General features: G+C 44.5%; 1 protein-coding gene across 1 annotated transcript; it reads left to right on the top strand.

Moving 5' to 3' along the window:
* The first annotated feature begins 43,211 nt into the window (after positions 1-43,211).
* Positions 43,212-92,957, top strand: LOC121272882 (membrane-spanning 4-domains subfamily A member 4D-like). The gene is made up of 7 exons (XM_041179721.1): positions 43,212-43,453; positions 64,149-64,358; positions 70,607-70,732; positions 76,998-77,054; positions 91,539-91,661; positions 91,757-91,873; positions 92,404-92,957. Exons 2-7 carry the CDS (start codon positions 64,164-64,166, stop codon positions 92,515-92,517), a joined length of 732 nt encoding a protein of 243 aa, XP_041035655.1. The 5' UTR covers positions 43,212-43,453; positions 64,149-64,163; the 3' UTR covers positions 92,518-92,957.
* The last annotated feature ends 51,222 nt before the right edge of the window (positions 92,958-144,179 follow it).

The raw sequence follows: 144,179 nt of genomic DNA, 5'->3' as shown, positions 1-144,179 counted from the left end.
CAGCTTTAGCTAGACAATTTAACATCCAACCTCAACCGGTGCTTTGCTGATTGCTATTCTGCATTGGTGGAACAGTCATGGAAATTTTCTTACCATTCCCCAATGAGAGATCAGTGAAAGTTCCTGAGAAATGGTTAAAACAGCCATTTACAGCATTCAGCAGGGCTTCTGCCATCATTACAACAGGACAAGCAGAACACAGAGGAGATTCTCCAAATGTGTTTGAGTTCACTAAGACTAAGGCACAGATTTTTGCTGACTTGAGAGTTCTTTTTAGAAACGGTGGACCCAACACAATTCCTGCCCCCATCCATTTTTGTAGCAATTTTCGCCAGCATGAGATAAGAGTGCAGGTAGTTAACGGCCCTTGTCAATTACGTTGCAAGTTTGGGCAGATTAAACCACCACCCTCCCCCTTAACCCCCACAATTTTACTGGAGTCAGGCTCCTTTGGTAAGTAGATAGTCACAGTCTCTCAGAGGAGGAATGAACCATGGGGAAATGCCAGGTCCAAATGGGGAACCAAAAGAGCTACCTGCTCCTGCAATTCTTTCATTGAAAGAACTTGAAATACAAAAACTGTTCTTCACTTTCAATGGTTAGATGCTGTATTTCAAGTTAGATGTGTTTTAATTACAGTGATTGATAATATGGTTTTGTCCTGCAAAAGGAAGCTACCATTAAATTGAGCAGCATCTTTTAAGTGCTGGAATGTGTTGGAATGTTTCCATTTGGAGAAGTGCTCTTACGAATACAAAGCTGAAGAAGACACTCTTGGGATTATTAATGCAGTGATGATAAGTGATTTAAATGCCCAGAGTGCTTTTAATAAAAAAAAAACTTCAGCAACTTTCACTGAGACAAAACAAAGGCCCCACCTGCTCCTGCTCTGCTGTAATTGATGACACATCTGGTGTAACTTAGAGAAAAGAAGTGGACATCACCTTCTTCCAGTTTCAATAAGCTTCATTGTTTGCATTTCTGGTGTTTGTTTTGATAGTTGAACTAACTGTGAATGCCTGGCTGACTTTCAAAAGCTCCAAAACCACTTATCTCAGTAGGGTGCTGTATCCGCATTTTGATTGACAGTTTTGAGAAGTTACTAAAGGATTATCTGTCTTTTATGTGGTTAGTGAAATAGATTTATTTTGCTTTTACAGTAGATCATCCACTATTTTTGAATGGATTTTATGAATGGGAGGCTTTTTTCAGTTGCAAGTGTGTTTGATTGAGAGCTGTTAGATGGCTAGAAGTTTATTTTTTATCTCCATTTCAAAGACATGGCCCCTGTTGTCAGCCACTGTCGATACTGGGAGAGCAGGTATTGATGAGACATAGGGGTGAAGTGGGAATGAGGATATAAGGCCTCTGAGAATGTCTGACTCCTGTCTGGTCGAGGGCAGCTCGCTTGCGCTCCATGATCAGGGCCATCTCTGAAACACAACCATGAAACTTTAGACACATTGGATGCTGTTTCTACCTTCAGCACCTCAGCCCTTCAGGAGCTGATGCACAGCATCACTAGTCGCAGATGCTGGTGTGATGGGGGCTGGCCTCACCTTAAAGATGCTGAGAGCACACAGGGAGAATGAGAGAACACTGTGGCACCTGCTATATTCTGACAGCAATTATCAGCACCGCTGAGGTGCAGACTTCAGTAATGTGTCCTGGGTGTGTGAGGCTGGACCATCACTGTGGTCTGAAGGCTGCACAGAGCACAGGGAAGAGGCCCTGGACTGAGACACTTGCCTTTACCTTGTGCTGAAAGGTTTCACATCTGAGTGACAAGAAAACTGCTTATCAGAACAAGGAGCCACAGGCAGGGAGACATTCCTAGGAGTTTATTGACAATAGTGAACAGTATGTGCAAGTGATCAACAGCCGCAGCCAAGCTGTGCAACTACTTTTACATAACTTTCCTAACCCTACCACTATGTCTTGGTGCTCCCTGGACATCCACAGTGGAGGTGGAGGCAGCCTGCTGACTGCGATGCTGTGTCTGTGACGACTTTGGCGAGTGTCCCCTGGAGGGCCGAGACTTGGTGAGCTCTGGCCTACTTTCGGGGTCCTGCTGTGTGGCTGTGGCACCCTCCTCAGCCTGTGAAGCTGGAGCTGCAGAGGTCACAGGAAGAGGGGATTCAGATGGTCCGGTCCCTCCCAGAGTCACCTGGGTGGATGGCCCCGGAACGTTCACCTGATGATCCTCCTCTCTAAAGGTGCCCAAGAGTTCCTGGCTGACTCCGTGAGCAGAAGAAGTAGCTGGAGTGAGATTGAGCTGCCCAGCACCCCTTTTGCGTACACACTGTTAGAGGCCAACTATTGCATCAGTTAAGTCCGTGCAGCAGTGTAGGAGTGACGTCCTGGACCAAGGTCTCGATGGTGGCCGCCATCCTGCCAGTGTTGACCTCGGTGCATTGCAATACCGGTGCTATCACCTCAGCCTGAAGACGGACAGATTCCTTCATCATGCTTTGCAATCTGAGGAGTACAGTGGATATCCCTTCCTGAGGCTCATCATCTGACTCAGACTCAGCAACGTTCTGGTCTCCAGCAGTCCTCCAAGTGCCGGGGACCTAGGAGGTCCCTGACTCTACCTGCTATGGATCAGAAAGTGCGATGTGCTCACCAGATTGTGATCCTAGGCTACTCCAAAGCTAGGTCCCACCAAGGTGTGTGTCTCTGCACAGGTGGAGGGTGTGGGTGAGCGCTGTGATGGGATTCAGGGAGGGTGACTTCAGATTCCTCTTCAGAGGTTTCTTCAGGTCTTGATTGGAGGCCCTGGGTCATGGACTTTGTCAGCTGTTTGGCAGATGTGCCTGCAAAAGCAAGGAGAGATAATTGGTGCATGGCAATGGCCTGCGAAAGGGGGCACATCACTCCTGGCATGGTTATCTGATGGATGTTGCACTGCTGGATTCTCACTTGGTACAGCAGCGCCAACCTCACCGTCAGCACAAGACCGGTCCTGGTCATCACCGGCCAGCTGGATGGCTCTGTTTTCAAATTCTGTCAGAGCTTTCATCTCTGACATCCCTCCACCTGTCTGAGACCTTTCCCTCCTGTTATGTGCCGGTTTGTCCTGCATGGATCAAGATGAGGAGAGTGTATCAAGACGCCTGCCGGGCCAGATGATAAGTATGCCTGGCCTGTGTGGGTGGTGAGTGGTCCATGGACAGGATGAGGACAATGACGGTGTGTGTGAAAGAGTGAATGGTGATGTGTCTTGCACTGGCAGTGAGTGAGGGCCTTGTGGATGTGTGATGGGTTTGTGAGTGTGTGAGTTGGGGGTGATGAAAAGAGTGACTTACCATGGTAGAACAGAGGAGATCATTCATCCTTTTGCAGCACTGGGTGGCTTTCCTCCTCTGCAGGGTGTTGGCGCTGACCACTGCCTCCCAAGCTGGTTTGGTGACTTTGCTGCCCATCCTGTGGCCAGAGCAGGGGTAGAGTGCATCCCATCGGGCCTCTGTAGCACCTAGCATTTGCTCGAGGGACCCATTTTTGAAGTTCCTTTGCTGGCAATGTCTCCCGGGCAGGGGTGGTGAGCTGGTGGTGTTGAGTGTTTTGCTGGTGGCTGCCTTATAAAGATGGCGGCCGGCGTGATGAGACAGCGGGATGATGGCGGGTGGGTGAATGAGTGCCCGCACGCCATGGAAACGGTGTGTTTTGTGGGAGTGAATAAATAAGGAGGTGGGCTCAGGACGATATGGAATGAAAACCTGCCATTTTCATCGACGGGTGGACTTCATTTTCCCCGCTCACTACCGCACCTACTGCAATTCTGGGAAAATTCTGCTCTAAGAGTTAATCACTTAAATTACACTAGAGCCCAATGTAGCCTGTGCCAAGTAGGGGCCTGTGAGAAATTGGTGAACAAGTTGTAACTTTTCAACCATCTGGAAGTTTAGCAGCAGTTTATTTCTGGTGACAATCTACTAGTTTCTATATTTATTCAATTCAGTTACACAACATACCAGGATTTCAGGGCCATAACCAATGCATTTACTTGTACAAATGCCTGGTTGTCTCGTGTGTGCTCCAGTTACAAAAACCTTGAAGCGTGGAGCACTCATTATTGGATTGGAGCTGGAATTTGTCTGATACTGTACAATGGGCTGATAACAAGTCAACAATCTATTTTAAGTCTTTTCCAGATTGAAGTCGATTAAAATAAAAATCAGGAGAAATGTAGGATAGGCTGCCAACTTGATGTTGCAGGTTTCACATTATCAGACACAAAGTCACAATGAACTGAAAAGAGTCTATCCCAATTTTTAAAAGGTTTCTCCATCTTAGAAACATTGCTGAATTCTTTAAACGTAATGGACCATATTGCAAATTGAAACAGCCTTGTCAACTAAACATGTTGAAAAATGCAGGTAAATTTTCAACTTTCTGTTCAGGTGTAAACAGATTGTGGATTGGTTACTCATTGTAGCCCAATTGGCAAAAATTTGACAGATGGTGTAAAATGTGGGAAAGATATGAGAACGCCACTTTGGTGGGAAGAATAGAAAAGCATATTCTTTAAATGGAGAGGGAACTGCAGAATACTATTGTACAGAAGGGAACAGTGTGTTCTGGTACATGAATCTCAAAAGCTTAGCATGCAGGTACAGCAAGTAATTCGAAGGACAAATGAAATGTTAGCCTTTATTGCAAGGGGTATGGAGTATAAATGTAGGGAAGTGTTGCTACAACTGTACGGGGTATTACTGAGGCAACACCTAGAGTACTATGTACCGTGTGCAGCTTTGATCTCCTTATTCACATTGGAGGTAGTTCAGCGAAGGTTTATTTGGTTGATGACTGAGATGACAAAGTTGTCTTATGAGGAAAGGTTGAGCAGGTTGGGCACATACACATTGGATTTTTGAAGAATAAAGGGTGATTCTATTGAAACATAAACATTTCTGAGGTGATTTGAGTGGATAGATGCTGAGAGAGGTTTCAAAATAAGGGGTTTCCTATTTAAGGCAGAGACGAATTTCTTTTGCCAGAGGGTTAAGAAATGGCATCAGCATCAATGTCAGCTGAATATTTTAGCACAGAGGAATTAAAAGATAATGTTAACAAATTGCACACAGAAATGGTAACCTAACATATGAAGATGCAGAATAGGAAAGGAGTAGGGCGTTCGGCGCTCGCACCTGCTCCACCATTCAGTAAGCTTATGGCTGATTTGTTTGCGTTTTGAATCCCACATTCCCACCTACGCTCGATATCCTTTGATTCACTTGCCTGACAAGAATCTATCTACCTCTGCCTTAAAAATATTCAATGACCCCGCCTCCACTGCCTTCTGAGGCAGAGAGTTCCAAGCAAACAAGTTTTTTAAAAAGTCCAATGTAAATGTGTATGGGTATTGGGAAATAACACGAATGTATCCACCTGTGGTAATAGGTGAATCTCAGTCAAAAGTGTCAACCAATAGCACACAGTGTTAGCCCAGTACAAACAAAACGCAGTGTTAACCAAGCACACGATGAAATATGAATTGCAACAGCTCCTCATGTAACAAGTCACAACCAAAAACTCTCAGAACTAAATGCAGCAGAATGTCACATGAATGTGTGAACAGCTAACTTGATTGAACAATGTCACAAAACCACGGCTTGGTAATACACAAATGGGTATGCCAAAAAGCGAGACATGTTGCTGAAGCTTTTTTCTTGCACTCATCAGGACAAATGCATGAATGCCAAATTTCAATGGTCACAATTTATACTACAGGAGAAAAGGGTGCTGATTGATTGGCAAGTCAACTCTGATTGGTCGAGACTTTCCCATGGAAAAAGCAATGGGGATCTCTAGGCTCCAAGGTAATTCAAAAATGTGCACGGCTCAAATATATTCCTTTCACAGACAACAGGTCCCTGTGCATGAATGTATGTTGCTTCTAGCAGGCATAAATGGGCCACATTATGTGCTCAACTTATCAGTTTAAGTTGGTTGTTAGTGTAACTAATAACACGCTCAGGATAGTTCATCAAGTGTTGCCCAATCATGGAATCACAGCTAAAAGTCAATACTTTGTTTTGGGTCTTTGCAACCGTGGTCTGGTTGCATGCGGTCTGTACTCCACCTGTTATGAGCAACCAAAGGAACGTGCTGTTTGATTTGATTAGTCAATTGCCTGGAGATAAGGCCTATGTAGCAGGCATCACATCGGCATTGAAATTCATGCACAACATTCCTCGATTGTGTGGTGGCAGAATGTAGGTTTAGACTGCCAACACATCCTGTTTATGGAAAATACTATTCATGTAGCCACTGTATAGTACCAGCATGAAATGGTTGGCAAACTAGTTGGAGCCTTACATTGCTTCTGCTAATGAGGCCCTATTTAAGTGCAATAAGTACGCAACTGAGTAGTGCCTCCCATGCTATCAAGGCCTCACTAGGGAGGAAATCCCATCCCCAAGAACTGTTGGTCTGTCAGAGGTGGGCAGATCTCCAATGCTGACAGCGCCACAAGAAGTGTTAACAGCTACTGGCAATGCCATAAGGCTTCATCAGGAGTCATCACTGCATCTCTGGAGATGGGTGGGTGGGATGGGATGGTGGTTGTGGGGAGAGGTTCACCAGCAAAGGGGCACAGAGGGATCAGGCAGAAAGGCATGTGCAATGGCTCTTAATGGGCTGCCCCCTTCCCCATGTTGAGTTCTTGGATCAGGCACTGGGTGCTTGTCAATGTGTGTTGCTGGGTAGCCTTTGGGAGGTATAGGAGATCAGATGCAAGGGCGGGGGAATGATTCTTAGTGGCGTGCTGCCTTCCCAATGTCAGGTGCATGGATCAATCACTGAGTGCCTGTCATTGTGAGTTGCTGGGTGGCCTTTGGGAGACACGGGAGACTTGTGCAAGTCCCATTAAGTCTCTGTGCCATCATTAAATTCTGATGGGCTCAGGGATAATTTGTTTTAAGTAGCTCATTAAAAAGGCATAATTAACATCCCGCCACCTGTGGGTGGGATTTCAATATCAGGCTCATCCCATGCCCAAAATTAGGGACAATTTTCCCAACATTGGGAGTCAGATTAACCTCTCCCTGTGCCCAGTGATAGTTCATGTGAGCAACAATTGCTTCACTTAATTATGTAATGTTCCACATAGTCATTGTCATTCTATTTTCTCCTATCTTAAGGCTGCTACATCCTGTTGTTCCTTAACTCAAACAAGGCTCCTGCATAAGCTTCAAGGTTTAGCTTTTAGCTGCAATAAGCATCTTTTTGAAAGCTTGACATTATGCTCCATAATACTTGTACCTTTGCACCAATTTATGTTATGCCCTGTTTCTACATTTTCCTACCTTATCAGACTATAAAAGGGGTCTTAATAGAGTTCAGTGCTAAAAACCAGCACAAATGTCCAGGTTCACCAAACCCAAACAGGGCAAAGCAGATGTTAATTGTAAACTAGACTGAGTAACCTGGGAATCCAGGTCCAGGTTTTCAGAGCCTCAGCTGTTGAAAGCACCTAGGAATGGGATATTTGATGAATTCAAAGTGTAAATACCTCATTCCTTCTTGCAGCTATGATCTAAATATAATTTTCTTTCACGGCAGTTATTGTTTGTACTTACAAAAATAGCAAGGTCTTTAGGATTACACATAACATACAAGGCAGGATACTCACACCCACAGACTGCACTCTATGTACTAGGTTGCTACATGACCCCCACCCCCACATACACACACACACACACACACACAAACACACACTCTCTCTACAGGGAACTTGGTTAGTAGCTTTTACATCCTTGTTTAATGCTGGCTATGCAGCCATTTCAATTTTGAAAGGGGCATGAGAGCAGGTGTACAAAACTGCCACAGTTGCAGACAATGTGCAAATTGTATTCCTATGACTATCACCCCAGGGATCTGCACACATAATCCTGGCTGATATTTCAGTGCGGTACTGAGGGAGTATTGTACTACCAGAAGTGTCAGCTTTCAAATTAGACACTTTCCTTTTCAAGTGGATGTAAATGACCCTGCAAGTGACTTGAGTAAGAGTAGAGGAGACCTCCCGGATCTGCTGGCAAATAATTATCCCTCAAGCTGCATCATTAAAGAATAAATTGGAACAAAGAGTAATCTCTTTCCTCTTGGTTGGACCTTGTTGTACCTTCCTATATTAAAACATTGGCTAAAATTCAAAAGCAATTCATTTCCTGCAAAAGATGCTTTGGGGTGTCTGGAGAAGCGATACATCAGGGCAGATTCTTTTGTTCTTTCTTTCATTCTAAAAAGGGCTCCATTTACCATTTATGAATAGGTATCAATCCATCTGAACTTGTAATACATTTGAAGTCTCTTTGGAGTAACTGTCAATAATTCACAGTTGGCTACATATTGGTAACAGTTATGATTTATTGTTTTTAAGCGTAAGAGAGAATTAATTCTTTACAGTATTTACATAGCAATTTACAAAATAAAATCTAGAATTATGTTACTCATTATTGTCCTTTGGGTCGTAGGCAAGGCCCATTCCTCATATCTCCTACTCACGTATGTGTCTTGTCATGAAAACATAATTTTCATAATATTATTGTGATTTATTGTAAAGCTTGGTTAATAGCAGACAGCTGTTCTGGAGCTTTTGAGTTATCAGAAGAGAAGCTAGGTTTGAAATGCTAAATCTGTAAACATGGCTGAAGTTTTAGAATGTGAGGTTTGAAGAACATTTGAATTTTTAGATAAACCAGAGTAGTGAATTTCAAAGAGATGGTAAGGTGTTACACCTAGCCATAAGAGGCCAAGCCAAACAGTGTGTTTATTTTTCCCAAAGATTATTGATAAGATTGTCAATGTGGTAATCACCTTGTTAAAGACAATTGCTAGTTAAACAGGTAATGGGCATTGATTGTACAGAAAGATACAGCTGGAACACTTCATGTAGCAGCTAGCTTGGCCTAAATAGCCAAGTGGTTATGGTACTGGGTTTGTAACCCCAAGATCAAGAGTTCAAATCTCACAATGGCAAACTATGAAACAATGTAATTTCATCTGAAACAGATGGAAACATGTTTTTTGGGGATTACGCGGAGTCGCTCTCAAGCGAGGCGGTGGATCCCCTGGTGCCCTCTACTGACTCCCCCCTCATCCCCCCAAGGGAACTCCGGGACTTTTTGTCGGGGCACCGCGGTCGCCGAGACAGGGTTCAGTTGGCCTTGGACCGGTGGCATTCGTTTCCGCTGGTGTTCTGGTCCACTCGCGAGGCTCTCAAGTCTCCCGAGTTGGATAGGAACGCGCGGCGGAGGGTCCAAACGTTTCTCGCTGGGCTCCTGAAGGAGAGGAAGGACTAAAAAGTCCTCTTCTTCTTTTTAATGACTTAAGGTGAAGGTTTGATGTACCTTTGACAATGAAGACCACTATAGCCAGCCTCAACATCCGCGGCAGCAGGGCCGCACAGCGCAGGTTCCAGAACTTCTCGGTCCTCAGGGACGGGAAGTATGCGTTGTGCTTCCTGCAAGAAACCCATACCGTTCCGGGAGACGAAGCCATGTGGCTCCTGGAGTGGCGAGGGGGGGTCTACATGAGTCACCTAGCCTCCAATTCTGGCGGGGTGGCTATCTTGTTGGCCCCGCATTTTCAGCCGGAGATCTTGGGGGTCAAGGAGCCGGTGCCAGGCCGGTTGCTGCACCTGACTGTGCGTCTGGGGGGGGCGGTGCTTCACTTTGTGAATGTGTACGCTCCCCTGGGCACGCAGCAGCAAGCGAGCTTCTTTGAAGAAGTGTCCACTCATCTTGGCTCCATCGACGCTGGCAAGTGCATCGTCCTCGGGGGGGATTTCAATTGCACCCTCGGGGTCCGGGACCGTCACGGTACCCCGCACTGCACGCGAGGTGTGAGTAAGTTGCGGGACCTGGTCAGGTCCTTCGACTTAGTGGACGTCTGGCGAAATCTCCATCCTGACTCCAGCGTGTTCACCTTTGTGTCACCTGGAGTCGGAGCGTCCAGACTCGACCGCCTTTACGTTTCGAAGGCGTACGTGTCCTGTGTTCCGGCTGCTTCTATACAGCAGGTTCCGTGCACGGACCACCGTCTGGTGTGGGCGGAGCTCACTTCGTTCTGCGCTCGGACGGGGTCCGCGTACTGGCATTTTAATAACCTGTTGTTGGAAGACCAGCGGTTCCTGGACTCGTTCCGTCGCTTCTGGGCCGGCTGGAGAAGGAAGCGGGGAGGCTTCCCCTCCTTGAGGCTATGGTGGGACGTGGGCAAGACTCACGTCCGAGTTTTCTGTCAAGAGTACGCGAAGGGGTCGACAAAGAGACGCAAATCCAGGGTCGAGGAGTTGGAGAAGGAGGTGCTCGACCTGGAGGCACGTCTCCGTCAGCCCGACGCGGACCCGGCCCTGCGGTCGGTGTACGATGAGAGGAAGGGCGCGCTGCGGGACCTGCAACTGGTCGGGTCTCGGGGCGCGTTCGTGAGGTCGCGGATCTGTTTCCTTAAGGAGATGGACCGTGGCTCTCCCTTCTTCTACTCACTGGAAAAAAGGCACGGGGTCCGTAAGCAGCTCTTTACGCTGCTGGCCGACGACGGATCCCTTGTCTCGGATCCGGAGGGCATCAGGGCCATTGCCCGAGATTACTACACTGCCCTGTTCTCTCCGGATCCGTCCAGTGAGGAAGCTTGCAGAGTTTTGTGGGAGGACCTGCCGCTGGTCAGCCCGGAGTGCGCCGGAAAGCTCGACTCCCCTATAAGTCTGGGGGAGCTGACCGGCGCACTCGACGGTCTTTCTAGGGGCAAAACCCCGGGACTAGACGGGCTGACCGTGGAGTTCTTCAGGGCGTTCTGGGACGTCTTGGGGAGCGACTTCGCGGGGGTCCTGGGGGAGAGCATTGCTACCGGGGAGATGCCCCTTTCGTGGCGCAGGGCCGTGATTGCCCTGCTGCCGAAGAAGGGGGATCTCCGCCTTCTTAAAAACTGGCGCCCGGTCTCCCTCCTCAGCACGGACTACAAAATCTTCGCCCGAGCCATGTCTTCTCGGCTCGGCACCGTGCTGGACCACATGATCCACCCTGACCAGTCCTACACCGTCCCGGACCGAACCATTTATGATAACATCCATCTGGTCCGGGACATCATCCACCATTCCCAGAGGGCTGGTCTGTCGAGCGCCTTCCTGTCTCTCGATCAGGAGAAGGCGTTCGACAGGGTGGATCATGAATACTTACTCGGAACTCTGCGAGCTTTCGGGTTCGGGACGCATTTTGTCGCCCGGATCCGACTTCTGTACACCGCCGCGGAGTGTCTAGTGAAGGTTAACGGGTCCCTGACGGCGCCCCTTCGCTTTGGGAGAGGGGTACGTCAGGGCTGCCCCCTGTCTGGCCAGTTGTATTCTATCTGCGTGGAGCCTTTCCTGCGCCTCTTGCGGAGGAGGTTGTCGGGATTGGTTCTGCGCGGGCCGGGCATCGGGGTGGTCCTTTCGGCTTACGCCGATGATGTGCTCCTTATGTTTAGTGACCCGGCTGACCTGCGGAGGATGCGCGAGTGCCAGGAGGTCTACTCTGCCGCTTCTTCTGCCAGGATCAACTGGGGTAAATGTTCTGGACTCCTGGTCGGTCAGTGGCAGATGGATCCCCTACCCGAGGAGCTCAGGCCTTTCACCTGGAGCAGGACCAGCCTCCTCTACCTGGGGGTCCATCTCTGCCCCGCTGAGGAATCCTGGCCGGCAAACTGGCAGGAACTGGAGACGAAAGTCACCGCTCGCCTGCGGCGCTGGACAGGACTGCTCCGAGTGCTATCTTACCGAGGTCGAGTTCTGGTCATAAACCAGCTGATCGCCGCCATGTTGTGGTATCGGCTGGTCACTTTGACCCCTCCCCCGGACTTTGTCACAAGAATCCAGAGATTGTTAGTCGACTTCTTCTGGGACAAAAGATTGCACTGGGTCGCTGCCGAGGTTCTGAGTCTCCCGCTTAGGGAGGGTGGTCAGGCGCTAGTGTGCCTACGCACACAGGTGGCGACTTTCCGCCTTCAGACCCTGCAGCGATACCTCTACGTCGAGCCTCCTCCTAGATGGTGTGCCCTGATGACGTATTTCCTCCGTCAGGTGCACGGCCTGAATTATGACGTGCAGCTCCTGTTTATAGAACAGCTGGGCCTCGGTGGCTCCTTGCAGGCGTTGCCCGTCTTTTACCAGGACCTGATCAAAGTCTGGAAAGTGGTCGCCTCGCAACGCAGCTCTCCCCCGTCAGGAGTAGCGGCTATCGTCAGAGAGCCGCTGCTCAGGAATCCGCCCCTCCGTCCTTTTCAGTGGTTGGCGGAGAGGAGGGCTGTGGCCGCAGGGGTGACCAGGATCGGGGACGTGCTGGGTGGCGGAGGACTGGGCTGGATGCTCCCGCAGGAGTTGGCGCGACGCGCGTCTGTGAGTGTCCAGGTCGCAGCCGATGCCATCCAAGACCTGAGAACGGTCGTGCTCGGACCCGACGTTATTTTGGGTCTTGAGGCGGCCCAGGTGCGCGGTGGTCTTCCGTCTGAGCGTTCCCCTGTTCGGACGGAATTCCACATTGGCCCCAAGCCCCGAACCCTCCCTCAGGTGCTGGTGCCCCGCAATATGAGCTGCCTCGGGGACATGCCCTCTGTGCCTTTTGGCACGGCAAAGAGGAGCTTTTTGTACGGACTGCTGCTGCACACCTTCCATTTTCTCGCCCTTGTCCGTCGACCGGACACGCCCTGGCGTGCCTTGTTGCCGTCCGGCGGCGGAGGCCCCCGATGGGAGGCCCTCTACGGAGGTGTTCTCCCCCTTTCTATCGGAGACCTGGGTTGGAGGGTGTTGCATGCAGCAGTCCCTCATAATAAGAGGATGCATTGGTTTGCGGACTCTCAGGACACGTGCCCGTTTTGCGGTCTTGTGGAGTCCGTGGACCATGTATACATAGGGTGTTGTAGGCTGCACTCCCTTTTTAGTTATTTGAAAAACCTTTTATTGATGTTTTGTTTGCACTTCAGCCCCACGCTCCTGATCTATGGGCACCCGGTGCGGAAGGGGGTCGGGAAGGAGGAGGACCTCCTCGTGAACCTGCTCCTGGGCCTGGCCAAGTTGGCCATTAACAGGTCCAGGCAGCGGGCGATCGACGGGGGAGTCCCGCCCGATTGTTTGTCCCTCTTCCGTGGCTACGTTCGCTGCCGGATGTCCCTGGAGAAGGAGCACGCGGTGTCTGCTGGCACTCTCGAGGCCTTCCGTGCTCGGTGGGCACCGCGGGAACTGGGGTGTTTTGTTGACCCCTTTAATCACATTTTGATTTAAAGTTTGTAAGTTTCCTTTAAAACTTTGTTCTTGGTTTTACAGCTGACCTGAATTAGGGGCTGTGCCTGATTTTTCCCAATTTTGTTGATTTGGTTTTCATTTAAAAAGATTATCAAGAGTTCAAATCTCACAATGGCAAAACTATGAAACAATCTAACTTCATCTGAAACAGATGGAAATAGGTTTGTACTCGAAAGAGTTACAGCCATCATACACTTTGATTACATACATTGAAAGAAATAACATGCATTTATGTGGAAGCTACTTGGAAGTCAGTAGCACTGAGATGTTGTCTTGAAAATAAACCAGCTTGAACAAAAAGAACCTGCCTGGATTAATTAATTCTTCCACTATAACCTCTGATTGTGAGTAACATGGGAGCAGAAGATGAACTTTAAGATTTGCTGATTGATCGCTGTATATGAAGGTTTTTGTCTCAGTCCTCTGAAGGAATAGAAGTGTACTGTTGTTGACAATTTAAGTTATGGAATGGCAGAAGGACGGTGCAAAATCACAAGCTTTGACTACCCACCAATTTATTTTCTGACTCTGAACCTTATCAGCAATGGAAGGCTGAAGTTGAAATGTGGACCCGGGTTACTTCCATACCCCAGAAGAAGCAAGGTATGGCTTAGGCGTTATCATTACGAACCAAAAGTAAGATAAGGAGTAGTTATTTTCAGAGTAGAAAGTGGATGATTTGGAACATGAAGAGGGATTGAACCTTCTGTTACAATTTTTGGATAAGTTTTACAAAAAGGATGAGTTATTGGAAGCGCATGAAGCTTGGACAATCTTTGATAGGTTTAGGAAATCAGATGATCAGTCCATGGAAGAATATATCATGGATTTTGATAAATGGTACAGGAGACTACAGAGATTTGAACTTGAAATTCTGGAATTGGTATTGGCATTTAAATTACTGGACTGTGCTCGCATTTCTCATGTTGATCGTCTTTTAGCACTAACAGGGGTTCAGTTCCGGTGGAAAGAATCTCCTCTAGGTCAGATGGCTACTGCCCTGAAAATATTTCTGGGGAAACAGTCGCTCCCTGCCACTTTCATAGCAAATGTGAACAGCTGTGCTGTGAAACAAAGGGTAGAGGAATCAATGGTGGCTGAATTTTGAGGGCGACCAAAAATTAGACAAGGATTCCAATACAAAGATGGGGTTAATGACAAAAGGTCTGAAAATTGTCATAACCCGAGCCAATTTGAGAGTTGGGACAAAAAGTGTGTCTGGGATGGTGACCATAGGCGTTTAACCCAAAAAGAATGCATGGGGAATGATTAATCCGTGTTTTCGGTGTGATTCCCAGTATCGTTACACGATGAACTGCCCACAGCACAGGAATCGTGTTTTTGAAGTGACCCATGGGACAGATTCATCTGAAACTGAAAATGATGATGGTGACTGCCATGATGGGATTGTATTGATCACTGAGTGTTTGCATCCAGTGATGAGTATCTTGATGGTAGATTCCTTCAACTGTGCAGCTCTGGACAGCGGTCACACTTCCACGGCATGTGACATGGACTGGCTAGACTGCTATCTTGAGTCTCTCAATGAGGCAGACCAGCAGAATGTTGAGTATGAAAGTTCTACCTGCTTCAGGTTCGGCGATGACAATACATTAACGTCCTCCAAACAGGTGGTCCTCCCATGTAAGATAACAGGGATCAATCTGTTTATCAGTACTGATGTGGTCTCTAGCGAGATACCACGATGGTTGAGTTGCTCTGCGATGAAGAAGGCTCAGATGTTGCTGGATATGAACAATGATAGAGTAGTCGTGTTTGTAAATGTGAATCTACATTTTTACTCGGTCAGGCCATTACTGCTTGCCACTAAGGAAGCCAGAGATTTCTCCTCAAAAAGTTCATGAAGTTTTGTTAACTGCTGAGAATAAGAATCTGGCGGACAAAAAGATCATTTGGAAATTACATAGACAGTTTACACATCCAGCGCCAACGAAACTGAAGGCTCTATTTCGAGATGTGGGAGTGGTCAATAAAGGATATGATGGCCTTATTGAACAAATCACTGCTCAGTGTGAAATTTGACTTAAATATCATAGGACACTATCCCGTCCTGTTGTGAGCTTTCCACTAGCCAGGGTGTTTTAGCGATGCAGTCGCAATGGACTTGAAAGTTTGGGACAAGGGTAGGGGTATTTTCTTTACTACACTTCATAGATATGGCAACCAGATTTAGTCTATCCACTGTGATACACAGTAAAGACAAAAGGACCATTGTCAATAAGGTCATGGAGAAATAGGTAAGAACAGGATTAGGAACACCGACGAAGTTCCTCACAGATAATGATGAGGAATTCGCCAATGAGGAATTTTGAGATATGTGCGAAAATTTAAACATCATAGTTATGCAACACTGCAGCTGAGAGCCTGTTAATAATGGTCTTTGTGAAAGAAACCATGCGGTAATAGATGACATGTTGCATAAAATATTGACTGATCAACCAGATTGTAAATTGCAAACGACACTAGCATGGACGGTGCACATGAAGAACTCTCTGCAAATTATTGGGGGGTACAGTCTGTACCAGTTGGTGTATGGAAGAAATCCAAAGTTGCCGTCGGTGTTATTGGATGGTCCCCCTGCTCTAGGAGGGACTAGCATTAGCTCCACCTTTTCTGCTCACCTGAACACTTTGCATGTGGGCAGAAAAGCTTTTATCAAAGCTGAGTTTCAGACAAAATTCGACAAGCCCTATGGCACAGCAAAGGACCATCAGGAATATAGTTTAGACAAAGAGACATGGTATATTATAAAGGGGAAGGCCAGAAAGAGTGGAAAGGACCTGGCAAGGTAATAGGGCATGATGGGAAAGTAGTAATTGTGCAACACAGTAATCAGACTGTTCGGGTACATTCTTCATGGTTAATTGGTACTGACTATACCTTTACAGGTTCTGAACAGGACATGGAACGAATGGAGGCACAATGCACTTCACATATACATACACTGGGTAGATATGAGGAGCAGATGATGGCAGATACAGGGTTGATTGATTATGAACAAAGTAATACTGAGGTACAGGACAGCGCTATTCATCCAAAAGGGCAACTATCCAAAGTATGAACAAAAGTTTGCCCATAGAATGTTATGTTGATAATCAGTCTCTTTGGGACAACGTTCATTCCACGAAAAGCATCACTGAAAAAAGGCTAAGAATATAACTAGCCAGTATAAAAGAAATGTTAGAGAGAAGAGAGATTTTTAAGATACAATGGGTGACACAGGTCACCAACTATCAGACTGTTTTACAAGAAAAAGTGCCTGCTCGAAGAAATTATTAAATGTATTGGAAGAGGGGTGCCTTGTGTTATAATGGTGCAATGAAAACAGCTTTTTTGTTTTATAATTGTTTACATATATATTTGGTAAAAGAAATACAGGAATTATAGATGTGGAAATACGGGACATTAATTCCTTCTGTTTGTTTGAAAAAAAAACTCAAAGAATTTTTTAAAAGTTTTAATTTAAAAGGAAGAGGAGAATCTGTCAATCACCTTGTTAATACCAATTGCTAGTTAAACAGGTGATGGGCATTGATTATCCCATCTAAATAGAATAAAAAGATACAGCTGGAACACTGCGTGGAAGCTACTTGGAAATCAATAGCACTGAGAAGTTGTCTTGAAAATAAACCAGCTTGAATCAAAAGACCAGCCTAAGTTAATTCTTCCACTACAACCTCTTATTGCGAGTAACAAATATGAGTGCTATGAAAGATTTATATTATGGAAAAAGTAAAGTTGCAAAGACTTATTAGAACAATGGGATTTACATTAAAAATGGAGAAACGTGTATAAAGAAGCTGAGCTTATGTGTAAGCAGAAGGCATGCTAAGATCTAACAAGTGTGAAAAGCCTCCAGCTTCTATGCATCAAGCTGCTGTCTACAGAAACAGAAAACTCATTGTGAACATCCCTGTCCAGGGTATTGTGTGATTTGCCTGGGTCTGTTGAAATCTATTTTGCCTTACTGGATGTGTAACTGGGAGTTGGGTAATTGGGGGATTTAGGAGTTATTGTAGCAGAAATTTATGTGCTTAACATCTTTTTTCTATTAATAAATGTTTAATTTAGTTTTGTCAAAAACCTCTAAGACTCAATGGCCTTATTACTATTGAACTCAAGGCATGAACCTCGAAATAAAAATACAAATTGCAAAACAGTTGTGGCAGCTGTTTCAAGTTTCCCTCTGGGATTTAGGCAGCTCGGCATTTACCATCTGCTGTGCCATAACAGTCTAGCTTGGTGTCTTTCCAATTCCTTTGACGGTGAGAGTGGCTAAACTTCCTTGGATATACCACAAAACCTAGGACTGTGGAGAAATCTAGCCAACCATAGACACAACAAGTACCATGGTCCAGCACAAGCATTCGGCCTCCCTGACATGTTTTTTCGTCAACCTTTTTCTCTGCTGTTTTCCTTTTCAGTGGTTAATCCAGTGGATAACAAAACTTAAATAAAGCTTAAATTTTAACAAAAACAAAAATACCTGGAAAAACTCAGCAGGTCTGGTAGCATCTGTGGAGAGGAACACAGTTAACGTTTCGAGTCCGAATGACCCTTCAACAGAACTAAGTAAAAATAGAAGAGAGGTGAAATAGAAGCTGGTTTAAGGGGGGTGGGGGGGTGTGGGACAAGTAGAGCTGGATAGAGGACCAGTGATAGGTGGAGATAACCAAAAGATGTCACAGACAAAAGGACAAAGGGGTGTTGAAGGTGGTGATGTTAACTAAGGAATGTGCTAATTAAGGGTAGAAAGCAGGACAAGCAAGGTACAGATAGCCCTAGTGGGGGTGGGGTGAAGGAATCAAAAAAGGCTAAAAGGTAGAGATAAAACAATGAATGGAAATACATTTAAAAATAATGGAAATAGGTGGGAAAAGAAAAATCTATATAAATTATTGGGAAAAAAAGGGAGGGGGAATCAGAAAGGGGGTGGGGATGGAGGAAAGAGTTCATGATCTAAAATTGTTGAACTCAATATTCAGTCTGGAAGGCTGTAAAGTGCCTAGTCAGAAGATGAGGTGTTGTTCCTCCAGTTTGCGTTGGGCTTCACTGGAACAATGCAGCAGGCCAAGGACAGACATGTGGACATGAGAGCAGGGTGGAGTGTTGAAATGGCAAGCAACAGGGAGGTCTGGGTGATGCTTGTGGACAGACCGAAGGTGTTCTGCAAAGCAGTCACCCAGTCTGCGTTTGGTCTCTCCAGTGTAGAGGAAACCACATTGGGAGCAATGAATGTAGTAGACTAAATTGAGGGATGTGCAAGTGAAATGCTGCTTCACTTGAAAGGAGTGTTTGGGCCCTTGAACGGTGAGGAGAGAGGAAGTGAAGGGGCAGGTGCTGCAGCTTCTGCAGTTGCATGGGAAGGTGCCATGGGAGGGGGTTGAGGTGTAGGGGGTGATGGAGGAGTGCACCAGGGTGTCCCAGAGGGAATGGCCCCTGTGGAATGCCGCCGGGGGGGTGAAGGGAAGATGTGTTTGGTGGTGGCATCATGCTGGAGTTGGCGGAAATGGCGGAGGATGATCCTTTGAATGCGGAGGCTGGTGGAATGATAAGTGAGGACAAGGAGGACCCTATCATGTTTCTGGGAGGGAGAAGAAGGTGTGAGGGTGGATGCGTGGGAGATGGGCCGGACACGGTTGAGGGCCCTGTCAACGACCGTGGGTGAAAAACCTCGGTTAAGGAAGAAGGAGGACATGTCAGAGGAAATGTTTTTGAAAGTGACATAATCAGAACAGATGCAACAGAGGCGAAGGAACTGAGAGAATGGGATGGAGTCCTTACAGGAAGCAGGGTGTGAGGAGCTGTAGTCGAGGGAGCTGTGGGAGTCGGTAGGCTTGTAATGGATATTGGTGGACAGTCTATCATCAGAAATTGAGACAGAGAGGTCAAGGAAGGGAAGGGAAGTGTCAGAGATGGACCATGTGAAAATGATAGAGGGGTGGAAATTGGGAGCAAAATTAATAAGTTTTTACAGGTCCAGACAAGAGCATGAAGCAGCACCAAAGGAATCATCGATGTACTGGAGAAAGAGTTGTGGGAGGGGGCCGGAGTAGGACTGGAACAAGGAATGTTCCACATACCTCATAAAGAGACAGGCATAGCTGGGGCCCATGCAGGTACCCATAGCCACACCTTTTATTTGGAGGAAGTGAGAGGAGTTTAAGGAGAAATTGTTCAGTGTGAGAACAAGTTCAGCCAGACGGAGGAGATTAGTGGTGGATGGGGATTGTTCGGGCCTCTGTTCGAGGAAGAAGCAAAGGGCCATCAGACCATCCCGGTGGGGGATGGAGGTGTAGAGGGATTGGACGTCCATGGTGAAGAGGAAGCGGTTGGGGCCAGGGAACTGGAAATTGTTGATATGATTTAGGGTGTCAGAGGAATCACAGGTATAAATGGGAAGGGACTGGACAAGGGGAGAGTGAATGGAGTCAAGATAGCAAGAAATGAGTTCCGTGGGGCTGGAACAGGCTGACATGATCGGTCCGCCGGGACAGTCCTGTTTGTGGATTTTGGGTAGGAGGTAGAAGCGGGCCGTCTGAGGTTGGGAGACTATCAGGTTGGAAGCTGTGGAAGGAAGATCTCCAGAGGAGATGAGGTCAGTAACAGTCCTGGAAACACTTTTTGAAAGTGAAAGTGAACCATTGCTGCCTTTTCTTTTGTAGATATTGATTGGGTTGAAGCTGATTTTTAGATGACCACATCAATGGCCATTCACAGTGGAATCCCAATGACTATGGATATTAAGTGGGTTGATGCCCATTTACAAAGAGCCCCAGTCCCTATGGGTTTAGATTGGTCGATGCCCATTCACAGTCACGCCTCATCTTCTGGGTGTTCTAAGACTATGAATTGATGATGGTATTTTGAAGGATTAGGTATTACCAGAATTAAAACACATTTTAACATACTTTTTTTATTCGTTCATTCATAGCATTGCTGGCTAGACCAGCATTTATTGCCCATCTCTAATTGCCCTTGAGAAGGTGGTGGTGCGCTGCCTTCTTGAAATGCTGCAGTCCATGTGGTGTAGGTACACCCACAGTGCTGTTAAGGAGTGAGTTCCAGGGTTTTGACCCAGCGACAGTGAAGGAACGGCGATATATTTCCAAGTCAAGATGGTGAGTGACTTGGAGGGGAACTTCCAGGTGGTGGTCCTTTGCTTAATTCTAACTGATGAGAAATGCATCTAATTTAATGAACCTATTGACCTTACCTTAATATTGAACTGCAATCTGGCAAAGTATAAGGCTGAAACCAATGAAAGAAATTACAGTTGGTTATATTACAGCAGCTTAGAAAAGTTGTACACTCCCACAAAGAAAGCTGTAGAAGGCTTTAAGGCTTTTCCTGTGTTTTTCTCTCTTCTACCAATGATAATTAGATTTTCCAATAACAAGGCCACTTTTTTCGATGAAAGGTCACAGACCTGAAACATAAACTCTGCTTCTCCCCACAATTGCTGCCATGCCTCCTGGAGATTTCCAGCATTTCCAGATTTCCAGCCCTGTAGTAGTTTGCTTTCTGCACCTGTTAGAAGTCCAGTGAATTTTTTTTAAGATTGGCAAAATTTTAGAGACATTTAATTCTGGTAATATCTAATCCTTCAAAATACCATCATCAATTCATAGTCTTAGAACACCCAGAAGATGAGGCGTGACTGTGAATGGGCATCGACCAATCTAAACCCATAGGGAATGGGACTCTTTGTGAATGGGCATCAACCCACTTAATATCCATAGTCAATGGGATTCCACTGTGAATGGCCATTGGTGTGGTCATCTAAAAATCAGCTTCAACCCAATCAATATCCACAAAAGAAAAGGCAGCAACGGTTCACTGATTGCAAGTTACCTGAGAAGGAAAGGGAACATTTTACCAGAACAAAGCAAACATCTTCAATTTACTGATAATAAACTCTGTTGAAAGTAAAGTGCTTAAATTGTTAATCAAATCTCTGATGAAGTACATGTTCATTAATAATCATTGTTAATGACAAACTGGGACACACTGTGCCATCAAAGTCTTACCCCTAATTTTGATTTTTAGGGGTGGTAGTATAAAACAGGCAATATCAGGTCCGCTTGCCATTATATGTGTCTTCCAATCTTCATTTCAGTTGAAGGCTTGGCTCTGTTAACCTGTGCCTAAGCCTTCTGCAATTGTGACATTTGCAGAATTGTTACTGGGAACATCTCTACAAATTAATGTAAGATGACTGGTTAAGAATTTAAAAAGATATTTCACAATCTGTTTTAATTTCAGCTAGTCCAATCTGAAATAAGTTGAACTCAGGCTACCTTCTGTTTTGAAGTGTGACTATGACTTCCGTATTTCCGGACTGCAGCTCCTGCTGCTACATAATAACTGATGCTCAATGAGTCAACCATCCCACCACATCTCAAAGGTGTTTAATCATCACAGTCACCTGTTGCAGAATAGCACAACCAAATGAGGGTTTAATGACCATGGTCATCGTTACAGAAACTAGTGTTTTTAAAATTTAATTCCAGACTGATTTATTTAATTGAATTTAATACCTCAGGTGTTAGTGGGATTTGAACTCTTTCTCCATCTTATTAGTCAAGACCTCTGTATTAATCCAGTAACACATTCAGTATTGTAAGGTTCACAAAGGATTCCTTCATAAACCACTACAGATTCATAAAGAAGCACAAACTGAGGGATCTAAGGGATAGCCATTCAGCAGCATGTTTCAAAAACAATAGTAAGGAACATTGGGTGTGTAAAATGGGCTGTCATTTTGCTACGACCCATTTCATTTGACTGTTCAAGACCAGTTTCACCCTACATAGATTTGAACCTGTAGGTCTCTCTGACACTAAATTTTCTTCAGCATCTTCTCGTTGCCTGTACACAACCCTGTGTTGGAGAGCTCTTAAAACTATAGGGGATAAATCCCATCCACGTTCCTTAGGCGATGAGTTGGTAGAGCAGGCCATTTATAAACCTAGAAAATAGGAGTAGCAGTGGGTCATTTAGCCCCTCGAGCCTGCTCCACCATCCAATATGATCATGGCTGATCCTTTATCTCAACACCGTGCTCCTGTGCTCCCCCCATACCCCTTGACACCTTTAGAGTCCAGAAACTATCTATTTCCTTCTTGGATATATTCAGTGACCCGGCCTCCACAGACTCCTGTGGTAGAGAAGACGTTTCTCCTCATCTCAGTCTTCAATGGCCCACCAGGTATCCTGAGACTGTGACCCCTTGTTCTAGACGCCCCCCACCAGAGGAAATATCATCCCTGAATCTAATCTGTCCATCACTGTCAGAATTTTATATGTTTCAATGAGATCTCCTCTCATTCTTCTAAACTCCAGTGAATACAGACCTAGTTGGCCCAATCTCTCCTCATATGACAATCAGTGTGGTGAACTTTCGCTGCAATCCATCTATGGCAAGTATATCCTTTCTTAGGTAAGGAGACCAAAACTGCACACAATACTCCAGGTGTGGTCTCACCAAGGCCCTGTCCAGCTGCAGTAAGACATCCCTGCTCCCGTACTCAAATCCTCTAGCAATGAAGGCCAACATACTATTTGCCTTCTTAACTGCATGCAATCAGTATGCATCATTATACATCAGCCAATATTCATTTCCATTGAAGTCTAACCTGTATCTAAACCCTCTGGAGTTGGAATATTTGAAGTGCTTTCATTGCCACTGAGTTCTCAGTCTCTAGAAAATTAAATGTTCGATACCTGATCAATAATAGAAGAAAAACACGTTTTGCATTTTTAAAAATTTCAACAAGTCACATTTGAAATTAATTGAACCACAGCTGCCTTCCATCTCGAAAACATTTTTAAAAATATTTTTTTTAAATGGCTGCTTTCTGAATGACGGTGTTCTTTTTAAATTCATTCATATGTTGCAGGTGGCACTGGCAAGACACACATTTGTTATCCATTCCTAATTGCCCTTGAGAGGCTAGTGCTGAGCTGTATTCTTGACAACCAAGGGGCTCACTAAGCCATTTCAGAGGGCAGTTTGGAGTCAATCACATTGTTGTGGGTCTGGGGTCACATATAGGCCAAACTTATAAACCTGTTGCGACTTTGCCTCAATAAAAGTAGATTCAAATTGAATTTTCTCTGTCATGTCCAATCCCATACCAGGAAGAGGAAGAAATGTACAAATCTGGTGGGGGCAACAGGACATCATTGGGTTGTGAAGTATTTTTAAGTAGAATGCAGAATCTCAGTCCGGTAAATGTGTCTTGGGACAGTAACCTTAGTGGAGTGTGACTCACTGGTGACTGAAGGCACTTGAGGAAGAATATAATGTTTGTAGTCATGCTGTCTGAATACTTCAGGGTAAGGTTAAAAAGGCAAGGATTTTGTTGGTCTATGCCGCTCACTTCTGGGCTCAAAGAAGGTTTCTGAGTTCACTAATATCCTTTAGGGAAGGAAATCTGTTGTCCTTACCTGGTCTGGCCTACATGTGACTCCAGACCTGCAGAAATGGCCGAGCAAGCCACTCAGTTGGAACAAACCACGACAAAGTCACGAAAAACGAATGGAACCGGATGAACCATCGGCATTGACCTAGGCACTGGAAACAACAGCGGCAATCTCAGCCCTGTCAGCCCTGCAAAGTCCTCCTAACTAACATCTAGGGACTAGTGCCAAAATTGGGAGATCCTGACATAGTTATCCTCATGGAACCGTACCTTACAGATAACGTCCCAGACAACACCATCACCATCCCTGGGTATATCCTGACCCACCGGCAGGACAGACCCAGCAGAGGTGGTGGCTCAGTGGTAAACAGTCAGGAGGGAGATGCCCTGGGAGTCCTCAACATCGACTCCCGGACCCCAAGAAGTCTCAGGTCAAACATGGGCAAGGAAACCTCCTGCTGATTACCATGTATAATCCTCCCTCAGCTGATGAATCAGCGCTCCTCCATGTTGAGCACCACTTGGAGGAAGCACTAGGGTGGCAAGAGCGCAGAATGTACCCTGGGTGGGGGGACTTCAATGTCCACCATCAAGAGTGGCTCGGTAGCACCACTACTGACCGAGCTGGCCGAGTCCTAAATGACATAGTTGCTAGACTGGGTCTGCAGCAGGTGGTGAGGGAACCAACAAGAGGGAAAAACATAATTGACCTCATTCTCACCAGGCTGCCTGCCACAGATGCATCTGTCCAAGACAGTATCAGTAGGAGTGACCACTGCACAGTCGTTGTGGAGATGAAGTCCCGGTTCCACATTGAGGGATAACCTCCATCGTGTTTGTGGCACCACTACCATGGCTAAATGGAATAGATTTCAAACAGATCTAGCAACTCAAGACTGGCTATCCATGAGGTGCTGTGGACCATCAGCAGCAGCAGAATTGTACTCAAACACAATCTGTAACCTCATGGCCCAGCATATCCTTCACTCTACCATTACCCTCAAGCCAGCGGATGAACCCTGGTTCAATGAAGAGTGCAGGAGGGCATCCCAGGAGCAGCACCAGGCACAGCTAAAAATGAGGTGTCAACCTGGTGAAGCTATAACACAGAACTACTTGCATGCCAAACAGCATAAGCAGCAAGTGATAGACAGGGCTAAGTGATTCCACAACCAACGGATCAGGTCAAAGCTCTGCAGTCCTGCCACATCCAGTCATAAATGGTGGTGGACAATTAAACAACTCACTGGAGGAGGAGGATCCACAAATATCCCCATCCTCAATGATGGGGGAGCCCAGCACATCAGTGCAAAAGATAGGACTGGAGCATTTGCTACAATCTTCAGCCAGAAGTGCCAAGTGGATAATCCATCTCTGCCTCCTCTGGAGGTCCCCAGCATCACAGATGCCAGTCTTCAGCCAAATCGATTCACTCCACGTGAGATCAAGAAATGGCTGAAGGCACTGGATACTGCAAAGGCTGTGGGCCCTGACAATATTCAGACAATAGTACTGAAGACCTCTGCTCCAGAACTTGCCGTGCTCCTAGCCAAGCTGTTCCAGTACAGCTACAATACAGGCATCTACCAGGCTTTGTGAAAAATTGCCCGGTATTTCCTGTACACAAAAAGCAGGACAAATCCAACCTGGCCAATTACCGCCCCATCAGCCTACTCTCGATCTTCGGTAAAGTAATGAAAAGGGTCATCAACAGTGCTATCAAGCGGCATTTGCTTAGCAATAATCTGCTCACTGATGCCCAGTTTGGGTTCCGCCAGGGCCACTCAGCTCCTGACCTCGTTACAGCCTTGGTTCAAACATGGTCAAAAGAGCTGAACTCCTGAGGTGAGGTGAGTTGAGAGTGACTGCCCTTGACATCAAGGCTGCATTTGACCAAGAGTGGCATCAAGGAGCCTTAGCAAATGGGGGTCAATGGAAATCAGGGTGAAAACTCTCCACTCGTTGGAGTCATACCTAGCACAAAGGAAGATGGTTGTGGTTGTTGGAAGTCAGTCATCTCAGCTCCAGGACATCAATGCAGGAGTTCCTCAGGGTAATGTCCTCGGCCCAACCATCTTCAGGTGCTTTATCAACGACCTTCCTTCCATCATAAGGTCAGAAGTGGGGATGTTTGCTGATGATTGCACAATGTTCAGCACCATCCGCAACTCCTCAGATACTGAAGCAGTCCATGTCCAAATGCAGCAAGACCTGGACAATATCCAGGCTTGGGCTGACAAGTGTCAAGTAACATTCGTGCCACACAAGTGTCAGGCAATGACCATCTCCAACAAGACAGAATCCAACCATTGCCCCTTGATGTTCAATGGCATTACCATCACTGAATCCCCCACTATCATCATCCCGGGGGTTACCGTTGACCAGAAACTGAACTGGACTAGCCATATAAATACTGTGGCTACAAGAGCAGGTCAGAGACTAGGAATAGTGCGATGAGTAACACACCTCCTGACTCCCCACACCCTGTCCACCATCTACAAGGCACAATTCAGGAGTGTGATAAAATACTCCCCGCTTGCCTGGATGAGTGCAGCTCCCACAACACTCAAGAAGTTTGACACCATCCAGAACAAAGCAGCCTGCTTGATTGGCACCACAACCACAAACATTCCCTTGCACTCCCTCCACCACCGACGCACAGTAGCAGCAGTGTATACCATTTACAAGAGGCACTTCAGGAATTCACCAAGGCTCCTTGGACAGCACTTTCCAAACTCCTGAACACTACCATCTAGAAGGACAAGAGCAGCAGATAGATGGGAACACCACCGCCTAGAAGTTCCCCTCCAAGTCACTCACCATTCTGACTTGGAAAAATATCACTGTTCCTTCACTGTCACTGGATCAAAATCCTGGAACTCCCTTCCTAACAGCATTGTGGATGTACCTACACCACATGGAGTGCAGTGGTTCAAGAAGGCAGCTCACCACCACCTTCTCAAGGGCATTTAGGGATGGGCAATAATTGCTGACCCAGCCAGTGAAATCCACATTCCATGAGTGAATTTTTTAAAATAATAAGTTAGTAGATCAGGTGAAACAAGTGATTGAGCAATTGAGAGGACCCTTGCAATTGAGGGGAACATGCATTTCCACACTTGTTGTGATAGAGGAAGCTAGACGCTCAAGAAACTAAAACTCTATTAAAGCAAGAAGGTAAAGTTCACCAAAAAAGGGTAACTGCGGGGTACAAGGACTGCCCTTGGGGAAATAATGAATCATCCGAGTAGAGAGGCCAATCATTCCCAATGCCCTTTAAAACTTTATGAGTTGCGGGGAAAACTAGGTAGGCAAGAATCATTAGTATTTGTTTATCCACAGCGGGATTTACACTGGGAACAGTGATCACATAGATTAGGGAGAACTTCATTGGGAGACGGTACTAAACAGACCACGGTGATGAAGGATCTCCTCCGCTGACAGCCCCAGGCTGCATTCTCACTGGCACTTCTCAGTTTGACCAGAATTGAACGCTGGTGTGTATACAAATGACTTCAAGGCTGGCTTGCCAACAAAAAGTTGAGACATTGGCACATTGGGTCAGGTCTTATAAGGAACAGCAATGAGCCCATTGCTATAATTAAGAGATGGGAACATTTCTAGTTGGCCCATCCAGAATTGCAGGATGATGATAGGAAAAGAGTCATTCTCTGCCTTCTTGACCCCGCGTTAGATGGAACTTTTCAGGATTTGGAGCCCCACTGCCATTATGGAAGACATAGTTAGGGAAACATTTAATCGTTTAGGCGCTTGCTGGTACCGAACTTGAATATTGCTGAGAAAAGACACATGTTGCCAAGCTTTTCATCTTACACTCATTAGGGCAGATTTGCAAAAATAGCAGATCTTAAACATGTTGTGGATGGAAACCACTTGGAATCTGGAGTAAGGTGAAAGTAGGGAATTTTATTAGAAGCATGCAGGAAGGCATTTCAGTGAACCAAAGTCTCTCAAAAGCTATTGGTACTAGCAAGTTATCTATACAATAATTTCAGGAGGCACAGGCACAATTGTTTACACCGCACACCTGGTCAAAACCAGCGGATGTCATTTTTGGCCTTCACAATATCAGTTCCCCTTTGAATAAGCACATCTAGCAAAACACATATCGAGAACCAGCATGCAAATGCACAGGCAAAGGGTTGCAGTGGGAAAATACAGCGAGAGACACAGCTTTCGGAAGTATAACTCTGAGTAAGTGTAATAACCCTTTATTCCCACATCAAAAGAGAACAGCAATTTATACTGTATGAGAAGAGGATGCTGATTGGTTGCCAAGTGGACTCTGATTGGTAGAGACTTTGCCATGGAAAATGCACCAGGGAACAGTGAACTGCCAAGGTTTTGTTTAGATTTAAATCAGGCAGGCCAATTCTGAGTGGTCCAGGAATTTTCATGGGGAATGTGCCAGGGGAATGGCTGTCCTCCAAGCTGTTGCTTAGATGAAAAAGGTGCAATGCGTGGACATGCTCTTTCTGTTTGCAGAGGAAAGGGCCCTATGTGTGAATACATGTCGCTTCCAGCACACGTAAGTGAGCCGCACTGCCAGCCTGACTGATCACCTTAAATTGCTTGTGTTATGACCTCAGCCAACGTTATTCGCTGAGCAAGACAAATCCCAGAAGGAAACTTGTCTTACTGATCATAAGAACATAAGAAATAGAAACAAACGTAGACCATTCAGCCCCGCGAGCCTGCTCTGCCATTCAATAAGATCATGGCTGATCTTCTTGTGTTTCGATTTCCACATTCCCATCTAACCCCGATAACCTTTGATTCCCTTGCCTAACAAGAATCTATCTACCTCTGCCTTAAAAATATTCAATGATCTCACCTCCACCACCTTCTGAGGCAGAGAATTCCAAAGTCTGAGAGAAAAAACGTTTCCTCATCTCTGTCCTAAAAGGGCAACCTCTAATTTCAAAACCATGCACCCTAGTTCTTGACTCGCCCACAAGAGGAAACATTCTTTTGACATCCATCTTGTCATGGCCATTCAGGATCTTGTATACCTCAATCAAATCACCCCTCACTTGTCTAAACTCCAGAGGAAACAAGCCCAGTCTGTCTAACCTTTCCTCATAAGACAACCTACTCAATCCAGGTATCAATCTAGTAATACTCCTTCAAACAATCTCCAATGCACTTACATCCTTCATTAAGGATATAAACTGCAAACAGTATTTGAGTTGCAGTCTCATCAATGCCCTGTATAACTTAAGCATAACATCCTTGCTTTTATGTTCAATCCCTCTCGTAATGAAGGATTCCATTAGCCTTCATAATTACTCGCTCTGCCTGCATACTAACCTTTTGTGGCTCACTTGATCATAGCTTGTTTTGAGTTTTGAAAATGAGAGGAAACCTACTGTTCCTAGAAGCATAGAATCCCAGTAGGATGTTAAAATTAAAAGATTTATTAACAAGAAAAAAACGTAAACACACAAATTAAAGTTACACCATTGAAACAGTCTTACAAAACTCTCCCCCCACCCACCCCCCAAAAAAACCCACTTGATCAGATCACACAAGTAAACTACTTGGCAACAGCTCTGTTATACATTTTTAACCATAAACATCCAGTTATATAACCCAAGGCAAAAAACTGCTGTTGCTTTAACAAAGTATACAACATGACTTTTCACTCTCTTGCACTCTGCTGTGAAAATCCAAAGGAAATTCAGAAACAAACTGCCTTCTGAAAGCAAAGACTTCTCTGGCTTGAAACTGGGTGGGCTGCTTCTTAGCACAGAGCTGGTGTCAGGACATCCCCCTCTCTGCCCACACTCCCCTATCGCTGCCACCATGCCCCACCCCTCACCCCACCCCCCGTAGCCACCTCAACTCAACTAAACATCTCCCTTAAATATCTTTCTTTTTCCCTTTCATCCTAGGCTCCATTGTCCTAAGACCCTCTTTGAACTCAAAATAAAATTTAAAAATCCAAATTAAAAACATATTTCATGTCTCCCTATTGCCTCCACTTTCAGGTCAAATAGAATTTAATAACCTTCCCTTGTTTACTTATGAAACCTTTGTAAGGTGTAAAAGTCCCTTTGAAATTTAACAGCTGAAAAGTCTAGTCCTTACCTATCACTGAATGCAAAATTTAAAACCCATCTTATTTATTTGTAACTCCAACTTCGCCATAGACTCTCATTACAAATGCATGCATCCAGCACCTTTAGCTTCATCTCTCAGTTCCCACAGACAAGCTGTCTTTACTAACCTTCCCCCAGTTTAATTAATCTTGGACATACACACACACATACATACGCATGTACACACACGCATGCACACACACACACCCTTCTTTACAGAATACCACCATTGTCCCAAAAATATTTAAAAGATAACATCTATCATCACACTTGTTAGTGTAATTTTTAGCACAATCAGGTTTGTTCAGCATGAGTTGTCCAATCACGCATTCAAATCTAATGTCAGGCGCTATCTTGTGCTGTAGATAAAGGGGAACTGGTGGATATACTGTACTTATCAAATTCCTTCTGGAAATCCACAGTGCCACATCAAAGGTTATTGCAGAAAATAAAAGCTGATGATATAGGAGTAAAATATTGACATGGATAGAAGATTGTCTGGCTAACAGGAAGCAGAGAGTAGGCATAAATGGGTATTTTTCAGGTTGGCAAAATGTAACAAGTGGTGTGCCACAGGGATCAATGCTGGGACCTCAACTGTTTGCAATTTATATAAATGACTTGGATGGAGGGATTGAAGGGATGGTTGCCAAATTTGCTGATAACACAGAGATAGGTAGGAAAGTAAGTTATGTAGAGGACATAAGGAGGCTACAAACAGATTTAGATAGGTTAAGTGAATGGGCAAAGATCCAGCAGATGGAGTATAATTTGGGAAAATATGAAGTTGTCCATTTTGGCAGGAAGAATAAAAGGGAAGCATATTATCTAAATGGTGAGGGATTGCAGAGCTCTGAGATGCACTGGGATCTGGGTGTCCTAGTACATGAATCACAAAAGGCTAGTATGCAAGAACAGCAAGTAATTAGGAAATCTAATCGAATGTTATCATTTATTGCGAGGGGAATTGAATACAAAAGAAGGGAGGTTACGCTTCAGTTGCACAGGGCATTGGTGAGTCCATATTTGGAGTACTGTGTACATTATTGGTCACCTTATTTAAGGAAGGATGTAAATACATTGGAAGCAGTTCAGAGGTTTACCAGACTAATACCTGGAATGGGTGGGTTGTCTTATGAGGAAAGGTTGGACAGGCTGGGCTTGTATCCGCTGGAGTTTAAGAGAGTAAAAGCTGACTTGACTGAAACATATAAGACCCCAAAAGGTCTTGACAGATTAGATTTGGAGAGGATGTTTCCTCTTGTGGAAGAATCTAGAACTAGGGGTCACTTTTTAAAAATAAGGGGTCATCCATTTAAAACAGAGATGGAGCGAAATGTTTTCGCTCAGAGGGTCATTAATTTTTGGAACCCTTTTCCTGAAAAGGTAGTGGAAGCAGAGGCTTTGAATATTTTTAAGGCAGGGTGGATAGATTCTTGGGAAGCAAAGTGATAGGTTATCAGCAGTAGGTGGGATGCAGATTTCAGGTTACTATCAGATCAGCCATGATCTTATTAAATGGCAAAGGAGGCTCAAGGGGCTGAATGGCCTACTCCTGCTCCTTGCTTGTATGTTCAAAACTTGCAACCATGAGCTGGTTGAGAATGGTCAGTACTTTGCCTGTTGCAAACAGCCGAAGGGATGTGTTCTTTGATATGATTCCACCCATTATTGGGATGTACAGCCTGCATACCTGTCATCACACATCCACTGAAATTCATTATAGTACATTACCAATTTGTGTGGTTGGCAGAATGTATTTTTGGCAGCATCCTGTTATTGTAGAATATCACTCATGTTGCTGCTGTATAGTAGCAGCATAAAGCGGTTAGCTTCACCTTTTGTGTGATGCCTTACCCTTCCAGGGTAACATGAAGTAGACGTGGCACGTCTCAGGACTGAAGATGGCAGCCTTTGGCCCATTCATGAGTTTGTGCTACATTGAGTGAACAATGATCTTATCAAACCATAAAGCCATAAGATGTAGGAGCAGAAGTAGGCCATTCGGCCCATCGAGTCTGCTTCGCCATTCAATGAGATCATGGCTGATCTGATAATCCTCAATTCCACTTTCCTGCTTTTTCTCCATAACCTTTGATTCCCTTACCAGTTAAAAATTTACCTGGAAAAACTCAGCAGGTCTGGCAGCATCGGCGAAGAAGAAAAGAGTTGACGTTTCGAGTCCTCATGACCCTTAGATCATGAGGACTCGAAACGTCAACTCTTTTCTTCTCCGCCGATGCTGCCAGACCTGCTGAGTTTTTCCAGGTAATTCTGTTTTTGTTTTGGATTTCCAGCATCCGCAGTTTTTTGTTTTTACCAATTAAAAATTTGTCTATCTCAGCCTTGAATATTCTTAACCACCTAGCCTTTACAGCCCTCTGTGGTAAAAAATTCCACAGATTAACTACCCACTGAGAGAAGAAATTCCTCCTCATTTCTATTAAACGGGCACCTCCTTACTCTGAGATTATGCCATCTGGTCCAAGGCTCTCCCACAGGGGAAAAAAACTACTCAGCACCTACCCTGTCAAGCCCCATAAGAATCTTATGTTTCAATAAGGCTGCCTCTCATTCTTCGAAACTCCAATGAGTACAGGCCCAATTTACTCAACCTCTCCTCATAAGAAAATCCCTCCATACCCAGGATCAACTTTGTAAACCTTCTCTGGCCTCCAATGCCAGTATATCTTTCCTTAGATAAGGGGACCAAAACTGTTCACAGTATTCTACGTGTGGTCTGACTGGTGCCTTGTATAGTTTTAGCAAGACTTCCCTATTTTTATACTCCATTCCCTTTGAAATAAAGGCCAACATTCCATTTGCCTTACCGATTACCTGTTGAACTTGTATGCTAGCTTTTTGGGATTCATACATCTTTCTGCTGTATTTCTTCATTTAAATAATATGCATTTCCTCTATTCTTCCTGCCAAAGTGCATAACCTCACATTTTTCCATGTTATTTTCCATCTCCAAGTTTTTGCCCAGTCACTTAACCTGCCTATATCCCTCTGTAGACTCCTTGTGTCTTTCTCACCACTTACCTTCCCACCGCGTGCCTTGCCATTGTTCATCAACTGTCTTTTCTTCTAAGCTCCTTTCCCAGTCCACTCCAGCCAAGTCAGCTTTCATTCTGTTGTAACTACCCTATTTAAGTTTAGCACTGTTGTTTCCGACCCAAGTTTCTCACTCCCAAACAGAATGCTAAATTCTACCATGTTATGGTCACCGATTTCTAGAAGATCTTTTACTCTGAGATAATTTATTAAAGCAGTCTCATTTTACCAGATCCAAAATAGCCAGATCCCTGGTTGGATTGACAACATATTGCTCTCAGAAACTGTCTCGAATACACTCTGAATTCTTGCTCATAGCTACCTCTGCCAATTTGATTTTCCCAATCTACATGCCGATAAAGTCACCCATGATTAATATCCTGCCTTTTCCCTCATTATGTCCTGATTTATTTTCTGTCCAACAGTATAGCTGCTGTTAGCCTACTCCCCCCAGTGCCTTCTTCCCCTTGTTATTTCTTACCTCCAACCATATGGATTCTACGCCCCTTCCGATCCAAGATCATTTCTTGCTATTGTACTTAATCTATCTCGTACTAACAAGGCTACCCTACCACCCTTTCCTTCCTGCCTGTCCTTTGGAAAGGTCACATAGCCCTGAATATTTAGTTCCCAGCTTTGTAACCACGTCTCAGTAATGGCTATAAGATAGTACCCCTTAACCTCTATTTGTGCCATTAATTCATTAATTTTTTTTCCTGAATGCTATGGGCATTTAAATAAAGAGCCATTAATTTTGCCTTGTTATCATTTTTCCCCCTTTGACTCTATTTGTTGCTGTTTTTTAATGTTTGGACACTCTGTCCCTTCCTGTCAGACTCTGGGTATCATTCCTAAATAGCTGCCCTGCAATGCTGCCTTGTCCTTTTGCTTTGTAAGCCTATGTAACCCCTCTCCAAGACCCTCACACCCCCCCCCTCCCCCATTTAGTTTAAAGCCCTCTCGGGTAGACTTTATCCTGCAGGATAGCTTTGATGTGCCCTATTGCAGCATCAAGCTTAACGGTGAGCAAACGGCTTGGGCCCTATTTACACGGTTACTGATAAGGCCAATCTAATATGGTAAATTGACCAGTGAATGTAGACTTGCGGTAGACAGTAGCATTGAACCGACTGAATTTCTCAACCAGCACATTGAGGAAAGGGAACTGTTTTGACTGTTCCTGTTTGACTGCAAGGTGAATTTGAGGGCAAGATGGAGACCACTAAGGTGTATAAGAAAATTCTTACACGCACCTACAGATTCACATATAGCAAATGTATCCTCCACGTATTGGAAATATGCCAGGGGTAGAAGCCATTCTATCGAAGACGAAATTTAATCATTTGACCATTCATAACCTGAAGTTGATGTTATGGTGCAGTGAGGCCTTACAGGAAAAGAGGGACTCCCCGTAATTTCTGTAGTCGATTATATGATCTGTGTGATCACTCCCAATACTACAGTCTCCAGGGGCTTGGCCTAAATAGCCAAGTGGTTATGGTACTGGGCTTATAACCCCAAGATCAAGATATCAAATCTCACAATGGCAAACTATGAAACAATGTAACTTCATCTGAAACAGATGGAAACGGGTTTGTACTCGAAAGATTTAAAAGATTATCAAGAGTTCAAATCTCACAATGGCAAACTATGAAACAATGTAACTTCATCTGAACAGGAACAGATGGAAACGTGTTTGTACTCGAAAGAGTTACTACAGTCTCCAGGGGGGGAGGGAGAGACCACAAGGTGTATAAGCAGCTGTTCTTAGACCAATTCCAACCGTCAGTTATATCGCTGCTTGGGATAACCATTCATACGGGTCCCTCATGGGAAGAAATGCTGGGGAATGGCCAGCGGGTGTATGAAATGGTCAAGAACCAGCAGAGGGAGGAAGCTGTGGTCCCTGGAGCAGGAGCCTAGAAAACGGTTCCAGTGCACCTCCGCTGTAGCGGGAAGGAAGGGAACGCTTCCTGCTTTCAGGGTTGATCGTTTACAGCAGCAAGTCCTCACTGGGAGTCGGGGGAGCGGTGTGATTACTGATGGGAAGAGCTGGCGTGGAGGGTCCATCTCCCGTTTGTATCACCCGAACAGATGGACGGGGAGTTTGGGGAACTGATGCACTGAATCAATTCGGGGCAAGGATTGATTATAATGACCATTGTTTGTGGTTGACATTCCCAACGAATGGAGCAGGGAGCGCGGTTGAAATCTCAGGTGCCCACGCCGTCTTGTGATTAGAAAACCATCGGCCGATAATCCTCCGGGTTATGATGATGTCGGGGCAGTGAGATTGATTCAACAACATGTCTCAGTCTTTGCCACTTAGCAACATGAGTGCGGACACACGGTAAGGGGAGAATCCATAAATGGGCCCTCACCCCCGTTCACCAAACAATATCATCCCGAAGGATGGTCGGGACAACATCCGATCCCTTAGCCAACAAGGCGTTGTTAGGACGGGCACTTTCCCCATTAACTCGCCCATTTGACCTGTAAAGAATCCGTATAGTTTAGTTGGAGACTGACTCTCGTTTACCGCAGATTTACCTGTTACGCCGACTGGATCTGAATATTTCTCCATTCCGGACAGAACAAATGAGTTTTGGAATAAAAATAGAAAATGCTGGAAAAACTCAGCAGGTCTGACAGCATCTGTGAAGAGAGAAACAGGGTTAAGGTTTCGAGTCCGTATGATTTCTTCAGAGCTCCAACGTACCGAACCCGATCCGAGGATCTTCTCCTATGTTGGCCCTCATCCAGCTTACTCTACTGAGGTGTCCAGTCAAATTTCTACCTGTGCATTTCGCTACACATTCATCTATTTCTTGAGCACTCAGAGAGGTGCTCACAGGAGCAGCACTCTGTTTTTCTCAGCAGAGAATTCCCACGCCACCCCAATGAGGCCCTCATCATCTCCTACACTTCTGCCCTTACCCCATCCCCTCCCTCCCAGAACCATGGTAGGGTTCCTCTTGTCCTCACTTCCCGACCCACCAGCCTTCGTATTCAAAGGATTATCCTCCGATATTTCCGCCAACTCCAGCATGATGCCACCACTGTCCCCTCACCTCCCCTTGTCAGCATTCTGAAGGGATCGTTCCCTCTGACACCCTTGTCTGCTCCCCTATCACTCTCAGCACCTTATCCCCACCATCCCATGCAATCACAGGAAGTTGTTACCTCTTCCCTCCTCACTGTCCAAGGCCCCAAACACTCCTTCCAGGTGAAGCAGCGATTCACTTGCACTTTCAGTTTAGTCCACTGCCTTTACCGCTCACAATGTGGTCTCCTCTACACTCGGGAGACTAAACGCAGATTGAGTGACCGATTTGTGCTCAATCCACAAGCATGACCCTGGCCTTCCTGTCGCTTGTCACATCAAATCACCATCTTGCTCTCATGCTCATTTTTAAAAAAATATATACTTTATTCATAAAATATCTGAATGAACATTACAAAACATTTCTAAATTGCCAACATAAAAAGTGCAATCAAATTCAACTTTTACACATGGATCACGAGGTGCTTCAATACAATCAATGAACATTACAGTCATTTCAACATGGTCATTACAGTCAGTGCAATGGGATTGGAGTTATCAACATACATCATGTTGCACTCTGAGGTGCTTAAATACAATTATAATACAATTAGTATTCACTGCATACATTCATTGTGAACCGTACAGCACAAGCTGTCTAAACAATTCCCAGCTCCTCGGTGCCGTGGCTGAAAGGTTTTACACAGAGACCTTTCCCCATTGCACCTTTGCAGTGGCTGCTCCAAGCTTTTGTGCATCCCTCAGCACATAGTCCTGGACCTTGGAATGTGCCAGTCTGCAATACTAAGTCGAGGATAATTCTTTGCACTGGAAGGCCAACAAGTTTCAGGCAGACCAAAGAACGTCTTTCACTGAGTTGATGATCCTCCAGCTGCAGCTGATGTTTGTCTTGGTGTGTGTCCCTGGGAACAGACCGCAGAGTTCTGTACAACAGTACTGCTCGGGATGAACCTCGACAAAAACCATTGCATCTCTCTGCAGACTTTCTTTGCAAAGGCACATTCCACAAGGAGGTGAACAACGGTCTCTGCCCCACCACAGCCACCTCGAGGGCAACGTGCAGAGGGGGTGAGACTCCTGGCATGTTGGAAGGATCTGACGGGGAGGGCCTTTCTCACCATCAGCCAAGCTATGTCTTGGTGCTTGTTGGAAAGTTCTGGCGATGAGGCATTCTGCCAAATGACTTTGACAGTCTGTTCGGGGAACCAGCCAACAGGATCCACCCTCTCCTTTTCCCTCAGGGCCTCTAGGATGTTACGTGCCGACCACTGCCTGATGGACTTGTGGTCAAAGGTGTTTCTCTGCATAAATTTTTTCACGAGGGACAGGTGGTACTTGGAGCTACTTGGAGCGTTCTGCGGCAGCGTGGCCAGACCCATCCTTCGCAACACCGGGGACAGGTAGAAACTCAGCACATAGTGACACTTGGTGTTTGTGTACCGAGGGCCTATGCACAGCTTGATGCAGCTGCACACAAAGGTGGCCATCAGGATGAGGGTGATGTTGGGCACTTTTTTCCCCACTTTATGTAGAGTCTTGTACATCATGCCCCTGCGGACACGATCCATTTTCGAACTCCAAATAAAGTGAAAGATGGTGCGGGTGATCACCATTGCGCAGGAGTGAGGAATGGGCCAGACCTGCGCCATGTACAGCGAGAGTGCCTCACACCTGATGACAAGGTTCTTACCTGCAAAGGAGAGGGAGCGTTGCTCCCACATGCACAGTTTTCTCTCCACCATAGCCACTCACTCCTTCCAGTTTCTAACACATGTCCCGGTCCCTCCGAATCATATCCCCAGCAGCTTCAGGCCGTCAGCCCTGACAGTGAAGGGGACAAAGGATCGGTCAGCCCAGTTCACAAATAACCTGGCCTCGCTCTTGCCATGATTTACCTTGGCTCCTGAGGCAAGTTCGAAGTTCTTGCAGATGTTGATCAGTCTATACACCGATGGCAGATCCTAGCAGGAGACGTGACATCGTCCATGTACATAGAGGCTTTGACTTGAGCACCTCCTCTGCCTGGGACCGTCACTCCTCCTACGCCCGGATCCTTCCTGATGGACTCAGCAAAGGGTTCAATGCAACACACAAACAGAACAGGGGAGAGAGGGCAGCCCTGCCTGACTCCAGATTTAATTGGAAAGCTTTCTGATTCCCACCCATTGATTGAAACTATGCTACAGATGTTTGTGTAGAGCAGTTGGATCCAGTTGCGGATTCCCTCCCCAAACCCCATTCTGGAGAGCACATCCACCATGTAGGTGTGTAATAATCTGTCAAAGGCCTTCTCCTGATCCAGGCGGATGAGGCAGGTGTCCACACCCCTGTCCTGCACATAGGCAATCGTATCCCTGAGTAGAGTGAGGCTGTCAGAGATCTACCTGCCGGGTACAGCGCAGGTTTGGTCAGGGTGGATCACCAACTCCAGAGCAGACCTGAACCGATTGGGGATGACCTTAGACAGAATCTTCTAGTCCACATTAAACAGTGAAATGGACCGCCAATTTCTAATTTCCTCCCTTCCCCCCTTCCACTTGTAGATGAGGGTGATGATGCCTTTCCTCATGGATTCTGACATGCTGCCGGCCAGGAGCAGACTCTTGTACACTTCTAGCAGGTCTGGGCTGATCCAGAGGATTGGCAGGGGGCCATGGAAGCTGAAATTGCAACTGCTGACCCCAGAGGACATTGAGAAGCTCAAGAGTGATTACAACTCAGCCGGCAAGCCATTGCTTCCGGAAGTTTTACTCTTCTCGAAGGACTCAAGGGCCTTAGTCAGTTTGTCAGGAGTTAGCGGTTTGTCCAGACTCTCCTGTGTACAGTTGTCTAAGACCTCCATGATAGAGGACAGGAAGGACTGGGAGGCTGCGCTGTCTGTGGACTTCATGTCATACAATCCAGCATAAAAGGATTTTCTGATCCTCAAAATGTTGGACTGCGATGACTTTACTGAGCCATCTTCTTCCTTCAGACTGCTGATCAGAGCTCTCTCTGTGTACCTTTTGGCAGAAGAAATGTGAGCACATCTCATCCTGCTCCATGGAGCAGGCTCTGGACCAGATGATGATTTTGGCGGCCTCCAAGATAAAGAGCAAGGCTTGCTGGCTCACCACCTCTTGGAGCTCCTCTTTGACATCGACACCCATCGACAGCAGCCGGAGCAGGTTTTGCATGTTTTTCTGGAGTTGGGACATTTCCCTCTGTTCCTTTCTAACTTTCTGGATGCCTTTGAGGATGAAAAACCTCTTGATGTTTCCATTGATCACTTCCCACCTGTGCATCAGGGACTCAGAGGGGTTTCACGGTTCTCCAACCTTTGTAATCACTCTTGAGCTCCTCAATGTTCTCTGGGGTCAGCAGTTGCAATTTCAGCTTCCATGTCCCCCTGCCAATCCTCTGGTCTTCCTGTTGGTGACAGTCAGCCAGTAGGAGGCAGTGGTCAGAGAAGAATGTCGGCTTGATGTCAGTGGATCTGACTGTGAATGCACGGACACAAACAGGAAGTCTACCCTGGAATGGCTGGACCCATCTGGTCATGACCAGGTGTATCTATGCTGCGGTCCATCTGCAGGGTTGCTGAAGACGTCGTGCAGCTTGGCATTCTTTACTGTTTTCACCAAGAGTCTGGACATGGCGTCCAATCTGCTGTCGGCCCTGCCGGATTGCCAACCGCATCGATGATGTAGCTGAAGATACTGCCCAGAATGACCGGTCTGGAGGTCACCAGCAGCAGTGGGAGCTGCTGAAAGATCGCCAGCCCTTTTGTGCCGGGGCATACACGTTAATTAACCGGAGTGGAGCATTCTTGTACATTATGTCTGCTATGAGGAGGCACCCGCCCACCACCTCCTCAACCTCGGAGATGGTGAAGCTGCCTCCCCACAGCAGAATACCCAGGCCGGAGGAACGAGAGTCGTTTCCTCCCGACCAGATTGATGGCCCATGGGGCCACCATTGTGACCATTGCCTGTAGGAGCTGAGGTGCGGTATCGCACACTCCTGCAGAAACAACTGGTCAGCTTTGACCTTGGCAAGGTAATCCAAGATTGCAACACATCGCGTGGTAGATCTAATACTACACACATTTATGGATACAGTCTTTTTACCAATTTTTAAAGCATTTTGTCGCTTACCAAACCTGTTGTCTTTGACAGTTTCAGACCTTTGGTCTGCTCCTGCATGCCCATAGTGTTCACAAATTGTCTCACTTTGGATGGACTGAGGAAACTATCCTGAACCCCTCCTATTGGAGATGTTCCGCTCAGGTAGCATCTGGGGGGTTCGTGCAAGGAATGAGCTTTGAATTGTTCTCTGTTGAAGAGGTCTCTCCAATCCACTCCCCCCCTGAAGCGTTGCTACTCCCGGCTTCCCGGAGCTGGGGTGCACTGAGCGCTTTACTGTTCCCAGATTCCTGGGGCTGGGTGCGCTGGCTTCTTCAAGTTGTGGGCAAAGTTGGGGTGTGCTGGTCTCCTCATTGTCTCCAATGTTCTGGAGCATGGGTGTCTCATCCTCCAACTCCCTAGAGCTTTGCCATTTCTTCTGTAGTTGCTGCCCTTGCCCTTCTTTGTCCGAAGAGCAGCAGCCCTTGTCATCCATGTCAGATGGGAGACGCCTCTCGCCACTTGTCTGGGAAGTGACTTGGTCCCTTCTTAGCCCGTTCTTCTTTTTGACTCTCTTGACCAGCTGCCACTCCCCCCGATGATTTTCTGCTGGTTCCTCCTCCATTGATTCGCTCTGCTGAGGAGTGGGAGGTTCAGGGGGCAGTGCATTTGTTTGGCTGTCTGCTGCCTTAATCTTTTCCTTCATCTTGTCTTTCTCTGTGTCCTCCTTTGTCCCATTGTGCTCATTGGAGGCCTTGGCCGGTGGAGGGTTGCAAGCGTCCTTGGTAGTAGTGACACTAAGTATTTCATCTGCTTTCCTCTCTTTGGTTTTGGCCTGCTGTGCATAAGTGAGGCAGCATTTGGGGGAGGTCCTGTAGAGGTGACCTGCCTTACCACACAGGTTGCAGCACTTAGTCTGTTTGCAGTCTTTTGTCTGGTGCCCTTCCTGTTTGCAGTTCTTGCAGAGAGTGACGCTGCAGTTGGCTGCCACATGACCAGACTTGCTGCATGAGTGACAAAGTTTGGGCTGCCCAGCATAGACAAGGTAGCCACGGCTTCCCCTGATAGCGAAGCTGGAAGGAGGGTGGAGGGTGGCTCCCTTACCATCCGCCTTGAGTGTGACCTTGACCTGGTGTTTGCTGGTCCAAATCCTGAAGGCATCTTTGACCTCTGTGCAGCTTCCAACCTTGTCGATGTACCTGGTGAGGAAGATGAGCACGTCGGTGACAGGGACATGGGGGTTGTACAGATGCACAGTCATCACGCAGTCCCGTTGCAATGGCAGAGCAAAGAGCGGCTCCACCGTCAGGAACCTCATCTGCGGCTGGCCTCTCTTCTCCTTGAACACCTTCAGGAACTTGACGCAAGCAGCAACATTCTTGAAGGTCACATTGAAGTTTCCAGCACTGGGGGAATCCTGCAGGCAGTAGATCTCCACAGCTTCAAATCCACATGACTCCAAAAGGATCCACTTTAATAAAAAGGCATGATCCATGGCTGTTCCTCCTTCGCCACCCTTCACCGCCACCCTATGTACCTCTTGGTTTGGGGCTCGACTGGTTATAACCATCGCTTCACCACACTTGATCTTAGCACCTCAGTCCCCTGTTGCAGAATAACACTAAAACATTACAATTGTTCCTTTCTGAGTGAATCTTGAATTAATGTGACAATGTAAGACTTGGGAGAAATCAACAACCAGGACAGATGTAAAAATGATCACTATTACATAAGTTAAACTTTTGCATAATGCCAATATGTATCTCATTGCATCTACAATGGAAATATCACCACACTTACCTGAGAGTCAGATTGGTGGCGAATCTGCAAGGAAACAGCCCAGAGCGGCAGGATATATATCGAGACAGAGGCTTGAAGCCTACATTTACCTGGGTGATGGGGAGGCACGCTGGGTGACCACTTTGTGGAACACCTTTGCACAGTCCGCAAGCATGACCCTGACCTTCCATGTTGCTTGCCATTTCAATTCACCATCCTACTCTCATGCCCACGTTTCTGGTCTTGGTCGTCTGCAATGTTCCAGTGAAGCCGAACACAAACTGGAGGAACAGCGCCCCATCTTCTGATTAGGCACTTTCCGACCTTCTGGATTTAACATTGAGTTCAACAACTTCAGACCATGAACTCTCTCCTCCATTTTGATATTTTTTTCCAACTCCCTCCAGCCTGACCCTTGTTCTGTTGTTAACACATTTTGCTGTCTGACCTTTATGTCACTATTAATACCTGCCTTAACACTATCATTACCACTCCCCTTGTCTTGTGTTCATGACATCTTGTGTTCTTTCTCAAATTTTCTCAAATGCACTCTACCTCTCAAAACCACATCAAATTGGCTTTAATCCAAGGAAGACACACCCACAATTTAAAAGAAAATGGGCAACTGTGGTAATTCTAGCTTTCCACTTTCAAAGAGAAGCTTCATTAGCTGATGGATCCATCCACATTCTGTCTGACTCTGACATTTCCAGCATTGAAGTCACCATTAGAAGGGTGGCATCCCCATGGAGACCCTGCTCCAGCAGTTTCTGCCAGATATGTGCTCACTCCATTTTTTCAAGCTCCTTTCACAGGACGTAAATTAGTGAACCATGAATGGCAATGGTTTAGACTTTAACCGATTTTCATTTGATTCAAATTCCACCATCTGCTGTAGATTACGAACTCAGCTCCGCAGTTGGTTTAGACTTTAACCGATTTTTTTATTGGATTCAAATTCCACCATCTGCTGTGAGATTTGAACTCAGCTCCCCAGTTGCATTATCCTGGGTCGTTGGATTACCAGTGTAGTGACAATACCACTGTGCCTCCGCCTCAGTTCAGGTTTTAACTGGGGTAAGCGTTTCAACTACCGATTTAGGCAGTGAATTCCAGTTTTCCACTTTCAGAGAATGGCTGCCCTCTGAACTCTATAATTCTATATTTACCTAATCTCCAATTGTGATTTGGAAACACCTTTTAACATAGACCCATCCCCCCAAATCCCACCGAAAGATACAGCTTTGACCATTTAGTTTGGGTTTCTTCTCACCAGACCCGCTATTTACCCTTATCGCCCACCTCATTGGTTGAAAAAGCGTAAATCGGCGATCGTCAATCAGCAAGTCAGTTTTGAAGTTAATCTCCCTACCCAGCACATGAGTTGGGGCTAATTTTGCCAATCTCCTTCCCTTTAACACAGACCTCCCTGTGGTTCTGCCAAGTGAGTCACTTGTTGCAGAATAACACGGTCCATTAAAACTGTGGCGGATCTTGGAGTTGTGTAACTGAAGAGAAGTAAAACACAGGAAGAGATGTAAAACCGACGCTCCGTCGCCTGTTTTAGACTGTTGTAAGAAGTCGGGGTCGACTCGGGAAGCAAGGTATGTTCAGTTTTACAGAGCGCCATCATCTATATAGTATTAGAATTGCTTTTATACAATACAAACTTCAACGTCACTACTCGGGCCTGAAAACGTGTCTTTTCTTTTCCCTACGTTCTTATCATGTTTAGCCCTCTTCCAACTTTCTGAGGATGTATCAAATTTAGGTCACTTTCCCGCTAATGTGAGATGCAACCATTTGCTAAGTACTGAACTGACCGTGTATAAATGTGTGCATTCTATTCCTTAACTCTCTCTCTCTCTTAACTCAACTCTCTCTCGAGCAACACCACTGGACCGTAAGTTATCCCAAGTTCAGCGGTTACTGTAAACTGTAACGTTAAAACTTTAACTATCAATACTTAAAATCACCAGATTGCTTTCAATCACCCTGCCTCTGTTTCGATGTCACTCCATTCCGCTGTATCTCTCCAACGTTGTTGTTCAGGCGCAGTTTACTTCGGAGCTCCGGAATTCATATCCCGGTTTCAAATTTCCACTTCCCCATTTGTTTCTGCGTTACAAGGAGAATCTACAGCAGTCGAACAGGTTGTTGACGGGAAATGACAGGAGAAGCTTCATTAGCTGACAGGACACTGTGCAGGGAAGTTGGACGCAGCAGCAGTTTCTGAGTTGTCTTTCCACATATATCCGTGCAATTTTCGCAACATTTTCCAAGTACAACGACGTGCTTGCGTGCGAACACATCTTAAGTGCAAAGCTGAGCCTCAAGGCAACTATCACCGCCAAACAGGCTGGAGACTGGGAGATTTATCAATCATTTTACCAGCGGGCAATACAGTTACATCCTGGTTTGTCAGGAATTCCCCTCACGCCATCGGCGGGAATTGTGGCGAAGGAGGGAGGTGGCGGGAGTCCAAAAATTAGTTTGCTTTTTAATATCCGTTCGTGCGATGTGGGCGTGGCTGGCGAAGCCAGTATTTATTGCCCATTGTGCGGAGGGCAAGAGTCAACCACATTGCTGTGGGTCTGGAGTCACATGTAGGGCAGGTAAAGAACATTAGTGAACCAGATGGGTTTTATTGGGGGGACAACCAGCAATAGTTTTATGGTCATCATCAGGCTTTTAATTCTGGATTTTTATTGAATTCAAATTTTACCATCTCCATGGTAGGGTAATACCAATACCCCACCACTTCCCCTAACTGCCTGCTGAAATTACTGAGCACTTGGTTGTATGAAACCTCAGGCAACTCAGGTGGACAGTAAATGCCAGCCAAGGGGTACCTTCTACGATGCCCAGATCCAAAAGGATCTTAAAAAGACAAAACATCATACATTTTCCCACAGCATTCGGAAATTTATCCATCATGTTTCCTGATACAAAAACAGAAGATGCTGGAAAAATGCAGCAGCCTGTCAGCATCTGTGGAGAGAGAAAGAGTTAATGTTTCCAGTCCGTATGACTTTTCTTCAGAGCTAAAGAGAATTAGAAATGTGACAGACTTTATACTGTTTAAGATGGGGTGGAGCAGGTAAAGCAAGATAGAAGGTCAGCAATAGGTGGGAGCTAAGGAGAGAATGCTAAAGATATCATGGACACAAGACAAAGGGAGTGTTAATGGTAGTGGTAAAGACTAAAGAAGGTGCTGATAGTGCCAGAATGTATTAATAGCAGAGCAAGGGTGAGCGCTCTGTGAAAGCACAACGTAGAAACCAGTGACAGACGGCCCTGTTGGAGTTGGGGGAAAAGGATAAAAAAATGAATAAATAAATAAAAATGAAAATAAGAAAAATAGAAATTTAAATTTTAAAAATGGGTTAGAACAGGAGTAGAGATGGAGGAGAGAGTTCATGGTCAGAAGTTGTTGAACTCAGTGTTAAATCTGGAAGGCTGTAAGGTGCCTAATTGGAAGATGAGGTGCTGTTCCTCCAGTTTCTGTTGAATTTCACTGGAATTTTGCAGCAGGCCAAGGATAGACATGTGGGCATGAAGGCAAGATGGTTTGTTGAAATGGCAAGTGACAGGAAGGTCTGGGTCATGCTTGTGGACAGACTGAAGGTGTTCCATAAAGCAGTCACCCAGTCTACATTTGGCCTCCCCAATGTAGAGGAGACTGCATTGGGAGCAGCGAATGCAGTAGACCAAATTGGATGAGGTGCAAGTGAAGCACTGCTTCATTTGAAAGGAGCCTTTGATGCCTTAGGTGGTGATGACGGAGGAGGTAAAGGGGCACCTTCTGCGTTTGCATGGGAAGGGGGTGAGAATTTAGAGGCGATAGAGAAGTGGATCAGGGTGTCACAGAGGGAACATTCCCCCTGGAATGCTGATGGGGAGGGGCAAGGGAAAGATGTGTTTGGTGGTGCATGATGCTGGAGTTGGTGGAAATGGCGGAGGATGATCCTCTGAATATGGAGATGGTGGGGTGAAAAGTGAGGACAAGGGGGATCTTTTCATTGTTCAGGGAGGGAAGGGAAGGGGTAAGGGCAGAGGTGTGGGAGATGGGTCGGACACAGTTGAGGGCCCTGTCAACCATCATAGTGGGAGAAAAACCTTGGTCAAGGAAGAGGGAAGACATGTCAGAAACTCCGTTTTGGAAGGTAGCATCATTGGAACAGATGCAACAGAGATGAAGGAACTGAGACAATGGGATGGAGTCCTTACAGGAAGCGGCATGTGAGGAGCTGTAAGCTGAGGTAGCTGTGGGAGTTGGTAGGCTTGTAATGAATATTGGTGGACAGTCTATTACCAGAAATGGAGGCAGAGTGGTCAAGAAAGGGAAGGGAAGTGTCGGAGATGGACCATGTGAATGTGAGAGAGGGGTGGAAATTGGAAGCAAAATTGATAAATATGTCCAGGCCCAGGCGAGAGCATGAAGTGGCATCAATACAGTCATTGATGTACTGGAGAAAGAGTTGTGGGAAGGGGCCTGTGTAGGACTGGAACAAGGAATATTCCACATACCCCATAAAGAGACAGGCATAACTGGGGCCCATGTGGGCACCCATAGCCGCACCTTTCTTTTGGAGGAAGTGAGATGAGCTAAATTTGAAATTGTTCAGTGGGAGAACAAGTTCAGTTAGGTGGAGCAGAATGGTGGTGGATGGGGATTGTTTGGGCCTCTGTTCAAGGAAGAAGCGGAGAGCGCTGAGACCATCCTGTTGGGGGATGAAGGTGTAGAGGGATTGGACAGTCTATGGTGAAGAGGAGGCGGTTGGGGCCAGGGAACTAGAAATTGTTGATATGATGTAGGGCATAAGAGGAATCTCGAATGTAGGTGGGAAGAGACTGGACAAGGGGAGAGGGATTGGAGTCAAGATAGGAAGAAATGAGTTTCCCGACGTCGGGAAATCAGGTCAAAATTGTGTTCTTCCGGCTCTCTGGCTGGACTTTTCCAGCCCCTCATGCCAGCTGGATCTCCTGTTCCTGCCAATGTGAACAAGGTTTCACTGGCTTGCCAGCACCACCACAGGGGAACCCGCCGCACGGGTCTGGAAAATTCTGGCCTTTAGACAGGTTAATGGTGGATCCACTTTCCCACTGAATATCATGGGGAACCATTTATATCTCATGAATGCTCATTACCATGCCAATAGAGCGGTACCTTGTGGCCCTGGCAGTCTTCTGCCTCTCCAGGCCAAATTATGCCATTCATTTGCTGAACTCGAGAAACATGGCATGCGCCCAGCGAGGGAGGCTTATAGGACTTGCCAGCCTGTTGACGCTGCCTGCGTCATTGGTGAGGGCCATAGGAGATGGTACACAGATTGGAGGGGGTGGCGTTCCAACAATGACCCTTCTGATGAGAAATACACCCACCATACCCACATGCTGACCCACCCACCCTACCACATCTCACTTCCCCCCTCTCACTGTCACCATCCCTTTGTTCCTTCAATACCTTCAAAGCACAAAGGGTGAGGGGTGTATGAGTGGGGACGGGTGTGTATGCAGGGAAGGGGATGTGAGCAGGGAAGGTTGTCGTGTTTTATAGCGATAGGTCAGTGGAGCCAATAATGGAGTCCTGCGGTGAGAACTGAGGGTATTGAAGGAACAAAGCGATGGTGACAGCGAGAGGGGGGAAGTGGGGTGTGGTAGGGTGGGTGGGTCAGCATGTGGGTATGGAAGGTGTATTTCTCATTGGAAGGGTCGTTGTTGGAGACAAGAATGGTCACACGGATAATAGAAGTGGGCAGAATCAAGTTGGGCATGGGCATTGTGATTGTGTGGGCTCATCAGGGAGGGAAGATAGAAAAGGTTTAATGGTTATAGGTTTCAGGGTGATGGGGAGAGGCTCAAGGGTTACAGAGGGTAGAATGAAAGTCTCTTTGGGGGGGGGGGGTGTCAGCAGTGATGGGGGAGAAGTTGGTGGGTGACATGGGGAGGGCAAAAGATGCTGGAGAGAGTTTGAAAAGTGACATGAACCATCATGACAGGAAAGCAGCTCAGGAGCAAGCAACACTCTCGATGTTCAACTGCAAAACATTGAGGTAGGAGGAGGGTCTTCTCAGGTGGGTGGAGCTAAGGTCAGCACTACTGGACAACTAAAGGGAAGCCCTAATAATCATGTGGAGACTGTAAAAGAGCTTTGTTCTTTTGAAATCCTCACAGTCTGGTGAAACCCACATGGCAGCAGGTCAGGCCCAGGGGGTTCTGCTTACAACAAGATCCCAGCAAAGTGTAGAGCTGCCACTCACACTAGTCAGAGCTAGGGATGAAATTGGGGGTGGGGTGCAAATGCCTACTAGGGGCATGCCTGTGAATGGCAGCCGACTCCTGACTGCGAACCTCCATCCTCATGTGGGACTAGACCTGCCTGACAAGGGCTTATGTGGTTAGTCTTTCTATTACGGCAAGGCAAACATCTCTCTATAGAGTTTTGAGCGCAGTGGAGGCAAGTGGAAGAGTATGAGTGGTAGACTTCTCACACATGGCTCTTATCACCCTTGTCAAAGAGCGATGTCTCCACGCACAGGCATGTGTTAGGTTCCCCCAGTTTGTCCTTCACTTGCAAGGGGTGGAGTGTGTGTGACTATTAAAACAACTTGGTGCAAGAATGAATCCAGGAGACTTCCAATCAGTGCAAGCTAACATATATTTACAAGTGCCGAAGCTAAACCCGTGCCCCTAATGTTCATTCAAAACTTTTTAATTTTTCTAACTCCGCCACTTTTTCTGGGTATGTTCTGACATCAGCAGCAGAGATGGAGGCAGCCTGCTGACTATTGTGCCTTCTTGTCTGTGATGACTTTGGCAGGCACCCTCTTGAGGTCCAATGCCTGGAGGGCACTGAACTTCTTTGGGTCTTCTGCCCAGGGGTAAGTGCACCTTCCATGGCCTGAGCAGCTGGAGCTGATGGGGTCACAGGCAGAGGGGACTGGGAGTTGTCCTTGCTCTCTCAAGCTGGAGCCACAACATCAGAGAGCACCCGGATGGGTGTGTGTGTGCGTGCGCGTGTGTATGTGTGTATGTGTGTATGTGTGAGATGACCACCAGAGTGTGACCCCAAACCTGAACTAGATATATAACCCACTGTGTTACTCTGGGACGGTGGAGGCTGCATGTGAATGCTGTGATAGCTCTACAGGTGTGAAGTCCTCATCACCTTCTTCCTCCGAGGTGAGCTGGAGGCTGGTGTTTTCTACTGTGGAGGTCGCTGGCCTCCCTCTCCTTGCTGGTACCTGGATTGGAGACAAGAAAGAATGAGCGACTGCCTAGGCTGGTTCAAACATTGCATGCATCAATCACCTTGATTTTTTCAAAGTTCTTGGAATATTGCATGCTTCCTCACCGGATTATTGGGAGGGGCCAACCTCACCCTCAGCACAGGCATGTTCTCTATTCTCGCCTGCGAGCTTGGCAGTCTGCTGCTCAAATGGAGAGAGGGATTGGATCTCAGACATCCCACTTCCCGTTTTCTCTCTCTCTCTCTCTCTCTCTCCCCTGTTGTGGGCTGTCTTCTCCTGCATAAAGACAGATAGATGGATTGTGTACATTTGATGAAAGAGCAGGTGGTAGGCTGCTAATTCGGTGGCTAATAACTAACCTTCTGACTCCCCAAAGCAGGGCCACCATCTACAAGGCACAAGTCAGGAATGTGATGGAATACTCTCCACTTGCCTGGATGAGTGTGCAGCTCCCGCAACACTCAAGAAGCTTGACACCGTCCAGGACAAAGCAGCCCATTTGATTGGTGCCCCATCCATCACCTTCAACATTCAGTCTCTCCACCACTGATACACAGTGGCAGCAGTGTGTACCATCTACAAGATGCATTACAGCAACTCACCAAGGCTCCCCAGACAGTCCCTTCCAAACCTGCAAGCTGTACCACATACATGGGCAAGGGCAGTAGGCACATGGGAACAGCAGCACCTGCAAGTTGCCCTGTTCTCCATAGCCCATGGCTGTGCCTTCACTGTGGCTGGGTCAAAATCCTGCAGTTGCCTCTCTAACACTACATCACATGGACTGCAGTGATTCAAAAAGGTACCTTCTCAAGGGCATTTAGGGATGGGTATTAAAAATACTGGCCTTGACAGTGACACCCACGTCCCATGACAGAATCACAAAATGAGTAGCGACATGAGTTTGGAGTGAGTCGAAGTTTTAGTTACCCGAGCAGCACGGATTAGATCATTGACCTATCTGCTGCACTGCAGGGCAGTCCTCCTTTGGACCCCATGGGCGCTGACCACACAGGCGATGCCTCCCAGGCTGCCGTGGTCAGAAGAGGGAGGGCCTCCTGCTGCCATCCCTTGGAAAGAGAACGTCCTAACTTTCCTCATTCTCAAGGGAGGCATTGCTGAATCGTGGGGCCAGAGGTTACTGCCTTCTGCTGCCCAGTAAGGGTCCTAGCATCATTAATGAAGGTCTGTCTGGGTGCCTTTTAAATATGGCGCCCGGACATGAGGGTGAGGTGTCCGACTTCCTGCCTGCCCCACCACAAGACTTGATGTCCACTGTGATCGTGCATAAATAATTAGCAGACAGCGTCCAATTGTGCACAACCATCCATCCCGTTCACCAGAGCAAGTCACTCCAAGGTTCCTGTTCCCACCAAGGAACATAGACCCAGAGTGGAAGATTCCACCCAAAATCTGATTTGTTTGAAACATGCCGCCATCAAAGTGAGCTAGCCGTCTTTCACTCAGGCTATGCATCCTATTGTAAGGTAAGATCAAGGTAATGCTAACTCTTGCAGTTCATTGTGGTTACCCTCATCTCTTGAGGCTGTTCTTGACCACTGGTGAGTCTGAACTGTATTAAATAACTGGAAAAGGGAGTAGGATCATTATCTGAAAAGAAATAATGTTACAGGCGACGGAGAAAAGGCAGGAGGGAGTGACACCAGGGCCGGAACTTTCTGTTCTGGATACCTGGTGCAAGAGGTGGGTGATAAAGTCGGTGTGATTCCCGCTGGGCAGTGGGGCAGGTTCTTGTGCCAGATCATCCCTTTTCAGCTCATTATTTATACATCTGGGAGCAGTATGTGGAATCTGAGTGTGGTGGACTGGGATTCGTCCGCCCTGTTGTTACCTCATGGAATTGAAGGTCCGGCTGCCATATTTAAAAGGCAAACACACGCAGATTCACTCTCTGCAGCCCAGGACTTCTTGTGGCGAGCAATGGCTCCAGGAAGAAACAAGCCCTCTGCCCCCTGACAGTTCCCTGGAGAGACTCTTCCCTACACTCCAGGGCCAGCAGGAGATCCTCTATCCCAGAGATGGCAGTAGGAGGTCCACCAAACTCACCTCGCTGGCTTGGGAGGAGGTCTCCAGGGACATCAACACCTGTGGACCACAGTGCAGGAAGGCAATGAATGATCTTATCTGCTCCGCCAGATTAAGTCAACTTTTTCCTCACTCCCAACTCAACTTCCGTAAGGCCATCAGGCATTCACAGGGTTACAGTCCACAGGGATCTCACACACTTCTAGCAGAAGGGATATCAACAGTGATTATCTCACAGACACTTTGGGCAGAATCATCCCAGAATCACACTAAGTGCGGTAGCGGGCATGAAAAAGGAAGTTTTATCCGCAGGCCGCAATGGTGGTTTTTTGCGCCATATTGTCCGTCTCCCGCCTCATTAATTATTCAGCCACAGGGAGCATGTCATCTCTCTAGCGGGCGGCCTCTGAATCGCTTGCCATGTCGTTACCTCACCATTTCCTCACTCTGGGTACCATAGCTAAACTGCAGCCATGCACACAGTTGTTGATGCTTGCAGGCCAAGGCTGCTCCAGTGAAGACACAGCCTTGAAAGGCAAGAAGTGTTCAGTGACCCAACACTGGAATGCCTTTCAGAGGCCTGCTGTGATGTCCTCCGTCCTCTGACCGCAGAAAGTCAAGAAATCTCACCACCCTGGCTTGGGAGGCGGTGGCAGTGGTGGTCAGTGTCAGGTAAGTTTGGCCATCCAATGCAGTAAGAGGATGAATGATCTCATCTGTGCCCCCAGGGTAAAGCAACCATCTCATCACTCAACTCACACACCCACAAGCCCATCACACATTCACTGGCATCTCACTGCCAGCTCAAGGGACATCACCACCAACTCTCCCACACACACCCTCACATCTCCTCTGGAGACTGCTTCCTCAGCCCTCACCATCTTGAGGCACTTGCACAGATCAACATGTGCCCCCACACCATTCTGAGATTGCCCCCTTCCCCAGTACAGCATTTGCCCTGCACCCTCTTTCTTTACCTGAGGCTAGTTCTCCCTCTTCCCCAAGCGAGCCAAAGCCCTGCAGCCATTGAAAAGCCACCCCACCTTACCTCTGACCTGGTAGGTAGACCTGCCCATGAGGCCCTCTAAAAGTGATGTGGTGCTGTCTGTGAAGCCTGGCGTTGATGACCACGAGTGCTGCCTGAAGCAAGGTAGGCAAACAAACCTCAAAGTCCCGAGCAAAGTGCAGCTCGCCAGGTGGCTTATGTACAACTGTGAAACACGTCGACATGCCCGGATCATCCAGCATGGGGGGGGGGGGATGATTCCGGTGAGCAGGGCTTATTATGAGATGCTTAAGTATTGAAATTAGGTTCCCAAAGTATGTCAGCAGGAAACCCGGCCCACCGTTGATGGATGGAGCAGATGATCGCAAACTGGTTTTGTGGCAGCGTAAAATTGAGTTTTGGTCTTGCCATTTTGTCTGCCCACACCACTGAACAGGCCCGTTGCCAACAGGAGCTCCCTTTCACACCATCGTCTCCAGTAACATCCAGCACAAGTCTCGCCTTCAGCCTGTACTGGGGAGCATTCAGCACACACAGCAGGCAGTCATGCTTATCATCTGTGCTGCACACAAGCTATCCGTCTGTCTTCATGCAGGACAAGATCACCCACAACAAAAGGGAGAGAACCCAGATTAGAGCGGGGTTGCCAGAGTTGAGGCCGCTCACCACCTCCGAGGTGCAGGCACCAGAGCTGGCTGGTGAGAACAGGTTCCTGCACAGAAGCCTACATCAGCATCTCCCAACAAGCCAGCGAGTCTCCATGCAGAGGTTATCGGCAACCCACAGACACTGCGAGTACGCTTTGATGTTGGTGACAGTCTAGCCAATCACTAATCATCTCTTCTCTATTACAGCCACTGGCAAGAAAAGGCTCCGGGACACTACCAATCAGCCCATCAGCCCCAGTCCCCAGAGCACCTCAGATAAGGAGGCTGAGGAAACTTCCAATGAAGATCTGTCACGGCATTCACCTGCACCCTCCATCGGCGCAGAGACACGCGCCTCGGTGGGACCTAGTTCTAGAACTGGCTTGGGGTCGCCATCTGGTCACATAGCACAGAAATGGCTCTGCAGAAGTCGGAGGTGGTGACAGCCAAGGTCTCTGACATTTGGAAGACTGCTCGAGGCCAGGTCCCTGCTGAGTCCGAGTCCAATGATGAGCCTCTGGAATCGGCCCTCAGAGAAATGTTGGAACTCCAAAGACAAGCAGGAGAGCAGCAGGCAGGGTTGTCAGAGGCTGTTAAGACACAGCAGTTGGTAAAGCTGAGTTATTTAAAATAACTTTTTTAAGTTAAAGAGGGAAATTTTAAACAACTGTCATAACCTATATTTTTATGTGTTATGTTGAGATGCAGCTCTAAATTCAGGAATCAGACCACCAGTTCTCGAGAGGTTTTTATATCAAATTACATGAGACACTTATTAATTTACGCAAGTTAAATATACACACATGGCTAGAGATTACTACAATCATAACTTTTAACAAATTCCCAAACAAATCTCCACTAAGGCAACAACAACCCATAGACTTTAAGCAGACACCAGGCAAAGCATTTTCACCTTACAAATTCAAAATGAGATTCCTTTCACTTTGGTTCCTTTGCAGACACAGTGGTAGGATTACAGGGTCTTATCTTACATTGCCTCTGCCCTGCACACACACAACTGCTATCGGTTATACCCAGGACACCTCATTGAATGTAAATTCTCATTGTATCACCAGCCCCTTTGAACTCTACCTCTTCTAACAATAAAACCCCTTTCACAGTACCAAATTCATTAGTAATATAAACATTGCTTGGCCATTGCTAGCTAGGTGCCAGATTTCACTCCCCTTCTTGAAAGCTCTATTCAACAAAATGCACTCTACCTCTTACATCTCAAAACTAGTATACATCAAAGCACCCAGACTAGCTGGCTTTAATCCAATTAAGACACACCCACATCTTTATTTTAAATGAAAAATAATTTCCAATAATATGCATTATTAGCACCCTATTGAAAAGTAAACTGTTATAACTCTAAAAGGCAGCTTCATTTTAATAACCCATCTCTCATTATCTCCAATAGTTATTACACTATTACATTGCCAGATGCATGCATTAATATAACAATATATATATACACAAGACCTTGGTATCAACAGAAATCACCCCGTTCCGTGTCTAGATTTTTAAAATGTCCAATTTTCCTTTGAGCTTCAAACTCTTGATAACGTATCTGTGAACAGATTTTCTCTTCCAGCAACATGTAGATCAAATGGTTGTAACAATAGACTCCACCTGAAAAGCCTCACACTTTTGTCTTGAAATTTGTCCAAAAACTTCAAAGGGTTATGGATTGTAGAAACAATTGTTTGCAACATAAATTTCAAAATGCTGCAATGCTAACACCAAACCCAAAGTTTCTTTTTGGATCATTGAATATCTTCTCTGTTATACATTCAGTTTCTGTGAAAAATACTCTTTTGGCTTTTCAATTCCAGTGTCATCTTCTTGGAACAGTTCAGCCCCAATGCCTATATCACTTGTGTCAATGGCCAACTTGAGTTGCTTGGCATAATTGGGCACTGCCAAAATGGTGTAGTTGTTAATACAGTTTTCAAACTATCAAATGACTTCTGATACTCCAGTGTCCATTGAAATTCTTGTTCCTTTTTAATAGTTCAGTCACTGGAGCAACCACTTGGCTAAAATTTGGTACAAATTTCTGATAAAATTCATTCATGCTCAGAAATCTGAAAACTTCTCATTTTGTTGTAGGCACTGCAAAATCTATGATAGCCTTGATTTTCACATGTCACGGAACCACCTTACCATGTTCAATGATATGGCCTAAATACGTAACTTACGCTTTTACAAAATCACTTTTAGCCAAGTTCATTACCAAATTAGCTTCTTGTAGTGGAGTAAATACTTCTTCCAGATGCTGCAAATGCTCCTCCCATGTCTGACTGAAACCAATTAGATCATCAATATAAACATCACAATTGCTTAGACCTGCAATTACTTTGAACTCCATCTCTTCTAAAACCCCTTTCATGGTACAAATTTTTATTAGTAATATAAACATTGCTTGGTCTCTACTAGCTAGGTGCCAGATTTCACTCCCCTTCTTGAATGCTCTATTCAACAAAATGCAAATGCACACTATCTCTCTCACATTTCAAACCTAGTATACATCAAAGCACACAGACTAGCTGGCTTTAATCCAATTAAGACATACGCACAGACTAAACCTCTATTTTAAAACAAAAATAATTTCCAAAAACATACATGAATAACTTCATGATAGATAGCAGACAAGAACAAAGGATGGAGGAATCCATCCACATTCTGTCTGAAGTCATGGCTCTGGCATATGAGCGCATTGAGGTCGCATTTGGAAGGGTGACATCCACCATGGAGACCCTGGTCCAGCAGTTTCTGCCGCATATGTGCTCATAACTGCACATCATCGCAGCAGCCATGAGTGGGATCCATCAATGGCTAGGCAAGAGGGGGAAGGGGCTTTTTGACCTCCCTCCAGGTGCCCCTTCTCCTCAAGGAGTCAGGGAGGGGCCTTTGGGCACCCACAGTGAGGAGGACCATTAGCCAGACACCCCGGGGGTATCCAGCCACTCCAAATCCCCGCTACCTGTAACCCCCATCCACGCCAACAGGTCAGGCCGAGGAGGGTGCACCTGACCCAGAGCAGGAGACCTCAGCAGGCTGGGGTCTCCAGGCCTCGGGCCTCCAGAGGACGCCAGTCAAATTCATCTCAGACAACGGCATAGCAGTCAGTAAGCTGCCTCCACTTCTGTGGCTGTTGGGGATGCACCTAGACATAGCGACGAGAGCACAATGGTGGCACAGGTGTTAACTCACTATATACACTTTGCACGTGTATAAATAGTTAATGGCTTTCTCATGTGATGCAATGTTCCGTGGTCATTCAGGTTTAATAGATACCAACCCTTTTCTGCAAATATCTCCCATCATGTCCCTCAAGACTATGATGTCTTGTTCAATTTCAGCTCAGTCAGTCACCTTTATGTCCACAGCAGTGACAGGAACAAAGCCAGTTGCTTTATGCACATGCTGGTTGGACAATGCATATGTAAGACTTGTGTCAGAGAATCATATAGTGTGGCTTCATAGTATAGATTTTGGAAGGTTTTTTATTGTCCTGAGGCTGCTGCACTGAGATATGTTCTCTGTGGGTGTTACAGGTTTTAAAGGCGACCTGCCTTAGAGTCATTCCAATCAAGTACACATTTCAATGATCTCCATGTAAAGACTGAGAGGTTTGGGTGCGGGTTACAGTTGAAGCAATCATCAGGGATCTTAGCCTTTCATGGTGACCTGCAGCGTTAACTTGTGACCATATTTACAGCTAAACATTACCCCTATATGAGTTCCCATTCTCCACCTACATGATACTGAGCAATGGACCTAGTTAGTACTTGATGACTTTTGAAGTGTCTGCTAGATGGTCATGACTATGCAATATCATAGGTGTGTGCCATAAGACCACAAGACATAGAAGCAGAAATTTGGCCATTCAGCCCATCGAGCCTGCTCCGCCATTCAATCATGGCTGATAAGTTTCTCAACCCCATTCTCCCGCCTTCTCCCCATCACCTTTGATCCCCTTACCAATCAAGAACCTATCTATCTCGGTCTTAAATACACTCAATGACCTGTCCTCCACAGTCCTCTGTGGCAATGAATTCCATAGATTCACCACTCTCTGGCTAAAGAAGTTTCACCTCATCTCTGTTCTAAAAGGTCTTCCCTTTACTCTGAGGCTGTGCCCTCAGGTCCTAGTCTCTCCTACTAATGGAAACATCTTCCCCACATCCACTCTATCCAGGCCTTTCAGTGTTCTGTAAGTTTCAATCAGATCCCCCCTCATCCTTCTAAACTCCATCAAGTATAGACCCAGAGTCCTCAAACGTTCCTCATATGTTAAGCCCTTCATTCCTGGGATCGTTCTCGTGAACCTCCTCTGGACCTTTTCCAGGGCCAGCACATCCTTCCTGAGATACAGGGCCCAAAATTGCTCAAAATATTCTAAATGTGGTCTGAACAGAGCCTTATAAAGCCTCAGCAGCACATCCCTGCTTTTATATTCTAGTCCTCTCGAAATAAATGCCAACATTGCATTTGCCTTCCTAACTACCGACTCAACCTGCAAGTTAACCTTACGAGAATCCTGGACTAGGACTCCCAAGTCCCTTTGCACTCCAAATTTCTGAATTCTCTCCCCATTTAGAAAATAGTCTATGCCTCTATTCTTCCTACCAAAGTGCATGACCTCACACTTCCCCACGTTGTATTCCATCTGCCACTTGTTTGCCCATTCTCCTAACCTGTCCAAATCCTTCTGCAGCCTCCCCGCCTCCTCAATACTACCTATCCCTCCACCTATCTTTGTTTCATCTGCAAACTTAGCCAGAATGCCCTCAGTTCCTTCATCTAGATCATTAATGTATAAAGTGAAAAGTTGTGGTCCCAACACTGACCCCTGCGGAACTCCACTAGTCACCAGCCGCCATCCTGAGAAGGACCCCCTTATCCCCACTCTCTGCCTCCTGCCAGACAGCCAATCTTCTATCCATGTTAGTACCTTGCCTCTAACACCATGGGCTCTTATCTTACTGAGCAGCCTCCTGTGTGGCACCTTGTCAAAGGCCTTCTGGAAGTCCAAGTAGATAACATGCATTGGCTCTCCTTTGTCTAACCTACCCATTACCTCCTCGAAGAATTCCAACAGATTTGTCAGGCATGACCTCTCCTTGATGAAACCATGCTGACTTTGCCCTATTTTACCATGCACTTCCAAGTATTCTGAAATCTCATCCTTAATAATGGACTCTAAAATCTTATCAACGACCGAGGTCAGGCTAATTGGCCTGTAATTTCCCGTCTTTTGCCTCACTCCCTTCTTAAACGGGGGTTACATTAGCAATTGTCCAGTCCTCTGAGACCCTCCCTGACTCCAGTGATTCCTGAAAGATCACCACTGACGCCTCCACTATCTCTTCAGCTATCTCCTTCAGAACTCTGGTGTGTAATCCATCTGGTCCAGGTGATTTATCCACCTTCAGACCTTTCAGTTTTCCTAGCTCCTTCTCCTTGGTAATGGCCAGCATACTCACCTCTGCCCCCCGACTCTCTTGAACTTTGGGGATGTTACTCGTGTCTTCCACCATGAAGACTGACGCAAAGTATCTATTCAGTTCCTCCGCCATTTCTTTGTTTCCCACTACTACTTCTCCAGCGTCATTTTCCTGCGGCCCAATGTCCACTTTTGCCCCTCTCTTACCCTTTAAATATCTAAAAAAAAACTCTTGCAATCTTATTTTATATTACTGGCTAGTTTACCCTCAAATTTAATCTTCTCCCTCCTTATTTCTTTTTTAGTTGTCCTCTGTTGGTCTTTGTAGGCTTCCCAATCCCCTGGTTCCCACTGCTCTTCACCACATTGTACGCTTTCTCTTTAGCTTTTATGCTGTCCCTGACTTCCCTTGTCAGCCATGGTTGCCTCGTCCTCCCTTTAGTATGCTTCTTCTTCCTCGGGTTGAATTTTTGCTGTGTCTCCCACATTGTTCCCAGAAACTCCTGCCATTGCTGTTCCACTGTCTTTCCTGCTAGGCTCATCTCCCAGTCAATTCTGGCCAGCTCCTCCCTCATGCCTCTGTAGTTGCCTTTATTCAACTGTAATACCGTTACATCTGATTCCAGCTTTTTTCTCTCAAATTGCAGGGTAAATTCTATCATATTATGGTCACTTCCTCCTAAGGGTTCCTTTCACCTTAAGCTCCCTTATCAAATCTGCCTCATTACACATCACTAAATCTAGAATTGCCTGTTCCCTAGTGGCTCCACCACAAACTGCTCCAAAAAGCAATTTCATAGACATTCCACAAATTCCTTTTCTTGGGATCCACTACCAACCTGATTTTCCCAGTCTACCTGCATATTGAAATCCCCCATGATCACTGTAACCTTGCCTTTCTTACACGCCTTTTCTATCTCCTGGTGTATCTTGTGCCCCACATCCTGACTACTGTTCGGAGGCCTGTATATAACTCCCATTATGGTTTGTTTACCCTTGCAGTTCCTCAACTCTACCCACACAGATTCTATATCATATTGACCCCACATTGTTTCTTGCTATCGATTTAATTTAATTTCTTACTAACAAAGCAACCCCACCCCCTCTGCCAACCTGCCTATCTTTTCGATAGGATGTATATCCTTGAATATTTAGCTCCCAGTCCTGATCCCCTTGCAGCCATGAAGCCCACCACATCATACCTGCCAATTTCAATCTGCACCGCAAGCTCATTTACCTTATTTCGTATACTGCGTGCATTCAGATACAATACCTCCAGTCCTGTATTTCCTGTTCCCTTTCTCATTGTTGTCCTTTTATCTGATATGCTTGAAGTTAAATACCTAGCCCCTTCCAAACACTCTGTCCTATTTTGTGTTCTGGAGACTTTAATAGCCTCTCCTGAGCTCTGCTTTCTTTTCAGTTTTTTCATTATTTACCAAGAAGTTGAATCCACCCCCTCCACCCCCACCCCCCCACCCCCACCCCCCACCCCACACATGCTAACCTGCTGCTTTGTTTCCCATTAATCATACTTCTTGGAGTTTTACCCTTCCCTGGCCTGATGATGCTAGTACATGTGAGGATTCTGGTTTGCACTTGAAGGTCTGGCTACCACGGCTTGATAGAACCCCTGTGCTAGCTTACAGAAGGGCAATTGACATTGTTCTCTGATCGTGACAGTGCCATCAATATCCTAGGCTTCCTCGTACATATCTCAGTCTGCTAGAATGAAAATGTGGAGGCCTGTGATGAGATGAGAGTGAAGCTCCAGTACATTTGCTGAGTGGTCTTTAGTATAAACAAAGTTACTAGATAATCCTTAAATGCTGCAACGAGACTGACTGGGCCACATTACTCCCAGAAGCCATGAATGTGAACTTGGGAAGCTCTCAACAAAGGCAGGGTGATGAGCGCTTCTCAATGATCAGGCGATGATGTTGCTGAAGCTCTTTCTATGCACACAAATGCAATCTGACTCTCAGACTCGAATCCCTGATTGAGAGTGACAAATCACAGCATCCTGAAGAGCAATCTCACCCTGGGGCTCAGTATGAGGATGAGGCCTGAACATTACCAATGCTCGAGAGATGGCCTTTGGAATGATATTACTGTCTGGATTTAGATCAGCCCTCAGACAATCAAGTGATAACCGGTGATTGGCCTGACACAAGGCATACAATAAAATATAACATAATGGCAGATTTATCAATTGAGCCCTTAGTATTCATTGTCACAGTAGAGGAAGGGGAAAAAATACCTGTGAGAGAAGGGAAACTAAAATAAATAAATGGGAGGAACTTATAAATAGTGGCCGTGGTGGCACAGTGGTTAACGCTGCTACCTCACAGCTCCAGGGACCTGGGTTTGATCTTGACCTCAGGGCCAGAATTTTCATGTGGGTGGGCCTGGCATGTCGATGCGTCAAATGACACATGGTGATGTCGGGCATGCATCATATTCAGATCTTTCAATCGGCATCCGCGTGCTCACTGAACTGTTAAAGATCTGTTAAGGCCATTAAAAAACCAATTAACGTAATTATCAACACTGCTCTTCCAACCTTAAGGAAGAGTCCAAGTGGCCTTTGTGTCCCACGGGCGGGATGAGGTTTTCTGAAGGTTTGATTAAATGAGTAAATATTTTTTTCACAATTTAGAAACATGTCTGAGGGGACATGTCTAAATAACTTTTATCTTTCTTTATTTGAATATTTCAACATGAATTTAAGCTCCCTCAGGCAGCCCTGCACCTCAGGGAGATTTCTGCGCTCTTTTGCGCACATACGTGAAAGAGTGCAGACCCCGACTCTCCCTCATCCCCCTGCCCACACAGGTAGCGCTCAGTGCAACCCGCCATGCATCAGGCTGGGTGGGCCTTAATTGGCCAGCCCACGTAATATGGCAGCATGCAGCCGATCACGGGTGGCGATTAACTCTGTGCCCACCTACACCCGCCCCCAACTGACCCATCTGATAGGCAGAGAATTCTGCCCCAGGTGTCTGTCTATATGGAGCTTGCAGGCTCCCCCCATGTCTGTGTGGGTTTCCTCCGGGTGCTCTGGTTTCCTCCCACTGTCCAAAGACGTGCTGGTTAGGTGGATTGGCTACAGTAAATTGTCCCCCAATGTGAGTGTGTTCCTGTGGTGAACTGGCGTCCTGTCCTGGGTGTACCCTGGCTAGTGCCCATTGCCTGTTGGGATAGGGTCCAACTCCCTGCAACCCTGAACTGGATGAAACAGTCACTGGAGGAGTGAGTGACCTTATAAACAATATTATGGCAATGGAGCAATAGTGGGATTTAGACGATATAAATCTCTGGGACCTGATGGTTTTCACCAGAGGATATTAAAAGAAGCATCAGTCATAAATCTTTTCAAGCTCTCTTGATTCAAGAATCATGTCAGTGGATGGGAAATTTGCTAATGTTACTCCATTATCTAAGGAGGATGGGAGAGAGAGAGCAGACAACTAGAGGCCTGTCAGTTAAGCATCAGTTGTGGGCAGGCTACTAGATACTATCATTAATGATAGAATGACTGAGCATTTGAACAAATATGAGTAGATCAGAGAGAGCTGACCTTATTTTGTTATGGAAAAGTCAGGCCTGTGCAAAAGAGCGCAGAAATCTCCCTGAGCTGTGGGGCTGCCTCGGGGAGATTAAATTCATATTGAAATATTTAAACAAAAAAAGATTAAAATTGTTTAGACGTGTCTCCTCATGTGACAGTGTCACATGAGCTGGGACATGTTTCTAAATTGTGAAAAAAATATTGAGACAAAAATAATGTTTTTGATTTGCCTTGCGGAGATTGCTAAAAGGCAGATAAGGAAGTATCCATGCCTGTTATCTACATAGAGCTCCAGAAGGCATTAGATAAGTTTCCACACAATTAGCAAAAGTGATACTTCCAATTCTGTACGCTAACATTTAGATTTAGGTTGAAAATAGGTTATGGAAGGATAGACAGAGATTGGGGAGAAGGGTAGGTATCCAATTGGCACCATGTGATAATTGGTGTTGTGCAGGATCTATTCTGAGGCCTTAGTTTATCATCACATTTATCATTGACTTGGATGAAGGAATAGAGAGCTGCATAAACAAGTTTGCAGATGGCAGTAATTTAGGAGGAGCACTGATTCTGATCCAACTAAGTAATGTAGATTGGAGCAGGGAGTTGCAAAGGGAGCATGAATAGGTTAAGTGAGTGGGCAGGTCTCTGGCAAATGGAACTCGATGTGGGGAAGTGTGAGGTCATTCACATTAGACACAAGGAAGATAAGATGGAGTCTTTTCTAAATGGTGAGAAACTAGAAACTCTAGAGAAACAAAGAAATTTAGGAATCCAACTATACAAATCTTTAAACATCACTAAACAAGTTAAAAAAAACACAATCAAAATGACAAATGGAAAGTTAACCTTTATCACAAGGGACTGCAATAAAAAACAGGAGGAAATGATTGTTCAGCTGTACAGAGCCTTGGCCAGACACCATTTGGAGTAGTGCACGATATATTATGTTGGAAGGGCCATTGCATTGATTCTCCAGAAAGGGGACTAAATAATGAGGACAGGTTGCATAAACATGGCTTTTTTCCTCATGCATATAAGAAATTGAAAGTCAATCTGCTGAAGGTGTTTAAAATTAAGTCATTGCCATGACCACCACAAATGTGTAAATTAATCCATTGAGTAGCTGAGTCGCATGGAAATACACCAGATCCAATACCAAGTTAGTGAACCACTTCACGGCATGGGAACTACTACCTCTGGTCCAACTGCCTCTGGTCAAGGGAGTTCACTCTGCTGACAACCACCCACTAACAGCTGACCACCTGCACCTCCACCCTGAGGCGAGGCCAGAGATTGAATTTCTGCCCACACTCTGTGCTCAGACAAGCAAATGGAAGCTAAGCCACCTGAAACCCTGCTATCCCCATGCCAGCAAGGATTCAGGTATTGAAGGGAGAAGATGGGGGATATAGTGGTGCAGTTGTAATGTCACTGGCCTAGTAATCCAGAAGCCCAGGCTAATGTTCTGGCAACAAATCCTACCACGGCAGCTCGTGGAATTTAAATTCAGTTAATCAGGGATTGAAAAGCTAGTCTCAGTAATGCTGACCTTGAAACCATTGTTGTACAAATGTACCTGATTCACTAATGGTCTTTAGGGAAGGAAATCTGCCACCCTTACCTGGTCTGGCCTGCATGTGACTCCAGACCCACAGCAATGTGGTTGACTCGTATCTGCCCTCTGAAAAGGCCTAGCAAGGCACTCAGTTCGAGAGCAATGAGGGATGGGCAACAAATGCTGTCCTTGCCAGTGACACCCATATCCCATGAGAGAATTTTTTTTAAAAAAGCAAAAAAAAAATTAGGACAGTAACTCCATTCAGATTCCGAATTTTATGAAGCCTTGACTTACAAATGAATTGTTCTAAATGTTGGGCCTAGTTTAGATCATAACACGGCAAAGCTTTAGGGAGAAAATATAACCTTCCTTTCTAACATCTCGGCTTTAATGTGATTCTTGAGCTAATAACTCTGAACGCCCCTTTCTAGAGTGAATTCATCCGACCTTTTTGAAATCCTAGTTTTCTGTTCCACTGCCTCCTTCATGTTCTGTCATGCTCACACTGAAAAAATGTTGCTTAAATTTATTTTCCGTGGAAAGCCTCACCTCATGACTGTGTCCGCCACTCCTGCAATCCTGAAACAGATGAACGACTTTTCCTGGACCATTTATCTGAAACAAGTAGAAACATTTCTGTTTTCGTGCATCTGTGCTTTTGTCAGAATTGTGTCATAGTTAATGATTGCAAGTTGAGATATATAATAGAATATTGGTTTACGAATCAGAAAAGACTCATTCACTCTACTATGCCTTTCAGACAATTGTGGTGAAAATGGCTTACTTGTCGAAAAATGATGGAAATGTCCTTGCACCAGACCAACTCCCACCACCACAGCCGCTGGCCAACATCCCACAATTGTTGCAAAACATGGGAAACAGTCCTCTGAACCAATCCATATCTACAATTCTCAATCAAAATAATTCTGGTGTACAGGCGATGCTTAAAGGAAAACTCAAGGCCCTGGGTGTAAGTGCACTTCCCAAAGTTGGAAGTATTATTTATATTTTAGCTCAATACAGATATGAAAAAAACACAAAGGTATAATGTAGCGATACAAAGTGGTATTGATGTGGCTTTCATGGCTTTACTTTTGTTATAACTGCAGGGGATGCCCACTGGGCTACAACAGCGTAATTATTTTGTCACAGGACTAGTAATCTAGAGGCGTGGACTGATGTTCTGGAAGCAGGAGTTTAAATCCCACGATGGTCATTGGGGAATTCAAATCCAATTAAATATATCTTGAATCAATAATGATTACCAAGAATTTCCTGGATTCTCATTCAAAAAAATCCATCAGCTTCACTGATGTCCCTTCGGAACAGAAATCCGCCATCCTTATCTTGACTGGCCCCTATGTGACTCCAGAGGCATTTAATGTTGTTGACTTTTAACTGCTCTCTCAAATTGTCTAGCAAGCTGTATAGTTGTATTAAACCCTTGTGCCCTCCCAGTGAGCTCCCAGTGTTTGGGCACTCCATGGAGCATGGAGGAACCTGCCGGTAACTAAGGCTGCTGCTATCATCAAGGTGCTGACACTGGAAGAAACTTCTGGCCTTCTATTTCTGCAACATATCATCCAGGTGTACCAGTGCCTGCTGGAGTGGGGTTTCCTTCTGATTTCTGTCAAGGCGAAGGGGGGATTTGAACTCTTGAAAAATTAAGCCCACTATCTCTGTTCCTGTTTCCACAGATGTTGCCATGCTTGCTGAATATCGTCTGCATTCTCTGTGTCTATTCCAGATTTCCAGCATCCAGAGTATTTGGAATTTGTTTCAAATTTTACTTCCCCCGATATAATGGGCTGGGTTTTCCAGCCCTGACAGTGGCAGGCATCACCCTGGGTGGGATGGGAAAATTTGGAAAGTGGCGTGAATCACGTGCTGAAAGGCTCAGCGATGCCAGGGTGGGGTCGGGCGGAGAGCGGGCGCTGACGGATGCGTGGGCGCAGGTGAGAGCTGAATGAAAGCTTGCTGAAGGCAGCAATCTCCTGCCTTTTCCCCGTAACCCTGCACATTACATGATTATTTAAATAGAAACAATGCCCTCTTGAATGCCTCAATTGAACCTGCCTCCACCACACTTCCAGGTGTGAGTGATGTGGGGTCGTGGCCCTCAAGCTATAGCCCCTGAAAGCCGGCTAACAAACTGTTGCAAGAGAAACTAGCTATCGAAACAGACTTAAGCGTATGATTTGTCTGGCTCGTGTGTCGCTAGACATAGAAAGGAAATGAAGATGGTGTAATTTGCTTACGTTTTGAGTCATTACCATCTAAAATGTGCTGCCTGAAAGGGTGATGGAATCAGATTCAATAGTTATTTTCAAAAGGCAATTGGAGGTATACCTGACAAGATAAAAACATACAGGGTTATCAGGAAAATGTTAGTTGAGTGGAATTAATTGGATACCTCTTTCAAAGAGCTGGCATAGGCATGGTGGGCTGAAAGGCCTCCTTTTGTTGCTGTGTGGTTCCAGGATTCTGTAATAAAATTCAGAGTGGGGAAAATTTTCATCATTTACTACCGGTGTATGAAGCATTATCAGGAAAATCTGGTGAATAAAATTGCACATTCATAGAAACTAGGAGCAGGAGTAGGCCATTCGCCCTTCGAGCCTGCTCTGCCATTCATTATGATCATTGCCGATCATCCAACTCAATAGCCTGCTCCCGCTTTCTCCCCATACCCTTTGATCCCTTTCACCCCAAGAGCTATATCTAACTCCTGCTTGAAAACATACAATGTTTTGGACTCAACTACTTTCTGTGTAACAAATTCCACAGGCTCACCACTCTCTGGGTGAAGAACTTTCTCCTCATCCCAGTCCTAAATGGTCTACCCCATATCCTCAGACTGTGACCCCTGGTTCTGGACTCCCCACCATCGGGAACATCCTTCCTGCATCTACCCTGACTAGTCCTGTTAGAATTTTATAGGTTTCTATGAGATTCCCCCCTTGTTCTTCTGAACTGAATATAATCCTAACTGGCTCAATCTCTCCTCATATGTCAGTCCCGCCATCCCAAAAATCAGTCTGGTAAACCTTTGCTGCACTCCCTCTATAGCAAGTACATCCTTCCTCGTTTAAGGAGACCAAAACTGAACACAATGATCTAGGTGTGGTCTCACCAAGACCCTGTATAATTGCAGCAAGACATCCCTGTTCCTGTACTCGAATCCTCTCGCTGTGAAGGCCAACATATCATTTGCCTTCTTTATCGCCTGCTGCACCTGCATGCTTACCTTCAGCAGCTGGTGTATGAGGTCACCAGGTCTCAGTTCACATTCCCCTCTCTCAATTTATAGCCATTCAGATAATCTGCCTTCCTGTTTTTGCTACCAAAGTGGATAACCTCACATTTATCCACATTATACTGCATCTGCCATGCATTTGCCCACTCACTCAGCTTGTCCAAATCACACTGAAGCATCTCTGCATCCCCCTTACAGCTCACCCTCCCACCCAGCTTTGTGTCATCTGCAAATTTGGAGTTATTACATTTAATTCCCTCATCTAAATCATTAATATATATTGTGAATGACTGGGGTCCCAGCATCCATCCCTGCGGTACCCCACTAGTCACTGCCTGCCATTCGGAAAAAGACCTGTTTATTCCTACTCTTTGTTTCCTGTCTGCCAACTTGTTTTCTATCCATCTCAATACACTACCCCCAATCCCATGCACTTTAATTTTACATGCCAATCTCTTATGTGGGGCTTTGTCGAAAGCCTTCTGAAAGTCCAAATAAACCACATCCATTGGCTGTCCCTCATCAACTCTACTCGTTACATCCTTGAAAAATTCCAGTAGATTTGTCGAGCATGATTTCCCTTTCATAAATCCATGCTGACTCTGTCTGATTCTGCCACTGTTTTCCACATGCTCAGCTATTAAGTCTTTTATAATGGACTCTAGAATTTTCCCCACTACCGATGTCAGGCTGACTGGTCTATAATTCCCTGTTTTCTCTCTGCCTCCCTTTTTAAATAGTGGGATTACATTAGCTACCCTCCAATCTGTAGGAACTGTTCCAGAGCCTATAGAATCTTGGAAGATGACCACCAATGCATCCACTATTTCTAGGGCCACTTCCTTAAGTACTCTGGGATGTAGATTATCAGGCCCTGGGGATTTATCAGCCTTCAATCCCATCAATTTCTCCAACACCATTTCCCTACTAATACTGATTTCTTTCAGTTCCTCCCTCTCACTAAACCCTGTGTTCCCCAACATTTCTGGTATGTTATTTGTATCCTCCTTTGTGAAGATTGAACCAAAGTATGTATTTAGTTGGTCAGCCATTTCTTTGTTCCCCATTTTAAATTCCCCTGTTTCTGACTATAAGGAACCTACATTTGTCTTCACCCATCTTTTTCTCTTCACATACCTATAGAAACTTTTACAGTCAGTTTTTATGTTACCTGCAAATTTACTCTCGTACTCTATTTTCCCCTTCTTAATCAATCCCTTGGTCCTCCTTTGCTGAATTCTAAACTGCTCCCAATCATCAGGTCTGTTGTTTTTTCTGGCCAATTTGTCTGGTTCTTCCTCGCATCTAATACTACCTCTAATTTCCCTTGTAAGCCATGGTTTGGCCACCTTTCCTGTTTTATTTTTGCGCCAGACAGGAATAAACAATTGTTGTAGTTCACCCATGTGCTCTTTGAATGTTTGCCATTGCCTATGCACCGTCATCCCTTTAAGTAACATTTCCCAATCCATCATAGCCAACTCGCGCCTTATACCATTGTAGTTTCCTTTAGTAAGATTCGGGACTCAAGTCTCAGAAGTAACTATGTCACTCACCATCTTGATGAAGAATAATATCATATTATGGTCGCTCATCCCCAAGGGGCCTCGCACAACTAGATTGCCAATTATTCCTTTCTCATTACACAATACCCAGGCGAGGAAGGCCTGTTCTCTTGTTGGTTCCTCAATGTATTGGTCCAGAAAAACATCCCGTACACACTCCAGGAATTCCTCCTCTACGGCATTGTTACTAATTTGATTTGCCCAATCTATATGCAGATTAAAGTCACCCATAATTACAGATGTTCCTTTATTACATGCGTCTCTAATTTCCTGTTTAATGCCATTCCTAACATCACCACTGCAGTTTGGGGGTCTTTATATAACCCCCACTAACTTTTTTTGCCCCTTAGTGTTTCTCAGCTCTACCCATACAGATTCCACATCGTCGGAGCTAATATCATTCCTCACTATTGCTCTTTAACCAGCAATGAAACTCCACCGCCTTTTCCTTGTTGTCTGTCCTTCCTAAATACTGAATACCCCTGGATGTTCAGTTCCAATCCCTGGTCACCCTGCAGCCATGTCTCTGTAATCCCGACTATATCATACCTGTTTACATCTATTTGTGCAGTTAATTCATCCACTTTATTGCGAATGTTGCTCCCATTAAGGCACAAAGCCTTAAGGCTTGTCTTTTTAACAATACTTGTCCCATTCCCACTATTTTTGACTGAGGCCCTGTTTGATTCTTGCCCTTGATTTCTCTGCCTATCACTTTTCTTATTCCGCTTTCTGTCTTTTGTTCTTGTCCTTGACTCCTCCTCCTCTGACTCCTTGCATAGGTTTCCATCCCCCTGCCATTTTAGTTTAAACCCTCCCCAACCATTCTAGCAAATATTCTCCCTCGGACATCAGTCCCGGTCCTGCCCAGGTGTAACCCGTCCAGTTTGTACTGGCCCCACCTCCCCTAGAACCGGTCCCAATGTCCCAGGAATCTGAAACCCTCCCCTTCACACCATCTCTTCAGCCAGGTATTCATCCAATATATCCTGCTATTTCTATTCTGATTAGCACGTGGCACTGGTAGTAATCCTGAGATCACTACATTTTGAGGTCCTACTTTTCAACTTACTTCCTAACTCCCTATATTCTGCTTTTATGACCTCTTCCTTTTCTTTTACCTTTGTCGCTTGTTCCAATGTGTACCACAACCACTGGCTGTTCGCCTTCCCCCTTCAGAATGTCCTCTAGTCGCTCTGAGACATCCTTGACCCACCAGGGAGTCAACATACCATCCCGGAGTCACATATGCGGCCACAGAAATGCTTATTTATTCCCCTTACAATTGAATACCCTGTAACTATTGCATTCCCACACTTTTTACTCCTCCCCTGTGCAGCAGAGCCAACCGTGGTGCAACAAATTTGGCTGTTGCTGTTTTCTCACGGTACTCAAAGGATCACCTTGTTCCATCTTCACCGAACTCCCTCAGTCACCCCTGCTCTCCCAGCTTCTCTTCAACTCCCGGCTCCTCTCCCGCTTCTCTTCAACTCCTGGCTCCTCTCCCAGCTTCTCTTCAACTCCCAGCTCCTCTCGCGCATGTTCTCAACTCCCGGCTCCTCTCACGCTCCTCTTCAACTCCCTGATCCTCTCGCGCTATTCCTCAACTCCCGGATCCTATTATGCTCCTTTTCAACTCCCGGATCCTATTATGCTCCTTTTCAACTCTCGGATCCTATCGTGCTCCTTTTCAACTCCCGACTCCTGTAGGTGCTGCTGTCTGCTGGTGCCAGAGTCCTCCTCTTGCACTCTCCTCTCAGTTCTCATGAAATTATCCTTATATTAATATCAATGGATGAAGAATCAGGTGGATTCTGTTACCGACATCCTATCATCCCCTCCAGAACTTACTTCACACATACCATGCAGAAAATGAGCTGCCACCGTGTCATAGAATAATATTCATCCTTCTTTCCAAACATGAGTTTCACCCACATACCATAACGTTATTTCTGGTTGTGCTGCAGTATTGACATTAAATCAATAAGTTAATTATAAAGAAGAATATATTCTGTGAATTATTCTGGTTTTTGTTTTTCATTTTCTACAATAAATCCTAAAAAATACCATTTCAAATTCAGGAATTCCAAGTTGTCATTTACAGGATGAACTGCACAGAGTAGAAATCAATGGAGGTGAAAATCAGTCTCTTTTATTATTCTGGTTTTTGTTTTTCAATTTCTACAATAAATCCTAAAAAATACAATTTCAAATTCAGGAATTCCAAGTTGTCATTTACTGGATGAACTGCACAGAGTAGAAATCAATGGAGGTGAAAATCAGTCTCTTTCTTTAGAAAGGGCGGGTATGGAGTCCCAATTTTACACCACAGTAGCAGGTTAAAACTATGCCAAAATGTTCTTTTTTCCATTTAACACAGTTTTCTGATTCTTGCAGATAACAGAGATTGTGACAGGTATCATCACCATGATGATTGGAATCATACAAATCAGCATTATGTCAGATCAATATGTCAATAACTTTTCGATATCAATTGGGACACCTTGGTGGACTGGAGTTCTAGTAAGTACTACTGATGAATACAAGAATGTAAAATTGTAGGGTGTTCTATGTCTATCTGGCATTCATTAGGTACATCTGGCAGCAATCATGTATTGGTAACTTTCCACAAAGAATGCTAAGTGTAGTCAGTCTCCAAAATGGATTCTGCACTCTTTGCATATGTTAATGAGAGGGCACACCACCTGTTTTATGACCCCTATGCCAATTTGTGCTTCCTTGAGCAGCCAGCACCTCTCAGATTTTCTTGTTGTAGAAGCAGCCTAATAAATGGGAGCCATCAAAAAGGTCATTATAAGCAAAGCCCCAAAAGAAAGTGTACAGTCAGTAGGAGCAGTAGTGTTCCTCCCGGCTCCAGGATCACCCCTGAGGGCCATTGTTGTATGTTAGCTACCTGCCCCCCACCCCCAGCCCCACCCCCAAACTTCCTTCAACGCCACCAACAGCTGCCTCCCCCCCACCCGGCCCTCCTACAACTGACCCCACAGCACCTAAGGCTTACCTAAATGCCAACTATCAGTAAAGCACTCTGCCTGAAATGAACTCCTTTGAGGCAGGGCAGGTGGCAGCAGCTCACTAAAAGTATGAAAGTGAGGCCCAAGACCCATTGGTTTCAGGCCTGAAAATGAATCAACAATTTCAACCCTCTGACTTACTACAAAATTCTATCCCTGACTGTGGCCAGTTGCCTGATCTCTGTTGGAAGAGAATGCTTATGACTGTTCGCAATGCCCCGCCATAAAGAAGCAAATGTTTTCATGGATCCCTTTTTCTTTTAATTTGCTCATAAAATATGAGTGTTGCTGTCAAGGTCAGCATTCATTGTTCATCCCTATTTGCCCTTGAGAATGTGGTGGTGAGCTACCTCCTTGAACCACTGCAGCCCATGTGATGTAGCTATTCCCACAATATTATTAGGAGAAGGTAATGGGGCAGTGATATTGCCACTGGACTGGTAATTCAGGCACCCAGGGTAATGCTCTGGGGACCCCGGTCGGAATCCCACCATGGCAGAAGGTGGAATTTGAATTCAATAAAAACCTGAATTCAATCAAAATCTGGAATTAAAGGTCTAATGATGACCATGAAACCATTGCCGATTGTTGTAAAAACCCAACTGGTTCATTAATGTTCCTTTGGGAAGGAAATCTGCTGCCTGCATGTGACTCCAGACTGACAGCAATGTGATTAACTCTTTAATACCTTCTGAAATGGCCGAGCAAACCACTCACTTGTATCAAACCGCTACAAAGCCACAAAAAAGGAATGAAACCGGACAGACCACCTGGCATCAACCTAGGCACCGGAAACGACAACTGCAATCTCAGCCCTGTCAACCCTGCAAAATCCTCCTTACTAATATCTGGGGGCTAGTGCCAAAATTGGGAGAGCTGTCTCACAGGCTAGTCAAGCAACAGCCTGACATAGTCATCGTCATGGAATCCAACCTTACAGATAATGTCCCAGACACCACCATCACCATCCCTGGGTATGTCCTGTCCCACCGACAGCACAGACACAGTAGAGGTGGCAGCACAGTTGCATACAGCGGAGTTGCCCTGGGAGTCCTCAACATTTCCGGACCCCACGAAGTCTCATGGCATCAGGTCAAATATGGGCAAGGAAACCTACTGCTGATTACCACGTACCGCCCTCCCTCAGCTGATGAATCAGTGTTGCTCCATGTTGAACATCACTTGGAGGAAGTACTGAGGGTGGCAAAGGTGCAGAATGTACTCTGGGTGGGGGACTTGAATGTCCATCATCAAAAGTGGCTCGGTAGCACCACTACTGACCGAGCTGGCCAAGTCCAAAATGACATAGCTGCTAGACTGGGTCTGTGGCAGGTGGTGAGGGAACCAACAAGATGGAAAAACATGACCTCATCCTCACCAACCTGTCTGCTGCAGATGCATCTGTCCATGGCAGTATTGGTAGGAGTGGCCACCACACAGTCATTGTAGAGACGAAGCCTTCCTTCACATTGAGGATACCCTCCATCGTGTTGTGTGGCACTACCATCATGCTAAATGGGATAGGTTTCAAACAGACTCAAGACTGGGCATTCATGAGGCGCTGTGGGCCATCAGCAGCAGCAGAATTGTACTCGAACACAATCTGTAACCTCATGGCCCAGCATATCCCCCACTCTACCATTACCATCAAGCCAGGGGGTCAAACAAAAACAGAAAATGCTGGAAAACCTCAGCAGGTCTAAAAGCATCTGTGGAGAAAAAAACAGAGTTAACGTTTCAATTCCGTATGACAGGGAAGTAAAGATGTGATGAAATTTATACTGTACAAATGGAAATCCTGTCAGAGAGAAGAGCAGTACTTCTTCAAGGTAGGCATTCCTGGAAGAAAAGTGGCAGTCAATTAAACACTAAGATAAAAGCAAAGCACTGTGGATGCTGGAAATCTGAAACAAAATCAGAAAATCCTGGAAAAACTCAGCAGATCTAACAGCATAAGCAGCAAGTGATAGATAGGGCTAAGCGATCCCACAACCAATGGACCAGATCTAAGCTCTGCAGTCCTGCCACAACCAGTCGTGAATGGTGGTGGATGATTAAACAACTCACTGGAGGAGAAGGCTCCACAAATACCCCCAGCCTCAATGATGGGGGAGCCCAGCACATCAGTGCAAAAGATAAGGCTGAAGCACTTGCTACAATCTTCAGCCAGGAGCTCCGAGCAGATGATTCATCTTGGCCTCCTCTGGAGCATCATAGATGCCAGTCTTCAGCCAATTTGATTCACTCCACGTTATATAAAGAAATGCCTGAAGGCAATGGATACTGCAAAGACTATGGGTCCTGGTAATATTCCAGAAATGGTACTTGTGTTCCAGAACTTGTCGCGCCCCTAGCCAAGCTGTTCCAGTACAGCTACAACACTGGCACCTACCCGACAATGTGGAAAATTGCCCAGTTATGTCCTGTAAACTAAAAGCAGGACCAATCCAACCCGGCCAATTACCGCCCCATCAGTCTACTCTCCATCATCAGTAAAGTAATGGAAGGGGTCATCAACAGTGCTATCAAGCAGCACTTGCTTAGCAAAAACCTGCTCACTGATATCCAGTTTGTGTTCCGCCAGGGCCACTCAGTTCCTGACCTCATCACAGCCTTGGTTAAAATATGTACAAAAGAGCTGAACTCCTGAGGTGAGGTGAGAGTGACTGCCCTTGGCATCAAGGCCACATTTGACAGGGTGTGGCATCAAGGAGCCCTATCAAAACTCAAGTCAATGGGAATCAGAGGGAAACCTCTCCAATGGTTGGAGTCATACCTAGCACAAAGGAAGATGGCTGTGGTTGTTGGTTGTCAGTCACCTCAGCTCCAGGGCATCACTACAGGAGTTCCTCAGGATAGTGTCCTCAGCCCAACCATCTTCAGCTGCTTCAAGAATGGCCTTCCTTCCATCATAAGGTCAGAAGTGGGGATGTTCGCTGATGATTTCACAATGTTCAACACCATTTGTGCTTCCTCAGATACAGAAGGAATCCATGTCCAAATGCAGCAAGACCTGGACAATACCCAGGCGTGGCCTGTCAAGAGGCAAGTAACATTCACGCCACACAAGTGTCGGGCAATGACCATCTCCAACAAGAGAGAATCCAACTATCGTCCCTTGATGTTCAATGGCATTACCATTACTGAATCCCCCACTATCAACATCCTGGGGGTTACCATTGACCAGAAACAGAACTGGACTAGCCATATAAATTTGCAAGAGCAAATCAGAGGTTAGGAATCATGCAACAAGTAACTCACTTCCTGAATCCCCAAAGCCTGTCCACCATCTACAAGGCACAAGTCAGGAGTGTGACGGAATATTCTCCACTTGCCTGGATGAGTGCAGCTCCCACTACACTCAAGAAGCTCGACACCATCCAGGACAAAGCAGCCCACTTGATTGGCACCACATTGTCAAACATTCACTCCATCCACCATCGATGCACTGTAGCCGCAGTGTGTACCACCTACAAAATACACTGCAGGAATCCGCCAAGGCTCCTTCGACAGCACCTTCTGAACCCACGACCACGACCACCTAGAAGAACAAGGACAGCAGACAGATGCAAACACCGCCACCTAGAAGTTCCCCTCCAAGTCATCACTATCCTGACTTGGAAATATATCACTATTGCTTCACTGCCGCTGGGTCAATATCCTGGAACTTCCTCCCTAACAGCACTGTGGGTGTACCTACACTACATGCACTGCAGCAGTTCAAGAAGACAGCTCACCACCATCTTCTCAAGGGCAATTAGGGATGGGCACTAAATTGTGGCCCAGCCAGCGAAGCCCACATCCCATGAGTGCTAAAAAAAATTTTAAATTTGCCCTTGAGAAGGTGATGGTGAGCCACCTTCTTGAATCGCTGCAGTCCATGTGATGTAGCTATACCCACAAGACTGTTAGGAAGGGTGTGCCAGAATTTTGACCCAGTAACAGTGAAGGAACAGCAATATAGTTCCATGTAAGGACGGTTTGTGCCTTGGAAGGGAAATTGCAAGTCTTGGTGTTGCTATTCAGCTGTTGCTGTTGTCATTCTAGGTGGTAGAGGCTGGGGGATTAGCAGTGCATCTTGCACATGGTAGACACTGCTGCCACTGCGTGCCAATGATAGAGGGATTGAATGTACATAGTGGTGAATATCATGCTGATCAAGCGGGTTGGTTTGCCCTGGATGGTGTCAAGTTGTTGGAGCTGTATTCATCCTGACATATGGAGAATATTACATCGCATTCCTGACTTGTGTCTTGTAGATGCTGATAGGCTTTGGGGATTCAGAAGATGAGTTATGTGGTGCAGAATTCCCAACCTCTGACCTGCCCTTCTAGTCACAGTATATACTTGGCTGGTCCAGTTAACTTTCTAGACAATGATAACCCTCAGGTGTTGATAATGGGGGATTCATTGATGGTAATGCCACTGAATGTCAAGGGGAGATTCTTAGATTCTCTTGTTGGAGATGGCACTTGTGTGGCATGAATGTTACTTATCCCTTATCAGCCAAAGCCTGTGCGTTGTCCAGATCTGACTGTTTGCAGGCACGGATCGCTTCAGTATATAAGGAGTCTCGAATGGTAATGAGCACTGTGCAATCATCAGCGAACATCCCCAGATTCTGACCTTAAGGAAGATCATTGATGAATCAGCTCAAGGTGGTTGGGCCTAAGACACTACTCTGAGGAACTCCTGCAGCACTGTCCAGGGTCTGAGATGATTAGTCTCTAATACCCACAGCCATCTTCTATATATGACTCCTACCAATGGAGAGGTTTCCCCCGATTTCCATTGACTTCACTTTTCCTCTGGCTCCTTAATGCTATACTCAGTCAAATGCATTTTGATGTCAAGGGCAGTCACCCATGCCTCAACTTTGGAATTCATCTCTTCTGTCCATGTTGGGCCAAGGCTGTAATGAGATCTGAAGCTGAGTGACCTTGGCAGAACCCAAGCTGAGCATGGGTGAGCAGGTTGTTGCTGAATACATGCCATGGATATCACAGTCAATGCCACCTTCCTCTCTTTGCTGATGATTGAGAGTAGACTGATAGGGTGGTAATTGCTGGATTGGATTTCCATTTTGTTTACAGGGCATATATGGAAAATGTTTCATACTGTCAGGGAGTTGCCTGTGTTGTAGCTGTATTGGAACAACAAGACTAAGAGAGCAACTAGTTGTGGAGAACAATTCTTCTGTACTACTTTTGGGATGTTGTCAGGGCCCAAAACCTTTGCAGTATCCGTTACCTTCAGCCAATTCTTGATACCACATGAAGTGACTTGAATTGTCTGAAGACTCACGTGTATGATAGTGGGGACCTCAGGAGGTGGCTGAGATGGATCATCCTCTTCAGTTCATCATTCATTGACTCCAGCTGGAAGAATATTCAAGTACTTCAGGGTCAGTCTCTTACAGGTTGATAACCAGCCTGCTAACCCCTCCAGCACTTCCACCTTTTTTCTTCAAGGTAAAATGAATGGGTGAAGATACAACACAAACAAATAGGTGTCAATCTGAGCTGTGATGCTCCCCAACCTATAGGCCCATTGATCTTCTTTCATTCACTCTCTCTCCAGTTTCAAATGGGAAGAATTACATCTGGGTAGAGAGGCAGAGAGTATATGAAGCCAATGTCTAACATAAGTCTCCAGTTTGAGGGGAGGAGAATTTAGAAGGTCAAAAGCCCATATTTGAATAGTTATTCAATTCTTCTAAGGTTGCTGTCTGAAGTGAAATATGTTTTTTAAAGTTTATTATTGCAGGGTCACTTGCTGTAGCTGTTGAGAAGGAACCAACTCATGGCATGGTAAGTACTTGCTCAAAGAATGATTTTGATATGGTTGGTTTACAAGTGATATCACCACTCAAGATGACAAACCAGTAAGATATTGTTGGTGCCTACTGACCACACTAAATCCCTATTATTTCAGTTTATAAGACAGTGCTGTGGGTAAAAATGTCACCCTTCCACATTTGGCTCTTCGGTTCAAATGCAGTCCATCAAAGTCAATGGAAGTTACCTTTCTCTTACAGCACTTAAGTGTGGGAATAGGTGAAATGATATACTTCCACACTTGGAAACTGGATTACAAATACAGCCATATCGAAGATCAGCACAATTATTTCTGATAGCAAAGTAGGAATTGCTGCTGTGCTTTGTATAACATGGGCGTGTTCAATGGGACTCTGTAGATGAAGTTTTACTCTGCATGTAGCCCATGCTTTACCTGTACTGGGAGTGTTTGACGGACAATGTCAAGGGAGTTTTTCTCTGTATCTAAGCCGCGCTGTATCTATCCTGGGTGTGTTTGATGAGGCATTTTAGTGGGCGCTTTGGATTCTATTTAATCCATTCTGTCCTGGGATTGTTTAGGGCTTTGTAGAGGGAAATTTAGTCTACATCTAGCCTGTGCTGAGCCTAACTTAGGAACACTTGATGGGACGACTGCACTCCTGAAATACAAATCTCCCATTTCCATGCAGTCATCTCCCTCACCTTAACGAGGATTAAATTGAACAAGAGTATTTGTGCTGTTGAATGAAAAATTTTCAATTTGGTTATATGGTGTCAAGATGAATCACTTGCATCCTACCTGCAAAACTCACTCTACTGCATCCTAGCTTCACATCAAATAGAGCAATGTGTTCAAATTCATAATGTGCTTTCCACGGCCAGGATTTTACAGCCCCGCCACGGCATGTTCCCCTCTCCCGACGGATGCGGTGAGCTATTTAAATCTCCATTCAATTCGGTGGGTCCGTAATATCCCACTGGATGGGAGGGGTCGTAAAATCCTGGCCCACTTCTTGAAGCACTCATCATTCAGAGGAAAGTCTACAAAAACCCCAAAGGGAATGTACAACTGTTGGTGAGGTGAGTTGTTATGAGTTGTTATGCGGAGTGATCTGATTCTGAATAAAGGTTTGAAACCATAGAGTGAGCTTAACTGGACTTAGATTTTATTAATTAGTCATTAATTATACATTAGTAATACAAGCAAGTGCTATAACTGAACATTCATCCAGAGGCAACTGTTATGACACAGCAGATGATATGTTGCCAGGCAGATCAAACCTATGAGTGAAACTTGATCATGCTGTCATAATGGTTTTGCAATTTGTATTTATTTCGAGATGTGTGCCCTGAATTCAGAAGTGATAAGTCTGCCAAGCCTTGAGATTTTTTTTAGAAAAGTAAATTAAACACTTATTAACAAAAGAAAAGATTTCAAGCACATACATAGGTCTACAATGTACTACTATAATAACTCCTAAAACCCCAGATTAATCTGGCTTCCAGTTACACCCCTGTTAAGGCAACAGTAAAAAAAAAAATAGATTTTAAATAGATCCAGTCAAGTCAACACAGTACCCTGGACAACAGAATTCAAAGTGGCTGTTCCCAGCTTCGGTTTTTGTAGACAGGGGCTTAATGCACAAATGCTGGAGGCTTCTCACACTTCTGTTAGATCTTACAATTCCTTCCCTGACACAGAGCCTCATTCCCTTTAATACATGTTTCTCCCTTATAATGTAAATTCAATTGTTCCCATACATCTTTGGAACTTTACCTTTCTCGTAATATAAATCTTTTCATGGTGCTAATATTGTCAGTAACCTTTGGGAAAAATAAACACGGCTTGGCATGGCTTCTCTGACTAGGTGTAAACATCCTACCATCCCTTTGAAATTCATACTGCCCTGATTTATCTAAAAATGCAAATTCTCCTCACCTTACATTCTAAGACATCAGCCATGTTTACTTATTTAGCATTTCAAACCTAACTTCTTTTGATGAGTCAAAGGCTCCAGACAAAGCTGTCTCCAATTCAGTTAAATCCCACACACACACACACACACACACACACACACACACACACACACACACACCACACACACACACACACACACACACACAGAAACGATCAAATCCCACTATTAACCTACTTTTACAATAAATCACATTAATATTATGAGATGATTATACTTTTGTGACACCCCCTCCTTACAAGAAAATGAACCGTCATAATTTAAAAAGACAGCTTCGTTTTCTTAATCCATCTTACACTACCTACTAGACTTATCTATATACTCACACTATTACATTACCAGGTGCGTGCATTAATATAAATATATATATATATATTTTTATAAATGCTTGTTATCAACAGAAATCATTTCAGTCCAGTGCCCAGGTTTTAAATGTCCAATTTCCCTTTTTGAGCTTTAAACTCATGACAGTGCATCTCCAGTTAGACTTTCTTGTCCAGCCACATGTGTAATCTGTAGATTAAATGGCTGTAGTAATAAACTCCATCTGAATAGCCTTGCACTTTGATCTCAAAATTTTCCCAGAAACTTTAAAGGATTGTGGTCTGTATAAACAATTGTTTCTGACAAATTGTTTGCAACGTAAATCTCGAAATGCTGCAACACTAATGCCAGTCCCAGAGTCTCCTTTTCAATCGTTGATTATCTTCTCTGTTGTACATTCAACTCCCCTGAAAAATAACCTATCGGTTTCTCAATTCTAGTTTCTTCATCTTGCAACAGTATGACCCCAATGCCCATATCGCTTGTGCCAATGGCCAATTTAAATTGCTTAGCATAATTGGGTACTGCCAAAGCTGGTGTTGTAGTCAATACAGTTTTCAAACTGTCAAACGCCTCCTGACACTCCTGTGCCCATTGAAACTTCTTGTTCTTTTTAATAGTTCAGTCTGTGGAGCAACCACTCGGCTAAAACTTGGTACAAATTTCCGGTAAAACCCACTCATGCCCAGAAATATCAAAACTTCTCGTTTTGTTGTAGGCACGGAGAAATCCACGATAGCTTTGACTTTCACACCTCTGAGTCAGGAGGGGAGGCTGCAGAAGGATTTGGACAGGTTAGGAGAATGGGCAAAGTGCCAGATGGAGTATAAAGTGGGGAAGTGTGAGGTCATGCACTTTGCTAGGAAGAATAGAGGCATAGACTATTTTCTAAATGGGGAGAGAAATCAGAAATCTGGAGTGCAAAGGGACTCGGGAGCCCTAGTCCAGGATTCTCTTAAGGTTAACTTGCAGGTTGTATCAGTAGTTAGGAAGGCAAATGCAATGTTGGCATTTATTTCGAGAGGACTAGAATATAAAAGCAGGGATGTGCTGCTGAGGCTTTATAAAGCTCTGGTCAGACCACATTTAGAATATTGTGAGCAATTTTGGGCCCTGTATCTCAGGACGGATGTGCCGGCCCTGGATAGGGTCCAGAGGAGGTTCACGAGAACGATCCCAGGAATGAAAGGCTTAACATATGAGGAAAGTTTGAGGACTCTGGGTCTATACTCGATGGAGTTTAGAAGGATGAGGGGGGGATCTGACTGAAACTTACAGAATACTGAAAGGCCTGGATAGAGTGGACGTGGAGAAGATGTTTCCATTAGTAGGAGAGACTAGGATCCGAGGGCACAGCCTCAGAGTAAAGGGAAGAACTTTTAGAACAGAGATGAGGAAAAACTTCTTTAGCCAGAGAGTGGTGAATCTATGGAATTCATTGCCACAGAAGGTTGTAGAGGCCAGGTCATTGAGTGTATTTAAGACCGAGATAGATAGATTCTTGATTGGTAAGGGGATCAAAGGTTACAGGGAGCAGGCGGGAGAATGGGGTTGAAAAACTTATCAGCCATGATTGAATGGCGGAGCAGACTAGATGGGCCGAATGGCCTAATTTCTGCTTCTATGTCTTATGGTATGGTCCAGACATGTAACTTGCGCTTTTGCAAATTCACTTTTATCCAAGTTCATCACCAAATTAGCTCCCTGCAGTCGACTAAAAAATTCTTCCAGTTGTTGTAAATGCTCCCCTCATGTTTGACTGAAAACCATCAAGTCGTCAATATAAACGGCACAGTTGCTCAGTCCTTGTGTTCCATCCGGTTTCGGAACCATCACAATTGGCGAACTCCAGTTACTGCAACTAGACTCAATGATGTCATTTTGAAGCATGAATGAAATTTCCTTCTGTACTTGTGATAACTTTTCTGTATTTAACCTATAAGGATGTTATCTTATCGAAGATGAACCTTCTACATTCACATCATGTGTAGCTAAATTTGCCTTCCCCAGCGCTTTCCCACAAATTTCTTTGTGTGACTTCAATAGCTTCTCCAAATCACTTTGACACTTATCTGGAAGGTAACTCAATATTACATTTAAACTTTCAAGTACCCCCTCATTATCAAATTTTATTAGAGGAAAATCTATTTCAGAATCCTTCATTTCTACCTCTTTCTCTTATCTACCACCACTTTTGGTCCTCTTCCCTGTCAAAATACTTTTTAAACATATTTCCATGACACACCCTCTGATTTTTTCTTCTATCTGGAATATTTATTAAATAATTTACTTCACTCAGTTGCTTTTCAATCCTGTAAGGCCCACTAAAACTTGCCATTAAGGAGCCACCTAGTACTGGTAATAAAGCTAGCACCTTTTCCCCAGCAACAAAACTACGAGCTGTAGCTTTCTTGTCTGCCTTCACTTTCATCACTTGCTGTGATATCTTTATAAGTGTTACCTAGCTAATTCACATGTTCTGTTCTGTCTTTTTCTGAAGTTTGATACATAATCCAGGAGAGTAGTTTCTGAATTTTGACCCACCAATTTCTCATGAATCAATTTCAGTGGTCCCCTTACCATGTGACTAATTTGAAAGAACTAAATCCAGTAAATGCATTAGGAGCATCCCTAATAGCAAATAACAGGAATGGAATTCTCCTAACCCAACCCCGTGGATAGCCCTGACTATACATCCTCATCATAGTTTTTAAAGTATGATACTATCTTTCCAAAGCCCCTTGTCATTCAGGATGTTGACTTAAGCTGTTTCATCCCCAAACTGTTCATTACCTCCTTAAACAGCTGTGATTTTTTTTGCATTCATTCACGGAATGTGGGCTTCGCTGGCTGGGCCAGCATTTATTGCCCATCCCTAGTTGCCCTAGAGAAGGTGGTGAGCTGCCTTCTTGAACCGCTGCAGTCCATGTGGTGTAGGTACACCCACAGTGCTGTTAGGAAGGGAGTTCCAGGATTTTGACCCAGCGACAGTGAAGGAACGGTGATATATTTCCAAATCAGGATGGTGAATGACTTGGAGGGGAACTTCCAAGTGGTGGTGTTCCCAATTATCTGCTGCCCTTGTTCTTCTGGATGGTGGTGGTCTTAGGTTTGGAAGATGCTGCCGAAGGAGCCTTGGTGAAATCCTGAGTGCAACCAGTTTGAATCCAGATCTGACTGTATTTCTTTTGCTAAATCATATCTTGTAAAAAATTTAGTCAACTCTTCCACAATTCTCTTTGTTGTAACACTTCTCAAAGATATTGCTCCAGGAAACCCTTGCACATAAATCCATTATTGTCAGTAAGTACTGATTTCCACTTTCAGCATTAGGGAAGGCTCCGACCCATCAATCATGACCCGAGTAAAAGGTTCTTCAAATGCTTAAATTGGAATTAAAGGTGCTGGCCAAATCACTGTTTGTAGTTTCCCTATCACCTGACATGTGTGACATGTTCTACAGAATTTGACTACTTTTCTATGCAATCCAGGCCACTAAAAAAAGTTTTTGTAGTTTTGCTTGTGTCTTTATAATTCCTAAGTGTCCCCCCCCCACCCCACATTTCTTCATCCCAATAATTCCAACAAATTTTCCAGTAATTTCCAACACATGGACTTTGTGCGTCCAACTTTATTACAATGAAAACACCTCAATTTTTGAGTGCCACTTCTACCATTAGCACCTTTCTTTTTAGTCTGAGAAAAAACTTGCTGGGAATTTCCACCTACCCTCTCTCTTCCCTGACTACTCACCTTCCTTTCACCTTCCTACTTTCTTTCCTTCTCTGATTTAAAAGGGCGATGATGAAGAGGTTTAGATTTATGAACCAACTCATAATCATCAGCTATCTCTGCTGCTTGTCTTACCGTTTTAACCCTCTGTTTCTCCACATGTGTTCTCACTACCGAAGGAATGGGATCTTTTAATTCTTCCAAAATAATTACTTCTTTAAGAACTGCATAAGTTGTCTCTATCTTTAATGCGTATATCCACCAGCCAAAATTACTTTGTTTCACCCTCTCAAACTCAATCTAAGTTTGCCCAGGCTGCTTTCTTAACCTAGATTGTAACAGCAACGTCCAGTTTTCTTGTGGCCATTTCATCTGTTTAGCTATCTTCTCAAATGGAATAAAGAATGCCTCCACATCTCTTTAATCAAACTTCGGAAGAACTTGGACAAATTTAAACATCTGTCCACTGGGTTTTAGGTTAACGATTTTTTCATCATCAGAACTTTGCTCAGCATCTGAGGTCTCCTTTAAAGGCCAGCTTTATAAGTTGGTACTCTCTTTTTCTCTCCTCCTCTCTCTCCTCCATTGCTAACTTCTCCCTCTGGAGATCAAGTTTTTGCATTTCCATTTCTTTTTGAAATAACCTCCCTTTTCTCTTTCCTTTTCTGCTGCCTCTACCATTTTCAATTCCAATTATTTTTCTTTTGCCTCCAATTCAAGTTTTTTCAGTTCCTTTGCTTGTTCAAATTCAAGCTTCATTTCTAACTGAAGTCTCACTACCTTCAGCTGTGACTCACCAGTGTCAGGTATCACTTCCAACTTCAAATGCTGTGCTGTCACTTCAACCATATCTGCTTTCTTTGCTGCTACAGGTAACCTCAACTACAACTTATCCACCAACTCTGTTAACCTGCCGTGGATACTTTTTATAACCCATTCAGAGCTATGTCGTCTTCTTCGAAAAAAGATCTAGCCACGGATACAGCCATTTTTGCAGTCTCACCACTTAAAAAAATCCCTCACACCAACCCCTGAATTCAAAGTGCTTCTCTTACTCGTAACCTAAGGTTCACCAACTTCAAACCAATCAAGAAATTTCAATAATCTCGTAATCCCGCATGAACCCCCAATTTGTCATGACGCAGCAGATGATGTGTGCCGGGGGGATCAAATCCACGAGGGAAACGTGATCATGCTATCACAAAGGTTTTGCAATTTGTATTTGTTTTGAGATATGTGCCCTAAATTCAGAAGTAATAAGTCCACCAAGATGTCAGAGATGTTTTAGAAAACTACATTAAACATTTACTAACTAAAGAAAGATTTCAATCACCTAAAATTACTACTATAATAACTCCTAAAACTCCTAATTAATCTGGCTTCCAGGTACACTCCCATTAAGGCAACAGTCAAGTCAACACGATACCCTGGACAGTAGAATTCAAAGTTTCTTTTCCCAGTTTTGGTGTCTGTAGATAGCAGGCTTAATTCACAAATACTGAGGCTTCTTACCCTTCTGCTAGATCTTACAATGCCTTCCCTGACACACAGCCTCATTCTCCAATATACATGTTTCTCCCTTTTAATATAAATACAATTGTTCCCAAATGTCTTTGGAACTTTACCTTTCTCATAATATCAATCCTTTTTAATATGTTAATATTGTCAGTAATCTTTGGGAAAAATAAATGCACTGCTTGGCCTAGCTTCTCTGACTTGGTGTAAACATCCTACCATCTCTTTGAAAGTCAAATTGCCCTGATTTATCTAAAAATGCTAATTTTCCTCACCTTACATTCTTATACTTCAGCCACGTTTGCGTATTTAGCATTTCAAACCTAGCCTCCTTTAATGAGTCAAAGCCTCCAGACCAGCTGTCTCCTATTCAATTAAATCCCACGCAAACACACACACACGCAGAAACTATCCAAACCCCACTATTAACCTACTTGTACAATAAATCACAATAACATTATGAGAATGATTATACTTTCGTGACACAATACATTGGGGCATCAAGAACTCACTTAGTTAAAGTCGTTCCTAACTTGGAGTTCTCTTAATCATGTATTTCATGGCATGATGATACATTTGTTTGAAACACATCTACCTGTACAGTTTCTTTATCTGTAATTGTCAGTCATGCTATTCCTCGAAATTGCTGACTCATTCCACACTCATCATCTATACTATACAGTCATTTTATTGTTCTCTGTTGTGTCAGTCTCCTTGATTATAATATGCCATGCCACACGCTACAAAACCATTTTCCTTCAAATCATATGTCTTTGAGAAGGTGGCAGTGAGCTGCCTTCTTGAACTACTGCAGTGGTGTAAGTACACTCACAGTGCTGTTAGGAAGGGAGTCCCAGGATTTTGACCCAACGACAGTGAAGGAATGGCAATATATTTCTAAGTCAAGATGGCAAGTGGGGCTTAGAGGGGAAATTCCAGGTAATGGTGTTCCCATGCATCTGCTGCCCTTGTCCTTCTAGATGGTAGCAGTTGTGGGTTTGGAAGGTGCTGCCTAAGGAGCCTTGGTGAGTTCCTGCAGTGCATCTTGTAGATGGTACACACTGCTGCTGAAAATCAGTGGTGGAGGGAGTGAATGTTTTTGGAAGGGGCACCCCTTACTCAATTAAGAGATAATTAAATGTCATGTTGGTAGAGTTAATGCACTGCGTGAATGAATTTAGATGGTTCCAGTTGTCTTTCCTCACCCTAGCCATTCTTAAATCGAAAAGTGTCCTAAGACTTACACATTAAATTGCCATTGGTATCACTTTGGTTAGTGCCATTATGTACAATTACTGAGTTATTTAAAATCCCAGAGGAAAACTTTAAACAACTGTCATAACCTATATTTTCAATTGGTATGTTTTGAGTTGCAGCTGTAAATTCAGGAATAAGACCACCAGTTCTCGAGAGGTTTATATCAAACTAAATGAAACATTTATTAATTTACAACAAGGTATTAAACACATATACATGGCTACAAATTACTACTATAAATAACTTTTTAACCAATCCCCAAACTAATCTCCACTGAGGCAACAACAACCCATAGACTTTAAGCAGACACCAGGCAAAGCATTTTCACCTTACAAATTCAAAATGAGGTCTCTTTCAATTTGGTTCCTTCACAGACATTTGTAGGCTTACAGCTGCTTTGATGTTTCATGGCTCTGCCCTGCATACACAAAACTGCTTTCTGTTATACCCAGCACTTCCCTTTGAATGTAAATTCACGTTGTATCACCAGGCCCTTTGAACTCCACCTCATCTAACAATAAAACCCCTTTCATAGTACCAATTTTATTAGTAACATAAACATATTGTTTGGTGTCTCCTAGCTAGATGCAAAATTTCACTCCCGCTCTTGAATGCTCTATTCAACAAATGCAAATGTACCTCTACCTCTGTTTACATCTCAAAACTAGTACACATCAAAGCACCCAGGCTAACAGGCTTTAATCCAATTAAGACACACCCACAGACTAAACCTCTATTTTTTAAAAAAATTCCAATAACAATATATACATTAGTAGCTTCATGACAATTATTAAATAAGTAAGTTATTTTAGAGTAAATAAAGAAAAATGTTTCCATTGGCTGAAGAATCATTCACCCGAGGGCACAGATTCAGTGTGATTGGCAAAAGAACCAGAGACAACATGAGGGTCAGTATGGGGTGCGTGAGGAGACAGGCAACAATGCCGGATTTAAATGGAGACCAATTGAGTAATGAATTAGGCTCATGTGGGAATTCACTGCATAGGGGAAAGAGGTGTGGTAGACATTGGGATTATTCTAAGTCAGGAACATGAGCAGCTGAGCAGAAATCTCAGAAATCTGAGTGTAAATCTCACCTTCGGAGCTGAGTTTGAAAAAAATGGAACAGTTAAGGAACAAAATGGGTGAATTTACATAGTTCGCTGTTGTCTATAGGCCACCAACTAGTGGGAAGGATGTAGAGGAACAAATTTGCAGAGAAATTACAGAGAGGTGCAAACATTATAGAGTAGTTATAATGGGGGACTTTAATTACCCGAATATAGACTGGGATAGTGGTAGTGTGAAAGGCAGAGATTGGCAAAAGTTCCTAGAGTGTGTTCAGGAGAATTTTCTACAGCAGCATGTGAACAGTCCAGCAAGAAAGCAGGCACTGCTGGACCTGGTTCTTGGAAATGAGGTGGGCCAAGTAGATCAAGTGCCAGTGGGGGAATATTTAACAGACAGTGATCATTGTATTATAAGATTTAGGGTGACAGTAGAAAAGGATAATGAGCAATCCAGAGTAGGAATAATTAACTGGGGGAGAGCCAACTTCAATGGGGCAAGAACAGAGCTGGGCCAGATAGACTCGAACCAAAGGTTGGCAGGGAAAACTGTAGCTGAACAATGGGCTTCCTCCAAAGAATAAATGGTTTGGACACAGTCAAGGTATATTCCCTCAAAAGGGAAAGGTAGGGCAAACAAATCCAGAGCTCCCCTGGATGAAAAAGGAGTTAGAAATTAAGAAAAGGTATGCTTATGAAAGGTGTCAGATAGAAAATACAATTGAGAACCAAACTGAGTACAGAGGGTTCAGAGGAGAGGTGAAGAAGCAAAAAGAGAAGCAAAGAGGGATTATGAGAAAAGACTGACAGCCAATATAAAGGGGAATCCCAAAGTCTTCTATAGGCACATAAATAGTAAAAGGGTGATAAAAGGAGGAGTGGAGCTAAATATGGACATAAAAGGGGACTTACACATGGAGGCAAGGGGCAGGCTGAGGTGTTAAATGAATACTTTGCACCTGTCTTTATCACGGAAGCAGATGCTGCCCAGGTCATGGTGACAGAGGATGAAACTCTGTCACTAGATGGGTTCAAAATTGATAAGGAGGAGCTATTGGATAATCTATTGGATAAACTGTCAGTACTTAAAGTTGACAGGGCACCAGATGCATCGAAGGATATTGAAGGAAGTAAGAGTGGAAATTGTAGGGGCACTGGCCACAACTTCCCTAGACTAAGGGGAGGTGTCAGAGGACTAGAGAATTGCAAACATTATGCCCTTGTTCAAAAAAGGTTGTAAGAGTAAGCCTAGCAATTACAGACCAGTCAGGTTAACTTCAATTATTCGGGGTAAAATTAAGTTACATGGGAACATGTGGGTTGATTAGGAAGAGTCGGCATGGACTTCTCGAGGGAAAATCATGTTAACAAACCTGCTGGAGTTTTTTTTTGCACGGGTTAAAATGATGGTTGATGATGGTAATGCGGTTGATGTGGTGTTCATGGACTTACAAAAGGCATTCAATACAGTGCCACCCAACATACTTGTGAGAAAAGTTATAGCTCATGGGATAAAAGGTTCAGTAGCAACGTGGATACAAAAGTGGCTAAGTAATAGGAAGCAGTGAGTAATGGTTAATGGATATTTTTCGGGCTGGAGGAGGGTGTGTAGTAGAGTTCCCCAAGGGCCGGTATTGGAACCCTTATTTTTCCTGATCTAAATTAATGATCTAGATCTTGGTGTGCAGGGGACAATTTCAAAGTTTTCAGATGATACAAAACTTGGAAGCATTGTAAACTGTGAGAAGGGCAGTGTAGAACTTCAAAAGGGCATAAACAAGTTGGTAGACTGTGTCAGATAGGTGACAGATGAAGTTCAATGCAGAGAAGCGTGAGGTGATTCCTTTTGGTAGGAAGAACATGGAGAGACAATATAAAATAAGGGTTAGAACTCTAAATGATGTGCAGGAGCAGAGGGACCTGAGTGTATGTGTACATAAGTCATTAAAGGTAGCGGGACAGGTGGAGAGAGCAGTTAATAAAGCATACTGTATCCTGGGCTTTATTAATGGGAGCATACAGTACAAGAGCAAAGACGTTATGCTGAACTTGTACAGGACACTAGTTAGGCCTCAGCTGGAGTATTGTGTACAGTTCTGGACAGCACATTATAGGAAAGATGTGAACCCACTGGAGACAGTGCAGAAGAGTTTTACAAAAATGGTTCCAGGGATGACAAACTTCAGTTATGAAGATAGATTGGAGAGGTTGGGACTGCTCTCCTTGGAGAGAAGAAGCCTAGTAGGAGATTTGATAGAGATGTTCAAAATCATGGGGGGGCTTGACGGAGTACATAGGGAGAAATTGTTCCCACTCATAAAAAGGTCGAGAACGACAGGGCACAGATTTAAAGTGATTTGCAAAAGAAGCAAATGCAATGTGAGAAAAAGCTTTTTCACACAGTGAGTGGTTCAGGTCTGGAATACATTGCCTGGAACTGTGGTGGAGGCAGGTTTAACCAAGGCATTCAAGAGGGCATCAGATGATTATTTAAATAGAAGCAATGCGTGGGGTTACAGGGGAAAGGCAGGAGAATGATATTGAATCATATTGCTCATTCAGAGAGGCCAAATGGCCTCCTTCTGCACTGGAACCATTCTGTGCTCCTGCAAAAATATTGTTTTATGCAATGAGTGTTTACAATTTGGAATGCACTGCCTGATAGGATTTTGGATGCAAATTCAATCATGGCCTTCAAAAAGGAATTGGATAAATACTTGAAGCAAAAAAAATGGGAGGGAAATGGGAAAAGAGCCAAGGAGTGGGACTTAAGCGATTGATCTTTGAATGAGACTGTGCAGACTTGATGGGCTGAATGGCCTCTATCGATACTGTACTATTCTATGTTCTGTGATTAAAATTGTGCAGAACATTATGGTACAGCAAACTCAACTGCCTATATGACCTACTCCTGCTTCTATTTCCTCTGAACTTATGTCTTATTTTAACCAGCATAGGCCAAAGAAAATTGCATTGACTTTTACCTGTATTGCTGGGAGAGCAGGTTTATTAGGCAGAATTCAGTTCCTGCAACGCAAGTCCTCCCATCGTTTAAAGAACCAGTGGGAGCCCCATGTTGCTTCTGTGGGTGAGGCCCAACTGGATTCAAGTGCATTCAGGCCCTTAACTGGCCAGTGTTGGGCGTCCTAAGGTTCAAGGATCCCAGATGATGGAAATTAAATCCCCAAGAGCTGACAGCTAATCAGAGGCTGACGGGAAGTTCTGGCTGCTGCCAGTAACGCTCGAAGGCCTACCCAGAGGATCGCCACTGGATCTCTGCAGACAGGTGAGTGAGGCAGCATGGGGCCACGAGGAGGGGAGGGGATTGCCAGATGGGGGTGGGAGGTCGGAGGTCAGGGCAATTGGGTGGTTTTCAACCCACCCACCTTCCTTAGGCCAGGTCCCTCTATTGGGCACTGAGTCCCTCTCAAGGAGGGCCCCCCTTACGGGGCTGTAGATAAACCCATCAGGCAGCCTTTGGGACCATGGGAGACTTGTGTGAGACCTGTTAAATCCCAGAGCAACCGTTAAATCCGAGTGGGCTCAGGGATAAGTGGTGTCAAGTGGCTCATTAATATGTCTAACTGACATTCCTCCATAAGTGGACAGGATTCCTGTATGCAGCCTGCCCGCCCCCGACTTAACTGGGCACAGTTTTCTCAATGCCAGGAACCAGACGCAGGTACTCCCACACAATTTTCCCAACCCACTGTTGGCTCCAATAAATTCCACTCATTGCCTGTGAAACACACTAGAGCAGAAGTATAGATGTTAAGATGAATGAATACTGTGCAATTTTGTTTGACTGCCATTGGAGACAAAGGAGTATGTATAAAGATCATTGCCTGGAATCTCAGAATGAACCAGCACAAAAGGAGGTCATTCAGCCCTTTATGCTGATGCTATATCTTTGATAGAGCAATCCAATTGATCCCACTCCCTGTTTTTTTCTGTAGCTCTGTAAATGTTTTCCTTCAAGTAATTTTCTTTTCAGTTTTCTTATTGATCCTGCGTCCATCATTCTTTCAAGCAGTGTGTTTGAGATCACAGCAACACAATCTGAAATAGAACATTTCCTCCTATCATCTCTGGTTCTTTTCCATATCACCTTAAATTTTTGTCCCCTGGTTACTGACTTATCTACGACTGGAAACAGTTTACCCTTCATTACTCTATCAAAACCAATCATCCTACTGAAAACCTCAACAAACCAATTCAGCTTCTCCAGCCTATTCCATAAGACATAGGAGTAGAAATTAGGCCATTCGACCCATCGAGTCTGCTCCGCCATTCAATCATGACTGATAAGATTCTCAACCCCATTCTCCCACCTTCTCCCCGTAACCTTTGATCCCCTTACCAATCAAGAACCTATCTATCTCGGTCTTAAATACACTATTCATGTAAATGAAATCACTCAACCCTAGTAAATCTCTAAATTCCAGTAAACTTCTGCTGCATCCTTTACAAAACCTAAAATTCTTCCTAAAGTGTGACATTGTATACATTTGTACAGATTCAATGATACAGGTAGATGTCAAATAGACTGGCTTGATGAGCCAATTGGACTTTTCCTCCTTTCATGATTTCTCACATGTTATTAAATGTAATTTTTCTACTTCCAGATCAGAGGCTGCTTATCAATGAACATCATCAGTGCCATTATCTGTTTACCAGCAATAATAATATATTCTGTAAACCTTGCGATTCCAGCATATTGTTATGATTCGTATACCTGTCAAACTGATGTGAGTGTTAAATTCTTTTATTCTGAGCTGTTTATAAGCAATATTTTTAAATGTTTTCTGTCCAATTTAATTTATTTGTGTTTAACACATTACAGGGTTTAGTTATATGTTTGGCCATACTTCTCCTGCTGACACTGCTTAATGCGGCAATATCCATTTCAGTTTCGAGTTTCAACTGTAAAGCTATGAACTGTTGCTGTGCAAAACCAGTGGTAAGCTATGTAATGAATTGATCTAAGACTCTATCGCTGCTTTGTACATACAGGTGTATATGAGCTCTTTTTCCCATTTTAGGAAACCGTGCATGTATCAATGATAAAAGCTGGGCAAATAACTTAATAATTTACAAGTCTTTACCGTAAATAGAGTTGCAAAATAAGGTCCATCGTAATGAGTCAAATTTTGAACACAGAAGAAAGTTGTATTAGTAAAATGCACAGTTATTAAGGGAACATGTTCAAGTTCCTCCACTGAGATAAACTATTTCCAGCAATTGGCGGGATAGATTTCCTCATCTGCCCATGTGCAGAAAGTGCTCCCCCTAGTGTTGTAGCTCAAATAAACACAGCCTTGTAGATTGCTCTGGCACAGAGGCGACACAAACATTACTGCCCCAGTGGGGAAAGTGGCAAGGGAATGGGTCCAATGGTGTGGGAGAGGTGGCTGAGCCATGATGAACTGACTGGCTCATTCTGCACTAAATCCTTTCAATTTCTCTTCATTCGTGTTGTTTTATTTTCAGCCGATTATTATCATGTACAACACCACATCTGCACAACTGATTCCCACCCAACAGTTCCAAGAGAGACCTCCACCCTACAACATTGCAACGATGGGAAATGTAGAAGTTGGATAACAATGGGTTTCTGATGAAATTCAGCTCAGCGCAAGTTATCTCATCTTATAGAAGTTTGGCCCAATATTATTAGAATGTGTGTAAAGATTCAGGATTCTGTTCATTTTGTTCTTGAGCTGCACGTGCTTCTGCCAAGGCTACATTTATCGCCCAAACCCTAGTTGTCTTGAGATGGCAGCATTGGGCTTTCTATTTTAGGCTGCTTCAGGGGGCATTGAATTCCCCCATTTACAGTGGACCAGGGTTGCATGTACCCCATGCAAACTTTGTCTGTGTTTTTGGGGAGGGGATAATGGTATTTTTCAATCAACTTGTAATGTGTAATGGAGATCATAGGGTGAGACTCCTCTTCAAATGATTGCTTCTATGGGATAGATAGTCAGGGGTTCCTGATGTTGCTGTATTGTTCTGCTGTATAATAAATCTACACAAATATAAAATATTCTTTTGTTGAACATTGAAAATACTGAATGAAATTACAGATTCTCAGCAAGTGGTGAGATGATTGATTGGATTTGAATATAAGGATTAGAGGATGCAAAAAGAAGCTGGATACAATTAAATATGTTACAGTGTGGGCTGCTGGAATCTCTCTGGATGAATCAATTAAGATAGACCAAAAGCACTTTGTAATCCATGATCACTAATTGATTTTAATGCTTACATACAGGGATAGATGAAGCAAGATATAACACCATGCTGTTAGTCTTGGCTCTGCACTGAAAGAACTGTCCACTGATTGTACCAGTTCCTTTCTTATATCTGTGCACTTCTTTATTCTCTGAAATATTTACTGCCTCATTCCAATTCTGAACAGTATCATCATCTGAAATCTGTTTAACTCTTTTATTTCCTGCTGCTCTCAGTTGCATGTATAATCTCAGTCAAGAAGCTACTGCCATCATGACAGGTTGCCACATTGTTGCTGAATCACAGAATCACAGTGCAGAAGAGGCCCTTCGGCCCATCGAGTCTGCACCGACACATGAGAAACGCCTGATGTACCTACCTTATCCCATTTACCAGCACTTGGCCCATTGCCTTGAATGTTATGACGTGCCAAGTGCTCATCCAGGTACATTTTAAAGGATGTGAGGCAACCCGCCTCCACCACCCTCCCAGGCAGTACATTCCTGACCGTCACCACCCTCTGGGTAAAAACGTTTTTCCTCACATCCCCCCTAAACCACCTGCCCCTCACCTTGAACTTATGCCCCTTTGTGACTGACCCTTCAACTAAGGGGAACAACTGCTCCCTATCCACCCTGTCCATGCCCCTCATAATCACGTACACCTCTATCAGGTCGCCCTTCAGTCTTCTCTGTTTCAACAAAAACAACCCAAGTCTATCCAACCTCTCTTCATAACTTAAATGTTTCATCCCAGGCAACATCCTGGTGAATCTCCTCTGCACCCCCCTCCAGTTCAATCACATCCTTCCTATAATGTGGTGACCAGAACTGCACACAGTACTCCAGCTGTGGCCTCACCAAGGTTCTATACAACTTCAACATGACCTCCCTACTTTTGTAATCTATGCCTCAATTGATAAAGACAAGTGTCCCATATGCCTTTTTCACCACCCCATTAACATGCCCCTCTGCCTTCAGAGATCTATGGATACACATCAGTTAAGACCTCAATTCCCGGATTATTTCTATCTGTTCTGGTGATTCAGCGAGAACTAACAGCACAGAAACAGGCTATTTTGGCCAATAATTCTATTGCTTGTGTTTATGTTTTCTCTAGGCTCTTCCCATCTTACTTTATCTATCCCTGTATGTAAGCATTAAAATCAAATCATGATCATGGATTACAAAGTCCTTTCAGCCCATCTTAATTGATCCATCCAGAGAGATTCTAACAGCTAACAGTGTCACATATTCAATTGTTTCCAGCTTCTTTTTGCATCCTCTAATCCTTATCCAGGAATTTATCCTAATTGTTGTTCATTTTTTTGAGAATAGGAAATTCCTGATGTCAGCAGGAAGGTGACTGTTGCTAGTTTCAACCTGTGCCAAATTTTACTCCATAAGTTAAAATAAACTAACATGCTGGGTTTAACTTTAGCTATATCCTTTCAAACCTATATATCCCTTTACATTCAACCCTCAGAAAGTGTCTTTTCAGGGCAAAAATTCCAAGTTTATCAGAACTTGTCTCATAGATCCTCATTAAGTGTCTGTTGTGAGTCAGATGGGACCACTCTTGCCTCTGAGGACAGAAGATTGTGGGTTCATGTCCCACACCACTGACATGAGCCCCAAAATCTAGGCTAATGCTTCGGTGTAATACAGACGAGTGCTGCACAGTTGGATCTGCTACCTTCCAGGTGAGATACTAAACTGAGGTGCTGGCTGTCTTCTTGGTGATGTTCTTCTCTGTGTGGCCTCCAGTTTTTGAATGTTTCATGTGACGGTATACAGTATTCATATGTGATCTGACTAGAGCATCTCAAAGTTTAATCTCTACAGTTTTAGGTCTTCTATGATTTTAGCTAGATGACTTAACATCCAACCCAAACAGGTGCTTTGCTGAGTATTCTTTTGTCTGGCACAATCAAGGCAGGAGAGGCATCTGCAGCCTATATATAGGAACAGGTAATGTGGAGGGGGTTACTTGATGGTTTCATGGGTAGGTCACAGTGTAATTTGCCTCAAGATGGGGAGGGGTCAGGATCACGAGGCATTAGGATGTCAACATCAAACGGTTCAAGAGGGAGGACAAGGACATCAACCACGATCATGATGGGATCAAGGATTAGAGGGGGAGGAAGGAGAGTGACTAGAGGGAGGGAAATCTGCACATTATGCTCTCCCAGCATGAAGGGAGGGAGGGTCACAAGGAGGTGGATTCGAAAGCTGGTCTTATAATAAAACATCAGCACCACCAATTTTCAAGCTCTTCTAATGACTCATTTGAAAAACAAGGTATGCAAAAAATCGCCAGGGAGGGATCTTCCCTTTGCCTGATGATGACAGGCCTTTCTTCCCCTCCTTCACAGTTACCTGATTGTCAGGATAAAGGGCCCCCTCAAGGCCCTGAAACTGAGGATGACAGACACTTCTTATAAGACGATAAGACATAGGAGCAGAAATTAGGCCATTCAGCCCATCGAGTCTGCTCCACCATTCAATCATGGCTGATAAGTTTCTCAATCCCGTTCTCCCGCCTGCTCCCCGTAACCTTTGACCCCCTTACCAATCAAGAATCTATCTATCTCGCTCTTAAATACACTCAATGACCTGGCCTCCACAGCCTTCTGTGGCAATGAATTCCATAGATTCACCACTCTCTGGCTAAAGAAGTTTCTCCTCATCTCTGTTCTAAAAGGTCTTCCCTTTACTCTGAGGCTGTGCCCTCGGGTCCTAGTCTCTCCTACTAATGGAAACATCTTCCCCACATCCTCTCTATCCAGGCCTTTCAGTATTCTGTAAGCTTCAATCAGATCCCCCCTCATCCTTCTAAACTCCATCGAGTATAGACCCAGTGTCCTCATATGTTAAGCCCTTCATTCCTGGGATCGTTCTCGTGAACCTCCACTGGACCTTCTCCAGGGCCAGCACATCCTTCCTGAGATACAGGGCCCAAAATTGCTCACAATATTCTAAATGTGGTCTGACCAGAGCCTTATAAAGCCTCAGCAGCACATCCCTGCTTTTATATTCTAGTCCTCTCAAAATAAATGCCAACATTGTATTTGTCTTCCTAACTACCGACCCAACCTGCAAGTTAACCTTAAGAGAATCCTCGACTAGGACTCCCAAGTCCCTTTGCACTCCAGATTTTTGAATTCTCTCCCCATTTAGAAAATAGTCTATGCCTCTATTCTTCTTACCAATGTGCATGACTTCACACTTCCCCACGTTGTATTCCATCTGCCACTTCTTTGCCCATTCTCCTAACCTGTCCAAATCCTTCTGCAGCCTCCTCAATACTACCTGTCCCTCCACCTATCTTTGTATCATCTGCAAACTTAGCCAGAATGCCCTCAGTTCCTTCAATTAGATCATTAATGTATAAAGTGAGAAGTTGTGGTCCCAACACTGACCCCTGCGGAACTCCACTAGTCACCAGCTGCCATCCTGAGAAGGACCCCCTTATCCCCACTCTCTGCCTCCTGCCAGACAGCCAATCTTCTATCCATGCTAGTACCTTGCTTCTAACACCATGGGCTCTAACCTTACTGAGCAGCCTCCTGTGCAGCACCTTGTCAAAGGCCTTCTGGAAGTCCAATAATGTTGGACACTATGGTCTGAGATTTGCAACCATGGGCTGGGTGAGTAGAGTCAGTACTTTGCTGGTTGTGAATAGCCAAAGGAACATGCTGTTTGATTGATTCCCTCAGTCATTGGGTTGTATAGCCTACATACCTGGCTTCATAATGGCACAAATTCAGATACCACATTACTAATTTGTGCAGTTGGCTGAACATCTCTTTGACCTGACGGCAGCATCCTCTTGGTGGCGAATAACACTTACCTTCCAGGGTAATAAGTGTAGACTCGGCACTTTTCTGGACTGACAGTGGTGGCCTTAGGCCCATTCATGAGTTTGTGCAATATACAGCGATCAATGATCTGATTGGCCTAGCCCTTATCCTGCAGGATACCCTTGATGCACGCTATTTCAGCCTAAGCTTACATGGTGAGCAAATGGCTCAGGTCCTACTTACAAGGTTGCCAATAAGGCCAATCTTATACTGCATGAAACTGTAGGAATCCCAGCGCATATATTGACCAGTGAGGGTGGTCAACAGCAGTCGTGAACCCGCTGGCAGGTTTCTGCACAAGCACAAAGAGAACTCATTTGACTGTTCCTTTTGCAAGGCGAATTTGAGCGCAGGATCGAGCTCATTGGGGTGTGTAAGGAAATTCTTACACGCAGCTACAGATTCAATAATAGCAAACGTATCATCTACATATCAGAAATGTGAAAGTGGTAGGAGGTTAGCGGCCATTCAATTTTTAACCACTATAATATTCATAACCTGAAGTTGATGTTATTGTGCAGTGAGGCCTTACAGGAAACGAGGGACTCCCCGTAACTTCTGTAGTCGATTATATGTATGATCTGTGCGATCACTCAATACTACAGTCTCTTGGAGAAGGGAGAGACCACAAGGTGTGTTAAGCAGCTGTTCTTGGACCAATTCCAACCGTCAGTTATAGGATAACCCTTCATGAGGGTCCCCCATGGGAAGAAATGCTGGGGAATGGCCAGCGGGTGTATGAAATGGTCAAGAACCAGCAGAGGGAGGAAGCTGTGGTCCCTGGAGCAGGAGCCTAGAAAACCGTTCCCGTGCACCCCCGCTGTAGCGGGAAGCAAGGGAACGCTTCCTGCTTTCAGGCTTGACTGTTAAAGCAGCAAGTCCTCACTGGGAGTCGGGGGAGCGGTGTGATTACTGATGGGAAGAGCTGGCGTGGAGGGTCCATCTCCCGTTTGTATCACCCGAACAGATGGACGGGGAATTTGGGGAACTGATGCACTGAATCAATTCGGGGCAAGGATTGATTATAATGACCATTGTTTGTGGTTGACATTCCCAACGAATGGAGCAGGGAGCGCGGTTGAAATCTCAGGTGCCCACGCCGTCTTGTGATTAGAAAACCATCGGCCGATAATCCTCCGGGTTATGATGATGTCGGGGCAGTGAGATTGATTCAACAACATGTCTCAGTCTTTGCCACTTAGCAACATGAGTGCGGACACACGGTAAGGGGAGAATCCATAAATGGGCCCTCACCCCCGTTCCCCAAACAATATCATCCCGAAGGATGGTCGGGACAACATCCGATCCCTTAGCCAACAAGGTGTTGTTAGGACGGGCACTTTCCCCATTAACTCGCCCATTTGACCTGTAAAGAAACCGTATAGTTTAGTTGGAGACTGACTCGTTTACCGCAGATTTACCTGTTACCCCCGACTGGATCTGAATATTTCTCCATTCCGGACAGAACAAATGAGTTTTGGAGCATCCCGGTTAGGAGGGAAGGTGGATATAAATTTGCATTCAGGCTCGAGGAGCAGGGTGTAAGAATCCTTTTACAGAGATAATTAAGTTGTGAATTATTTTATTGAGACTAAGTCAGATCAATTTTATAATAAACCCAAGCGGCGTGCCCAATTTAAAGTGGGTTATGTACTTCCTTTCTTAGTTCTGGACAGAAGGCCACACTTCTTGAATTGCAGCTTTCGGTCTTCGCCCTAACTCCCGTGCCAGCGCCTCAACTTCTTGTTGGGAGACCGGCAATGAAGTCATTTGTATTTAGACCAGGGTCCATTCTGGCCAAGCTGAGAATGCAATCCGGGGCTCTCCGCGGAGGAGGTCCTTCACCACCGTGATCTCTGCGGGGTTCTCCCCAGTCTATGTCATCATCGTTCCCGGTGTAAATCCCCCTGTGGCTATAACAGACACTAATGATTGTTGCCCATCCAGTTTCACCTGCAATTCGTAAATTTTTGAAGGCATTGGGAGTGATTGGCCTCTCTACTCGGATTATTCATTATTACCCCAAGGAAAATGTTGTGAACATAAGCTTCCTGCTTTAATTGGTACAGGATTGGACATGACAGAGAAAATTCAATTATTAATCTGCTTCATTGAGGCAAAGTCGAAACAGGTTTCTAAATATAATATCTTACTCAGTCTGCTCTCTATGTGCCTCCAGAGCCACAACAATGTGATTGACTCCTAACCGCCCTCTGAAATGGCTCAGTCGTTAAGAATGCAGCTCAGCACTCGCTTCTCAGAGGCAATTAGGGGTGGGTAATAAATGCGTGCATTGCCAATAGCACCCACATCCTGTGAATGAATTTAAAAAGAACACACTGTCATTTGGAATGCAGCCACGTGATGGAAGGTATCTGTGGTTCAATTTATTTCAAATGTGACTGGTTCAAATTTTTAAAAGTGGAAAAGGTGTTTTTTCTATTGTTGACTAGGTATCTAACATTAAATTTTCTAGAGACTGAGAACTCACTCCCAATGAAAGCTCTTCAAATGTCCTTATTTAAGGGAAGATGTAAATGCATTAGATGCAGTTCAGAGAAGGTTTACTAGGCTAATACCAGGAATGGGCTGGTTGTCCTATGGGGAAAGGCTGGACAGGTTAGCCTTGTATCCACTGGAGTTTAGAAGAGTGAGAGGCAACTTGATTGAAACCTTCAAGATCCCAAGGGGTCTTGACGGGATGAATGTGGATTGGTTGTTTCCGTTTGTTGGAGAACCTAGAACTCGAGGTCACAATTAAAAAATAAGGGGTCACCCACTTAAGACAGAGATGAGATTTTTTTTCTCATAAAGGGCCATGAGTCTTTGGAACTCTCTTCCTCAAAAGGTATTGGAAGCAAAGCTTCCAGTTTGAATGTTTTAAGGCAGAGCTAGATATGTTCTTGATTAACAAGGGAGTGAAAGGCTTTCGGCAGGAGGTTACAATCAAATCGGCCATGATGTATTGAATGCAGAGCAGGCTTGAAGGGCCGAGTGGCCTACTCCTAGTTCATATCTCAACTCTAGAGGGCCCAGATACAGGTTAGACTTCAATGGAAATGAATATTGGGTGATGTTTATAACTGTCACTGGACCTGCTCCATCAACCCATCACCTAAGAAATTAGGATGGGATTTAGCCCCTTGTAGTTTTTAAAATCTCTCCAACACAGGGACATTGGGTGCTGTGTACAGGCAATGAGAAGATGTGGAAGGATGTTTAGTGTCAGAAAGACCTATGGTCCAAATGTATGAGGAGTGAAACTGTCTTGAATGGTAAGGTGAAATGGTCATAGCAAAATGACAGCCCATTTTACACGCCCAAATTTTGTTACTTTTTTTTTAATTCATTCACAGGATGTAGGCTTCACTGGCTGGGCTAGCATTTATTACCCATCCCTAAATACCCTTGAGAAGGTGGTAGTGAGCTGCCTTCTTGAACCGCTGCAGTCCATGTGGTGGAGGTACGCCCACAGTGCTATTCGGGAGGGAGTTCCAGGATTTTGACCCAGCGACAATGAAGGAATGGTGATATATTTCCAAGTTAGGAAATATCTATCTGCTGCCCTTGTCCTTCTACATGGTAGTGGTCATGTGTTTGGAAAGTGCTGTCAAAGGAGCCTTGGTGAATTCCTACTATTGTCTTTAAAACATGCTATTGAATGGCTATCCCTCAGTTTGTGATTCTATATGAATCTGAGCTGTGATATGAAAGATCCCTTTGGGAACCTTAACAAACTGATTATGTTTGCTAACAATCCAGAGAGTTTGGCTAATGAGATGGAGTAGGCATTCAAATTCCCCCAGGCATCTGAGGAACTTAAATTGAGTTGCGTAAATCGACCTGGAATTAAATTTAAAAAACTAGTTTCTGTAGTGGTGATCATGTGACCATGGTCATTAAACCTTCATATGGTTGTGCTATTCTGCAACAAGTGACTGTGATGATTAAACACCTTTGAGATGTGATTGACTCATTGAGCATCAGTCATTACGTAGCAGCAGGAGCTGCAGTCCAGAAATACGGAAGTCACAGTCACAATTCAATACAGAATAAGCTGCAGTTCAATTTATTTCAGATCCGACTAGCTGAAATTGAAACAGATTGCGAAATATCTTTTAAAATTCTTAACCAGTCAACTTACATCAGACTTTGTAGAGGCGTTCCCAGTAACAACTCAGCAAATGTCACAACTGCAGAAGGCTGATGCATAGATTAATAGAGCCAAGCCTTCAACAGAAATGAAGATTGGGAGGCATATATAAGCTGATCTGATCTCACCTCTTTTATACAATCACTCCCAAAGTCAAAATTAGGGATAAGACTTTCATGACAGTGTGCTTGACACAGAATTTGAGCACATTACTTTCCACAGGCTTTATAATCAGTAAATTGAAGATGTTTGCACTGTTCTGAGAAAAAAAAAAGTTTATTTTCCTTCTCGGGTAATTCAGGACCAGTGAACCACTGCTGCCTTTTCTTTGGTTATTGAATGGGTTGATGCCGATTTGTCAATGGACATTTACAATGGAATCCCAAACAAAATGGATAACTTCACACTTATCCACGTTAAACTCCAACTGCCAAATTTTGGCCCATTCACCTAACCTGTCCATATCCATTTATAAATTTCTTATTTCTTCATTGCAACTTACTTTCCCATCTATTTTGGTGTCATCTGCAAATTTAGCTATAGTACCTTCTATCCCTGAATCTAAGTCATTAATATAGATTGTAAATAGTTGGGGCCCAAAGACTGAACCCTGTGGCACCCCACTAGCTACAATTTGCCATCCAGAAAAAGATCCATTTATTCTGACTCTTTGCTTTCTGTTGGTTAGCCAATCCTCTATCCAAGTTAATATATTACCCCTAACTCCATGTGATCTTATCTTGTGTATTAATCTTTTTTGTGGCACCTTATCAAAAACTTTCTGGAAGTCCATCTACAGGATCCCCATTATCCACTTTGCTTGTCACATCTTCAAAGAACTCTAGCAAATTAGTCAAACATGATTTACTCTTCATAAAACCATGCTGACTGTAATGGATTGCATTTTGACATTCCAAGTGCCCCATTACTACTTCCTTAATAATGGATTCCAACAATTTCCCAACAACAGACATTAAACTAACTGGTCTATAGTTTCCTATTTTCTGCCGCCCCGCAACCACCCCCCACCCCCCCCCCCCCCCCCCCACCCCCCTACCCCACACACACTTTTTGAATAAGGGGAATAAGGGCGTTATATTAGCATTTTTCCAATCCCATGGAACCTTTCCAGAATCCAGGGAATTTTGGAATATTATGGCCAATGCATCCACTATCTCCACTGCCACTTCCTTTATGACCCTGGGATGTAGGCCATCAGGTCCTGGGGACTTGTCATCCTTTAACCCCAATAGTTTGCTCAGTACTTTTTCTCATCGGTTAGAATTAGGTAAAAGTATGTTAAAATGTAGATTTTATTGAAGTCTTGTTATCCTCTGAGTCGTGTCGTCAATCACAGGAAAAAGGTGGAGAGAGAAACAGAGTTAACATTTCGAGTCTCGTATGACCCTTCTTCAGAGTCATATACGGACTCGAAACGTTAACTCTGTTTTTCTCTCTACAGATGCTGTCAGACCGGCTGAGTTTTTCCAGCACTTTCTGTTTTGGTTTCAGATTTCCAAATCCACAGTAGTTTGCTTTGATCTTAAAGAGAGAAAAAGGTGTTGCGTTGGCTAAAAAGCTTGTAAGGGAAGCCTATGCCTGATCACAATACTTGCTGTACCTGTGGCTGGGTAGATTTCTCCACAGTTACAGGTTTTGTGGCTATGATATGACCCAAAGGACAATCATGAGTAATATAATTCTAGATTGTATTTTTTTTAAATTGCTCTTCATATACTGCAAAGAAAAAATTCTCTCATACTTAAAAAAATAAATCATAGCTGTTACCAATATGGAGCTGATATGACTGAACTACTGACAGGTACTCTAAAGGGATTTCAGATGTAATACAGGTTTAGATAGGTTGAAACCAATTCAAAAATGACAAACAGAGGGTGAAAGAAAGAACAAAAGAATCTGCCCTGATGTATCACTTCTCGAGACACCCCAAAGCATTTTTGCATGAAACGAACTACTTTTGAATTGTAACCAATGTTTTATTGTGGAAGGTATAACAAGGTCCCACCAAAAGCAACAAGATTACTCTTTGTTCCAATTTGTTTTTCAATGATGTTGGTTGAGAGATTATTGTTTACCAAGAGGCCGTGGAGGTCCACTCTTCTTCAAAATAATGTTTAAAGAATCTTTTATACCACTTCTCAGAATCACACAGTGCAGAAGAGGCCCTTCGGCCCTTCGAGTCTGCAACAACACGTGAGAAACACCTGACCTACCTACCTAATCCCATTTACCAGCACTTGGCCCATAGCCTTGAATGTTATGACGTGCCAAGTGCTCATCCAGGTTCTTTTTAAAGGATGTGAGGCAACCCGCCTCCACCACCATCCCAGTCAGTGCATTCCAGACCGTCACCACCCTCTGGGTAAAAACGTTTTTCCTCACATCCCCCCCTAAACCTCCTGCCCCTCACCTTGAACTTGGCCCGCCCTTGTGACTGACCCTTTAACTAAGGGGAACAGCTGCTCCCTATCCACCCTGTCCATGCCCCTCATAATCTTGTACACCTCGATTAGTTCGCCTCTCAGTCTTCTCTGCTCCAACAAAAACAACTCAAGTCTATCCAACTTCTCTTCATAACTTAAATGTTTCATCCCAGGCAACATCCTGGTGAATCTCCTCTGCACCCCCTCCAGTGCAATCACATCCTTCCTATAATGTGGTGACCAGAACTGCACACAGTACTCCAGCTGTGGCCTCACCAAGGTTCTATATAACCCCAACATGACCTCCCTACTTTTGTAAACTATGCCTTGATTGATAAAGGCAAGAGTCCCAAATGCCTTTTTCACCCCCCCACTAACATGCCCCTCTGCCTTTAGAGATCTATGGACACACACGCCAAGGTCCCTTTGTTCCTCAGAACTTCCTAGTGTCATGCCGTTCATTGAATACTTTCTTGTCAAATCCTTTCAAAGTGTATCACCTCACACTTTTCAGGGTTAAATTCCATCTGCCACTTATCTGCCCATTTGACCATCCTGTCTATAGCTTCCTGTAGCCCAAGACACTCAACCTCACTGTTAACCACCCAGCCAATCTTTGTGTCATCCGCAAACTTACTAATCCTACCCCCCACGTAGTCATCTATGTCATTTATATAAATAATGAATAATAGGGGACTGAGCACAGATCCCTGTGGTACGCCACTGGACTCTGTCTTCCGGTCACTAAAGCATCCTTCTATCATCACCCTCTGTCTCCTACAACTAAGCTAATTTTGAATCCACCTTATCAAATTACACTGTATCCCATGTGCATTTGTCTTCTTCATAAGTCTCCCATGTGAGACCTTATCAAAGGCTTTGCTGAAATCCATATAAACTACATCAACTACACTACACTCATCTACACACCTGGTTACCTCCTCAAAAAATTCAATCAAATTTGTTAGGCATGACCTCCCTCTGACAAAGCCATGCTGACTATCCCTGATCAAACCTTGCCTCTCCAAGTCGAGATAGATTCTCTCCTTCAGAATTTTCTCCATTAGTTTCCCTACCACTGACGTGAAACTCACTGGCCTGCAGTTCCCTTCTTAAATAGCAGAACCACATTAGCTGTTCTCCAGTCCTCTGGCACGTCCCCCGTAGCCAGAGAGGAATTAAAAATTTGTTTCAGAGCCCCTGCGATCTCCTCCCTTGCCTCCCTCAGCAGTCTGGGACACAAATCATCCAGACCTGGAGATTTGTCCACTTTTAAGCCTGCCAACACCTCCAATACCTTGTCACTCCCTATATCAATTTGCTCAAGAACCTCACAGTCTCTCTCCCTGAGTTCCATACCTTCATCCTCATTCTCTTGGGTGAAAATGTATTTGTTCAACACTCTACCAATGTCCTCTGGCTCCACCCATAGATTGCCCCCTTGGTCCCTAATGGGCTCTACTCTTTCCCTGGTTATCCTCTTCCCATTGATATACTTAAAGAATATCTTGGGATTTTCCCTACTTTTACCAGCCAGAGCTTTCCCATGTCCCCTCTTTGCTCTCCGAATTGCTTTCTTAAGCTCCACCCTGAACTTTCTGTACTCCACTAATGCCTCCACTGATTTGCTTCCCTTGTACCTGCTAAAAGCCTCTCTTTTTCTTCTCATCGTATCCTGAATATTTCTGGTTAGCCATGGTTCTCTGGGCTTGTTACTCCTTCCTATCACTTTGGAGGGAACATGTTGAGCCTGTACCCTCCCCATTTCCTTTTTGAACACCCCCCCACTGCTCCTCTGTAGATTTCCCCACAAGTAGCTGTTCCCAGTCTACCTTGGTCAGATCCTGCTTTATTTTACTAAAATCCACTCTCCCCCAATCCAAAACATTTTTTTTGCAACTTGTCTATTTCTTTGTCCATAACAAGCTTGAAAGAGAAGATGGCTCATTAGAAAGCTGGAAATTTTGACAGTGCAATACTCCCTCAGTACTGAAATATCTGCAGGATTATGTGTGCAAGCCCCTGAAGTGATCGTTATAGGAACCCAATTTACATATTGTCTGGAAAATTAGCAGTTTCGTACAGCCGATCACAGGCCACTTTCAAAACTGAAATGACTGCACAGCCAGCATTTAACTAGGGTGTAAAAACTGCTGACCAATGTTCCCTGTAAACTCTGTGTGTGTGGTCATGCAGTAACCTAAAAAATACGGTGCAGGCTGTAGGTGTGAGTACCCTACCTTGTATGTAATGGTACAACTCTGTTCTTATTGTAAGTACAAACAATAATTGCTGCAGGCTCTTTGAACGGTGCCTTCCAAGCCCATGACCACTACCATCTAGAAGGACAAGGGCAGCAGATAGATAGGAACACCACCATTTGGAAGTTCCCCTCCAAATCACTCACCAACTTGACTTGGAAATATATCACAGTTCCTTCAGTGTCACTGTGTCAAAATCCTGGAAATCCCTAACAGCACTGTGAATGTACCTACACCACATGAACTGCAGCGGCTCAAGAAGGCAGCTCACCACCACCTTCTCAAGGGCAACTAGGAATGGGCAATAAATGCTGGCCCAGCCAGCGAAGCCCACATCTCATGAATGAATTTTAAAAATGTAACGTTATCTAGATTATACTGATAAGAAGATATGAAGCATTCACACGTTGAACTGATCAAATAGGATGGCAGATTTCTTAAATGACCCCAGGCCCCAGATGGGCCTTTACAACTATCTGGTCACCATGCTATTTTTTTAATTAAAGCTTTATTTAATTAGCAGAATTTAAATTCCTCACACGCCACTGTGGGAAATTAATTCATATTTCTGGCTTATTAGTTGAGTAGTATTATCACTATGCTACCAGTCCTGTTCTCAATGAGTTATCCTGAGAACACAGTTCTGAATCATAAACTATGGTTATCCTTGCATGCCAGTCCTCTATTGCAGAAGAACATGGCCCATTGAAATTGTACTTCTGAGGGTGGATCTTAAATGATGGTGACAATGTAAGACTTGGGAGAAATCAAAACCCTGGAAGGATTAAAAGTGATCGCTATTGTCTAATTTAAACTTTTGAATAACGCCAATATCTATCACACTGCATAGACTCAACCTCTTTTATATATTCAGGGTGAAATCCTAAATTAATAGAAAAGTTGATGTAAAAGAGCATTGCATGAACGATTGTCGGAAGTGGATTCAATAGTAATTTCCAAAATATAAGCACTGATATTGAAAAGGAAAACGTGGCAGGGTTAAGGGATGCATCAGGGAGTGAGATTAACTGAATGTCACTTTTAAAGAGAAGGCATGGTGTTCTGAACAGCTGCCCTCTGAACTCTACAAATTCTATATTTACCTAATCTCCAATTGTGATCTGGAAACAACTTTGTACATAGACAGGGCGCCACCTCCATCCCCCACCCCCAAAATCCTACCAAAACATACAGGTTTGATCATTTAGTTCGGGTTTCTTCTCACCAGACCCATTATTTACCCTAGTTGCCCACCTCATTGGTTGAAAAAGGGTAAACCGGCAATCGCCAATCAGCAGTCAGCTTTGAAGTTAATCTCCCTGCCCAGCACATGAGCTGGGGCTAACTTTGCCAATCTCCTTCCCTTCAACACAGCCCTCCCACTGCTGACCCTGTGGATTCTGCCAAGTGAATCACTTGTTGCAGAATAACACGGTCCATTAAAACTGTGGCTCTGAAAACTGGGGTGGACCTTGGAGTTGTGTAACTGAAAAGAAGTAAAACACAGGAACGTCTGTACATCTGTCACCTGTTATAGAAACATAGAAACCAGGAGCAGGAGTAGGCCATTCAGCCCTTCGAGCCTGCTCCACCATTCAATATGATCATGGTTGATCCTCTATCTCAGTGCCATTTTCCTACTTTCTCTCCATACCCCTTGATGCCCCTAATATCCAAAAAATTATCAATGTCTTTCTTGAATATACTCAGTGACCCGGCCTCCACAGCCTTCTGTGGTAGAGAATTCCATAGGTTGACCACCCTCTCTGAGTGAAGAAATTTTTCCTTATTTTAGTCCTAAATGGCCTGCTCCGTATCCTGAGACTGTGGCCCCTGGAACTGGACTCCCCAACCAGGGGAAACATCCTTCCTGCGATCAGTCTGTCTAGCTCTGTCAGAATTTTATACATTTCAACCAAATCCCCTCTCATTCTTCTAAACTAGTGAACTTTCACTGAACTCCCTCTATGGCAAGTATATCCTTTCATAGGTAGGGAAACCAAACCTGCAAGCAATACTCCAGGTGTGGTCTCACCAAGGCCTTATATAACTGCAGTAAGACATCCGTACTTCTGAACTCAAATCCTCTTGCAATGAAGGCCAACATACCATTTGCTTGCTGCACCTGCCTGTTTCATTGACTGGTGTACAAGGACACCCAGATGCCTTTGTATATCCACATTTCCCAGTATATCACCATTTAAATAATACTCTGCCTTTCTGTTTCTCACACCAGAGCATATAACTTCACATTTATCCATGTTTTGCTGCATCACCGCCTTCCATCCGGAAAAAGACCCATTTATTGCCACCCTCCGTTTAGGTCTGTCAACCAATTCTCAATCCATGCCAATACGTTACCCCCTGATCCCATGTGCTTTAATTTTGCCCACTAACCTCTTATGTGGGACCCTACCAAAGTCTTCTTGAAATCCAAATACACCACATCCACTCATTCTCCCTTATCTATTCTACTAGTTCCATCCTCAAAAAACTCCAGTAGATCAGTTAAGCTTGATTTCCCTTTCATAAACCCATGCTGACTTTGTCTAATCCTGTTAATGCTGTCCAAGTGTTCTGTTGCTACATCTTTTATAATAAGAGTCTAGCATTTTCCCCACTACTGATTTTAGGCTAACAGTTCTGTAAGTCTCTGTGTTTTCTCTCCCTCCTTTTTTAAATAGTGGGGTTACATTTGCTGCCCTCCAATCTGTAGGAACTGCTCCAGAGTCTATAGAATTTTGGAAGATGACCACCAATATTTCCAGGGCCACTTCCTTTGGTACTCTGGGGTGTAGATTATCAGGACCTGGGGATTTTTCAGCCTTTAACCACATTAATTTCTCTAGCACCATTTTTTCTACCAATACTGATTTTCTTCAATTCCTCCCTCTCCCTTGGTTTCCTAATGTTTCTGGGAAATTATTTGTATCCTCTTTTGTAAAGACAGAACCAAAATGTGTTCAATTCTTTGTTCCCCATTATAATCTCCCCAGTTTCTGACTGTAAGGGACTTGCATTTGTTTTTGCCAATCTTTTTCTCTTCACATGTTTATAGAAGCTTTTACAGTCAGTTTTTATGTTTCCTGCAAGTTTACTCTCATATTCCATTTTCCCTTACTTGATCAATCTTTTTGTCCACTTTTGCTGAATTCTAAACTGCTCCCAATCCTCAGGTTTGCTGCTTTTTCTGGCAATTTTATGCGTCTCCTCTTTCATTCTAATGCTATCTCTAATTGATTTCCTGTTATATTTTTGCGCCAGACAGGAATGAATAATTGTTGTAATTTATGCAAATGTTCCTTAAATATTAGCCGTTGCCTATCCACCATCAAGCCTTTTAGTAAGGTTTCCCAATCCATCATTGCCAACTCGCACCTCAAACCCTCGTAGTTCCCTTTATTTAGATTCAGGACCTTAGTTTTGGATTCAACTTCTTCACTCTCCATCTTAATGGACAGTTCTATCATCTTATGGATGCTCTTCGTTTGTTAATTAATCCTTTCTTATTGCACAATACCCAGTCTCAGATAGCCTGCTCTCTAGTTAGTTCCTCAACGTACTTATCTAAAAAACCATCACATACACTCTTCAGGAAATCGTCCTCCACAATATTATTGCTAGTTTGGTTTGTCCAATCTATATGTAGATTAAAGTCACCCATGATTACAAGTTGTACCCTTACTGCATGTGTCTCTAATTTCCTGTTTAATGCCTTCCCTTACATCTTCATTACTGTTTGGGGCTTATAGACAACCTCCACCAACATTTTCTTCCCCTTGGCATTTCTTATCTCCACCCAAACAGATTCCACATCATGATTTTCCAAGCCAATGTCCTTCCTCACTATTGCATTGATTTCCTCCTTTACTAACAGTGCTACCCCACCTCCGTTCCCTATTTGTCTGTCTTTCCTAAATATTGATTACCCCTGGATTTTCATTTCCCATCCTTGGTCACCCTGCAGCCGTGTCTCTGTAATTTCAACAATGTCATAACCGTATATATCTATTTGCGCTGTTAATTCATCTATTTTATTGTGAATGCTCCGTGCATTAAGATACAATGCCTTTAGACTTGTCTTTATAAACTTGTTAGCCATCTTAGCTTTATTTTGCACTATGACACCATTTGTTTCTCAGCCTTGTTTTTTCTGCCTTCCATTTTGGCTTCTTACTTTTCTTTCTTTTATATTTACCCTTGTTTCCTCCTGCTCTGTCTGCCTGCTCAGGTTCCCATCCCCCTGCCATTCTAGTTTAAACCCTCCCTGACAGCACTAATAAACACCGCACCCCCCCCCCCCCCCCACCTCGCCCCCGCCCCCAAGCATATTGGTCCCGGTCTTGCCCAGATGCAACCCATCCAGTTTGTACTGGTTCCGCCTTCCCCAGAACCGGTTCCAATGTCCCAGGAATCTGAATCCCTCCCCTTTACACCATTTCTTCAGCCACATATTCATCCGATATATCCTGTTATTTCTATTCTCACTAACACCTGGCACTGGTAGCAATCCTAAGATTTTTAATTTAGTTCCAAACTCCCTATATTCAACTTGTAGGACCTCATCCCTTTTTTACCTATGTCGTTGGTACCAATATGTACCACAACCATTGGCTTTTCACCCTCCCCATTCAGAATGCCCTGCAGCCTCTCCGAGACATCCTTGACCCTGGCACCAGGGAGGCAACATACCATCCTGGAGTCTCTTTTGTGGCCGCAGAAACACCTGTCTGTTCCCCTTCCTATTGAATCCCCTATCACTGTAGCCCTGACACTCTTCTTCCTCCCCTCTTGTGTAGCAGAGCCACCCGTGGTGCTATGGACTTGGCTCCTGCTGCTTTCCCCTGATAAGTCATCTACACCAACAGTGTATCTGATAGAGAGGGGGATGGCCACAGGGGACTCCTGCACTACCTGCCTTCCTCTACACTGCCTGGTGGTCACCCATCCCCTTTCTGCCTGTTCAGTCTTTACCTGTGGTGTGACCACCTCACTGAACGTGCTGTCCACAACAACCTCAGCATTGCAGAGGCTGCACAGTGAATCCATCCGCAGCTCCAGCTCCAAAATGTAGTTAGCCAGTAGCTGCAGCTGGACACACTTCCTGAACACATGGTTGCCAGGAACACTGGAAGTGTCCATGATTTCCCACGTAGCACAGGAAGCGCATATCACAGGTGCGAGATCTGCTGCCATGACTTCCATTTAGATTAAGCTCATTAGTTACTCCCTTTAAAGAACTACGCTAGGGGCCTTATTCCACTCCAAACACTCCTACTTCTGTCCGAAGTCCTCACCCTATTTTGTTTAAGCTAATGGACTACAGCAGTTTTAATTAGCAGAAAGGGTAGCAGTAGAAGTACTCACCTGACCCTACTTACCAATCAGCTGCATCCCCTGCATAGCATCACCTTTTGAATTGTGACATCACTTCAAACTCCACCACCTGAATGTCCTGAGGGTATGCCCCTCCTCTCCGGTTTCGGCCTCGGTTTTTCACGCACTTTTATACCGCTCTCGCTGGCCTCTCCTCTCCGGTCTAAAACGCACCTTCTTCCAATCCTAACAGCAACTTTTAGTTAATTGCTAAATTAAAGAGAGACTAGACGTTAGATAGAATTTAACCCTTAAACTCCCTCAGTCACCAATCTCCAACTGAAGCTCTTTACTGCAGCCAAACACAGCACTCTAGTGCAGACAGTGTAGATGTCGCATGAAGTCACGATCAGGAAACAAGGTATGTTCAGTTTTACAGAGCGCCGTAATCTATATATTATTAGAATTGCTTTTACCAAATACAAGCTTCAACGTCATTATTCGGTTCTCTGAACAGGCTTGAAAACGTATTTATTTTCTCTTTGCATTGTTACCCTCTTCCAACTCCCCAAGAGCATATCGAGTTTAGGTCACATTCCTACTAATGTGGGATTCAATCATCTGCGAAGTACTGAACTGACCGTTTATAAATGTGTGCATTCCTGTCCTTAACTCGCTCTCTCTTGATTAATACCATTGGACCGTAACTTATGCCAAGCTCAGCAGTTACTGTAACGTGCGCGTTAAAACTTTAACTGTCCAATACTTGAAGTCACCAGATTGGTTTGAATCACCCTGCCTCTGTTGCGGTGTCACTTCATTTCGTTGAGTCTCTCCTCCTAACGTTACATTGTTGGGGGTGCAGTTTACAAGTGTTTTCGCCTGCCCTTTTCCCCATTTTCCCTGCCTCACGCGGAGAAGTTTTGATGATCGAATAGATCATTTGCCAGGAAAGGCGTGCATAAATACCGCGGACAAGTTGGGCGCCCAGCCCGTTTCTTTGCTGTAATTTTCGCAAGTTTACAAGTACAACGAATTGCTTGTGTGAACACATCTTAAAAGCAAAGCTGAGCCTCAGGGTGGAGACAAACAAAAATGAAAACAAAATTTGCTGGAAACACTCAGCAGGTCTGACAGCATCTGTGGAGAGAAAGACAAGAGTTAACGTTTCGAGTCCTTATGACTCTTCTATCAGTCGTATAAACAGCTGATAATACAATAACATTGGGCTTTGTCACCACACTTTGATTTGGTTGAAAGGTACTGATTTCAGAGTGAGCTAGTGACTCTTCGCTCGGGTTGTACATCCCATTGCCAGGTAAGATCAAGATAATACTTCTAACTCTTCCTGTTCCATGCGGGTATCCTCACTTCCTGAAGGTGTTCTTGATCACTGGTGAGTCTCAATCGTGCTAGATAATCGGAAAGGGAATTGGATCATTATCTGAAAAAAAAGTTAAGGGCTATGGGGAAAAGGCATTGTGATACTAGGTGAATTGCTCTTGCAGAAGCCAGTACAGACATAATGGACTGAATGGCTTCCTTCTGGACTGTAACCACTCTATGATTTGTTAATAGGTAAAGAACCAGAATTAATAATTTGGCAGTGAGAGATGATCGGGCAAACCTGGGCCGTATCAGGACAGGAGTTTGGCATTAAATTCGAAAAGGAGAAAGATCAATCACAATCACAAGTTTAAAACTCATATAAGGAAATTTAAAAGGAAGCTGGACACACTAAACTGGACTGAGCTGTTAACAGGTGAACCGAGAAAAACAGTGGGATAAATTCAAGGAAATATTCAGTACAATATTAATACACACACCTAAAGAGAAATATTTCTCCTTGTTCAGTTAAGTAACCGGGCATAACATAAACAGTAAAGTGCAGGTTAAAACTGAAGAAGTCATTCACATAAATACAAAAGAGGAAATCCAGCGAGACTGGGAAAAAGATTTAAAAAAACAACAATGGAACACTAAGAACTTTTTAAAAATAATAAGATAGCAAAGCTATAATAATAAGATAGTAAAGACAAGTAGTGATAGTTTTTAAGAGGAAGGTGCGGGTCTATCTTAGGCTGACAAGTGATACAATAGAAAAGAGCATAATCACAAGTTTATTAATCGAGTTCTTTGTAATCATATTTCCAGTACAGGAACAGGATAAAATACCCATGAGAGAAGGGAAACTAAAATAAGTCAATGGGAGGAACTTATACATTATATTATGCCAATGGTGAAAATAGTGGGATTTAAAAGAAATAAATCTTCAGGACCTGATGGTTTTCACCAGAGAATATTAAAAGAAGGAGGTGAGGCAATTGCAGAAGCATCAGTCATGATCTTTTCAAGCTCTCTTGATTGAAGAATCATGTCAGTCGATGGGAAATTTGCCAACATCACTCCATTATTTAAGGAGGGTGGGAGGGATTATGGGGATGCTCCTAGAATCTATCATTAATGATAGCGTGATTAAACACGTGGAGGCTGAGCGTCAACTCGCAGACACTTCCTCCTACCTCCCTGGACCATGACCCCACCACTGAACATCAAGCCATTGTTTCCAGGACTGTCACTGACCTCATCTCCTCTGGGGATCTTCCTCCCACAGGTTCCAACCTGATAGTTGCCCAACCTCAGACGGCCCGCTTCTACCTCCTACCCAAAATCCACAAACAGAACTGTCCCGGTAGACCAATCATGTCAGCTTGCTCCTGCCCCACAGAACTCATTTCTCATTATCTTGACTCCCTTCTCTCTCCCCTTGTCCAGTCCCTTCCCACCTACATCCGTGATTCCTCTGACACCTTACGTCACATCAACAATTTCCAGTTCCCTGGCTCCAACCGTTTCCTCTTCACCATGAACGTCCAATCCCTCTACACCTCCATCCCCCACCAGGGTGGTCTGAGGGCCCTTAGCTTCTTCCTCGAACAGAGGCCCGAAAAATTCCCATCCACCACTACTCTCCTCCATCTGGCTGAACTTGTTCTCATACTGAACAATTTCTCCTTCAACTCCTCTCACTTCCTCCAAATAAAAGGTGTGGCTATGGGTACCCGCATGGGCCCCAGCTATGCCTGTCTCTTTATGAGGTATGTGGAACATTCTTTATTCCAGTCCTACTCCGGCCCCCTTCCGCAACTCTTTCTCCGGTACATCGATGATTATTTCAGTGCTGCTTCATGCTCTCGTCGGGACTTGGAAAAATTTATTAATTTTGCTTCCAATCTCCACCCCTCCATCATTTTCACGTGGTCCATCTCTGACACTTCCCTTCCCTTCCTTGACCTCTGTCTCAATCTCTGGTGATAGATTGTCCACCAATATCCATTACAAGCCTACTGACTCCCACAGCTACCTCAACTACAGCTCCTCACACCCCGCTTCCTGTAAGGACTCCATCCCATTCTCTCAGTTCCTTCGCCTCCATCGCATCTGTTCCGATGATGCTACCTTCAAAAACAGTTCCTCTGACATGTCCTCCTTCTTCCTTAACCGAGGTTTTCCACCCACGGTCGTTGACAGGGCCCTCAACCGTGTCCGGCCCATCTCACGTGCATCCACCCTCACGCCTTCTCCTCCCTCCCAGAAACATGATAGGGTCCCCCTTGTCCTCACTTATCACCCCACCAGCCTCCGCATTCAAAGGATCATCCTCCGCCATTTCCGCCAACTCCAGCATGATGCCACCACCAAACACATCTTCCCTTCACCCCCCCGTCGGCATTCCGTAGGGATCGTTCCCTCCGGGACACCCTGGTCCACTCCTCCATCACCCCCTACTCCTCAACACCCTCCTATGGCACCACCCCATGCCCACGCAAAAGATGCAACACCTGCCCCTTCATTTCTTCTCTCCTCACCGTCCAAGGACCCAAACACTCCTTTCAAGTGAAGCAGCATTTCACTTGCATTTCCCCCAACTTAGTCTACTGCATTCGTTGCTCCCAATGTGGTCTCCTCTACATTGGAGAGACCAAACGTAAACTGGGCGACCGCTTTGCAGAACACCTGCGGTCTGTCCGCAAGAATGACCCAAACCTCCCTGTCGCTTGCTATTTTAACATTCCACCCTGTTCTCTTGCCCACATGTCTGTCCTTGGCCTGCTGCATTGTTCCAGTGAAGCCCAACGCAAACTGGAGGAACAACACCTCATCTTCCGAATAGGCACTTTACAACCTTCCAGACTGAATACTGAATTCAACAACTTTAGGTCTTGAGCTCCCTCCTCTATCCCCACCCCCTTTCTGTTTCTTCCTCCTTCCTTTTGTTTTGCCAATAAATTATATAGATTTTTCTTTTCCCACCTATTTCCATTATTTTTAAATATTTTAAAATCTTTTATGCTCCCCCCACCCCCACTAGAGCTATACCTTGAGTGCCCTACCATCCATTCTTAATTAGCACATTCGTTTAGATAATATCACCAACTTTAACACCTCTGTGTTCTTTTGTTCTGTTGTCTGTGACATATTTTGATGATCTGCTTCTATCACTGCTTGCTTGTCCCTACAACCACACCACACCCCTCCACTTCTTCCCCCCCCACCCCACCCCCCCAACCCCCAACACACACCTTAAACCAGCTTATATTTCACCCCTTCCTTGGATTCACCTAGTTCTGTTGAAGGGTCATGAGGACTCGAAACATCAACTCTTTTCTTCTCCGCCGATGCTGCCAGACCTGCTGAGTTTTTCCCTGTAATTCTGTTTTTGTTATGAATAGATTGTGAGTGGGCAAATCTGTGGTAAACGGAACTCGGTGTGGTAAAGTGTGAGGTCATTCACGTTGGACACAAGGAAGATAAATGGAGTGTTTTCTAAATGTTGAGAAACTAGAGACTCTAGAGGAGCAAAGAGATTTAGGAATCCAACTACACAAATCTTTAAAAGCCACTGAGCAAGTACAAAAACAATCAAAATGACGAATTGAATGTTTGCCTTTATCACAGGGGATTGGAATAAAAATGGGAGAAAATGATTGCTCAGCTGTACAGAGCTTTGGCCTTGGAATAGTGCATTTAGTCTGGACATTACAGCAATTATATATTAGCTTGGAAGGGCCATTGCATAGACACACCAGAAAGATATTGGACTTTAATACACTAAATTATGAGGACAGGTTGCATTATAAGGACAGGCTCTTATTCTCATGCATATAAGAGATTGAAGGGCAGTCTGATCAAGGTGATTAAATGTTTAGAGGATTTGAAAGGGTAGATACTGAAAGATTATTTCCAGTTAGGTGGAGACCTAGATCAAAGTGACACAATAGCAAAATTAGAGCAAGACAATTCACAGGTGACATGAGGAAATACTTTTTCACAAGTGAGGAAATACAGCTTTGGAATTATTTCCCTTGATAAACTGTGGATGTTGAGTCAACTGGAGCTTTCAGTGTTGAGATAGATAGATTGTAGTTGGCTAGAAAGTAGCAAAGGATATGGAAAAGTGGAAAAATGGAATTGAGAGTCAGATCAGATATAATCAATTTGAATGGTAGTTCAGGTCCAAGAAGCTGAATGACCTATTCATGTTCCTATGCTAAGTGAATGTTGAAAAGACCTGATACGCTGTTCTCATCTGATATTCATAGCAAGCATTCCCAGTAAAGGTGACTGGACAGCAGTGACTGCACAGATCCCTTACAGATTCCTCCCTCAGCTCCCTGGTGTTGGTAACAAGAAAAAGGGAAACAGAAAATGCTGAGCGAATGGCAAGGAGCAAAGGATTGGGGCTGATTTGATAGTTCTTTCAAAGAGCCAGCACAGGTAAAAGGGCCAAATGGCCTCATGTGTGCTGTATGATTCTGTGCAATATATCGTCTCAGCTATCAACCCTGCTGTGGTCAGGTAACTCCGCCTGTCAACAGAATCATAACTGGGATCTGTTTCTGTCCTGAGAAGTGGAGAAATAGATACTGTCCTGAGAAGTGGAGAAATAGATACTGTCCTGAGAAGTGGAGAAATAGATACTGTCCTGAGAAGTGGAGAAATAGATACTTTCCTGAGAAGTGGAGAAATAGATAATGTTTAAGAGGGGTGGGACAGGTGAAGCTGGATAGAAGGCCAGTGAAAGGTGGAGGCAAAGGAGACATTGCAAAAGGTGTCATAAACAAAAGGTCGAAGGGGTGTTGAAGATGGTGATACTGACTAAAGGAGGTGCTAATGGTGACATTAAGAGCAGAAAGCAGGATTAGCAAGTGACAGATATCGCTAGTGGGGGTGCGGGGAGGGGAGAGTATGGGAGAAAAGATTGAAATAGGCTAAAAGGTGGGGATAAAACAATGACTGGAAATAAATTTTGAAAATAATAATAGAAATAAGTGGGGAAAAATATATTAAAATAAATATTTGAAAAAAGGGGAACCAAAAAGGACTCCAGACCCATTGTAATGTGATGGAACTTTAACTACTCTCTGAAATTGTCAAGCAAGCTGTATAGTTATATCAAACCCTTGTGGCCTCCCCATGGGCTCCCAGCAGGTGGGCACTCCATGGTGCATAGAGGAGCCTTCTGGCAACAATGGCTTCTGCTATGGTCAAGGTGTTGTCACTGGGACAAACACTTGGACCTTTAATTTCTGCAAAATGCTGCCCCAGTGTCCCATTGCCTGTCAGAGTGGGGTCACCTCCTGCCTTCTGTCAGGGCAAAGGAGTTCCAACTCTTGAAAAATTTAGACCATTAACTCTGTTTCTGTTTCCACAGATGTTGCTGAGTATTTCCAGCATTCTCTGTATTTATTTCATATTTCCAGTATCCAGAATATGTTTGTTTGTTTCAAATTTTATATCCCCAATATAATGTGTTTTAGGGAGGTCTTGTGGCACTGTGGGTAGTGTCCATACCTCTGAGCCAGAAGCCATGGGTTCAAGTCCCACTCCAGGACTTGATGGCTACAGAAGTTGGATTTATAACATAGACAAAAGAGGTTGATTATTAGACTGTAAATTCTTCCAATATGCCAATGGCAGGCAGTAAGAACAGGAGAGTCTCCTGGTCTGCCCTGCCCTGCAACATCACTATCAGGAAAACCTGGTGAAGAAAATTGCACATTCCTTTCTGTCCCCATTTAGATTATCCTTGTATTAAAATCAATGGATGGAGAATCATATGGATTCTGTTACCAACATCCTATCATCCCCTCCAGTACTTACCTCATACACACCACACAAAAAATGACCTGTCACAGTGTCATAGAATAATATTCATCCTTCTTTCCAAACATGAGTTTCACCCACATTCCATTAAGTTATTTCTGGTTGTGCCACAGTATTGATTTTAAATAAATAAGTTAGTTATAAAGAAGGATGGATTCCATGAATTATTCTGCTTTTTTGTTTTACATTTTCTACAATAAATCATAAAATTTACCATTTCAAATTCAGGAATTGCAAGTTGTGAATTGTTGGATAAACCACACAGCGTCAAAATCAATGGAGGTGAAAATCAAACTCTTTCTACGGGAAGGGTGGGTATGCAGTGCCAATCTTACACCACAGTAGCAGGTTAAAACTATGCCAAAATGGTTTTTTTTTTCAATTTAACACGGTTTTCTGATTCTTGCAGATAACAGAGATTGTGACAGGTATCATTGTCATAATCATTGGAATCATACAAATCAGCATTGTGCCAGTTCGATATCATGTCCATAACTTTTCGGTATCAATTGGGACACCTTGGTGGACTGGAGTTCTAGTAAGTACTACTGATGAATACAAGAATGTAAAATTGTAGGGCTTTCTATAGATAGCTGCAATTCATTAGGTACATCTGGCAGCAATCATGCATTGGTAACTTGGGAGCTTAAAAGGGTGTTCATGACCTTAATGTCCTGCAGTAGAGAAGGAAAGATTTTCAGGGTTTCCTTTTGCTTTTAATTTGGTCATGGAATGTGAGTCTTGCTGGCAAAGTCAGCAGTTATTGCCTATCCCTAACTGTCCTTGAGAAAGTGGTGGTGAGCCACATTCTTGAACCGTTGTAGTCCATGTGATGGAGTTACATCCACGTTGCTACTATGGAGGGTGTTCCAGGATTCTGACCCAATGACAATGAACAAAAGGTGATATAGTTCCAGGTCAGGATGGTGTATGACTTGGAGGGGGACTTGCAGCTGCTGCCTTGTCATTATAGGTGGTAGAGGGCAAAAGTTTGGAAGGTCCTGTTGAAGGAGCCTTGGCAAATTGCTGCAGGACAGTTTGTAGATAATACACACTGCTGCTTCCGTGTGCTGACGGTGGAGGGGTTGAATGTTTATGGTGGTGAATGGCATGCGATCAAGTGGGCTGCTTTGACCTGGATGGTATCTAGCAAAAAAAGTCAGATGGGCAAATGTAGCCTAGATGAACAGTTCATCTAGGAGAGAAGAGAATGTTTCCGGGCTAGTTTCTTAGAACAGCATGTTATGGAACCAGCCAGAGAGCAGGCTATACTAGACCTGGTATTGTGCAATGAGATGGAATTCATCAATGACCTTGTAGTGAAGGTGCCCCTAGATAGCAGTGACCATGATATGATTGAATTTTACATTCAGTTTGAGGGAGAGAGGAATGGGTTCGAGACTATGTTTTTAAAATTAAATAAGGGCAATTATGGGGGCATGAAAGCAGATTTGGCTAAAGCGAATTGGCAAATTAGGTTAAGGGATAAATCAATAGAGATGCAGTGGCAAACTTTTAAGGAGATATTTCTGAATACACAGAATTGATACATTCCAATGAATAAGCAAAGTCCAAGGGGCGGACTCATCATCCATGGTTAACTAGAAAGGTTAAAGATAGTATCAAACTTAAAGAAAAAGTATAGGTGGAAGGTCAGAAGATTGGACAAAATATAAGGAACAGCAAAGGTTGACTAAAAGATTAATGAGGAGGAAAAAATTAGAGTATAAGAGAAAGCTAGCCAGAAATATAAAAATGGATAATAAGAGTTTCTATAAATATTTTAAAAAGAAACAAGTTAACAGTGTAAGTATTGGTCCTACAGAAATTGTATCTGGAGAATTGATGATGGAAAACAAGGAAACGGCAGATGAATTGCACAGGTATTTTGCATCAGTCTTTCACTATAGAGGATGAAAGTAACATCCCAAAAGTAGCTAAAATCAGGAAATGGAAGCTAAGGAGGAACTCAGTAAAATTGCAATCACCAGAAAAGTGGTACTGAGTAAATTGTTGGAACTGCAGGTTGACAAGTGCCTGGGTCGTGATGGACTTCACCCTAGGGTCTTAAAAGAAATGGCTAGTGAGATAGTTATAATTTTAATTTTTCGAAACGCCCTAAATTCAGGGAAGGTCCCATTAGATTAGAAGATGGCAAATATAACTCAATTATTCAAAAAGGAAGGGAGACAGAGTGGGAAACTACAGGCCAGTTAATTTAATATCTGTCATAGGGAAAATGTTGGAAGCTATTATTAAAGAAGCTATAGCAGGGACTTGGATAAGTTCAAGGTAATCAGGCAGAGTCAACATAGTTTTATGAAAGAGAAATCATGTTTAACCAACTTATTGGAGTTCTTTCAGGAGGTAACATGTGCTGTTGATAAAGGAGAACTGGTAGATGCACTGCACTTAGATTTCCAGAAGGCATTTGATAAAGTGCCATGTCAAAGGTTATTGTGAAAAATAAAAGCTCATGGTATAGGGGGTAACATATCAGCATGGATAGAAGATTGGCTGGCTAACAGGAAACCGAGTAGGCATAAATGGGATTTTTTCAGATTAGCAAGGTATAACAAGTGGTATGCCACAGGGATCACTGCTGGGGCCTCAACTGTTTACGATATAAATAAATGACTTGGATAAAGGGATGGTCACCAAATTTGCTGATGACGTAAAGATTGGTAGGAATGTAAGTTATGAAGAGGAGGCTACAAAAAGATATAGATAGGTTAAGTGAGTGGGCAAAGATCTGGCAAATGGAGTATAATGTAGGAAAATGTGAAATTGTCCATTTTGGCAGGAAGAATAAAAGAGAAGCATATTATCTAAATGGTGAGAAATTGCAGAGGGATTTGGGTGCCTTAGTTCATGAATTACAAAAGGCTGGTATGCAGGTACAGCAATTAATAAAGAAACCTAATAGAATGTTATCATTTATTGCAAGGAGAATTGATTACAAAAATAGGGAGGTTATGTTCCAGTTTACAGAGCACAAGTGAGACCACATCTGGAGTACTGTGTACAGTATTGGTCACCTTACTTAAGGAAGGATGTAAATGCATAGGAAGCAGTTCAGAGAAGGTTTACCAGTTTAATACTTGGAATGGGCGGGTTGTCTTTTGAGGATAGGTTGGACTGGCTAGGCTTGTATCCACTGGAGTTTGAAGAGTAAGAGGTGATTTGAGTGAAACATATTAAGATCCTGAGGGGTTTGACAGGGTGGATGTGGAGAGGATATTTCCTCTTGTGGAAGAATCTAGAACTAGGGGTCACTGTTTAAAAATAAGCGGTCGCCCGGAGATGAGGTGAAATTTTTTCTCTCAGAAGGTCGTAAATCTTTGGAACTCTCTTCCTGAAAAGGTGGTGTGAGCAGAGTCTTTGATTATTTTTAAGGCAGAGGTGGAGAATTCTTGGGGGAGAATTTTCGGCTTGGCGAGTGGGGACGGGGCCCGCTCATCAAAGCGTAAAATGACGCGCGGTGACATCGGGTGTGCATTCCAACGTCACTGCGCGTTATTTAGATTTTCAGTTTGGCGGGTGCACAGCTGAGCTGGCTGGGTTCCCACCGAAATGTCAAAGGCCTGTTAAGGCCATTAATTAACCAATTAAACCTATTGAGAAAGCTGCCCGTCCAACCTTAAGGTCAGCGAGGGGGCAGACAAAGAGCCCAGGCGGCCTTCGCATTTTTCATGGAACTTCATCCACAGGCGAGATGAGGTTTCATGAAGGGTTTATAAATTAAGTACATTTTTTCATTAAAGTTTATTGACATGTCCCAGCACATGTGACACTGTCCCATGAGAGAACATGCCTTAATTTCTTTTTTTCTTTATTCAAACTTTTAAAACTTGAAACTTATCTCCTTGAGGTACCTCTGTGCACTCCCGACTCAGGGAACTCCCTCCCCCAACTGCACAGGGAGCGCTCAACGCTTCCGGACACACATCACACTGGGCAGGCCTTAATTGGCCCACCCGTGTAAGATGGACCCGATTGGGGGCACCAATCAGTTACACACCAACCCCTGCACAATGCCCCGCCCCCCCCAAGAGGGAGAAACTCTCTCCTTGGTAAGCAAGGGGGCGATAGGTGATCGGGGGTAGGTGGAATGCAGATTTGAGGTTGCTCTCAGATCAGCCACGATCTTATTAAATGGTGGAGCAGGCTTGAGGGGCTGAATGGCCCACTCCTGCTCCTTGTTTGTATATCCTTCTGTTACTGGAACTACATTCATCAAGGCATATGGAGAGTATTCCGTTGCAATCCTGACTTGTATCTTTTGGATGGTGGATAGGCTTTGGCGAGTCAGGAGGTGAGTTACTGGACACAGAGTTCCCAGTCTCTGACCTGCTCTTGCAGTCATGCTATTTAGTTGGCTGGTCCAGCGAATGGTTTTCTGTGTAAGGAATCAGACAGAGGCAGAGAATATATGCAGCCAATGTCTAACATAAGTCTCTAGGTTGAGGGGAGTGGAATTTAGAAAATACAAAATCCCATATTCAATTGCTATTCCATTCTTCCAAATTTGCTCTCTGATGTGAAATGTATTTTTTTAAAGTTTCTTAATGCAGGGTCACTCTCTGTAGCTGTTGAGGATGAACCACCTCATGGTATGGTAAGTACTTGCTCAAAAAATGCTTTTGATATGGTTGGCTTACAATAAGTATCTCAGCTCAAGATAACAAACCAGCAAGATTTTGTTATTGTTACATTAAATCACTATTATTTTAGTTTGCACGAAATGAACATTGAGGAATAAAGGGATAAGACAGTGCAGTGAGTAAAAATGCTACCCTCCCACATCTGCCTCTTGGATTCAAATCCACTCCAGCAAATTTGACAGAAGTTACCTTTCTCTCATGGTAATTAAGTGCTGGATGAGGTGAGATGATACACTTCCACTTCTGGAGCATGGGTAGAAAGCAGCCATATAGAAAGTGAACACAATTATTTCCAATAGCAAATTAGGTGATGCATCTAAACTGTGCTATGTTTAACATGGGTGTGTTCAATGGGACATTGTAGATAAAGCTTTACTCTGTGTCTAGCCCATGCTACACTGGCCCTGGGAGTACTTGATGGGACAATGTCGAGGGAGTTTTACTCTGTATCTAACCTGTGCTGTACCTGTCCTGGATGTATTTGATGTTACAATATGCAGGGAGCTTTACTCTGTATCCAGCCCTTGACATACCTGTCCTGGATGTGTTGAGGAGGCAGCATAGTGGGAGGTTTAGAATGTACTTAATCTAGTCTGTCCTGGAAGTGTGTAGTGCTGCATAGAGAAAATTTAGTCTACATCTAGCCAGCACTGAGCCTAACTTAGGAGTTCTTGATGGGATGACTAAAATATGAATCCCTGATTTCCCAGCAGTCATTTTCCTCACTTTAATAAGGACAAAATTCAATACGAGTGTTTGTTAAACACGAGCTGTTAAATGAAAAATGTTTCAACTTAGATACATTGGCCAGAATTTCCCGTTGGCGCGCTGGGCGGGTCCCGCACACCCACGTGTAAAATGACGCGCGGTGACATTGGGCGCAACGGGCAGGCGGGTAGGACACATCTGTATAAACCTCATCCACGGGCAGAATAAGAGGTCTCAGTGGGGTCGCGAGTGTGCACTGTCAAATATTGTTTTTTTTAAAGTTACTGATACTTGCCTGTGTGATCTGCAATTATTCAAAACTCATACCAGCTGCTTGGTCCGGACTCACAACCTTCAGGTCAGCACTCTGCAGTGAGGAATCTTTTTTGGGCCTGCAGGTTTCAGGAAGCCTTCCCTTAGCCTGGGAATGGGAGTTGAACTATCCGCTGAAGGCACCTCCTCTGAGGAGGAAGGGAGGGCTAGAAGGGGGAGGAGGCCAGGAGTCCACATTCAGCCTCCAGGGTAGTCACCTTTGGGAGGACAGGCGCAGGCACTAGGGGTGAAGAGCCAAGAGGTAGTGCAAGGTGGAAGGGGCTGCAGAAGATGCCACTATCCTACTGCCAGGGCTTATAGGCAGCGAAGCAGCTACCTCAATATGTCTGAGGTGCAGTGCCGAAGGAGGCTCCGCCTCTCAAAGGAGACAGTCACCTCCATCTGTCAGATGATTGGGCCTGAGATCTCCCCTAACTGTGTGGGAGGACACCCCATGCCAGTGGCTCTAAAGGTCACAGCTGCCCTCAACTTCTATGCCTCTGGCTCCTTCCAGGGTTCGGTGGGTGATCTTTGTGGTGTCTCCCAATCAGCTGGCTACACTTGTGTCAAGCAGGTGTTCATTGACCTTTATCCACTACCGTTGGGACTAGACCAGCCAGACATAGTGAGCCAGAGGCTTCGCGGCCATTGCTGGCTTCCCCCGTGTCCAGGGTGCTATAGACTGTACACATGTGGCCATCAGGGCGCCAGCAGGTGAGCCCGGTGCCTTCATCAACAGGAAGGGCTTCCACTCCATGAACGTGCAGATAGTGTGTGACCACAGGATGCTGATTCTACAAGTCTGTGCAAGGTACCCAGGCAGCTCCCACGACGCCTACATCCTCAGACACTCCCAGGTGCCGGGTCTCTTCAGTGCTCCAGCCCGGCTGGATGGATGGCTGCTGGGTGACAAGGGCTATCCCCTCAGAAGGTGGCTCATGACGCCTCTCCACCATCCAAGAACAGAAGTTGAGGACCGCTACAATAGGAGCCAGGGCACCACAAGGGCTGTGGTGGAGAGAACAATCGGCCTTCTCAATATGTGCTTCTGATGCCTGGACCGCTCAGGGGGCGCACTCCAGTACCCCCCAGATCATGTGTCACTGATAGTGGTTACATGCTGCGCTCTCCACAATCTGGCGCTGGAAAGGGGAGATGCTGTGGACAATGAAGATGTTGATGCAGTGGCTGCGGCTGCACACGATGAGTCCAGCAGTGAGTCTGAGGATGAGCACACACAGGGAAACGCTGAGGGGGTAGACACTGACCCAGGCATACTCCAGGGAGGCAGGGACACCCCCGAGGCTTTAATCCAATGAACCTTCAGCAAGCACACCATATATAGACCTCCAGGACAAGCTGGGCTGCAGGCTCCATACTCAATACCTAAGTGCAAAATTTACCTGGATAGGAACATTAACTAAGGGCCTTGTTAATAAAACTGAATGTCCCACAAATCACTCATAGTATTTTTGGAAATCATCTACCTGCAAAAGAAAAGAGGCACCTCAGCCATGGTGACATATCTGAGTTTAATATTACAACCAAAGGAACTTAAGAAAACAAAAAAATCACACCAACTCATAAAGACCTCATTGAGGGCCAACACAAAAGCACCAGTGATAAACCTGTGGTGTGCCTAAGGTGTCTTATGTTTACGTTTCCGGGTGCTACGTCTTGGTGCTGCCCGCTCGCTGGAAGTGGTATCTGAGCCAGCCTGCTGACTCTGCTGTCCTGTTGGCCTCGATGACCTTGGCAATCGTCCTGTGGCCTGTGGAGCCTATGCTGGCCCCGACTGGGAGGGAGCTGCCAATTCCACAGCTGGCACCTCCCCAGTCGTCGCAGCCTCATCAGATGCAACGATCACTGACAGAGGGGTGTAGGATCTGCCGCCCTCATCCGGAGCGCCCTGAGAGGAGCTCGCAGAGACGCCAGGCAGCTGCTGCGCCAACGTGAGGTTGGTTCAGACCTCCATGCTCACCGTGAATGGATGGGCACCGAGCTGGGAAACTTGCTGCCCAGACCATCTCCCACATTGGCACTGACCAGCTGAGGGCAATGCTGGTGTGAGGGCTTGCTGGTCCGAGCACATCCCCAGGAAACCCTGATGGGTCTCCTGAAGGAGCCTCTCCACGAGAGTTGCCACTCTCTCCATGGAGGACGCATGGCACTCGGCTATGAGGTTCATTGCTTCGGCAATAGTCCACATAGCCTCCTCCACCATGGACACCAAGCCAAGCGTAGCTTCACGTATCCCCACAAGATGCTCCTGCACACTCGGCTGCATTTTCAGCGTTTGCTGTTTCGCGGATGACTCCAGAGGCACATCATCAGGCACCAACTGAGTATGTGCCTGGTCCCCAGAAGTCCTCCGACTGCTCTGTCTCTGCCAGTTCCTCTAGCAACTATGAAGTGCCCTCACCGCTGTGCCCCGGGACACTAGCCAATGTTCTAATTCCCAACAAGGTGTTAGTATCTGCGCTGGTGCCTGCCTGGCAGAGATGAGTCCGTGACTTCAGGGCCCTCAGGTGTGAGAGGGGGCCTCTGCTGCTCCTCCTCCCGGCCCTGCTCCACTGATGCTGAAAGGAAGAACAAGGACAGTGGATCAGTTAACGTGGAGACAATGTCAATGTGGATCCCTGTCCCCCGGATCATTATGCACTCATCCTTCCATAAGCAATGGTCAAGCCATGTTGCAAACTTCAATCACTGAACATTCAGTACTGCCATGGCTGTTGGGAGAACAATGCTGACCTCACTGCTGGGCAAATATACCTGCCCGTGGCACCCCAGCCTCACTGACACTGGTGGACGTGGGCACATGGCACCTCTCCAAATCTAGGGCCTCCTGCTTGAAGCAGCTGAGAATCGTCAACTGTGCCGGCTCTCCGCCAGTCCTCACCCCGCTCAGCAGCATCATGTACATTCTTCTCCTGAAAAGGAGAGAAGAGCATTGATTAGTGCTACTTGTACCTGGAGTCTCTTTGCGGACGGCCCACCCCAACCAGAGTGGGACATTGCTGGGCTCCAGTGCCTCCTCACCCAGCTGCTGCCGAACACTCTCACAAAGATGCTAGGCCTGTCCTCCGCCCCCCCACAACACTCCCTTGGCCAAATGCTGCCCACATCACATTAGACACCAAACGGTCTAACCTTCCATAGCAAGGAGGCGCAAGCACGTGGAGCGCAGAGGGCAGCAGATCGATCGGTGCCACGCCACCTTGAAGGTCCCCTCCCAGCATCTCATCACCCTGACTTTGACATGTCCTGGAGTTCCAGCACTGCGCCCGGGTGCAGCTCCTCCAGGTTGCCCCCAAAACAGTAATGTGGGTCTCTGTGTACCACATGCTGCGGGGGCAGAACCCATCTCTTCACCACCCTCTTAGAGTGACATCAGCATAGGCAATATCTGCTGGCCCACCCAGTGAAGGACACATGCCATCAATGATTCAATGCGGTCACTACACTCAAACTTGAGGTGTGGAGGTGCCAGGGGGGAAAGCCTACCTGCTGGGTTAAGTGACCAATGCCAACATTGTCCTCACCCTGCCAGAGCACAACAGGTCATTGAAGCGCTCGTGACACTGGATCCAGGTGCACCGCACCACATCGCGGGAGTTCACCACCTCCGCCACCTCCTCCCAGGCACGTTTGGTCATGTTGAAGGGGCCTCCTCCTCCTGTCCTGGGGTACGAGCACCTCCTGCTGTGCTCCACCTCCTCGAGGAGGGCAGCAAGGCAATCATCAGCAAAGCAAGGGGCACAGTGCCCCCCTGCCTTACCCTCCTGCCCGGCCTGCTCACCAGCAGCAGCTCTGGGAAGCCCTCCCACTGGCCGTGACTCACAGCCTTTGAAAGGCTGCAGCAGCTTTTTAAAACAGGCCGCCCGGGGTCACCATTGGACCAGACAGTCACAGCAGTCCCACCACCACCCGCCCACTCCCACCGTCCTCGGGAGCCGTGATTCACGCTGGGTGGGCTTTAATTGGCCTACCCGCGTATAATGGCAGTACAGACCCGACGGCGGGCAGCAATCGGATCTGTGCCTGCTCCCACACCACCCACCCGACAGGCAGAAAATCCTGCCCATAGTGTCAACACGAATCATTCACAGAATAGGCATAATGCTTTCTACCTGCAAAGCTCACTTTAATGTATCCTCTCTACACATCAAATAGAACAATGTGTTACAGTTAATAATAGTATTTCCCTTACACCACCTCCAAAATTAGCCAAGGAAATGTACAAATATGTTGCGTGTACAGGAAGCCACATATATTGATACACAGGGCTCTGTTCTTTGCAGTCAGAAAGAACATCTACATACATTTGCATGTTTCAGCTAATCAAAGTAAGTGACAGCCATTCGCTGGCTCATTCCTCACATCAATACCTTGACCAATCAGGGTCAAGCTGCCTGGTTTAAATTGCAAATGGTGCTTGGCAGTTGACTGTCCATCACCAACAGGGGTGCATTCTCCATGGCAACGCCACTTGCCAACCAACCCTGTGTGCTTGCGTTGACATGCACGGTGGGAGCCTCCCATGCTGCCATAGTTACCAGGAGGGTGATCTGAAATGAAATAATTAAGAGATCTGCAGCTGACCCTCCTGTTGGCAGAAACAGAATGCAAGTCAGAAAGTTTAGCCTGAGACCAGTGTTTCCATCTACTTCCCCCTTGCAATCCAAACATACTCGAGTGCCACTGACCATCAGGACTGTGGGAGGCCCTATCCAACAGGGTGCCAGTCCTGGTTTGGAAAGTATTGCCACCTCAGGAAGCTGAGGTTCCCTGTCTTTCCCTCGCAGCAGCATCTTGCTGTTATTTACTTCTGCTTTCATGCCTCGGAGTTGTCTGCGAAATGATCAGAATACATTTGCAAGGGAACTCCCCAACTGCACATATCACCTCACTCCATGACGTTCCTTATGTCAGATGATTGGGCCTGAGATCTCTGCGAGCTGTGTGGGTAGACACCCCATGCCAGGCTGCCGCTAAGCGGGGTGCGTCCCACAGGTGTTGAAGCAGTTGCTGACTAAAGTCACCTAAGAAGCCAGCCAAGAAGAGGAGAAAATCTTGCAAGCAGACCTATTCCACTCATGTGTACAGAGGGCTGACCCAGGTCAACCCTTCCACCAGGATCTCGTCCAAGGCCATGAGTGTTATGAATTCCTTCGTTGTTGACATTTTTGAGCACATCGCATCCCAGGCTTCACACCTCACTCGCTACAACAGGTGCCACACCATCTCGGCCAGGGAGACCCAGACCACTGTCCACCTCATGCTGCCAGGGGAACTGACCAAACACTCCATCTCCGAAGACACCAAAGCAGTCAACAAATAACTGAACTCTGTTTAGGCCGATCATTCTAATTATCTACAAGGCACAAGGCAGGAGTGTGATGGACTCTCTACTTGGTACCAATGATTTAAGTAGGAAGGGGGATATGGTCCTGCAATCAGAGTTTAGGGGGATGGGTAGAAAATTAGCAAGCAGGATCTCAAATGCAGTAATCTTTGGATTACTCCCAGTGCCACGTGCCAGTGAGTACAGAAATAGGAGGATAAGGCAGATGAATGCAAAACTATAAAGATTGTGCAGGAGATAGGGCTTTAGATTCCTGGGGCACTGGGACTGGCTCTGGGGGAGATGGCATCTTACAAGCCGGACGGGGTGCACTTGAACAGAACCTGGACTGCGTTCCTTGCAGGGCATTTTGCTAGTGTTGTTGGGACGGCTTTAAACTAACTCGGCAGGGGTGTGAGAACCAAGTGAAAAATTAGAGAGGAATACCAGGGTGCACAAAGTACTGGGAGGGACCAATAGCACTGGTATAGAGAATAGTAAGTTAATAAATAAAGCTGGTGTGAGGCGGAACATAACAAAATCTAAATCAGGGTTACTATGCATGTATTTGAATGCACGGAGTAAAGTAAATAAGATTGGGGAGTTACAGGATCAGATTACCATGTGGAATATGATTTTGTGGTGATAACAGAGAAATGGCTCAAGGAAGGCAGAACTGGGTGTTAAATATTCTTGGGCACAAGGTGTTCAGAAAAGATAGGAAAGGAAGGGAAGGAGGAGGAGTGGCAGTGTTGGTTAAGGAGAGCATTGCAGTGCTGGAGAAAGAGGATGTCCCAGAGGGTTCAAGGACAGAATCAATTTGGCCAGAGCTAAGGAACAAAAAAGGTGCAATTACATTGCATGGTGCAGTCTATAGACTACCAACTAGTGAGAAGGACGTGGAAGAATTAATCTGCAGGGAAATTACAGAGAGATGCAGCATTATAGAGTAGTTAAATTGGGTGACTTTAATTACCCGAATGTAGACTGAGGCAGTGGTAAAGTAAAGGGTGGAGAGGTACAAAGGTTCCTAGATTGTGTTCAGGAGAATTTTCTACAGTGTCCAACCCAACAAGAAAAGTTCTTGGAAATGAGGTGGGCCAAGTAGATTCAAGTGTGAGTGGGGGTACATTTAAGAGACAGTGATCATTGTATTGTATGTTTTAGGACGATGATAGAAAAGGACGATAGGCAATTCAGAGTAAGAACAATTAACTGGATGAGAGCCAACTTCAATGGGGCAAGAATGGATGTAGGCCAGATAGACTGGAATGAAAGATTGACATGAAAAACTATAACTGAATATTGGGCTACCTTCAAAAAAGAATTGTTCGGGCACAGTCAAGGTATTTTTCCATCGAAAGGGAAAGGTAAGGAGAGCTCCCTGGATGAAAAAGGAGTTAGAAATTAAGATAAAGAAGAAAAAGTGTGCTTTTGACAGGTGTCATGCAGAAAACACAATTGAGAACCAAGAGGAATACAGAAGGTTAAGAACAAAGAATAAAGAAAAGTACAGCATAGGAACAGGCCCTTCGGCCCTCCAAGCCTGCGCCGATCATAATGCCTGTCAACTAAAACATTTTGCACTTCCGGGGTTCATATCCCTCTATTCCCATCCTATTCATGTCAAGCTGCCTCTTAAACATCACTATCGTAAATGCTTCCATCACCTCCTCTGGCAGCGAATTCCAGACACTCACTACCCTCTGCGTAAAAAACTTGCCCTGCACATCTCCTCTATAGTTTTCTCCTCTCACCTTAAATCTATGTCCCCTAATAATTGACTCTTCCACCCTGGGAAAAAGCTTCTGACTATCTACTCTGTCCATGCCACTCATAATTTTGTAAACTTCTATCAAGTCGCCCCTCAATCTCCATCACAGAAGTAAGAACAATCTGAGTTTCTCCAACCTCTCCTCATAGCTAATAACCTCCAGACCGGGCAGCATCCTGGTAAACCTCCTCTGCACCCTCTCCAATGCCTCCATATCCTTCTGGTAATGTGGTGACCAGAATTGCACGCAAGATTCCAAGTGTGGCCTAACCAAGGTTCTATACAGCTGCAGCATGACTTCCCAGTTTTATACTCAATACCCCTGCCAATGAAGGCAAGCATGCCATATGCCTTCCTGACTACCTTATCCACCTGTGTTGCCACTTGCAGTGACCTGTGGACCTGTACACCCAGATCCCTCTGCCTGTCGATGCACTTAAGGGTTCTGCCAGTTACTGTATAATTCCTGCCCATTTTAGACCTTCCAAAATGCATTACTTCGCATTTGTCCAGATTAAACTCCATCTGCCATTTCTCCGCCCAAGTCTCCAACCGATCTATATCCCGTTGTATCCTTTGACAATCCTCTTCACTATCTGCAACTCCTCCAACCTTAGTGTCGTCTGCAAACTTACTAATTAGCCCAGTAACATTTTCCTCCAAATCATTTATGTATACTACAAACAGCAAAGGTCCCAGCACTGATCCCTGCAGAACTCCACTAGTCACAGCTGTCCATTCAGAAAAGCACTCTTCCACTGCTACCCTCTGTCTTCTATGACTAAGAGGGGAGGTGAAAAAGCATTTTAAAGAAGCAAAGAGGGACTATGAGAAAAGACTGACAGCCAAAACAAAGAGAAGCCTTTGGGATTCCTATCAGGATATAAATAGTAAAAGGGTGGTAAAAGGAGGAGTAGGACTGATAAGGGACCTAAAAGGGAATTTACACATGGACAAAGGGGCCTTGGCTTAGGTATTAAGTGAATACTTTGCATCCGTCTTTACCAAGGAGGTAGATGCTAACCAGGCCATGGTGACAGTCGAGGAAATTCTATCACTAGGAGGGTTCAAAATTGAAATGAGGAAGTGTTGAATAGACTGTCGGTACTTAAAGTTGACAAGGCACTGGGACCAGATGAGATACATCCAAGGCTATTGAAGGAAGTGAGAATAGAAATTGAAGGGCACTGGCCATAATCTTTCAGTCTTCCCTAGATTCAGGGGAGGTGCCAGAGGACTGGAGAATTGCAAACATCATGCCTTTGTTCAAAAAACATTGTAAGGATAAGCCCAGCAATTATAGACCAGTCAGTTTAACTTCCGTGGTGGGCAGGATTCTAGAAACAATTATTTGGGATAGAATTAGTAGTCACATAGAAAAATATGGGTTGATAAGGAAGAGCCAGCATGGATTTCTAAAGGGGAAATCATGTTTAACTAACTTGCTGGAGTCTTTTGAAAAGGGAACAGAAAAGTTCGATGAGGGTAATGCTGTTGTTGTGGTGTACATGGACTTTCAAAAGGCATTTGATATAGTGCCACACAACAGACTTGTTGCTTATGGAATAAAAGGGGCAGTAGCAACATGGATACAAAATTGGCTGAAAAATAAGAAGCAGAGAGTAATGATCAATGGATATTTTTCGGACTGGAGGAATGTTTGTAGTGGAATTCCCCAAGGGTCGGTATTGGAACCCTTGCTTTTCCTGATGTATATTAATGATCTAGAGCTTATTGTGCAGGGGACATTTTCAAAGTTTGCAGATGATGTGAAGCTTGGGAGTGTTGTGAACTACAAGGAGGACAGTGTGGAACTTTAAGAGGACAAAGGCAAGTTGATGGGGTGGGCAGACAGGTGGCAGATGAAGTTCAATGCGGAGAAGTATGAGGTGATGCATTTTGGTAGGAAGAACATGGACAGCCAAGATAAAATAAGGTGTGAAATTTTGAAGGGGTTCAGGAACAGAAAGACTTGGGTGTATATGTGCATAGATCATTGAAGGTGGCAGGATAGGTGGAGAGAGCAGTTAATAAAGCATATAGAACCTTGGGCTTTATTATTAGGGGCATAGAATTCAAGAGCATGGAGGTTATGCTCAATTTATATAAGACGCTCATTAGACTTCAGCTGGAGTATTGTGTACAGTTCTGGGCACCACATTATAGGAAGGATGTGAACACATGGGAGAGAGTGCAGAAGAGGTTTACAAGAATGGTTCTAGGGAGAAACTTCAGCTACAAGGATAGATTGGAGAGACTGGGATTGTTTTCCTTGGAGAGAGGAAGGCTGAGAGGAGATTTGATGGAGATGTTCAAAATCATGAGGGGGCTAGACAGAGTAGACAGGGAGAAGCTGTTCCCGCTTGTAAAAGGATCTAGAACAAGAGGGCACAGATTTAAAGTGATTTGCAAAAGAAGCAAATGTAACGTGAGAAAAACTTTTTCACACAACAAGTGGTTTGGGTCTTGAATGCCCTGCCTGGAAGTGTGGTGGAGACAGCTTCAACTGAGCCATTTGAGAGGGCATTAGATGATTATTTGAATAGAAACAATGTGCAGGGTTATGGGGAAAAGGCAGGGCAATGGCACTAGGTCACAATGCTCATTTGGAGAGCCGGTGCATACACGATGGGACAAATGGCCTCCTCCTATGCCATTAAAGCTCTGTGATTCCGTTGCCTGATGGGTGCAGCTCCCACAACACTCAAGAAACTATACACCATCCAGGACAAAGCAGCCTATTTGATTGGCACCCCATCCACAAACACTGACTCCTTCCACACCGATGCACAGTGTCGGCAGCGTGTACCATCTATAAAATGCACTGCAGGAAGGCACCACGGCTCCTTAGGCAACACTTTCCAAACCCACGACCACTACCATCTAGAAGGACAAGGGCAGCAGACACATGGGAACACCACCACCTGAAAGTTCCCCTCCAAGTCACTCACCATCCTGACTTGGAAATATATCGGCCATTCCTTCACGGTCGCCAGGTCAAAATCCTGGAACTCCCTCCCTAACAGCACTGTGGGTGTATCTACACCACATGGACTGCAGTGGTTCAAGAAGGCAGCTCACCACTACCTTCTCAAGGGCAATAAATGCTGGCCCAGCCAGCGATGCCCACATCCCATTAATGAATTTTGAAAAATCCTTCAGCTCTCCACCTGCATCCATATTAAGTATTATTTCTCCTTAGCCTTCAATTGTTCCAGCCCTAAACTCCTTGTAATTTTACTGTAATTTTACTCCCTCTCATTATTACCATCTTAAGTTTCTCTTAGTCAGTTTTTCTATGGAGTATGTGTCAGTGTCTTGATCATTTAAAATTTTTTTTTTTACTCTTCAGGCCATATTAACCATTTCATGTCACATTTTGTCAAGTAGCTGAACATGTCTGGGACCCATTCTTCAATGCAGCTGTACCACTTACTCTTGCGTGTTAGGTACTTCACAATTTCTCTATCTGTTAGATTGTTCCCCAGAGCTTTAATTGAAAAGTTCCTTTTCACCCCTCATGCTTGGTGATAATCTCCCACAAATCCTTCATTTGCACTGTTGGAAGATTTATCAGGTCAAAAGGGATCGTGCTGTGTAATTTGCCAATCAGCTTCATCGTATGAGATTTCACTCGTCCTTTAAAAGGATGCACCTTTTGATAATACTTCTTGGCTTTCAGGTAATCTTCTCAAAAGATCAAAAAGGGTCTCTGTCTCTAGATCTTTGCTTATCGACCCCTGTGTGGGCACAATTCTGTGGTGAGCAAATTATCAAATTCAATTCTCTTAAAATGTCACAGGCAAAGACACAAATATCTCCAAGAGAAAGTTGTTGCTTTATTCATCTCATATATACTTCCCTTTCACTAAAATGTACATCAGTATCAAATTGGGTGTAGTTCAACAGAATATATCAATGTGAGTCATTCCAAATTCCCTTTGGTGTTGTGTCCTTTCTCTTAACTCTATCACCTACCCTCAATCATTTCCTCATATAGCTTTACAGACACAATCGTTACCATCTTATCTCATTCATGAGCCTTGGAGAGACTTTACAATCCAATAACACGTTTTCATAATATCTTTGAAACAGAAATCAAACATTTCTGTTTGCTTCCAGGCATTAACGTGTTTTGCTTGTTTGTTTTTCCTTTGAAACAACATTTTATTTTCTCAAAGGTAACCCACTAGATTGTGCCTGATATTTTCATTTCAAAAACTGTCCCAAATTCAAATAGCAGTGTTTGTTTGGCTGGCAGGTTTTATTGGTGTTCAATTTATTTCCTGAAAAACAAACCTTTTTTTTGATACCAGGAAACCAGCTAGACTGTTTTTCCATTGGCCTTTTGTTTTAAAAATTAGGATTTTGTTTATCCCCTTAAATTTAAGATAAATTTTCCTTTGAATGCTTGAAATAGCAACTCATGTTGAGTTATTTCATCAATTCCAATTTCAGAAACAATTATGCCCAGGCTTGTTGGTTTTAAATGGTGGTTTGAAAAGTCTGATACTCATTAGTCAGTGTGTTTGCAACAGATCTCCCATTCTCAAGCACTTTGTCTCAAAAGATAACAAATGGTGACAAACAGCCTGAATTGTTGAGACCGAGTCTTTGAAAAGCAAAGGTTGTGCTTTAATTCTCAAAGCTGTTGGGTTGACTTGGAGCTGGAAACCCTCAGCACCTGTTTTTAAAAAATCATGCAATCTATTGTAGCTCTGACCAAGAGCCCAATGGGTTAGTATGTCCAATCATATCTGTAAATTTAGAAACTTAAAATGTATTAATTCCCAATATACTTTTAGCAACCCAAAGATTGTAATGAATTGAAAAGGAAGCAGCTGTCAGCACAAAAGGGGTAACTCCGCTGTGTGTTTGGCGGGGTTGGGGGGGGGGCGGGCGGAGAAAATTTGGCATGGAATTGAGTCACTTTACGTAATTTCTAAAAACATCCCCAATCAAAAGCCAAACTCCATTTTAGACTTTCTTTATTAAATTCTTTTGTTAGCTTTTTGTCAACTTTGCCCAAATTTTACACTAAATTCCGATTGTTTGAGTTTTTCAGTATTTTGTAAGACTTTTCTCACCCTATATCTCTTGAGTTTATGTTTTGTCTCCTATAAAACAATTTTCAAGTTCTGATATTCGCTACTTAAATTTGAAAGAAACAGTCAGTAAAATGTATTGCTAATGTGAATTTTTAAGCAGTCTTTTTAACTCCTATGTTTTGAAAAGTTCAAATTGGACTGCTGCCAAACTTCTCCAAGACTTCAGGCTTATCTTTTATATTTTGGGAACAAACTGTGTAACTTTATTAAATTCAGCACAGAAACACACAGCGTGCTAAATTGATGTAATTGTTTCCAAACCTTTAAAAAATTCCTTTTCGTCTTTTAAGTCAGGAGCTAAACCGTAAATCTTTAAACTTTGTAAGAAGTGTCCAACCCAAGGTCCATCCAAGGATCGTTTGTTCCAAATTTCCAACTTATACTAACAAACATTAAAACTACCCCGTTCTCAAGTGTGTGAACTTGTATCCAGATTAAAGGTCTTACGTGTTTATCAACACATATTCGAGTTGTGGCTGAGGTCAGAAAAGTGGCTACCATACTTTCCTTGCAACATGAATATTTACTGGAATAATCAGAGTTGTATTTCTCAACCAATCCACTCAATATCATCAATTAGCGCCACACAGGTTTGTTTGCCTGACAGCTCGCAAACTTGCGAGTCTAGGAAGAAGTCATTACCTCCAACAAATCCAATCCCTTTTGATGTATTGACGCCAGTTTTTTAAAATATTCATTCATGGGATGTGGCTGTCAGTGGCTAGAGCAGCATTTATTGCCCAAGCCTAATTGCCCTTGAGAAGGTGCTGGTGAGCTGCCTTCTTGAACCGTGGCATTCCATGTGGTGCAGGGATACCAGGGAGGGGGTTCCAGGCCTTTGGCCCAGCAAAATTGAAGGAACAGCAGTATAGTTCCAAGTCAGGGTGGTGTGTGGCTTGAAGGGAAACTTGCAGGTGGTGATGTTCCCATTTTTCACCTAATGACCTTAATTAGTTATCTCTCCAGAGTTACGTTTGAAATTTTCATCTTGTCATCTTGAGTATTTATCCTCATCAGCTTTGTCAGTTCCTTCCGTAATCTGCAAAACTTTGTGAGGTCACCTGAAATGTTCCTTTTAAAATAAAAATGCGTATTAGATGTCAATTAGTCTGGAGAAGGATTGGGCTTGATGGGCTGAATGACCTTTTCCTCTTTCCACATGTTACAATGTTCTTGTGTTCTATAATGTGTTTATTTCTAGATCAAAAGCTGTCAGGAAGCCAAAACCGTCAATGCCATTTCCCTCTTTCTAGCTGTAATAATGTAGAATATAAGCATGGCAGCGGGATACACCTTATGCCTTAAATTCCTGATATCATCATCCTCTTCATTGCTGGCCTCTCAAGGGCACTAAGCCCTTAAAGATAAATAAAGATGCTGCACGTGGGAAATCAAGCCCACATACCTTTGACCTCTGTCATGATTGTAGAAATATAACTTCACCAAACGAATGTTAAATAAAAAATAATTAAGTGTCATGTTGGAAGAGGTAATACACTGGGGAAATGAATTTAGATGGTTGCACTTGTCTTTTCTCACACTAAACATTCTTGAATCTGTAAGTATCCTCAGTCTTGCACATTAAATTGCCATTGGTATCACTTTTGTTAATGCCCTTATGTACAGTTAATCCTTGACGTATATTAAAAGAGTAATTCCAGATTTATTATTAAATAAGTAAGTTAATTTGAGCAGAAATAGAGAAAACTGTTTCCAATGGCTGAAGGATCACTAACCTAAGGGCACAGCTTCAAGGTGATTGGCAAAGAACCAGAGACAACATGAAAAAAATATTGTTTTATGCAATAGTGTTTAGGGTTTGGAATGCACTTCCTGATAGGGTTATGGATACAAATTCAATCATAGCCTTCAAAATGGAATTGGATAAATACTAGGAGCAAAAGTATTGAAGGGAAATAGGAAAAAAGCTTCTGAGTGGAACAAACATGATGGTTTTTGAATGAACCAGCACAGGCTTGTTGGGCCGAATGACCTCTGTCGATACTGAACTATTCTATATTCTGTGATTAAAATTGCGCAGAAAATTATTGTGTAGCAAACTTGACTGGCCATATGACCTACTCCTGCTCCTATTTCTTCTGTACTTATCTCCTATTTTAACCAGTATAGGCCAAAGGAAAATGCATTGACTTTTACGTGTATTGCTGAGAGAGCAAGTTTATTCGGTGGAATTCAGTTCCTGCAAAGCAGGAGCCCATCGCTTCTATGGGTGAGGCCCCAACATGATTTAAGCACCTAACTGGCTAGCCTCAGGCTTCCTAATCATCAATGAACCCAAAGGGCAGAAATCCTGCCCCCAAGAGCTGACAGCTAATCAGAGTCTGACAATTCCCCATTGCCAGCAGTGCCACTAGGAGTGATGACTAATGCAGGTAATGTTCCAAGGCCTACCAGAAGATCACCACTGTTTCCCTGGAGACAAGCAAATGAGATGGGATGGGGTCACGGAGATGGGAGGAGGCTGTTGAGTGGGGCAGGGGTGTCAGAGGAAAGGGGTGTTTTTCAGCAGACCATCCTCTTCCCTATTCCAGGTCCTTCCATTGAGCAATGACTGCCTGCAAAGGAGGGACCCCTCTTACAAGGCCACAGGCAAATCCGACAGGCGACCTTCAGGAGACGCATGCGTGCCCCGTTAAATCAAAGAGCCACCATTAAATCCCAAATGGCTCAGGGATAATTGGCATCAAGTGGCTCATTAATGAGTCTAATTGACATCTCGCCATCAGTAGGCAGGTTACCTGCATTGTGCACTTGCCGCCCCTAGCTTAATTGGGGGCAAATGTTCCCAATGCTGGGAACCAGACGCAGGTACTCCCACACAATTCTCCCAGTCCACTGTTGGTTCCAATAAATTCCACCCATTGCCTGTGAAACACACTAGAGCAGAAGTTTAGATGTTAAGATGAATGAATACTGCAGAATTTTGTTTGACTGCCATTAGAGGCAGGGGACCATGTATAAAGAGCATTGCCTGGAATCTGAGTGATCCAGCACAGAAGGGGGCCATTCAACCCTTTGTGCTGATGGTAACTCTTTGCTAGAGCTATCCAATTAATCCCGCTCCCTGCTTATTCCTCTCTTTTGAATGTTATTGTTGAATCTGCTTCCATCATCCTTTCAAGTAGTGCATTCTAGATCACAAAAACTTAATCTGAAATAGAACATTTCCTCACATCACCTCTGGTTCTTTTCCATTTCACCTTAAATCTTTGTCCTCTGGTTTCTGACTTATCTACGACTGGAAACAGTTTACCCTTCATTACTCTATCGAAACCAATCATCCCATTGAAAACCTCAGCAAACCAATTCAGCTTCTCCACCCTATCCATGTAAATCATCCCTGGCACCATTCTAGTAAATCTCTGCTGCATCCTTTACAAAACCATGATATCCTTCCTAAAGTGTGACATTGAATGTGTTTGTATAGATTCAATGGGTAGATTTCAAAAGGACTAAAGTAGAAGTAGGCTTGATGAGCCGATTGGCCTTTTCCTCCTTTCATGTTTTCTCACATGTTATTAAATGTAATTTTTCTACTTCCAGATCAGAGGCTGCTTATCAATGAACATCATCAGTGCCATTTCCTGTTTACCAGCAATAATAATATATTCTATAAACCCTGCGTTTCCAGCATATTGTTTTTTTCATCTAACTGTCCAATTAACGTGTGTTAAATTCTTTTATTCTGAGCCATTTATAATAAAAGTTTTTAAATGTTTTCTGTCCAATTTAATTTATTTGTGTTTAACACATTACAGGGTTTAATTATATGTTTGGTCATACTTCTACTGCTGACACTGCTTAACGCAGCAATATCCATTTCAGTTTCAAGCTTCAACTGTAAAGCTATGAGCTGTTGCTGTGCAACACCAGTGGTAAGCTATGTAATGAATTGATCTAAGACTCTATCGCTGCTTTGTACATACAGGTGTATATTAGCTCTCTCCCCCATTTTAGGAAACCGTGCATGTATCAATGAAAACTGCTGGGCTCCGACAGGTCAACTCCTTGTATTACATCCCACACTAGAGAAGTCAATAGAACGGCAGGTCAGGCAGGGCATAAAACAAGCAGCCAGTGTGTTTCTGCCCACTTCTCACCCAGCAGGAGCAATTAAAATTGACTTCCCCCCAATTTTTTCTTGTCCGCCCTCAGCCCAGCATTTCCACAAGATAGCTGTTAAGCCAAAAGAAAATGCTATGAACTACAGCATGGTTATATCCGCCAAGGCTTGAACCATAAAATGTTACCCCCCGAGAAACAAGGTGACTTGTCCTTTCACAATTGAAGCAGTTTGTTTTTCTCCTGTTGCATCCTCCCCCATGCTTTCTGTCTTTTTCCACTTGTTCTAATCGGGCCTAACAGCACGTTAATATTCCTAGTTTCTAAGCAGAAGTTTGATTAGCCTTTAGCTGGGACTCGGGGCGGCGGGAGGGAGCACTTTTGCAGTTTGAGTAACAATGTTGTGGGATCAAGCTCCAATCCAGAGATTTGAACACAAAATCTAGGTCGATGCTCCCAGCGCCAGGAACGAGGGAGCACTGCACCTTTTGGGGGTGTTGTCTTTTCAGATGAGTCATTAAACCGAGGCCCCAGTCAAAGTCTCAGGTGGATCTAAAAGACCCCGTGGAACGATTTTGAAGAAGAGCAGGGGAGTTCTCCCCGGTGTCTTGGCGAATGTTTATCCCTCAATTAACATCAGCAAAACAGATTAGCTGGTCATTGTTACAGTGCTGTTTGTGGAAAGCTGAATGGATGATGGCCTCGTTCCCAAAGACACGCTTCATGGTCAGCTTGCTATTGGCACAAGGCTTCCCACGTCTGCGATACAAGGTCTGCAAGCGAAACCTCATTGGCTGGACTCAGAGTCATTGCATGGCACGGCCTTACTGCTGACTGGAGTGCCTGGAGACAAGTTGTTAGGAAGGGCTTGGAAAAAGCAGAGGACAAAGGCAATGACCAGATGGCAGAAAAGAGAGCCCAGAGGAAGAGAAATATACCAGTCGACCTCGGGCCAATGTGATTTCCTGTGCCGGCTGCGGAAGGGATTGTCTCTCACGAGTCGGCCTCTGCAGCCACAACAGGCGATGTTTAATGCAGAGGTGAAATACACCCTAGGCACAGTTGTTGGGTCAAAATCTGGAACTCCCTCCCTAACTGCACTGTGGGTGTACCTACACCACTGGGACTTGAACCAGCGGTTCAAGGCGGCGGCTCACCACCACCTTCTCAAGGGCAATTAGGGATGGGCAATAATAACACTGGCCTAGCCAGCAGCACTCACATCCTGTTTAAAAAAATTTTAAATGTCCACCATCTTCATCATAGATGTCTATGTTTAGGTGGAATCTTGCCGAACACAATTTGTCTGCCGTATTTGCTAAACTCTGCTTGTGACAATAATTCGAAATTACTTCAAAGGCTGCAAAATGCTATGGAAAGAGCTGAGGTCATGAAAGGCTCTATAGAATTAAGCTATGCCTAATTTCTCATTAAATGGTTTTAGCACAGATTTTTCCATGCAAATGATGGTTTTCTTACCTTTCCACCCCTGCTCTCTATTCAGTTACTTATGTACATTTTGATATTTCTATGAATCATTAATTGCTTTTGAGTCTATCAATGTGTTTTTTGTGCAATGGATGGTTAAAGTTTTCTTTGATTTCTCCTCGACTATCTACTTCCTTGAACCTTAAACTCTTTAATTGGTGTCACAATGTAGAGAAGGTTTAGGGGAGATGTGATGGGAGATGTTCACAATGATTTTGGTAAGGTGAATTGGGGAAGATATTTTTGGATTGTCAGTGACTCCTTAAATAAAGGGAAAAAGTTACACATTCTCCACCACAGAAATGAAGTGAGAGTTTAGGAATTTTATTTTATATAAAGGATTAATAGTGGAGGCAGAGGCTGTGGCACGTTTTAAATGGAATGGGGAAAATAATTAGCAAGTTCATAGAAAGTTTACGGCACAGAAATAGGCACTTGGCCCATTGCATGTGCCAGCCAAAATATGTGCCACCCGGCCTAATCCCACTTTCCAGCATTTGGTCCGTAGCCTTGGAGGTTATGGCACCTGGAGTGCATATCCAGACCTCTTCTACATGAGTTGAGGGTTTCTGATCTATTACTCTTTCAGGCAGTGAGCTCCAGACCCCCACAACCCTCTGGGTGAAAACATTTTTCCTCATCTCCCCTCTAATCTTCCTACCAATCACTTTAAATCTATGCTCCTCATCACTGACCTCCCTGCTAAAGTAAATATACTCTTCCCATTCACTTCATCCAGGGTCCTCACAATTTTGTACATCTCAAATAAATCTCCTCTCATAGAAACATAGAAAATAGGAGCAGGGATAGGTAATCTGGCCCTTCAAGCGTGCTCCACCATTTGATATGGTCATAGCTGATCCTCTATCTTAACGCGATACTTTCGCTCTCTCCCCAAACCCCTTTATACCTTTAGAGTCCAGAAATCTATCTATTTCCTTCTTAAATATATTCAGTGATTTGGGCCCCACAGCCCCCTGTAGTAGAGAATTCCACAGGTTCACCACCCTCTCCTCATCTCAGTCTTAAATGGTCTACCCCGTATCCTGAGACTTGTTCTAGATCCCCCAGCCAGAGGAAACATCAATTTCATCCATTCTTTCCAGCCCCGTCTCAATGAGATCTCCTCTCATTCTTCTAAACTCCAGTGGATACAGGCCTAGTTGACCCAATCTCTCCTCATACGACAATCCTGCCATCCCAGGAGTCAGTCTGGTGTACCTTCTCTGCACTCCCTCTATGACAAATATGTCCTTTCCTTGGTAAGGAGACCAAAGATGCACACAATACTCTAGGTTTGGTCTCACCAAGGCCCTGTATAGCTGCAGTAAGACATCCTTCCTCCTGTACTCAAGTCCTCTTGCAATGAGAGCCAACATACCATTTGCATTCTTAACTGCTTGCTATATCTGCATGCTTGCTTTCAGTGATTGGTGTACAAGGACACCCAGGTCCCTTTGAACATCAACATTTCCCAATCTATCACCATTTAAATAATACACTGCCATCCTGCTTTTCCTACCAAAGTGGATAACTTCACACTTATCCACGTTATACTGCATCTGCCTTGTATATGCCCACTCAATCAACTTGTCTAAATTGCCTTGAAGCTTCTTAACACCCACCTCATCGCTCACATTCCCACCAAGTTTTGTGTTGTCAGCAAATTTGGAAATATTACATTTGGTTCCCTCATCCAAATCATTGATATATATTGTGAATAGCTGGGGCCCAAGCACTGATCCCTGCGGTACCCGAACTTGTCACCACCTGCCACTCTGGAGAAAAATCCATTTATTCCTACTCACTGTCCCTGTCTGCTAACCAATTCTCAATCCATGCCAATATATTACCCACTATCCCATGTGCTTTAATTTTGCACACTAACCTCTTACTTGGGTCTTTCTCAAAAGCTTTCTGAAAATCCAAATACACCACATCCACTGGTTGTCCCTTATCTATTCTGCTAGCTAAGTCCTCAAAAAACTCCAATAGGTTTGGCAAACATGATTTCCCTTTCATAAATCCATGTTGACTTTGCCTAATCCTGTTGATATTTTCTAAGTGTCCTGTTATCACATCCATTTTCCACAACAACACTGATGTTAGGCTAACCAATCTGTAATTCCCTTTTTCTCCCTCCCTCCTTTTTTAAATAGTGGGATTACATTTTCCACCCTCCAATCTCCTTGGACTGTTCCAGAATCTACAGAATTTTGGAAGATGACAACCAAAGCATCTATTATTTCCATGGCCACCTCCTTTAGTACCCTTGGATGTAGATTAACAGGCCCTTCGGACTTATCAGCTTTCGATCCCATTAATTTCTCCAGTGCTATTTTTCA

This window comes from Carcharodon carcharias, chromosome 2 (assembly GCF_017639515.1).
Source record: "Carcharodon carcharias isolate sCarCar2 chromosome 2, sCarCar2.pri, whole genome shotgun sequence".
Taxonomy (NCBI): Eukaryota; Metazoa; Chordata; class Chondrichthyes; order Lamniformes; family Lamnidae; genus Carcharodon; species Carcharodon carcharias.
Note: the sequence above shows the minus strand (reverse complement) of the source record. Positions and strands in the feature narration are given on the sequence as shown.

What these genes read in the sequence shown, in the direction of transcription:
- LOC121272882 (XM_041179721.1), top strand. Translation starts at nt 64,164, where the DNA reads ATGGCTTACTTGTCGAAAAATGATGGAAATGTCCTTGCACCAGACCAA. An exon ending in AGGAACCAACTCATGGCATG is followed by an intron (nt 77,055 to 91,538) that starts GTAAGTACTTGC and finishes TTCTACTTCCAG; the next exon opens with ATCAGAGGCTGCTTATCAAT. An exon ending in CGTATACCTGTCAAACTGAT is followed by an intron (nt 91,662 to 91,756) that starts GTGAGTGTTAAA and finishes AACACATTACAG; the next exon opens with GGTTTAGTTATATGTTTGGC.